We start from the raw sequence: 144,179 nt of genomic DNA on the forward strand, positions 1-144,179 counted from the left end.
TTTTAACGGGTGGTCTCTCTCTGTGTGTCAGAAGCTGGACAGCGTGTGAACCAGCCTGATGAGAACATATGCTCTCTGCCCTGCAGCTTGATCACAGATCTCCCAGATTAAAATCTGCAATGTCTTGCAATCGTTTTCATAACCCTTGGGGTTTCTCACCTTTTCGAAAAAATTACAAGCACAAATTTGAACACATTTCAGAAAATAAAAACCTGAAATCACATATTGGTGAAAATGATTGCAAATAGTGAGACATGGATCTGTTCTCCTGGCAGGGATGGCTCCATCATCGAAACGCATTGCAGCTGTGAAGCTGTAAAACAGCGTTATTTAGATTGTAGTTTTCAGTGTAGATGGCGCATGAGAAAAGAGAACTTTATTCTCTTTTTCTCAACACAGTAATCTTTACAGCTGTAGAGTCGTCTACATAGAACTCAACAGACTCCAGCTATCGCTACAGCTGCTTGGGACACTAGCAAATATTGAAAACAGCCTGATTTAAAGATTCGCCGAGGGATTATTTTTAATCCTATTTAACCAGTTAATAACACACATTTAATGCCCCCAAATAACTCCACAGGCCCTGATCGGGAGGCAGCTGCACTGAGTAGACGGAGTGGGTGGACAGGAGGTAGATGCGAGTTCCAGATTGGCTCCTACGGGTCTAACATAATGGGAGCTTCTGGTGTCATACAGGGCTTACCCCCATGAGCTAGCAATAAAATTAACCATGATTTTGAAATTAAAGAAATACATAAACCTTGTTTTGATGGCACAGATAATGATGGCACATATTATCATAATCAAAATGCTCCCATAGTTTCACTAAACAATGCTAAATCTGCGTCCAATAGATCTTGATCTATTACCGGCTCTGAGAGTTTAATAACCCCCTTAGAGGTTTCATGGTATGTAAACATTTCAGCATTTTGCTTTGTTCTGGGATTTTTTTTAGCTTTATTCTCTATTGTCACAATAGAGAACAATAGGTGTCGTACAGGGTACAGAAGACCAACGGGTAGAGGTGGTGCTCTTCATGTCACGCAGCAATGAGGAATACTTGCAGAAACACCTCATTGCTGAAACAACAGCTGCAAATCACAGTCAAATCAGATTTGCCCATCCTTCTCTGGCGAATAACTCTAGTGAAGTCAGAGTGGATGAAAAGCATCCGTGAACATAAGTTTTCAGTTCCTGCTACAGATTCTCAACTGAAACTGGATTGTAGTTTGGACTTTGACTGGATCATTCTAGAACATGAACATTCCTGGATCCAAACCATTTCCCTGTAGTATTGCCGGTGTGTTTAGGGTTGTTGTACTGCTGAGTGTGACGCTCTTAACAGGTTTCCTTCCAAGGTTGCTCTCTATTTATCCCCATCCTTTTTCTCAACAATCTGACCAGTTTTGTTATTAATATTTCTATTAATAACGACGTATACATAAGCTCAAGCTTTAATCAGAAAACTTTCCCAGGCTTGCAGTGCTCAAATTTAAAACCTTTTTTTGTGAGATTCTCTGCAATGCAAAGCTTGAGTCAGCCTAAATATACGCTTTAAAATCCCCACTTGAGGAACCTTATGAAAGTGTTCTGAAGAGCTGACAGCTGGTCCATGAGATAATTAAGCTTTAGATTCATAGCAATTGTGTATTACCGCTTTAAAGGACATATTCTAGCTCATTGTGATATTTGCGTTAGCAGTTTGTCTAAAAGCTTATGACGTGTGAGAGAATCTGTTGGTTTACTGACTTTGCTAAACTGCATACTCACTGACGTACAATAAACAGAGCGTCCGGGGTACCTGACTGTGAAAACAAAACTGCTTGTCAGATTTGTGTTTGACCTGTTGATGCTGGGAGAAAATTGTAAAAGCATATAGATGTAAGTGAACAGCACAGAGTGGTGATTGGAGGGAGGAAAAAAAAAGGAAGCAGAGATTGAAAAGATGAAGGTGAGTAACGGAGGAAACTAGAGCAAATGTGGGCCGGTAGAGGAGGAAGAGGAGGAGTTGATCTGAAGTGAAGGAGAGGGAGGAGAGAGGGGAAAAGGGAGGCAGGCTTAAATCCTCGCACCATCATTACCAAGGCGCACATGCAGCCCCTCCTGTGATGGAGTGAGAGGGGATGGAGAGAGATGCAGGGAGAAAAGATGGAGTTGCAGAGGGAAAGGAAAGCAGGATTACTGGTGTGACAGCACAGGCAGATGAGCGTCAGCGCAGCGGAGAGGGAGAAACTCTGCTGAAGGAAAAAAAAGAAGAAAAAACAAATCAGTGCAACAGGATGAGGACCTGCTAGTGCACAGCCTGCCCGACCCCACAGACCTGCCATCTGTCCTGCTTTTTTCTCTCTGTTCCTGACGCTTCCAGCATCCTATAACATCTGGATCACCTCACATCCGTATGGGAAGGAGGGCAAGAAGGGAGGAACAAACCTCAATTTGATCCCTTTCTTTTTGCTGCTAACGCAGGACCTGAGGAGGAGCATCAGCAACTGGGGGCCTGAAAAGTGAAGCAAAGGAGGAGGAAAACTTTCTTCAAACATGTTTAGGTTTGGACAGGACCTTTCCCCATGCGTGTGGGAAATTCTCCAACTTTCTATGGATTTTTTTTTTCTCTCTCTGAGGAGGGAGAGGTAGAAAAAGAAGGAGGAGGCTCCACCGTCAGCAGTGCTGGAGTGTTACAGAGGTTTGTGCTCCTGTCATTGAGGAAACATTTTATCACTCTCCCTCCCTCTCTGCCTCTTTCACTCCTCCTCTCATCCGAGCAGCGGGGAGCCTGACGGATACAGACGGAGAACCAAACACAGCTGCTTCACACACACACACATACACGCCCACACGCCGGCTGCTGTGCCAGGGCTCCCACACCTCCCTTTCCTTCTTTCACCCTCCGTCACTTTCCTCTCCAGTCCCGTTTTGATGCCCTGTCTTCACCTCCACGACCACTTGTGAATGTGATGCACGCAGGAAAGCAGACGGGGAGCGGAGCGCCCAGACAGTTTCTTTTTTGGGGGAAAAAAAGACACACACCTACACTTGCCATCACGTTGTGAAGTCCTTCAGGAGAGTGTGTGGATATCAAAGGCTTCTTTGCACACCCCTACACACGCACACACACGCGGAGGGACTGATGAACTCACACTCTCCTGCTCTCTCTGAAAGACGTGGTCTAAATGTGGACTCCTACAGGTGCTGAGAGGGGAGAGAGGGGCAGGTGAGGAGCAGGTGAAGGCAAAAGGAGACGCTTTGAGGAAAGAAAAAGAGAGAATAATAATGGAGCATCTGGAGTTTAAGTTGGATGAGAGCAGAAAACACAGGTAAGTGCATAAAACAGCCATTCTGTCACTATCAGAGGCCTATATCCTTTACATCTAACAAGTATGAATGGATATAAATCAATGCATACAGGCAGAGTATGGAGCTCAGGGGCGTTCTGAGAGCCTAGTGTGAGTAGTCACACTTTCAGTTTTTGTAAGTGACGAGTTTCCTCGAGAGGAAGTGTGCATCTGTTGCTGACAGAAACGGAGCAACGGTTTTGTTAGTGGAACACCGAGATCCTGTGTGAGACTGAAGATATTTGCATTTCCCTCTCAGGGGTTTGATTCTTACTTGGCGTCTGAGTTCAACCTGTTTTAGTTGTGCTGTTGATTTGCCCTATAATCATCAGCAGCTGTCTGCTCCAGTTTTACTGCTGAACACTGAGCTGCAGCGTCACTGCTACGCAGACCTGTGGGTCCTGAGCAGGAGCTTTGGGCCCCTTCACCAAGGCTCAGAAGGGGGTCACACAAAATTTATTAGAGTATTTCATCAGAAAAAAGAGCAATTCTCATTCTCATTTTAATTTTGTATTGATGTATTTTCTACCTCAAGCTGCTGTATTTCACGTGAATGCTTTTCACATTTGAGTTACACATAATTATGATAATAATTTCACTAGAGCCCATAATATTAATAAAAATAATATGCTTACATGATATACTACATATAGTAATGGATCAAAACTGGGCTTGGGTAGATTTTAGGTGAGAGTAGGATGACCTTGAATGAAAAAGTTAGTCAAAAAGAATAATGCTAAACATGATAAAAGTGTTTATATTTAAGACAATTTCTCCAATAGCTGCAAAAATAACATATTGATTATTTTATTATATTAATGTAGGCATGTTCATATATTTGTGCTTTTATACATTGTTAAGCAAAAATAGTGAGCTAAACACTCATTTCATCAAATAGCAGTTTTTATATTAGCTATAGACAGAATATTACATACACGAGGTTTACAACTTTAGCTAGTTCCTTCATTGGGTTTTGTGCTCTGCTAGCTAGCCTGCAATCAGCTGCTTAACAGAAATGTCGTTTCTAGATTTTAAACAGTGGTAGTATAACAAAAACAAAAAATTTACCAGCTACTAGTTTTCAAAATATTTCCGAATGGCCAAAATTGAAAATATTTGAGGGAATATACAAGAACTTTGAACATCTTACTTCAAATGCAGGAAAGAGAAAGAAGATTTTATGTGACACCAATCAAAGCTGCATATTAAACATTTGCTTGTAGAATTTGTAGCCTTTATATTCAGCACCGTTTGTTCTCACACCTCGAAATACAACACAGCAAACCCAACTACTTTTAGAAATAATTCTTAAAAACAGTTCAAATCTCAGCTTTAGTCCAAGTGTTATGTGTTAGTGAACATTAGAGAAAAAATCAGCATCATGAAGACAGAGGAACACAGTAGGGAGATTGGAGAAAACGTCTCGGAGAAGTTTAAAACAGAGCTATGATGTAAAACAATACCTCAATCTTTGAACATCTCAATCCTTCATCTGATGGTAACTCTGTGACAGAATCATTTATAAGCAGAAAAGCTATTAATCATAAACTCCACAAACTGACCTCTGTGGAAGACTGGCAAGAAAGTCACTGATGAACCTGAGAAGTTGTTTTCAGTTTACGGTGAGCAGTGAAACATTTGGAAAATTAGACCTATTCGGACATTTTTGGCCAGCAATGCAGACTAACACTCCACATTACTGTGAACACAACATTTTCAAAGTGAAACATGAAAGAGGCAGCTTCATACAGTGGGAATAAATTTCTTTAGCATAGACAAGAAAGTTGGTCAGCATTGATAGGAAGATGGATGGAACTAAATACAAGGGCCAATTGTAGAGGAAAAGCTGCTGAAGGCTGTAAGACTATAGTGGAAGTTCACCTTTCAGGATGAGCCTTACAGCAGGAGCTGAGAATGGCCTAGTCAAAGTCTAAACCTAATTTTACTTCAGTATGACTTCGCCCCCAGGAATATAAGAAGGGCAGGTCCAGGCCTGGTGGGACAAAATCTATTCTACCTGATCTTGAGCTTCTTTGCAAATCATAAAACTGTTGTGTTTCAAGAAGAGGCAAACTTCCAAAGACTTACAGCTGAAACAGCTTCAACACTTTGACTGAGGGAGTCTAACACAAATTCACACCGCACTTTTTCAGATGTTTCTTTTTTTTTTAGCTGAATGTGTTATGGTGTCATGCATGTGTCATCATTTTAGTGTTATATGGCTATAACCTGTCAAAATTAGAAGAGTCTTAAGGGATATGGAAAGAATGTAAAACTATACAAGAATCCATGTTTACATTATCTGTTCAGTTCTGTGCTATTTTGTTTTTGTCATAATTAGTCTTTTCCATTGTTGTTATATACGTTGGTAATATATTAACAGTGCTGGATGTAATAGATATTTGTCGTAAGTTACTTAAAAGGATGATACCTGGGACTATTTCTGCACAAAAGTAACAAAAAAAGTTGCATCGGCGCAGTAACAAACAGGAAAAATGCAAAAGGAGAAACAAGTGTCTGACCTTCACTCAAATCTCTGGGTCCCCTCTTATTGGATAGATGTAAAGTAAACAAAGGTGCATTGAGAGCATTTCCCCCCTGATATGTTGAGAGGAAATTAATTTCTGTCTCTGATTTTCACAATTCATATACCCACCATAATTATTAAGAATATCAAAAGATGAAAAGAATAAAGAAATGATTTCAGTTACACTTAAATTAATGGGACTGTGAAGCACATCAATCACTTCTCACCCTTAAGTCGCCATCAGATCAGTTGAGTTAAGACTGTGTTTGACAGATAACACGCTATTACCCCTGGACCAGGAGCAGCAGCTCTGTCCTCATCAGTCAGCTCAACTGAGACACCATTTTCTTTCTTTTCTTTTTTGCACTTTCATCCAGCCATGTGAATGACTTGATGGAGACCAGCTGACGTACGGCTCTCACAACCTCCCGCTCGCATACGTTTAACATCATTACTCAACCTTCCAAATATAAATTAAACTCTCAATATGAATAAATACATGTGTCACGCTCAACCCTGGAGCTTATTATGAAACATATCACATAACGTCTGCCACATGAATTTATCATAATTAGGATTTTAAGTGCTAACACTGAAACCCTGTCGGTCCAGGGGGGGTTTCTCCTCTTACACATGAAGATTTGACAGCTTTACAGGAAATCGTTGCGAACCAGACGTTATCGTCTGGATGACTGACGTTGACAAGGTGAGAGGATTTCTAAATCGGCTTGGGCCTTCACCACTCAGATCTATAGCAATGAAAATCTCAGAGACTCCAGAAGTTTGGCTAAAACAGTCATTAAAAGGCTTACATGGTGTGTGTGTATATATAGTATATATATATATTTAGTAAGTGCACATACGTGTATATATGTATTGTAAGTGCAGAAGTACTTTTTTTAGATATCTCAAGGGGCTCACAATTTCTTCAGACTGTCACTTTGGAAATCTCAGAAAAAAAGCAGTAAGAAAATGAAACAAGTGACTTTGTTAAAAGAATTTGAATTTATTAGGGTTCTACAGCTGTAGATCTGGGATGTTTAAACAAAGTGCATTAAATTGGAAACCAGGGAATAAAGCATTCCCTTATGTTATGCTTACTTCTGAGTTTTGAGTCTGTCCCTTAAGTCAGAATTGCAAGTTAAAAAATAAATAAAAAAATCTCAGACAAAAAAATAGAATACCTAGAGAAAACATTATGCCATCAAGAGTCCCTATCCACATAGCTTCCTGCTTTTCAAATCTTAAGACTAAACTTATATAAGTCTAAACTTAGAGCCATGACGGCTCTAAGTATAGTCTCATATTCCTGCCATGTAAGGTGTGTTAAGAGTGACCTAGTCGGCTTGGAAGGATGTCAGGACCACTCAGATCTCAAATCAGTAGTATTCATCATGTTGGATAGTTTTGGCCGGATACTCCAGTGTTTTGGGTGTTCCCCAAGGAGAAAGAATAGTGCAGCCTGTTGAATGTGATGTGTAGTAAATTAGAAAGCGATCTTTGGCTCTGAACTAATGTTTCAATTCAATAGAATTTATGAGATTTCCCTTCAGACATCTGTATGTTTATGTGCGAGATCTGCTTTCTGTATCGTCAGTCTTGTCCTTGGTCAACATATCATTACTACTGGTACGGATTGGACATAACCCAGTAAATTAAGATCTTCTTCCTGGAGTTCAGCTCTTACTTCGCTACAATAGACTTGTTTATCTTTAAAGCTAAAACCCCATTTGGAAATAAGGTCAAAATGGAGTCAGTACTCCTCCTAATCAGAATTGAGCCAGCAGGAGGGACTATATCTGCCGTTTTGACATGGGGACACTTTAGGACCTCAAGAATGAGCTGGACAGTGTTGCTGTAAAAAAAAAAAACATGCCTTGGTTTCCTCCTGGACGGAGAATGCAGGGCATTAAGTATCATAACTGACTTCAGGAACAAAGAAAATGTGGAGAAAAATTGGTAGTTCAAAAAGATCAAGGCACCAAGAGGCTCAGTGTTAGAGTGAAATCATTGTATACAGAGGCTACAACAACGGGTTCAATTCCCAGCCCCAGGTCTTTTACTGCATGTTCTCGTCTCTCTGTTTGCCCTTCTTCCTGTCAAGCTGCTGATAAATAAAAGTCAGTCGGGCCAAAAAACCTTTAAAAAAGTTTAACAAATTTAGTGCAATCGACCAGAGCTAATTACATCATAAACTGATAAGTCAGTGATTGACGGAGTGACTAACTTGGGAGACAGCTGTAACTTCTTGATAAAGACCAGTCAGATGAATCTGTGGTTGTGTTTGGAGAACACTATTATGTTGTATGAAATTGATCTTTTGTATCAATCTATTTTGGACTTTAAAACTCCTAATCATGAGGGATACATACTGTAGTTTATAGCGTGAGGAAGTTCAGTCACCTGACTAGATCAAAAATTGCACAGTATGACTTTGTATATAAGAAGGGCAGGTCCAGGCCTGGTGGGAAGTTCCAGGATACGTTCTAGAAAGACAGCCACAGAATAAATGCTCTCACTGGGAGTTCTTAGACCTCAAGTCTGCATAAATCATCTTCAGAGATTTCTGATGTTTCATGCAGCTGACAGTGCTGTGGCAGCAGCACGTTGACGGGAAGACGGCAGTGTGTTGCATTAGTCTAAGCCTATCAATTCAATTCATTCTTCCCAATTAATGTATTCAAATCAGAAGCAAGAAAAAAAAACAAGGTTCGAGGCAGACATGTAGATTATTCTCTGATGATGCTCATCCCTTTAGCTACATCTTCTCTGCTCATTTCAGGACGACTCCCATGAGTTTACACACTGATCATACCATTGACAATTTTTGATCTTTCTGTTGATGGTCAATATTTTAATCAGCGGAAGGACCAGTGAGAGCTTATGTTTACTGAAATAAGAAAAGAAAAGCCTGTTAAACCAAAAAGATATTAAGAAGTCTGCTGATTTTAAAAATTTTTTTTTTTTACAGATTTTAGACTAATCTTGATTTCGCAGCTGTACAGATTGTATACATTATTCCATTTTATGGATGAGTCTCAATTTTAGTAATCTTGTTGATGCCAGTGCAGGTATAGATTTAGGATTATCCTGCATGATTAAGCTGCTTGAGCTCCATAAGAACAGGAAATATGACAGATGCAGTTTGCTGACACCACTGGAGATGCTGATAACTTCAAAACATGTGGAAATCAAACATCCATGAGGTTGGCAAATTGGTGTGTGTATAGGTGTTTCCCGCATGTTTCACATACTAGTCTCTTCTTTAAAATTGAAAATTTTCAAGCTGTGCAGTTTGTGTGGATTTCGTGTCTTGTAAGATGTTGTAACTGCAAGCAATCTGGAGCAAATTTCTACTTTCTACACTCGCATCCACACACAGTGCTTATCTGTGACCCCGTTATGTTGCACTATGCAATCAGATTACACAGCGAAATGAACACTTGACCTGATATCCAGTCAAATGATCCACCCAGTAAACACTTTTCTGCTTTCTCACCTCCCTTCTGTGTTTTTGCCAGAACTTTGTCTTTGTCTTCATAAGCATCATTTGTTCCTTTTGATTTCATCAGCTGTACTTAAGAATCTGTGAATGATAGCCACTTTATGAACAAACAATTAATATTCCAAATTAACTGTGGTGATTTTCATATTCGTGTCACTGAGTTGATGTAGTTCATTTATTTATTTATTTAATTTTCATCCAAATATAAGGTTATTTTTATACTTTTGTAACCGAAAAATGAGCAGTGGCTTAGTAGGATTGTGTATCTGTGTGGTTTGTGTCGGACATGATTCATGTCTCGATTCACTTTTTGTGTTTCATACACAGAAAAACCCCCAATAATATCCACTAATTTCAGGATGAAATGACAGTAATTTGATACTTCCCCAATGGTATACTTAAGTCTTACTTTAAATAGATCTTGCTTGAGCAGGTATTTTGTTTTATCATCAGTATAATTAGTTGTATGCTTTAGTTATTACATTTTCTTTGGTTTGTCTTGTTGCATTTAAATGTTTCTTCTTTGGTATTTTGAATTAGACGAGTTAGAGTCAGCACACAGCTTCAGTTATTACAACTAGAAACTAGAGATCAGGCCCGAAATCCGGGTGTAGTGATTAAAGTGTTGTGGCACTGGCCAAGGTTTAATAAAAAACTTAGGTTTTGTTTGTTCTATAAACCGTATTGTTAGGCTAAACAGATAAGATCAAACTAAACTTTGTTTTAATATAGAAAGGGAGATCTGTAAAGTTGCATTTATTGCTGTAAGATAGATTCCCTTTTGCTTTTGGGTTGGCATAATTTGATTCATCTCCTCTTCAGGCAACGACTTAAAAACTAGTGCAGCTATTTGTATTAGTTTTGGCAGATCTTTACTAAAGAATATTCCATCCTGTCTAGTTTTAAGTCCATCTATGTGCAGCAAAGGCAGAGATGGTTTAAATCCTTTACTGTCTGTTCTTTTTTTTAACTCAACAGGGACTTGATGTGATTCATTCGTTCCCGTTCATTGGCCTGATTGGTTGATATTCGCTTATTACAGATGGTGGGAGACAGATGGTTCATCCAATCATTTAATGTCCTTGTCCTTTTGCAAACACTTTTCATGAACCTCTTCCCCACTGGTCTTTTATGACAAATCCTCTCACATGCCAGGTTAAGGATTTCCTACTGTAATCCCCCTGTCTTTACTGAATCAATGACACAAATCAAAAGATCAAAAAATGTTTTGCATGTTGCAATAGTCAAAACAAAAGTATGCTTTTCAGTTCATTTGCATTGCCTTGCTAAAGTATTCAAACAACCTAAAGGCCTAATTTAAATCTCCTAGTCCACTCTGCTGTCCATTCAACAGCAAATCCTGAGTACCGGTAACTTAATTTTCATCATCCCATCCAATCCGCTAGGGCTTGTTACTCTCTGTCGATGTCTACATACAGATCTTTGTGTGTATGATGTCTGTACTGTGTGCTGGTCATATTATTTGTGGAATGAGTAAAACCACAAAAAGTTTCTTTTAAAAAAATCAGGTGGAGGAAGTTTGCACACCGATGCTGAAGGAACAATGCAAAAACTACATTGATGATTTGGTGAAAAATGACTTCATGCTTAGATTTTCTTTCTTCTCCTCTTTTCCTCTTCTGAGTTGACACTGACCAGTGCATTATTGTCCCCTAAAAGCTCTTGTGTAAACAGTACCTCTACATGGAGCACGGTTTTTCGGCTGAGCTAAAATTATGTGTTTGTGCTTATCTGTAAGATCTAAACAACTTGAGAGGCATGTGAAGGCCTTTAAGCCTTTTCATATTTTGCCACACTACAATGACAAATGTCAATGTGTGTTGGTTTTCACAGAAGAGTTAAATTTACACTGAGAATAAAATGCACACAACTCTGTTTACCAATTAAGTGACTTGTAAAGGAAACTGGCTCCATTATATTTCATTCATGAGCCCAAATGTCCATCACACATTTCAGGTTTTAAAAAGTTTCAACAATTTAAGATTTATATTTTTACTTCTACTTTATAATTATGCACTAGTTTTTATTTTATGCCATGTAACGTCCTGATTAAATTTTGGATTGTATTGAGGCAAAGTGTGAAAAAGTTTAAAACATCAATTTGTAAACTTTGCTCAAATAAGGCAATCTTTGACCATTGACTTTCTGCTTACATCCGGCTGTTTCTGATAACAATGGATTGCTTCTAGGTTTCAAATTGTATCTTTCTTCATATGAACTCCAAAATCCCAGGAGCTGAAAACCTTATTAAGATGAATGATTGGTGTGCCAGGTTGGTGAAGAGAGTTAAAGGAGGTGGTGCACGTTTAACTCTGTGTTGCTTTGATTCAAAGCTGGGAGCTGTTGTTCATTAGCAGAGAGTCTCTGATGGCTACCGACTCACTGTATATCCCATTCTACCTATTAAATATGCCCATGTACCTGAAGATCTCCCTTATTTCTTTCCATCCTTTGCTGTATGAAAGCCCTCGTGTTTTTACCAACGGTTCAAAGGTTCTGCTCCAACAGGGGTCGATCTTCAAACAGCAAACGTTCTAATAAAAGGAGCCTAATTTATATGCAGATTCTGAAGGTGTGAATTGTTAAGAAAATTAATATGGAAATGATGATTACAAAACTGACCAACTTCACCAAACAATTCTATACTTTCAACAGATTTGTAAGAAAAACTACATGTATTATTTTTGGGTTTATCTTCTTGTTGCCATTTTTGTTTTTCTTTTGTCCTCTGGTTTTGGACCATATTATAAACGCTTTGTTATTCTAATAATTATATTTTAGTTTGTATGCCTAATTCTTTGTGTAACAAGTGTAAAATGTAAAACATTCTTGGTTAATGTCAAGTTGTCATAACGAAGACATTTTGAATAATGTCAACTCTGTATTAAAAGTGTTACCGAATGACTCTTTATGACAACAGCCATAAATATTCATGAAGACTTACTCATGTTCATGACAGGTGTTATGTCATGTTTATGATTGTGTCATGACAGTCTTATTCACAACCCTTCAAATAAAGTGTTATCAAATTATCTAAAACAAGCACTATTTTTCTTTTGATATCACAGAAACTGTATAAAAAAAATCCAAACCCTAATCCTTCCCTACACCAACTAGAAAAAGTAGCAAAATATCTACATAAAAACACGCCCACATACAGCACTATTTATGTCTCTTCAACGTTGATAAACAAGCAGGAATTAGGATGATGTTATTGTAGAGGCATAAAGTCCACACTGGGATTATGTCAGAATGAATAGATGGGTCAAAATCCTGCATCCCAGATGCCTAACATTCGGCATCTGTGGCATCAAAGAATCGAGTCCTGTTGAACTGAACAGTGGCAGTTCCCTTACTAAGGTCAAGAAAGGCCTTGAAGGTCATTAAGATAAAGTGACAGTTGCTCAATAAATTATTTTCTACAGAAGAAAATTGTACAAATGTTGTCAAAGGTTATCTGCCTACTTATATATGTCCAGTGGTTAATAGGGAAGTTGTACAGGTCTGAGGTCATCAATCAAACCAAAATAAAGGAACAGAAACTCAATCAAGAATGGACTTACTCACTCCTTAAGAAAGGAAATTTAGCATTAGTTATTTTTGTACTATGGGATTAACCCAGAGAAAACCCAATGCGTACATCAGGAAAACATGCAAACGCCTAACAGAAAAGCTCTTCTTGCTGCCGCAAAAATGAAAGTGCGGAAGAGCCTGCACTTGACAATTTTGTGATTATAGACTGTTGATAGCGTAAATATAATTCATTAAACAGTCAGAGAATCAAAAGAAACAACAACATGCACGGGAAGAGCAAACCAGTTTACATATAAATCACATATGTGTACCATTTTCTTAACCCTAAACTTCTTTCTACCATCAAATCAATTCAGACAAGAATTGCCTTTTAGTTTAGCCCTCTAAATTGTTAATACATAGTCAAAAATAACACATTAATACTGAATGTCTGCCAAAGCCTTTAAATAGAAGTTGTTTGGGAAAAAGACAGAAAGAAAGCATTCACCTACTGCACATTGTTTGGTAATCCTACTGCCGTAAAAATCAAAATAAATCCAGCCAGCCTATTTAGAATTTTGGTCGTACAAGAGTTAATCGTTTTATTGTGGCAATAAGATGCAGTAACTGGACCCATTTCCTGTCAAAGATATTTTGAAACAACTTAATGAAAAACAATCCTTATAAGTGAGAGGTCAAATCTGGTGTGTTGTTGAACACGACACAACTGCTGAATCCGTTTGAAACAGAACAACCAGAAATGTTGAACAACAAGCAGTTTTTGTAGTCCCTTGTGGAGCAGTAAAAAAAACCGACTCAGATTGTAACTTTTATGCATAATATTTTGATTTGACTGTTTTTGATACAATTGTGGGTGTAATCTCAATTTGCATTTCTGTTTTACTTCATTTCAGCTTTTTTTATTTGAGGTTGTTTCCATGCCGATGACCACATTCATAAATATGAACCAAAATGTTATCAAAATTGATTAAAGTTGTTTAACACAGTCAGACATTTTCTAATGAGGCTCTGAATGTACTTGCTTGAGTCATGTTGTCACTTTGAGTGCTTCTGATGGCAGACTGATGAAATCACACCATGTGGAGAGATTCTGTCTGAAGTATCGTAATGTAATGTAATCTCAGTGATGAGGATTGAGAACCTGCGCAATAATTCTGGCATCCTGTCTTTATGTGTGTAGGCGTGTGCGCGCGCTGAATCAGAGATGTGTAGAGATGAAGAGGTGATTACAGTCATGACACTGGGGGTTGGATTATGGAGGATTACATGCACACTGACTCTGACACACATACATGTGCAGATTTCATGATGACACAAGAGTCTAAATTCAAGGCTAATACTGTCATACAAATGGTCAAACAGAGGAGAGAAATATGGGTTGGATGTATAGGGATGGATTAGGATTCATGTCAGAAATGTAACGCAGCTTGAATGTGTGACCGTTGCTCTTTTTGCTTCCCTCCCTCTTCCTCTCCTTTCCAGGCAGTAGGCTGCCAACATGGCCATACCCAGGAGACCTCCTCCTCCTCACTCTCCTTGGCCTCCGGTGTTCCTGCTTGTCCTGCTCTTGCCCCCACTGCAGGCTCGGCCACTGCTTGTCCACTCGTCCATTAACGTGGCGGTAGTGTTCAGTGGCTCCAGCTATCAGAGTGAGGTCAGGGGTCGCCTTAGCGGGGAGAACTTCGTCGATCTGCCAGTGGTAGTTAGCCCTGTGACCGTGCTCGTCAACGACACCAACCCTCGGGACCTGCTAACACATCTCTGCGACACGATGGCAACGGAGAAGCTGCATGGGGTGGTGTTTGAGGACGATGTGGGCTCAGGTGCAGATGCTCAGGTAAAAGCCTTTTTTTTTCTGTTATATCTAACTTTACCATAAAGTGGTAAATCAATCAATTAATCGACACAATTTAAATAAGGTATACCACACACAATAGCCAAGCAACACAAATCTACACCGGGAACCTGCCAGTGGCTGCCAGAATGCTAACACACACCCATGACCCACTCTTATACATCAACAACCAAGAGACTGCAATCACATTGGACCTAAAGCCTATACTTTGTCAAAGCCCCTTAGTAAGCCGTGAACCCAGAGTCAACTAAGAAAACCCTTGGGATAACTCCTGAACTCCAGTCACTACCTCAACAAGAAAAGTGGTGAAGGTTCCCTCCAATACTAGCTAGAGGAAACTTTGTAGAGCAAAAGAAGTGATTAGCAAGTCTAAAACATGGATAAACTCAGCAATTATACTCAAAAGACAAAACCCACAGATTAAAAAAAAAAAAAAAAAAAAGCAGTTTTCTAACTCAAATGTTAAGCACAGATTTTTTATATGAAGATCATAAGAAATTCCTGCCATTGCCATGAGACCAACAGCTTTCTTTTTCTTGAGACATCCAGCTTATTTATGGTGTGGACCACAGATGTCTCAAAATTGGAACAAGTGGAACAACTTCTTTCTTTAAGAGAAGGAAGTACAAATTTATTGCTTTGCAACCCCATTTTTTCAGTCAAATAAATCTGATCACTTCCTGCAGACAAACTAATTTGTGATCAATGTAAATTCTCGATGTACTTTTGTAAAAAAAGAAAGATAAAATCTACTTTTAACAATTAATGAAAGGCTAATGTATGTGTCACGGCTACTCTTGCATCATAATTAGCTGAAGAAAATGAATGTCACTAAAAATAAAAAGCACTTGTGGCGAGGTTTGTAGTTTCAAAAACAGTTTAACTTTGCTTATAAAAAATAACAGAAATATTCTCTGGGTTGATGTCAAACAAATTCCCCATATAAATGTTTTTTTTGTGGTAGAAACACTCATCCAATGCAAACAATCAGACCAACCACAACCCACAACTACAGCAAAGCACTTATAGGAAGCTATTTTCTCTGGTCATGATGTAATTAAGGATCTATGGAGGTCAATTTGAGGTCTGAAGCATTTCAGAGGAAAATGCTTATAGGATTCCTAGAAATGCCAATCAAAGCCTCCATTTAACTCAATTCAAGAAGATTTAGTTCCCTTAAATGGTGACGTACTGCTGGAAAAAAAAAAGTGTTTTGTTGAGTCAGACGTAAAAAGAGTGAGGTGTGATCGACACAAATTCAGCCTCAGTTTGCAAACTTTAAGAAAGTACATAGAAGTTGAATCCATACATGTAGATCCTGGGAGTTACGCTGATCTCCCTGCTAGGGAAATATATTTGAGTAGCTCTGTGCATAAAGGAAGAAGAACACAGCAAAAAAAATTGTATTGATCCTTTATTCATGTTGTTATCCACAAAACTAGGTTCACAAAATAGAAAGATAGACCAAAGTATTCTTTTAAGGGTAATAACCCTTAAAGAATGAACTGATTTCTACTTAATCTTGTTCAGTTCTTGTACCTTTATAACAAACTGAGAAAGACACTGGAGACTCTTCAACTTAGCAAACTTTCACATTAACGGTGTGGCCAGGGTCCAAAACAAAACAAAACAAAACAAAATAAAAAAACTCATAAACCTCTAAGTCCTTCCCATTTTTATGCTTTTAATATTTTAAAGGGCTGGTATGACAACTGTTACCAACACATGTTATCATATGATAACACATTCAGAAATAACCTCAAATCCATAGATTAAAAATGCTCTTTAATTTGACATAATGCAAGCGATAATTCAAACTAATATTAGCTATCTCAGCAATTCATCTTGTTGTCATTTTTTTAAATGAGTACTGGAGGACATAAGCCCTTAATGGAGCATTAAGAGAAGAAAAATCACCATGGCCCAGTTTTGGAACCAGTAAAGAACTTGAGGGCACCCACACACCTTCCCAAAGTGTGTACCTCACATGCTTGGCAGTGGCAAAATGCAATCACCTAGCCTCATGCAAACCCAAAAGTACAACCTCCATTCAAGCATTTGATTAAATTCTTTGAAGGCAACCTTCTGCTGGCAGAAGTTATTTAACATTTACTTACAGTGGGCCATGAGAAGACCATAGGGAGATAGGTAGGTTACTGAAATACAGTATACATTAAATGGTTGATGGATTATGGTTAGGGTTTAGGTTATGATGGGTTGGACTTGACAATCAGTACAAAACGATGCCTGGCAGACTCCTACTTGTAGCATGCCTGGACATCATGGAAAAGCTGGGCACAAAACAGCCAAAACTACAAATGTGTAAAATGGTGAAACTATCTACAAAGCATCATCAAGTCTATTTCATTTGTTAGTGAGTGTATAATTTCACAACTTGTTCTTCTTGATGATGATTTTGAGACATCCACCGATTTTCTATTGCAGGCCATACAGAGTTGTTTCACCTAGGCAATATTAAATTTAACATCAAAATCACCCAGTTTGATGCAAGCTCAAAAATGTGACCTCCATCAAACTTTATGAAGTATCAGTAATGTTGTCTTAGGCATATTTGTTCCTTCTCTGATTTATCACCCCATTTTGCTCCATCCTATGCTTTGTCCAAGCAAACTGTCCCATGGCAGATGGAACCTTTGGTTGTTTTGTACCCAACTTGCTTACATAGGAGACAACCTAAACCGCAAAGATATAAAATGGAGAAATGGGAAAAATGACCAGCACCCACCTACAAGGCATAAGAACCAAATTCCAGTTTGTTTCTTTTGGTTGTGAGTGTATGATTGGATTCCTGACTGTCAGTCGATTTAGCTAATCACAAATGTTCTTAGTCTGCTCTCCAGGAGTCAATGAGCAGGAGCAGTTTACCAGTTCATTTCAGGATACCACAGAGACACAACCGTTGTCATGCCTAGAGTCAGTTCACAGTAATCTTTTTGCACTGTGGGAGGAAATCAAGTTATCTTGAGAACATGGAAACTCCACACAGAAAATCCCAGTCAGGTGTAGACCCCAAATCCCACTGGCTTCAAGGCAACAATGGAACAACTGTGCAGCTCTAGTTTTAACCATTTGACAAGAGATTAAAAGTCTCCCATGAAGAGGTATTATGGCTCATTTTCTAAATGTTGATGCCACCTTTACTTTTTACGATTCCTGGACTCCATGTGTGTTTCTTCATCCTACCTAAAATGATTTAAAATCTGCTTACACTAGTTTCAAATATCTCTGGATTTTTTTTTTTTACTTTAAAAAATGTTTCAGTTTGTCTTTCAGCAGTCTTAGAGCTGATTTCCATCTGTTTCCTCAGGTGGCAGAAGTGGCACAAATCTTGGACTTCCTCTCCACACAGACAGCTCTGCCAATTGTGGGCATCAGTGGTGGCTCTGCAGTTGTTATTCCATACAAGGTACAGTCAAGACACCGACATGACGTCTGTTAATGATATAGATATTCAAGCTGACGAATAGTCTCCACTGCTGATCTTGTTTTAAAAGAGCATGCAAAAATTACGAATATATATGGCGTGTTTGTGTTTTGGTGTAATATGTGAACATGTCAGAAGCTGTGCTTGCTCTTCACAGACTCCTGTCTTAGAATCTCTTTGCATTGACATTGTTCACTTTAGAACAACTTATGTAGGTCAGAGCGGTGAAAACTACTTTGGCAAGAAACTTGCTGCATGCAAATATTTGGATATGAGCAATACAGACGTGTGAAAGATCATCCTTCGACCCCTGTTAGCTCGTTTAATCCCTGCCTGGGAAGAAATCTGAGTTGCTGGCAACAAAACTTTGCATAGATAGACGACTTTAAGAGGCGATCTTGCCTTCAATCAATCATCCCGATGTACAAGAAGAGCGGCAGGTTTTTTTCTGCTTAGATGTAGCTTGTATCTCCTTGATGAATAGAGAGGCAAAGTCATGAGCTGTGTAGTTATTGTAAAGAAAAGATTGATGGCACCAGATGGAGTTTTAATCTCTGTTTTGTCTCTACTTTGAATCAGGAAAATGGATTCACCCCTTCTTCTCCCACTTTCCGCTCATCTGCCCTTTTTCCTTAGTTGCTTGAACTGCCACTTTTGAGCACCTCGTATTTATAGAACCAACTCTCACATAGTGAAGCACATGCAAATAAACCCTGTCACACATGAGAAGACACACACACACACACACACGCAGAGAGGCAAGGCGAAGTATTTTTTCTCACACCTATCCACCAGCGAGGGTTCCACACTGAGCTGAAGTGTAGCTGTGCGCCTGTAAATAATGGATTCCACATTTTTTTAACCGTGTTGTAGTCACCAGTTTCCTGTTAATCAAAAGTTATCCACAGATGTCAAGTTATATATGGGTATTAAACAGGAGGCAATAGAGCCGCAGGGGGCTGATTGATTTACTGTATCCTGATGACAAAGAATACAGAACTGAGTGAGTTAGAGGCTGAGAGAGGAGAAAGATGCTCCGGTGAAGCTTGGCTGACAGCTGCCTGCAGGCAGCGTTTTACTGTCTCACTGATAAGTCTCTCTCCTCTCTTTTGTGAGGGAAACAATCATCCTCATTCTCACACTTCTTTTATGCTTTCCATTTCAGTTCACCTCCCCTCTTAATTTGTGTCATTTGAATTTGTAGATCCTTTATTCCTCCAAAAGTCTTTGACAAATGATTTAAGTAAGTTCATCTTTATGCAGTTGCTAAACTCTTTAATGCATGCTCCAGAAATATGCCAGAGGCCAACACTCCTCTGTGATCCCTTGAAAATCGGGAATTGTAAAACATTTGCTTATGAGGAGTCTACGGTCTCTCTGTTCATTCAGTCTGCCATCTTTGGCTGCATCTTCTCTATGTCCAATGAAAAATAAAGTCTCAATAACTGTCATTACAGTTCTGTAATAAAAACAAACTAAAGACACACTTGGACTAAAGCAACTTGTAATACAACCTTTAACAGAAATTACTATTACTTGTCCATCAGAATCTTGCACTGTACAGGAATTTCAGCCCATTTATCTTTAAATGTCAAGTTGAGATCTGGACTTTGAAAAGGTGGTTGCAATTGCAACTCCTTGACTCATTTCTTTTATATTTAAGCTGTCATATATTTGTAGCTCTTTTTGCAATGATTGCCCATAATTTTACATTTGGCTTCAGAATACTTTGATATATGACTTCACAGTTGTCCGGTTAGTAGCAGTGTTGCTTTGCAGCAAGAAGGTCCTGAGTTTGATTCCCGGCCTCTTCCTGCAGGTTCTCCCTGTGCATTTTCATGACATCATGCCCAGGTCGAACTATTTTGACAGAGATCTGTGCAAAGTGTTATGTTATAGGTCAGAAGTTTGTTGCTGTGTTTAATGGACCTTACCAAGCTCCGCCCATAACCGACCCACGTGACCGCAAGTGTCACAAGCAAAGCCTCGCAGCGCGTTGTTTCTATGTAAACATGACTCGATTAGTGCATCATTTCTACCGGATTTTCACAATATATCAGCTACTACAATGGACAGAGGAACTAACAAGTTCATGTCATCATCTGGGAGGAGGTTACTGGTTTCTCAGTCACAAGCTGGTTGCAAACCTGAGGCCAGCAGGTGTCAGTCAGTTATGGTAGATCTGAAATTTGGTTTGATGACGTCAATATGAGAAGCTACAGACTGATAGGAGGAACCAAAGAGCTCTGTAAACGTAAAGGCAAATCTTCTGAAGTTGGGATATAATTAATTTAATTTCACATAATTACCTCGGTAGAAGCCATTTGTTTGTTAAAGTTTTATGAAATATATTTGTTCTATTTGATGTTTGTTGTGAATGACGTAAACTCACAAACGAACGAGGTAATTAGTCCAAACTACAGCGGCTGTAATGCGCCACAGCAAAGGTAAACAAAGGTAAAATAACCCGAACAGGTGATCAACTCAAAACCACTCCTACCTTTTTACTCTCTCTCTCTCTTTGTAGTTTAAGCTTACATGCTACCGTGGCAACCGCCTGCGCCCCGCAAGACGAGCAAAGATTACGTTAAAAACATAACATTCAGTCCGTTACGATATCAAGTTTCCAGGCTTGATATTTATTTCTCGATTATTACTCAGCGCTTCCCTGAACACAGCGATGGTTGATTGACTAGCTGTACTTGGTGCTAACGTGGCTAACACGAGTAACAGTTTAGTCCAAAGCCTTTTCTGCTAAAATAAAATCTTTAGTGTATGTCAGGTACAGTACACATTGCATATTGATCTGTTTAGTTAACGTAAGACTGTGTAGCAGACAGGCTTCAAGGTGTAGAAGTTGTATCAGTGCTGCCATTATGCTGTACTTAGCTAACGGGAAGCGTGTTTGTGAGACGGACAATCACGTGACCACGTAGAATGGGCATCAGCCAATGAAAAGCGGCCCCTCTGGTAAGGTCCATCCAGACATGGACTAGAACTTCAATGTTAAAATTTGTCTTCAACTAGTTCACTTCCACTATCCAGTTTTTGTCTGCGCAGGAAACATAAATGCTTTTGAGGAGTGTTTATTTGTGTGATTCTTCACTAAATAACTACCAAAATTGTCAAATGGCTAAAATCTCCTGGTTGGAAATATCAGCATTGTTGCCCATGGGCAAGGCTGTTTGCAGAAAAGTGTGGCCCCCTCTCTGTTACCATATTGTAAAAGCAAAATAGAAGATGCAGGAAGGGAGGGAGAAGACTGGCAGATAGCGGTGTGACATATACAGACGTAGGAGGTGTGTCCCTCAGATGATCTGCACCGTGTCAGAATATAAATGACCAAGAAGCACATGACTGCGTGTTGACTGTTTGACTTCGAATGAAGTATGTGGGACTGAGCATTAATTGGTATACTGATGTCACACCATTGCAATCTGCCATTGTGGCAACACTTCTCGCTTTCTAAATATTTTATATAGTTTGTCACTCCCACATAATGTCTGCCATGATTTTATAATAGTTATAAAATCATGGCAGACAATAGTTTATCCATGGCCCTGGTGATACTATTTTTCGTAAGATTTCACAGTGTTTAGTGACAGCTCTCTGTGTAGCACCTCACTCATACTTGTACACTCTCACCTATACTGTATTTTCCTTCCTTGAACGTTGGTTTGTTGTCATTAGGAAGAAAAAAGCTTATCAGCAGTGTCTGGCTCAATGGGGCAGGTGGATTGGATGAAGAAAGACTCATGGATGAGCGCATGATTCTCTTAAGGGATAAAAGAGCTCAATGCTACTTAATTATCAATAGCCTGATGATGATGAATGCCTTTGATGATGGTTTAAAAAGAAGCGGCAGCCGCCCGGGCCGCCTGTTTATGGTTGCTGTCTCAATGATCTCTTTCTATTGCTAACAACAAGGAAGGAGGGAATGAGACAAAGATGAAAAGATTGAAGGGAGGAGAGGAAGTGTGTCCTTTGTCATCCGGTACATACATCAAGAAGGAGCGAGGAGAAGGAAATGAGAAAGCGTGAGGAATGGCTGAGAAAAAGGCATAAAGACTGTTCAATTGGCCCTGCGAGGGAAGAGGAAAAAACACGCGCCTCTCGAAGGAGTTGGAAATCATAGCCTGGATAAGTTTTCTCTTTCAGTTTCTCTGCTCTTAGATGGCAGGCCTGGTAGTGTGTTGGATGACCTTTAGAGGGTGCTGCCTCCAGATGTGTGGTCATCATGGGAGTTATGGAGAAAGCAAGAAGAAACCTAAGCATGTAAAACAAAACTTTCACTTAACTGCTAAAATATTCCACAGTTGGATAAATTATGGCAACACTCTTCAAACGCTCTAATATTACTGTATCTTGAAAAGGTAGACCGTTTTGGACCAAAACAAAGTAGAGGATAATGGAAAACAAACATAATTTATAAAGGTATCAGGGTGAGCTTTTAAACAGTTACTCTATTCACTATAGGTCTATACTTTGACTGGGCCGTTTTTATAAACGAGCATGCTTTACTTTGAATATCTGGTTGTATGTTTATGATTTATATTCTGTTGGAAGTGCAACAAACCACCACCCCAATCCTGAATTCTGCAGCCTGTAAAAAAGTTTTCAAGAATTGAAATGTTGCTCCATCTGCTTTCTACTATCAAAAGAACAACCACAAAGTATGACGCTGCCACTATGACGTTTCACTATAGGGATTGTGTCATAAGGATGAAGTGCAGTGATTGTTTTCTACCACGTATTTTACAGGGCAGTTTAAAAGTTTTGTATTGGTTTTATTTCACTGGATCACTTCATTTTTACATGTTTGCTTTGTCCCCTGATTCGCTTGAGGCAAGTTGGAAATGATTCTCACAATTTACTCGTTTCAAGAATGGCTTTTCTGTTGCTTTCTCTCCATGAAGACCAAATTTGTTGAGCACACAACTAGTTGTCTTGTCAATAAATTCCAAATCCTGAGCTTTGGATCGCTACAGCTCCTCTATAATTATTATGAGCATCTTGCGTGTATCTGTTATTATTTCTCTATGATCTAGCCAGTCAGTTTAGATTAATGGATAAAATGCAACATGGCTTTAGCCCTCATTTTTAAAATTATTTTATTAAAGGAAAGATCAGCCTTTGCTGTTAACCACATTTTAAAAATAATGAAGCAGTATTAAATATCTGTGCTTCAGCAAAAGTTATCAAAATTTACTTGTTATAAAACTGAGCATCAACAAGGTTACTATTACTACTGTATCTGCTAGCAAAGTGCATGATGTAGTTGCTTCAGGGACAAATGTAAGAACTAACTACATTTGAAGGTCACACTGAACTTGAGATGTTGGATTGCACTGGTTCAAGGAGCTAGACGTCTCTTACTGGATCATGGTGTTCGTTTCTTTTTTGAGGGGGTTGTCGGTTTGTTTATGTGGCCAAACTGACCTGCTTTCTCTGTTTAACCTTCTCCTATTGAGTGTCTTCAATTCAACCCCCCGTTCGTTTAGGCTCTTCCCTGCCCTCATGATTCAGAAAGCAGAGGCTTCATAAAGAGGTCATGAAAAAAATCGGAGCCGCTGCACAGCGTTCCCACTGGAAGCTAGAAACTACTGTAATGGTCAAGTCACCACTAAGCGTGACAGCTGGCCTCTCGTAAGTTTAATGAAGTTGTCAGTCATACTGGTAATGTAATAGAGTATGCATGGAGTCAGGCATTGTGGTTTTGTATATTTAAAAGGTCAGATGTCAAAAGTCACTACGTATCCCACCATTTTTTAATCAGTCACAACCAAATTTGTATCAGTTTGATGCCTAAGCATTTTAAGAAACAATAACCTAATACTTTTGATACTGTAATCTGGCAAGAATTACAATTGACTTATTGTTATTATTGCATGAAAAGGTACAATAATATTTTGGAAGGATGCTGCGCTTCAAAAACATTGAAGCCCACCACCCTTCAGAACTTAACTAGCAAAACTTTCCCTCCACTACTTTGTCTATTGTAAAAAAAATACAAAGAAATACCAGAAAAATACATTTATGTTTGTGGTTGTAATGTAACAAAAAGTTCAAGTAATATGATTATGTATGTATAGTTAAAGGGGTGGCCTGGGATATAATGTACAGTGTTTTTTTACAGGTACATAGTGTAATTTATAGCACAGTCAATTAACCATGTCACCTTCAGTTGTTATAAAAATGCTGGACATATCAAACTTAATTTGAAATTAGGTGTCTGTCTCTTTAAGAAGCTCCTGCTCCATCTTCAGAACATCATCACAACAGCGTTCCTTTACAATGCCGTTTACAACTCTTCTTTGGAGCGTTGCACTGAGAAGTAGTTTGTGTTATAGCCTTTTGCAGACTTGCAGTTCCACCAGGAGTTTGCAAACTGCAGCACCCATGAAGTTTTCCCCATTTACATAAGGAATGTTTTTATTTAAGATTAACTACATGATGATGATTCATGAAACTATTTCAAGTTTCTAATTTAATTGCAAAATCAATGGAAAGTTTCACCGGCAATATTCAAATTGAAGCAATCCATTCAAACCATTGTATTTATTGTGTGCTCCAGACTATATATTGGCAAAAGAGCTACAGTCAGAAGTCTGAGTAAAGTTATGTGGAGAGAAAATGTGTAAACTTAGCTAGAGAAACATACTAGATGGTAAATTACAACTTCTACAGATGAAATAGATAAATTTGAATAAAAAAATCACAAAATATCATGCTGGGTCTGGCAAGGATTTTTCGTAAGGCTTATTGTAAAACCTTTCTTCTCTATCTACGAAGCGAAGCTACTTAAAACGTTGGTGACCCAGTTTACCGAAAATAATCGCAGTTTTATTTCTTGAAAAACACAAACGGATCAATGCAGTCAATTGCAAAAAAGATCTCCCTGAAGTTCGACAGCACAAAGCTACCCCCCCTGGGAAGGAAGGAGTATGTGAGCAGCCACCATGTCCACGGTCTTCCTGTCACATTACCATACGCTCCTGCAGTAAGACTGCTAATTACGCCTGCGTGTGACAGCCTTGCTGCCAAGGTGGCGGCAACACGGCGGCTGGGAGGGATAGATGAGAGGAGGAGAGGGCGAACTCTTGTTTCTTCATGTGGATGTGCTCCTGTGAGAGGCAGATGTGGAAAAGAAGGTCACTTTGTTGTAATTCCTATTAGAATCCACAACCGAAAATCCTGAAATAAGTCTGATTTTTGCTTTAATTAGATAGACATAAAAGCGAGCAGATCAAAGGTTTTATCAGATTAATAGTTTGTGTAAAAGCTCAAACATGTCTAATAGCCATTAAAACGATGCACCTCAGCAGTTTTCTCATATGTCAGCTGAAGTAGGGCACTACAGTGAACTCCAGCTGCCAATCCATTTTTTTATTTATTTAGTAACAGCCTGACATGCCTGTGTTCTGCTATTTTTACGAGCTATTCTGAAGCAAAGCCCAGCCAGTGGTCTGGATGCCACTTCGTCTGTGAAGGTGAGCCTCAAAACAAGCTCAGACAGAGATAAAGCTTGTGGAAATTCAGCAAGTAAGAGTCTCGCTCTGATATTCCTGTGGTAGTCCTCAGGCTGCGGCGCTCTCTTGGGCTTTGCAGAAGCTCTCAACTGTGGGAAAGAGAGAATCAACAGAAGGGAGCGATGACAGGTAGTCACCTATGAGACACGAACAGAACGAAAAGATCTGAGACCTCGTCCTTAGGGGTGCTCCCTGGCTTAACTTCTTCTCCAATGCATTCTTTCTTAAACATACGTTTCCGACTTCTTCATATATTTCTGTATTTGATTCATAGAACAAACACATGTTCAGAATTATTAAGAAGACTGTGTTACGCTGATCTTCATCTTCTTACACCAGCTGCCAGTTAACAAATCAAATTCAGAAAATGAAAACTTGTCAAAGCCCTGCATACTCTTACACCTTGTTACATCACAGACCTGCTCCTGCTCTGCAGCAACATTAGCCTGCTTAGATCCCCAAACACTGTTAACTTTGAGGTAGAGGTTGGGATAGACCATTTAGACAGTGAGGCATATTTCTTTTTAGAGAATTCAAAGTTTTTTTTAAATGTCACTTTTAATCCTGTAATACTGTAATATTAAAACACACAAGAGAACTGAGATTAAAAAAACAACCTAATTGAGAATATTTTTATAAATTTAGTGAAATTAACACAAAATCCTCTTCACATAAGTGTCTGGACTCTGCAATAACCTCGAACACAGCTTAACTTCTTTTTTTTTTCTTAATCTTGAATCCTTGAACTTTTTCATGTTTTGTCATATTACAACTATAGACTAAAATGTATTTTATAGAGATTTTATGTGACAAAGTACTGTGTGACTGGAAAGTTGAAAGGAAATAGCACATCATTTTCAAATGTTTTTACAATTAAAGAGCTGAAAAGTGTGGTGTGGATTTGCATTCAGCCCCTCCTTGCTGTGCTACCTACACCGTTGCTTTTATTTTTCCCCTCTTTCCCTTTCTTTTCCATCTCAACAACACAAAAAATAGATTCCTCATTGATACCTCATAATTAATTGGCAAACTTCTTCACTGTCACTTCATCCAATTACATCCCACCACCCTGCTTCTTCATTAGGTCAGTGAGTCTGAAGGTGAAAAGGTCATTGCTGAGAAATAACCTCTATCCTGAATCCTCATATGAAGCACAGACTTTGGATACTTCCATATCTTTACCTTCTCTTCTTTACATCAGTTTTGCCAGTATGCTCAGATAGCTTTGGCCTTATTCACTGCATGGACAAATGACTGTCTAAGTGCATTTTTGAAGGGCTTGTTCCAACATGAATGGCTTTCCACACTGAATCATGCAGATGTGTTTTTCTGCGGCAGTGAAGTGACAATCAGACTGGTCAGACTAGGGAGAAAATGGATTAAAAATGATGCCACCAGAAAATATACAGCTGGCTGTGAGACAACTCTAACAAAGCCAGGCAGTGACCCAAGTCTCTCTGAATCGGGCTTTAAAATAGATGTTCACTGATACTCCAAATCTGAATGCCATATCTGAACAAAACAGAACAAACTCCCAGAGAAAGGAGGTCAACTAATTTCAGCATGACAAAGACTTGAGGATGTAACTTTTTATTTAAATAGATTTCAACCAAATGAAGCTTGTTTACTTTGTTGCCTTAATTCAAATGCTGTGAAGTGTACCAAACCATCACTACACCCATTTCAGCTTTTGCAAATTGTTTGAATACATGGTAATCTCATTGCATATAAATCTGAATTTTCAGAAGCAATAAAAATAGTATATATACAGTATGCCTTATATTTTCATACAGTGTACACAGTTGTAGTTTTTTAATATGTACTATGTGATGGGATTTAAAAAAAATCTTCTCAATGATTCTGAAAAAAATCAAGATGTAAAATCCTTCGAGAGATTCAAAACATTTCATCAGCACTACCTGCTTTGAAATCTTGACATGATTTGGTTTATTCATGTTTGCACTATGAAAACATGTCTGTTCAAACAATAATTACAAATGACCTCATTTTTTTTGTAAAAGGTGAAATTCTGATTAATTACGACTCGGTTTTAATGTTCTTCCTTTACATGACAAAATGATTCTTCTTATTTGCTTGTCCTCTACCTGCATAATATTTTTGAATGAATAGGAATGCAACATTTCTTAGATTGATAGGCTGCAGGAAGATTATTTTATTGACTCCACTGGGGAAATTTGTCTTGACCTATAAAGAACCATTGAGTGATGTCTACAAAACAAATATAAAATGTACCTAAAAGTACATTTTGGATTTATTTTATAGCCTCACACCTCAGTGTTCTATGTGATCTGTCTGCTGTGTTCCTTGGGCTTCAATAATGCTATTAACCAATATTAACTACTAATATTTTTGTCAGGGCCTGTATGTGATAAACAGTTAATCATACTATAATATAAAGCGCTTCAAAATACATCATAATTATTTTTTTTAAAAGTTAATTGAATCTTTTGTCGAGCCACCAGTGGCTCCATCTGGTGCCCTCTTTAGAAAACTTTCTAGAAGCACCCCTGTTTGTCAAAGTGTCTTTGACAAGAATAGACATGATTCATGCTTCATGATTTGTCCTTGTCATGTTTCCACTCTGTCATTTATTTCTCCTCCCCTCACTCTTGTTGCCATTTTTACGCAGAAGCTTGTTAAATGTGTTTAACAAGCCCTCCCCTGTCAATGCACTCTGAGTCGGTATGCAAATGTATGCAAACACACGGACATGAACAACATTGGACCTCCCCTTTTTGACAGAAAGAGAGCAGCAGAACTGAGTGTTTGCACTTTAAACACACTTGTACCAGACTGAGGCAGAAAATGAAAAATCCTAGGCTTCTGTACAACGAATGCGTCAATAAATATTCAAAATGTAATATTTATATTCATAGCAAAAGTTCATTATGTAAAGCATCACTTGTATTTGTATCATTACTGCTGGAGGGCACATGCTGCAGCAAATGTTTATTGCCTGTGAGTCGATAGTTAGAAGTTTATTGTTTGTATGTTTAGAACATTGTTCAATTACTGACCTAATTCATCTAAAATCAACATTTAAAATATGGTTCAGATTCATTTATGGTATTTTCTTGAACTTTTGTCGACCTCCTTATTCTGGACATAATACAAGGCAGTCAAATTACTCACTGTAGCCTTATCATGGAGTCCAGTCAAAAGAACATGAGAAATTATAGCATTCAGGATAATTCATAGAACTGTATCAGTACATTTTGTTTGATTTTACAGGCTGAAGGATCCTCCTTTCTACAGATGGGAGCTTCTTTGGAGCAGCAGGTCATCTGCATGTTCAAGGTACGAAAATCAATCAGCCAAATCTCTTTTCTACCCTTGAGAAAGAAAAGGGTTATCATAACAATTAATTAAAGGGTCAATCATGACTCCTGGGGCCTTCATAGGCCGATTAACACCATGAAGGGACATCCCAAGAGCCTGTGGGGAATCCCTGATTTGAAGTCCTGGCCCAATTTCCACAAACCAGTCCAATCTGGATTTATGGCAGAATGTAAATGTTCTCTTGGGACTGGATAACATCATTGTAAAACATGTTTCCAAGTCAATCGGACAATCTGAGTAAAATCTGTCAGACCCTAATTTCACCTTGTTCACATGGGCAGAATATTTTCAACAACTTTTGTCTTTTTGACACTTACGGAAAATCATGCAGGACATAATTATTTGTCGAGTTGTAGTTCACTTTGACAAACTTGAAAGCAGATCAGTTGGGAAATTATGGAACAATTTAGTAATTCTGCAGCATGTAAAACAACTAGATCCCACCATTTGGTCTAATAGAAACAATTACAATGCCTTGCAAACATAGTCATATGTACAGATGTCCTGCTAATCTAACTGAGGTTGATCTATTTCATAAAGAGTAATGGGGTTGGGGGAGCCCGATCACTACACTGCAAATCATATTTGTAATTTTCTGCTTTTACCTTTACCTGTCTTTGTCAGATCTTGGAGGAGTATGACTGGGCAGAGTTTGCTGTAATCACCAGCTTGATGCCGGGCTACGACACCTTTGTGGATATAGTTCAGTCCTACACAGACACATCCTACTTTCTCTGGAATCTGCAGGATATCATGTCTCTGGAAATGTCGGTTGGTGCCAATGATTTGAAGACCAAACGCATGCTGCAGCAGGTAAAGTTAAACAGCAGTTTGCATATTTTCCTCAACATTAACTATGATGCATGAAAATAGGAAACCAGATGAGTCTCATATTTTCTTTTCTTCTTGTTCTTAAGCATGGAGCAAACTCATAATTTTCCAATCTATAATTGGAAAGAAAGAAATTCATGATTAGATGGGAAAAAAATAATTGACAATGATCAAAGATACAGAACCAATTTCTAAGGTTTTAAGACTTTGTTCAACCACAGTGAGAGCCATTGTAACACCAAGATGGCGGACCTTTGATTTATCTTTTGCCAACAATACATCTTGATGTTTGTGTCAACAAATGTTTTTGAGTTGAAACATTTTGTATGCAACAAAAACAGAGCAATCTGGGAGAAGGAAAGTGTTTTTTTTTCATAGCACTGTTCACACTAGTGACACAACTTTTAATTCTGTCACCACAAGGTCAGTCCATTTTATTTAGAGATCTCTAAACTCAACTAGACTCAATTAGGCTGAAGGCCACACAGCACACAAGAGACGTTGGTGTTATTATGGATTGAAACCTGTATTTTAACATTCTCACTATCTGTAAAACATTATCACAATCATGTTTCACTCACATGAACATGTTGAGTCACAATTATTGTGTTTAAGTTGAATCTGATGCATCATTTTATCGATTTAATTCATTAGTTTTATAATTAAGTAAATACTTTTTACTTTTTTTACTTTGTATTGCCATTAGTGTATTTTTATAGGACAAAAAAAAAAGCGTGCATACTTTTATTTTCACTGGGTTAGTCGGCTTCTGTAAAAACAATCAATGAGGTTTCACTGATTCTCTCCTAGTTTCTAAAAGGGAAGAAAACAAAGGGAGGGAGCATTTAGTTTTGTTGATTCTCAGGCTGGAAAACCTGAAACATGAAGAAACTGTTGGCACCTTTAAATCAAACTGAAAACATTGCCGTTTACTGCAGCTTACCTGTAAAAATCAAGGATTTCATATGAATCATGTATCTGAAATATGTTTTGTCTTATTTTTTGATTACTATGAAATACAGTGCATAAATGGTGCTATATAAATAAATCTATTTTCTTAAAAGTGAATGGCCTTTTATTTTTTTATATAAAAATGACAGGCAAATTCTAGTTTCAAAGTACAAAAATTTGCAATTTTCCAAAAATTGTTGTAAAGGTTCTGAGCTGAAATTTTAAGTCCTAAGTGTAACAAAAAAACCCTTTGGATGTTGTATCATGTTATAAAGTGAAACATATACTGTATTTTAAATCCTGAATTGTCCATTTGTTAAAACATCCAGAATACTGCGATATTACTGACTTGAAAGAACCAGAAGAAGTTTATAAATCTGATGCTGTGTCCTGCATATTTCATAAACAGCAGATTTCTTGTCTTTTTGCAGTTGGACTCCCAGGTCCTGTTGGCGTACTGCTCCCACGAGGAAGCGCAGTACCTTTTTCGTCTAGCAGGCGAGTTGGGTCTGCTGGGGCCCGGCTACATCTGGATCCTCCCCAGCCTTGCCGTAGGCAACCCCAACAACCCCCCACCTGCCACCTTCCCTGTAGGTGTGATCGGTGTGATCACGGACCAGTGGAGGAAAAGCTTGCGGCAGAGAGTAAGGGAGGGTGTCGCCATTGTAGCCAAAGGGGCAGAGAGTTTCAAGAAGGTTTATGGTTTCATTCCTGAAGGACATGGAGATTGCAGTAAACCAGCAAAACAGTCAGAGAACAACACCCTGTTCAGGTGGGGCATATTTAATTCATCACTTCTTCATTTTTTTTAACAGCATGACTTTTTAATCATCTCTCCCTTTGTCTTACTTTGGATGATCTAAATATTGTAGTGGAGTTTGCGCCAGCATATAAAATGATGTTCAAATTTGCCAAAACAGTCACAGTACAGACCAAAACTATTGAGACAAGATACAAAAAGAATACCAGTCATAGTTATTATATACAGAGTCACTTATATGACTCTTCAAGTTCGACTTGTCTAATTATGTTATTTTGGAACAAAAGATGATCAAATGCAGCCCAGATAAAATTTGAATAAAACCTTGAAATTGCCCTTTAATTGGGTGCTGATGGGAAGCTCCAAAGGAGATTCAGACTGCAGCATTGTTAGCTGCTGAGCTGCTGTATTCTCACAGCGCTCACAAATTGCTTGTGTCCCGTCTGTCAATTGCTCATCATTACTTGGCATAACCTGTGGTGGCTTGCTGGCCTTTGTTTTGTGACACCTCTATGTACATTTAAACAGATTACAAGTTTTGTTTTACCGATAAACGGTCATTAGAATGTGGCTTCTAAGAATGGGAGCAGCAGACAGCAGTGTGTTTGTATGTTGCTACAGCATATGGGGAGGTGCTAGCAGCCTTCTCCTGAAAAATGAAAGTCTGAGTACATTTTCTGATGTGTTACACCTGATATACATTGAGTGAAAGAGAGGAAAAGAGGAAATAGCAAATCCTAGGGGCAAATTAATAGGTAAATAGTCAACCTAATGCACACACCTTATGTAACAACATAATAATAACAACATACAGTCACTTCATCACACGAATGAAATGACTGTATGAGAGCAAGTGGATCACACATCCTGGGACAGATTTCATTCAAAACATTGCAGTGTTTTGAACATCGTAAGATCTCATATGAGATCTTCTTCCGCTCCACTAAGCAGTGATTGTTGCCTCCATGTTTGCAGACGAGGACAGTTTATGTGTTTGCTTTATGAACTCCTCAGAGCATAACATGGAGTAAACATTGTTGAAAAGACATTGTTTGCACCTCTTTTACATTTGTTGTAAATTTTAAATCAGCCTGGATTAATTGTTCAAAACTCAGTGTGCCTTGAAATTAGACCTTAAAAAGTACCAAGACCACTTAGTAGCAGCATCCTGACATTCAACCAATCAGCTAAGATGAGCTGCTTCCCATCCAAGACATTAAATTAAACCCTCCCAGGAAAGCTTTAGGCTTGATTAGAATCAGGTTGTTGTGAGTGTGTATGGAACATCCAGTGTGTAGAATGCTAAAGCTAAGCCCTTTGATTGCTTAATTTTTGTACTTTTATCTCTGTTTGACATATAGGCACATGCTGAATGTAACGTGGGAACAAAAAGACCTGTCATTCAACAATCAAGGCTTTCTATCCAACCCTTCTATGGTCATCATTGCTTTGGACCGGGAGAGACTGTGGGACAAGGTAAGCAGCAGCATGACATGAATCAAACACTAACCTTCAGTCTACAAGAAAGTTTAATGAAAATGTGTCTGTTCTCTGGCACTAAAATTCAGATTTAAGGATGTTTACCTTGTTCTCCATGGTGTTGGTGCATAATAAAAAGATTTATAACTGTTGTGCAAGAAATTGATATTTGCATTCACCAATATTAAAGACGTTTTTTTTTTTTTTTTTTTACTTTAATGTTCTAATTAGATGCAAGTGGAAAAAAAACTCCTTTTAGGGAGCAATTTCAAATTAGATTTGGGATTAATTTTATTGTTATTACAGAATATGGAAGGCTAAATATAGCTGTGCCGTCACCCTGAGCCATATGGCCCTGGGAGCATCTCTTTGTCCATGTTTCTGCTCTCTGATGTCTGTGCCTGTGTGTACTCCAGCTTTACTGAAAACATTTTCTAAATTATTTTACCTACAGGTAGAAAAATGTTAAAAACAAGCCTCGGCTTTAGCAAATAAAATACAGACTTTGCAATACAAACACACACTTGTAGCACACCTCCCTCATCATGATGCTTTGAGCTCTAAAACCTCTTAATGTCAGACATTTGGAACATCAATTAAAGCAAAGATAGAGTCTCCAAATTTATTCTCTGGTTCATCTAGATATTATGGAGAGACAGCCTGAAGAAATGTCTTTCTCTTTAATTTAATTTTCAGTAATTAAATTATAACAGTAGAACTCATACAATGTGTTTTACTCAGTAGTGACACTCAACCCAAAACCTTTGTTAACATGCTGGACAGGCAACAACTTTGGAGACCCTTGAATAGGTTAAAAAGTCAATTTAAGAGATTGTAGATTCACAGAATAGTGAAAAAATAACCACAACCAAGAATGAGTGCATAAACTACAGTAGGCTGACATTCCACTTCCATGTTTTTAATTGAATTTCTGACATTTTAAACTAAATTTCTAATCTACTGCAGTGCACTTGTGTGTTTAAGACTACACAAAATTCAATAATTTACCATCTTGAGTTGCAGAGGAGCCCTCTCTTTCTTGTTATTCACAACCTTACCATCCACTCCACAGCGTTTTTACTCCCTTTTACACACTGCAGCACACGCACACGGTTGGAGCCTGAGGGTGTATTGGAAAAACTGCGACTAACCAGAAAGGTCTGAATGTAATCTCACTGCTGCGGTTGAACTCATTTATTTCTGTCCTGGGAAGACTAACCCACTTTGTCAATGTCACTTCCTGGCAGAACTGTATGTTTTAATGTGTGTACAAACCTAGATGTGTAATTGTGCTGTAAATGTGCAAAACTCTCAGATGATCTCTGGTCACGTTGTGTCTTCATATTCCCATGAGAGTCAAAGTTGGCAGGTAACAAAACAGACCTCATGTTAAGTTGGAAATCGGTCTCATGTCACCACATTCTGATGCTTCGTGCTCTGTTCTACCTCTCTCCGCCATGTTGCGCACCTGATCTGTTATAATAACATGTCACGGTGCTCTTTTGAAGCTTTTTACCTTAACTGTGACTACATGGCCGTTTAAGGTGTCGCAGATCATTTTTAATATCTGTTTGGTGCTCCGTAGGGATAATTTGGATTGGCAAAATCATATTTGTTGCTTTAGTAGAAATTATCTTCATTTTGTTGTTATTGTTTGATCTTGTTTGCTCTACACTTACATTCTAGGAATTGAGCAAATGCCCTGCCATGTCTCGGTGGGTTTGCATATTTCCTATTTGCTTCATTATTTAATGAAGGATTGAATAGTACTCCTTGAAATATTTTTTTCACAACCTAAATTTTCCTCAAACTTCTCCAGAACTATATCTGTCTGGAATGTTTCCGGTCACCCGTGTTCTCAGACATTGTCATTGGAACTGTCCACATAAATGAAGTGTAACTTTTAATTGCTGGTTTAATCAGAAAGATTCTTAACTGAAGTATTAGTAAAAAAACCCCCAAAAAAACCCCATAATGAACTATATTATAAATGTGGTGCTGTAAACTGTCTATTGTTTTAGCTGTAGGTGTTTGTCACTCCCTTTGTGCAGAATCTGTTAATAAACTCGACTCTACTTTCCTTTTATGTTGCAGTCCCCAGGTCAGCACATGCAAATGCTGTTAAATAATTTAATAAATTCACCCATGCCTGTGGGGAATGGCATGTGAAATAAAGAAAGGTTGACATGAAGGTCGTTTTAGATCCGAACGGGAATGTTCGCGTTACCAATGAGCTCTTTCTCTCCACGTTTCAGGTGGGCACGTTTGCTCGCGGCATCCTTCAGGTCCGCTACCCCATCTGGCCGCGGTATGGCAGCTTCCTGGAGCACATATCTGATGACCGCCACCTGACGGTGGCCACCCTCGAGGAGCATCCCTTTGTCATGGTCGAGAACGTGGACCCGGGAACCGGCACATGCGTCCGCAACACTGTGCCCTGCAGGCGCCAGTCCAATCACACAGACAGGTACACAGCAGGATACAAACTTCTTGCATGTTCATACAAATTACCGTCATATTCATATACACAAACATATAGATTTTGACCCGGATACAGTTAGTCGTAGATCTCTGAGACAAAAATATATATAATGTGTGAAATCTATGAATAGAAATATTTTGATTATGCCTTCCTGTCCTTAGCGTTTCCTGTAAAAAAAATAATTTAAGTTCAAATGTAATTCTAGACCCACAGAGCTAGACGTCCCAATAAGAGCCAGACATCTGCCCCCTCCCTTTTTGTCTGCTCTAGTTAAGTTCATTTCAAACCTCCACAGTTCATTTAACGCAGAGTAATTGTGTTTGCTTGAAACTGTTTAAAAACACACCTTTGGTGTCAAACAGATTGGTGCATGGCAGAAAACAGACATTAAACAGCTATTACCTCCAGCTGCTTCCACACCATCAGCGGGATGCAGCTTCTTCATTATGTTCAAATCAGTACAAACATTGGAGAGAATGTTCTAGCACACGCCTTCATTTTGATCTTCACAGTTTCCGACTCGACAACAGAATCAGTGTCCTGCACAAGTGTTCATACCTGTTGAACTTTTGCATATTTTGTCAGATTGTATATGTATTTTGTGTGGTGGGAATGCATTATGCTAAAGTGGAAAGGAGGAACACGTGTTGAATTTATTATTTTTTTAAATTGTTTCATGGACATTCATTATAGAAAGAGATATGTACCGGCTGTTCTTGGGTGCAACCAAACAGTGACTGCCAGTAAAGAAGATTTATCTGTTCAACACTGGGACATCTGTCAAAGCATGGGACAACGTAGCCTCTTTCTGGTTGTTAGGAAAGTTATCCTCCTGTTCACACTGGTTCTCTTTCACTATTTCGCTCTGTCCCATTTGGACTGATACCAACAAACAGGAAGCAGGAGAGCGGACTGCTGCTATATAAATCTCATAATCTTTCTGTGGCACTCTGAGAAGCTTCACCGTACAGCAGATGTTTAGCATGATTAAAACTTTTTGTCTTGCTCATTAAGCCCCCTTCCCTTGGACAGATGATAGCTTCCTTTGCCAGGGGGCTGAGCCCACCTCTCTGTGCTGATTAAGAGCATAAATTCATCCCTAAATTCCAACTTCTGTCTATCTGATGTATTATAGTGTGGCGAATTATGCACTGACCAGATGCTAATTTTAATGTGGGTTATGAAATAGTTGCCCATAATTCAATTAGGTCTTTGACAGAAAGTTGCTTTGTTTTCATTACCAGATTTGGTATTTTTGTCCAGTTTTGACTAATTTAAGAATTTTCTTCTTCTCAGAGTTTTATCCAGCTGTCCCCCAACTCTGACCTAAGTAAAATTGAGGCACACCAAGTGGGCATATCATTATGACCACCTCTCTAACATTGCGTTGGTCACAGGTTGATGTCCATTCCTTCATCTTTATTGATGTGCTGAGACGCACTTGTTGAATTCTAACAATTTAAACCTTGCTAAACTTACTCAGATCCTGACACTTTTTCCTTTAACCTGCTTCAAGCACATAGTTGGTGAGTAAATAAGTGTCCACTTGCAGCCTATGTAAAAATCCTATGTAGAATTGTGACTTATGAGGCTTTTTTCATGTTTAGGAATGACTAATCTTGAGGATGACAAAATCTAGTGATAAGAAAAAATATGAAGTGCTCATTTTCTATCGCGACTGTTTTGAAGTTGAGTTCATTCATCATCTTTAACGCCTCATTCTCCAGTACAAGACATCTTATCCAAAGATTTTCGAAGTTAGTTGGTACATGTAGCAGATTCATCAGATAAGAAACCGATTTGAGATCCAGGCCAGATGCCTTCAGGTGCTTTCGCTGGAAGTCTGATTTTACAGTAGTTGAAATGGCATACCGCTGATCTGTCACTGGTAGTTGTGTCCTATAAAATATAAGTACAAAATGATTAGAGAAAGATTTGATGCATTTGGGTAAAGATTTATTACTAAGCATCAGTGTTTGACCTTGTGAAAAGTGGAGTCTCTTATAGACAGCTGAGGCTATGAAGTTTTTTTCCACCAGCTACAATTAGTTCCTTTCATTGGATATTTTTACAATTTTATTTTAGGAAGACTTTATGTACAGTGAAAAGAAAAAACATTAATTCAAACCTGATGGTTTCCAGACATCTATTTCTTTGTATCTCTCTTTCACTACACCATTTCAATCAAGTTGAGGTGTGCACTTCTATTGGTCCATCCCAACAACTCGATTTCATTCTTTTTTGTTTAAGCCATTTTGTCATGGATTTACTATTGTGCTTTAGATCATTATCCTATTTTATGACTATGACTTTTCTGTGATTGCAACATTTTTGCTTGCAGTTTTCTTCTTAGTTGCATCATTCATGTGTTCTCAGGTCATTTTACTGATTGCTCTACCATTGCAACTGGTGACCACTGTAGTTTTATGATCTAAGCCTGCTTTTCAAACCTAGCATCTCCATTTCTGTAAACCTCACCTGCATTTATTGGTCTTCATGATCTTGTTTGTTCTCTAATGTTCTCTAACACACCTTAAGAGAAGAGTTAGATTTATACTGAGAATGAATGACACAGGGATGGACTTTCTTCACTTATTTGGTGACTTCTTAGGGCATTTATTTCAGGTTAGCTTAGTAAAAGACGCTGCATTGATTAGAGGGGTGTTGCCCATCTCCAGCAGTCATTTGAATGGAAAAGACTCCAGCAGCCGTTTGGCAAGACGTGGGATAAAGATTATAAATTAATTTTTAAAAACTTTTTTTTTTTTTGCTATTATTCCAGTTAGTGTTTTTCAACAGCTATAGCTGTAACAGTTATAAAAAATGCTTTTATCATTGATTCTTTCAGACAAGTTGGAAAAACAGATCATATTTGAAGCATATCGTACTTATTTATGCATCACAACTTCTAGTGCTGCATCGCTTGTATACTATAACATATTTTAAAAAAGTACTGGTAATCTTCCCCACTTCTGTGTGGTATTCCATTTTTGTTGATATATTTCAGGCTTTAAAAAGAACATTAGAAAATCAAATCTTTGCTTTCTGAAGTATACATAATAGATATTAAATTTTTTGAACCTCATGCAAATATAACACCTACAGATTCTTTTAAATAAAAGACAAAAACTGTGTACAGCTGTACCTGCTATGTTTAATTTAGATGTGATTTTCTCTGAAAGCCACGCAGCTAGTTTTCTTGAGGGAAAAAAAACTTTGTTTTCTCAACATAACAATCTGATAAAAGTGTGACAATAGGTGGCTCTCGTGTTTACATCCAGTTTCATCATTCAGTATCACAGCTATGATTCTGCTTGTTGAAGATGGATGTTCCTACATGTGACATTTTCATCTTGAGTCAGCCAGCATCCAGGACAAACATGGGCTCTTTTTAGTTTTCTTGTCATATAAAAAATTATTTAGTTGTCATGTAGATCACAATTAAAAACTTTTGATTTAAAAGAACAGTTTTATTGTAATGAGATTTTGAGCTCGGAATAAGTAGTAGTCAGAAAGAAAGTTTAATCAAATACAATCTAATTTAGTCTATTTATGATGTGCATTTCTATTTAATAGTACATGCATTCCAATTGATCCTACTTATAAAATGTTGCATTAATTTCAGGTCTTTATTCAAACTGATTTAAGAAGTTTTCTTTCTAAAGAAATTGGGACCAGAAAATGGCCCTGGCATTTTTGGCTATAGAGGCTCAATGTGATTATTTATATAATATGCAAAGCCGCATGACATATCAGGATATTTGTGTGCACAATGTACTTTTCACTCAAATGTAGCAAAAATGTCTAGTTATAAGTGCACTTTCTATCAATATTCAAAGATTATTGACTTAAAACAAGTTCCTGTATCTTGTTGAAAAGTTGCTTGTAAATCAGTTTTGTCTTATTTTGAGTGCACCAAGATATTTGCACCAGTAATTAAGACAAAAATACTTGGTAAGATTTTGTGTTTTTGCAGTGAAGCCCACACATTAAATTCACAATAAAAAGCAATTTCACTTTCTTTTTTTTATGAAAGCAGTTATCAGTTAAATTAGAAACCTTAGGTTCTTTATTATGTGAGGAAAATAGTTGCTGTGATCATCTGTGGCTCAGGGACTGGACTAACTTCACGCTGTTTTACTTTTCAGTTTCTATATGATCCCAGAAGTAATAAACTCATCTCTTGCTTCATCTTCTCCTCTTGTCCTCTTTTCCTCTTGCCCTCCTTTCCCACCAAACGGAGCCGCTGCCCTGTCAGACAAGTAACACCCAGTACTTGTCCGGGTGTTCATCATGTGTGACTTGTCAGCTGTTTACCCTTTCCCTTCCTCTTTCTTGGTCCAGCTGCCTCATGCGCTCCTCCGCACTGTGCCAGTTTCTATGCATTTTTTTTTTTTTTTTTGTATTCTTCCGGCGACCACACACTGCAACATAAACACATAACTGTTACAAATTCCCAGATGGAAGTGAGCTGCATGTGAACATGTGTTTGTGCGTTAGCGGCCCAGTTTCAGACTGTTTGTGAGGAGAATGGCAGTCAGAGTGTGGTTAATGATGACAGGTGGCCGGCTCCTACAACAGTTAATTAACGCTCTAATATTCTGAGTTAGTCTCATGAAGGAAGCAAAACCTTGTGAAGCTATGTTGTCCACAATAAACATTCTGGAAAACAATCAACAATAATCTTAATTGCTCACTTGATTTTTTTTTTTGTTTATGCATGGCTCATTTATTCCACCGACAGGTTGTCTTTATCATTTTTCAACGCTTATGTTTACTTGCTGACATGTTGAATGGATCCTTCAGTTAATAAGGACACAAACACCCATCCTCTAATAGATTTTTGGCAGGAATTGTAGCTGCTATTTCTTCTGTTGACCTAAATTTCCATCTAATTTAGAAATAAACATTTTCTCTATGTGTTTGATTACATTTTGCCTATATTTACGAGGACTTTCTCGTCTTATTTTTCACCTCAGTAAGTAGCAAGGTTACACAGAAAAAGCTGGAAAAACAACAGACCGTAATAGATGTTGATTGGAGGCCATCGGAGTCACGCAACCCTTCACCAAGGCCTCTGTGGGACTGTGTGAAAGTGGATTTGTGCAGCTTTTTTGGCATCCCTTCCAAGTCTTTGAAATACTCCTTTTAACCGCCATTGATTTTAGCTAATGAACCTTAGCGCTCCTGTCCTTCACTTTGCTGCAGCTGACTATGGCTGCTGTCAGCATGAGAGTCTGGAAGTATTTAGCACTCACTCTGCGAAACGAGTACAACAGCTTTGATGCCTTAAGCCAAATATAGCAACAGAGAGAGTCTTTGATTATCAGATTAGAAAATGTAAAAATAAAATATGTTGTATGTCTGACCGCATTTTTTCTTTATTTTCTTTATTTTTCTTTATTGTACTGTTTTTCTAAAAGCAGTGTCCAATCCGAGTCCTACACCAAACTGTGCTGCAAAGGTTTCTGCATAGATATCCTCAAGAAGCTATCCAAAACAATCAAGTTCTCCTTCGACCTCTACCTGGTCACCAACGGAAAGCACGGCAAACTGGTGCATGGGATTTGGAATGGGATGATTGGGGAGGTAAGTCTGAATGCTGACTCAGTTTTACACTAACGGGTTAGTGAACGGTGTTTTAAAAGGTCCCTCCAAAGACTTAAAATTGTTCCTTGATATGTATTGATCAAAAATGTTCATCGGTTATCCAGTATCTGCAACCTGCAGCTTTAGACCCACACATGGCTTTTCATATCTTCCGTTGTGACTCCAAATAACTTTAACTAAAAATGCTATAAAAAAAAATGAGCAGAAGAAAGGTAATTTAAGTAATACAAGCTTTTGCACTACTCCCCAAAGCATCTTCATGCAATATATTTTTAACATTTTCACAAAGAATGACACTAAATATGAAAGGAGTGTAATTTTCATGAAGCATTTTTTCAAACAGTAGGTTACCAAGCTTCTCCATTTCTGATATCATTTTTGTTTAAAAAAAATAAAAAATAAATGAAAGTCCCATTAAGAAAATGTAGTAAACCTATATATAAAAAAAATCTTTAATTTAGAAATCTAAGCAAATTTCCAATGGGGAATAATATGATAACAATGATGATAATATTTACACAATTTCTAATCTTAATTTAATTTTAAAAACACGTCTTCACTTTTGCTTAAATTATATGAAGCTTTCATTGTTCGTCTGTGTTCATCCCAACTGCCGTGACACATAAAGTAAAAAGGTTCTGACTATAATGCTACATGACTCAGTGAGACCCAATAAATCTCTCTTCAGTTTAGAGACTGTGTACCTGCCAAACTACATCAAACTGAGCACCAGCCAAATGTAAAACATTCTGAACAGATGTTCTGCAGCGAAGCCTTCACGCTTGTGTTTCTGTGCCCGAGGGTATTCAGCAAGTGTTACAGTATAATTGTGTTTGTGTGCAACATTTATAAAGCCACCTTGGATTTGAGCGATCTCGAGACGGAGCATTCAGCTCCTCCTTCATGCTCAAATAATGAGGCAAATATGTTTCCCTTCAGACAGCTACTTTTCAGGTGCTAACACATAATTGCACTCTAATCCTTAGTCACATGAAGAATCTATAAATTTGACTGGCTGCATGAATGAAATTTGAGAATCTTCCTGCTACGAGTTAACAAAATCACACTTTGTCACCCCAAGCAAAGACTGGTCATAAAATGAAAATATAGTGTTTGTTTCAGGTACAGGAAATGCAGCGGGTCAGTTTCTCTCACACTCTTCTTCCAGTGGTTTTATTATGCTTTCTTTGGCTGTTTTTCCTCATCAGGTTTTCTACAGGCGTGCTGACATGGCCATCGGCTCTCTTACTATCAACGAGGAGCGCTCTGAAATCATTGACTTCTCTGTACCGTTTGTGGAGACCGGAATAAGTGTCATGGTAGCGCGTAGCAATGGCACGGTATCGCCGTCTGCCTTTCTTGGTGAGAAATAGGTCTTCAACGTTTGTTTTGCGTACTCCCCTGTTAACACCATCTTTCTAAGTCTTTTTTTCAAGGATGGCTTAGTTACACTTGTTCTGTCTCTACAAGCCTTTCGGGAAACTTCCCATTAAGCTTTTATCCCACCTGTAACTGCAATCTAGAACTAAATCTCCTTGCATACCAGCCAGTCACCTAAACAGCCTTTCCAACTGTGTACAACATAAAGTATCCTAGATCCTTTAAATAATGTTCATTGTTTTGCACTACTGGCTTCAAAAAGCAACATGAGTAGCTTGGATTTTAGCAATCTCTTATTTAGTTATTGTTTGCAAATCAAAGTGTGTGGTTTTACTTTATTTTCTTTTCTCTTAGAGCCCTACAGTCCAGCAGTTTGGGTCATGATGTTTGTGATGTGCCTGACCGTCGTGGCTGTGACTGTGTTTGTGTTTGAATATTTCAGCCCAGTGGGCTACAACCGCAGTCTGGTAAGCGCCAAAGGTGAGTTGTATTTATTTATTATTTTAGTTTCACATGTACAGTGCCTTCGAAGAGAATAAAAGGCCACCTTTTTGCATTTTTGTTGTTATAGAATCGCAATAAAAAAAAAATTCCCCAAATAACGGCCTTGACAGAAGCCTGCGACTTTTGTATGATCAGTCGAATATTCAATACTTTGTACAATCACTTTTTTGTGTGTGTCTTGTGTTTTTCCCCTACAAAAAACATAGGAAGTTGTATTTCCATTTGTGTAAAACATAAAAACAAATGCAGTAGTGTGTCTTCTGAACACCCAGAATGGACCGATAATAGGTTCTAATAACGATTGACATGTTAATGCACTCCATAATTACATTACAGGCTAAGCAACACGTGCTGCTGTTCTTCCTGCATTATAGACCACTCTGGGTTGGTGCATCGTACAAAAATTCCCTCAAAATATATTGAAATTAAGGGCTTCAATATCAAAAATATTAGCAGGTTTCAAAGGGTGTGAATAGTTTTACAAGATGGATGAATAATAGAAAAGCAAGTTTTCATGATAAAATCCCAATACTGTCTTCTATTATCCCTCTCTCATGGGTTTACATTTTGCTACTTATATACATTGTTCTAAAAATACCCATCAAATACCTCAAAGCTTCTCAGTTTCCATCACACCACGTATGACACAGTAAGCCTAAGTGCAGTCTGCATGTCCTGCAATGGGTAGAGTTCCCAAACAAGATTTTTGTGAGAGAGCCAATCAATCCCAGAATGCAGCACTGGCAGACCATGCCCGTATCCAGGTCCGAAAGGTCATTTCCTTGTTTCAATTAGCAATCTTGGCTGCACTAATTGAACTGTGATTGATGAAGGTGGTAACCTCTGTTGCTGTGCTTGAACAACAGTGGCAACACTGAAAATGGGCTGAGGCAGTGAAATTCCTCTCTTGTGTAGGGTTTTAAACAAGGGCATGGAAAGGTTCAGGATTACTTACACAGTGCAGTGGACAACAATGATGAGGGAAAGTAACTAAAATATAATGTTATCACTTCTACAATGAATCATTGTAAAAATTGCTAGTTGCACTTAAGGAATATACACAATGCGATTTTTGTTTAGGTCTTTTAGGTATGATTTGCTCAGGTTCTTTTCTTGAATGTATATTTTAAAATACATGCAGTGTTTCGTGTCACAAAATCACATTTTTAATTGTTGAGAAACAATTAAAAATGTTGTTGAGAATGCATAAAAAGGAGCCTACCGATGATAATTTAATTTTATCTTACTTATGGGGTTAATTTTCTTTCATTTTATCCAAAAGCAAACATTGATCATCTTCAAATGGCAGAAACTGCTGCAGCTTTAAACCTCAACTTCAACACTTGTGGCTTGTGTTTCATTGTTTCCCCATTAATTAGCTGCTACTTAACTTGACATATTTAGTTAAATTTTTTGCACTGTCAAGGGCTTTAATGTTATTTGAATTTACTAAAACAAATCCACTTTCAGGTCAATTTAGAAATTAATAAGTCTCAGAATTAAAAACCCTTATACAGACTTTTTTTTCTGAACTATTTGAATTTATGTCAAGTATTTCTGAGTCTGTTTTCACAATGTTTATTATATTTTTATTTTTAAAAAGTACTCATGGTTTTCATATGAGGAACTTAAGAGCAACCTTTGTATGGACATTCCAGATTTATTATTCAAACATTGACTCTCCACAATTTCCTTCCTCAGCTCCGGGTGGGCCGACGTTCACGATAGGGAAATCAGTGTGGCTGCTGTGGGGAATCGTCTTCAACAACTCCGTCCCCATTGAAAACCCCAAAGGAACCACCAGTAAAATCATGGTCCTGGTCTGGGCCTTCTTCGCTGTCATCTTCCTGGCTTCTTACACCGCCAACCTGGCTGCTTTCATGATCCAGGAACAATATATTGACACCGTGTCTGGTCTTTCTGACAAGAAGGTAAGGGACAGAACATGCAGCAGGTCAATAGTAGCAATTAGAAAGTTGGCAGTAATGCAACTGGACTGTGTTTGTAATGCTTTGAGACATAGAGTAAACATCCTGGGCTTTATCTATAGCTCATGCTGATGCATCGCTTCCTCTCCATGGTGTTTAAAATCCATTGCCTAATAGGCCATGACCACAACCGAGCCAGCGGACTCACAGAAATCCTCTGAGATGAAATCCAGCAAAAGGATTTTGTCGTGAAAGCCTCTGTCCTTTTCCTTTCAGTGGGAAGCCCAGTGGTGTGAATGACTAATCAATTACTGCCGTCTGTCAATATGGATGCTGTCTGAGTCTTAACTTGTTCTGTCAGTATTTTGGGTCTGTCCATCAATATTCCCCACTATGTGGTCTCCGTCTGCAGTGTATCTCACACTGTTGGAACAAGATTGTAAAATGTCAAATGATTTTTGAAAAATAGTAAGCCAAATAGAAGAGCAAGTCTCAGACACATTCTTCATGGCTTGAATGTTTTCACACAAACATTCAACCTGGAAAAAGGTTCTAAAAGCTCTAATAAATAAAACCATACACGAATAGGTGCTATTTAAAGCCAAGATACCGCACAGCAAAGAGTTAGGTTTAGATTACATCTCACTGCTTTAAAGTACTATATAATGGATAGTTCTCTTTCCTATGTACATACATTTTTTATCATCAATAAATGTGTGTGTTTTTAAGTGAATTAACAGTGTATCAGTCCTACAAACTCTGTGCTGCTGACATGTTGTTCAGCAACAAATATAATAAATTTAAATAAACTACTTATGCCTGGAAGGCATTAATATATATGTTTTTTATTAAAGATAGACTTCTTCCATAAAAAAGGAAATAACTTAAAGTTTCATATGAATGGTGCTGAGAATACCACATTTAAACCTGAACTCCACTGTGCAACAACAAATCACATAGGGTACCCATCACTACGGGTTATATAGTTTGAATAATTTACAACCCTTTATTTAGATTCGTTTAAATAACACAGGCACAATATGACAACACAAACAAAATTAATTACTAGAATTTTAGTTTAATAAGAACAATGCAATCTGGTATAGCTCCAGTACACAGAATACACATAATGTGCTGTATGTAGTGTTTAGCTATTACTAATATTTTAAGTCTAGTTTAAGTCCACATTTGATAAGGTAGAATCACAACATTTTCAAATGTCCAAGTTTGCTAAAATTACTATAAGTTATACATGATACATAATATGTTAAGACAATACTGTAGTAACATACTAAATGACACACAAATAAAACAAACACAATCCCCCAGAAAAAGAAATATATAAGGAAAAATAAAACAATTAGAGAAACCAGACACCCCAAAAGGTAGTTTTTCACTTGGATATTTTACAATTACCAACCATCATATTATAAAAATATTTATGAAAGATTACTTTTACTGTAATATGTTAGCACAGGGTAGTCATGAGATGGGGTAATCTAAATTCCCCAAAACAATTCTGTTTATTTTTATTAAATTTATACAACAATAAAGACATATTTTTTACTTTTTGTACAGGCAGTTTTTCCTAAATGTCAGCATAAAATGTGAGCCTCTGATTGGTCTTCTGTGTAGTATTTTAGTTGACTCTATTGGCGTTCCATCTGAAGAGTGATTATATATATTTAACACACATGCTCACTCACAAACTCCCTGGTTGATTGGATCTATTCATTTTACTCAGCTCAAAAGGTCAGTGCAGTTACTAAGATGAATAGCTTCTTCCTGTTTACGGCCTCATTGAGTTCCAACGAACATATTCCTGCTTCACTATGCTGAACGTCATGAAACGTGAACTTCAGCTGGATCACGACTATTCAAACAAATCCACAATGGCTGCTGTCAGGTTTAATCAAATTGAGATGAGTGAGAGCTTAACAGTCCATTTATAATGATGTGATGCTTATCCAACTGGTTTTTGATGCAAAATTAATTTTGTTCATAAAAGGAAAAAACTGTTTTTTTGTTTCCCTCCCTCCATCCATCTCATCCTTTTGGTCAAGTCTTCTTTTTTTTCTTATTATTTCATCCTCTTTCCTCGCCTCCAATTTTTCCATGTTAATGTTCTTTTCTTTCACTATCACCTCCTCTGTCTACTTTTGTCTTTCTTTTTTCCCCCCCCAAACTCTTTTTTCCTTATACATCTTATACATATTTTTATTAAATCATTTTGGCTTACAATATCTTTTCCTGTGCTTTGCTGTCTTCTGCCATCATCCCCCTTCTCTGTCAGTTTGTTCTGCTCTGGATATTTTCCAAAAATGTGTAAAAATAGAGAGAGAAAAAAACTCAGGATGCACCTGATAAATGAAGATATCGTTATGTTAAACAATGACTAATATTGGTCAATACTGATGCCAACATCTCATGCATCCCTAATGACAACAATACATCAATTTTCCACTTCACTGTTATGTGCTACGTTGTGATGGTCGAGCAACTTCAAAACCACCGACACACCTTGCAGTTTCTGGTTGTAAACTGATTACATGTGGAACAGTTAGAGACGTATGAATCCTGTTTTTTCTATTCTTTTCCTTTTCAATAATCTTCTCCTACCTCTCCCATCATCTGCTGTGTCTCTGCAGTTTCAAAAACCACAGGAGCATTATCCTCCTTTTCGCTTCGGGACAGTTCCAAATGGGAGCACAGAGAGGAACATTCGCAGCAACTATCCCGATATGCACACACACATGATGAAATATAACCAGAAGGGGGTGGAAGAAGCTCTGGAGAGCCTCAAAACTGGGTAAAGATTTGTTCGCACTATAAGCATAATTTATGACTGAAAGCTATATTTAACTGATTCTTGTGACAGAAAAGGCATCAGATGACAAGGCGGCAATGATCATAATTTTGGTGACACAGCAGAGATTTGATGCACTTTGTATTTTACAACCTATTTTTATTTTAGGCCAGTGTGATGGCTGTATTTTTAGATGCAGTCATATCTATTGTTATTTAATTTGTTGACTATAAAAAGCACTGTCAAACACTTGATGTTATCATCTCATTTTGAAAAAAGCTCTCTGGATTTTGGATTCTTTGAGCCTTTCTATACGCTCACACACATAGTATATACAGTATATATATATATATATATATATATATATATATATATATATATATATATATATATATATATATATATACTGTATGTACATTGGGAGAACAAGGAAGAGTATTTGAAGATCACCAAGTCAAGATGTTGCACATTTTAATGAAGCCCTACTTATGCAGTCAGGCCATTTTCTTTGTAATTTTCCCCCTACAAACATGTTTGTCAGCAAACTTTGCTGCAGTTTTGTAACCAACTAAGTTTTTTGGGGTTTTTTTACACTACACAACCTCAATATGTTACAAATGCATTGTACACTTTTGAAATGCATTACATATAACACCTATTTTTGATCTATTTTTCTGCAGGAAACTAGATGCCTTCATCTATGATGCGGCTGTCTTGAACTACATGGCGGGTAAAGATGAGGGTTGCAAACTGGTAACCATTGGCAGTGGGAAAGTGTTTGCCACCACAGGATATGGCATTGCTTTGGAAAAAGACTCCCGCTGGAAACGACCAATTGACTTGGCATTGCTACAGTTTCTTGGAGATGGTAAGCTCCTTTCTAAGTAAACTACAATGACCTGGTTTATATTTTATATCTATTGAGAAATAAAACTACACCTGCAATAAAACTACACCTGCAATTCTAGACGAAATCTCAGCTCTCCCATTTTGACCATAACCGTACGATCTCAAATAATCCGAGCACATAATTATAAATTGTGCAGTGCTTGAATTCAAAGTCTTTGTCCAACTGACTAGCCCTTCTTATCAAGAATCACCGCCTCTTGATGAGTTGGATCTAAAGAATTATCCAGCAACCAAATAGACTTTGGTGAAAGGTGCACAAAGTCTTGCCACTTCAAGACAATTCTTGACAATTTAATCTATATATTATTCATTGTACAGTCATTCCCTGGGGGGAAAATCCCTATGTCATGACAGATATATTTCTATTTCAAAGTCTCAAGCCTTGAAGAAGCTTATATATAATGAAGTAGTACAGGGGCAAAAGGACAAGTTAATATGAAGTACCATCTGTGGTGCTTCTTTTATGTGCCAAAAATGTCTTCCTTAAAACAAAGTAATGATTACTACTTTAAGTCAGGTAAAGTAACCAATTCAATTCTAAATCACAAACTTTAAATAATGTAACGTGGAGCCTCAATAAATAAAACTTGTTTGTCCAACACTTTTCTATGCTTCATTGTACTGAACTCTAGGAAATATGTCTACCAAACTGACACCTCAAACACACTGAAACCATGTTTGAATATTGGCAGGTTGCATTATCCTGCTGAAAGAAACCACATCCAACAGCAAACACTGTCTTCATGAAAGGGTGAACATGGTCAGCAAAACTACATACCTAAGTGGTACATTTCAAAGTAACATCCACATGGAGGTTGGGACCCAAGGTTCAGTTCTGATGCTAATGTTCCTATTGTTGGTGCTTTCAGCTGTTGGGAGAGGTCAGCAAAGGCTTCCTGACTGGGTTGCAGTTATGCAGCCTCATGCAAACTGTGATGCACTATCCATTATGATACTTTTGTATTAGAACCAGTATGAAGTTCTTTAACAATTTGACATACAGTAGTTTGTGTTGTTTACTACTATTTGTTCAATGGTTGACTTTTGATGGGAATACCCATTCAGATCTGGAGTTTGGGAAATATGCTGACTCAATTATTTGCCATTGTCAGTTGGTTCTTATCAAGCTCACTCAAATCCTCACTCTTGTACATTTTTCTTCTTCTGATACATCAACCTTCAGAACAAAATATTCACTTACTGTCCCATATATCCCAACCACTAGCAGATGTCTTGATTAATCAAGGTAATGATAATTAGAATCATGAAGAAGAATCATAATAATTGTCAGTGGCTGTAAAGTTATTGTTGATTGATATATAAATAACTTGGTAATTACTAGTTTATAAAACCACCTTAATCTGAACTCAAATGCTCAACTCCAAATAAAGCATACACATCATGTCACTATTTAAGGAAAACAAATTAAGTCCAAATGCAAAACGTTGGTGAAACCAATTACAACCCCAAAAACCTCAAATACTGTATGTACAAAATCTTTTTACATGCAAAATTGGTCTACTAGCTCTTGACCCTGTGGTAAACTGTTGATATGAATAGTTTCTCTGAGATTTGACTCAAATTAGCTAAAGTCTGGTACGCAAGACTACTTAAAAATGCTCTGTCAGTTCAGATATTTCTTTTAAACTTCTGCTATGGTTAATAAAACCTACTGATACTTCTTGTGAAATGTTCGGATTTATATTCATTCGTGGGTTTAGGATGCACAACTCTAGTTCCTGGTTAAGGATTTATGCGTTTCTGGCATCAGTCTAGATTAATGACTGCTGGATCAGCTGCAATTTGACCTCAACTAGAAGAGTCAATATTTTAAAGCAGCAGGAAATGCCCACAGTAGGACTGTCTCCTTCTTCTTCTCCTTCTTAAACATTCACAAAATCTGCAGAAAAACACCAACACACCAGCTAAGATAGCTGCTGGTATGTAGTTAATTTCCTTTCTCCACTGAGAGCCAAATCTAAGCCTACACAACCACTGCCACATTGGGGGTCTTTTCACTAAACCTGTCCCAGTGCTAAACTGGTGCTACTGCTTGCTTAGCATCTGATTTATTTCCACCACCAAAACCACCAACACTTGCTACAGAAAACTGATGATGTCTTACGACTAAGTCTTAGCACTTTGCACTGTCACATCATCTGTACTTTGCCATAATTGGACCTGCTGCTACTTCTTTGGTGTGGTTGAGTGCCTTTAGTTAATTTAGTTGTATATATTGTTATTATTATTATTGTGTGTTTGCTTATTTTTACTGTATATATTTGACCTTTTGCACGGGAGCTGCAATGGAAATTTTGTTGAATTCTGTTCAATGACAATAAATGCTATCTATCTATCTATCTAGTTGGGTTAGAAAAAATAACAGCTAGCAAGGTAGCAAAGGCTTTTGGAGAAACCTCATCAAAACAATTCCTTAGTTAGTTTCCTATGTGATTTTAATGATAGCACGATTTAAAAAAAGAAACAAGCAATTCCATGTTTTAACAATAATAAAAACTGGATTTAAACTACCACAATGTTTGTCATCTTGATGTTGTTTGCCTTGATATCAACATCTTACTTGGTTATTGATTGCCTTGTTAAAATACTCATACCGCTTAAACTTTTTCACATTTTTGTAACATAAAATGTTTCACCCATTATGTTTTAATAGGAAAATAAATGTAATGGAGATGCTCACAACCTGACTAGATCTGAACCACACATTAAAACTGACTAGAGCGAAACTTGACGATGAAGAAGGGGCTTTAGGTGCTTTTCTCTCAAAGAAACTATGGAAACATGACATAGTTTTGCAAGAAAATGTGCATAAAAATTGCTTTTGGCAATCTTCAACCATTGATTTAAAACAAACATCCACAGTAATGAAATACTTTGAAGTACAGGGGAAGAAATTGTTATGTAAAGATATAGCGGTGCAGTAAAGAAGGGAAATCCCGTGACTTCTTTTTAGGTTATTTCCTTTGCCCCTTGCTCCTGTGCTCTGTGACGTGTGAAAGATAAGGGCAGTTGCGGGTCCTCCGTTCAGTGGGATCAAGAAATGTTCCAGATAATCCTCTGCTAAATTAACCTCTTTCTTCCGCCAACAAACCTCCTACAAAGAGAGGGATAACACCAAAGCTAACTTTACTTTTTCATCCAATTCAAAGGAGCTTCAAGATCTCTGAAATGTTTTAATTGATCTCAGTTTCAGTTTTAGAGGGGTTTGAATTGACATTTTGCAATTCTAGTGCAACACCATCTATTTTTCTAAAAAGCATTATATTTACCTTTCAAAGAAATAATATCTAAATATACTAAATATAATTTGTGACTGTTGTTTATGCCCTATTTTAGTCTTACTACCTTCATGTCATTTTCATATATTAGCACTTTTTGTGAGCTGTGCCTGAGAAATGTGATAGTGTTTGTTACAGTTTAGGATTATCTGTAGTACAACACAACAGATTCAGGACACATGCACAAAAAAAAAAAAAAACTTCCACCCTGTTCACTGTGATCAGTGGCTGATCATTGAATGTACACCATGCCTGATGTTTTTCCAAATTTGATGAAAATTCTGTGAATTGGTATCAGTTGAAGTCAAATCCCAGCCTGACACAGTAAAAAAACAAAAACAAAACAGTTACTTACAGAAATCTTTGTACGATATTTATCTTTATTTCTTATTTATCGCATGATCTTTAGTAGAAAATGTTGTTTTCTCAAGATAGTAAAATTTCTAATTTCCCTCAAAGAACCAGAATGTGTATTATTGGGACTTAGTGTGATAGAACAACACAAAGTACTCCATAATTTAGAAGTAGAAAAGAAATGGACAGTAGATATTCAACGTTTTGTTTTACTATCATTTATTTGCCCAAGACACAACATGCATTGCACCACAGAGTCACCCCCAACCTGCACACAAATATCGAACACATGCTCTGGCCCCCAGGGCATGGGGAAGAGCAGCAGGAAGAAGCAGTAGAGGAAGGGCGGTTCAGCGCACCAAAGACAGGGCACCCTACCAACCCCACATCACAAACCCAGAAGCGTCCAAGCATGCCAGCAGTACACACACTCTAACACACACCCATCGGAGGGCCGGTTCACCCCTCTTCCCTCCCACCAATATTAACATCAATAGTTCTAGGCCTTTCCCATCTTCTGTATAAATGTATTACACCAGCAAAACTGCTTTATTTTCTATGCTGAAGAAGAAATATTCCCATTATAGACAAACAGGAATGCAAATTCTGGATTAATACTGTTGTGTCTGGGCTAGATAAATTATTTTTGAATAAAAACTATGTTGGAATGATGTCTTCACTCCTTTGGCTTCACACATTCAATAACACGTTTTATAATAGACATTAGTAACTTTCAGTCATCAGAATTTGGGATGTGCATATTCTTATCATCATCACTTTATGAAAGTTCTGACTGTTCTTCCCCCCCCTCTCATTTCTAATCCTTCAGGAGACACAGAACGCCTGGAGACAGTTTGGCTTTCTGGTATCTGCCAGAACGAGAAAAATGAGGTGATGAGCAGCAAGTTGGACATTGATAACATGGCTGGTGTCTTCTACATGCTTCTGGTAGCTATGGGCCTCAGTCTGCTGGTCTTCGCCTGGGAACACCTGCTGTATTGGAAGTTGCGGCACTCTCTCCACAAGTCTCATAAACTTGACTTCCTGTTGGCCATAAGCAGGGTAAGGCTTTTGTAAAAAGAAGAAACCCCCCCAAAAATCAAGAGTAGCTTATTCACTCTTTGTGTAGAAGTGGGTCAAGAGACCGACTAAGTAGTTAGATGGCCAGCTGTCCTACTTTACAGTAATTGAATCAGTTGCATAACATTTTGTAGAGATATTTAAAGACTGTTTTAACAATTCTTATTTATAGAGTTATATTACATTTACAGTTTTTTTTATTCAAAGTCAGATTAATTATAATAAGTGGGTGCATCTAATAGTAGGGTGTTAACTGGAGAACTTCAATAGTAGCCGAAGTACTCAGTCCAACACCACACATTGAAAAGCTTCTGTAATCTTGTTAATTTAGCTTTTAGATTTGGAAGCTATTGCTGTAGTTAGCCTAAATTAGTTCTTTATACGTTTATTTAAGGATGTGGCCATAAGGGCAAAGACGACTGATTGAAGGCATAACGAGAAATCTCTAATGGATGGTCTTCTTGAGTATATAATTATACCACTGTGCCGGGATTTGATCAGATTTCTAAAGAAATTGCTGTCATTAGCTCCTAATGAGCAGCTCTAACTCCAAATTAAATGTGGCCCTTTTTGGATATCTCTGCCAGCTGTAACCAGAGAAAAGTCAAGGGATTTTGTTTTTTGTCAATTCAAAATGACTTGCTTTCTGAAGCAAGTCATGCTTAAGGCTTGTTTCTTTTGTGCATTTTCTGGGGCAATCCAAATGGTTTGATCAGCATTTATCTGTTCTGGGAGAATGCACAGTAAATTATTGTCTTACACATGCCTCAGCAACAAAGTGATTCATTGAAAAAATCAAGGGTTTTTTTGTTAGGGGGTGACTGTTTCAGATGCACCAGTTGCTTAGAATTCTGCCTGTGAAATTATGAATTTTGGACTACTTAGCTGGTTGGTTTGAAATAATTTACATATCCTATTTACTTTGTCCTACTTCTATTTCATAACTAAAATGTTCTATGCTTGTCTTACATACCATACCAGGGTATTTACAGTTGCTTCAGAGGAGTAGAAGATCCAGGACGTTCATCTGGTTTGGCCAAACCTGATCTGACCTCCAACTATGCTCAAGCAAACATGCTAAAAATGCTTCGCACTGCCAAGGATCTGGTCTCCACTGCGAATGTTGAGAGCTCTCTGGACAATGCTACCAAGACCATAGAGCAATTGACTCGTCATGGTAGTAGTATGCCTGTTCGTGTCCCTCAAGTCACCACTGAGGCCGTTCCGGGGGGATTTGCTTATGTTGCTGAAAATCACTGCTCCATTCCTCAGGGGTCCCTCACCCCACCTCTAACTGGTATTACCTCTTTGAAACAACACAGGGGTGTAAGTAGACCAACACCACTGCGCTACACACTTCCAACTCGTTCAACATCGTGTCTGTATGACAGACCACTTCCTGTGTCCAGTTTGAGCACGCCTCACCTGCCTGTAGGGGAGATGCTCCCTCATCAGCACCCACACCACTACCAGACTACAGGGAGGGTTTATGTAGACTCGCATTCTCACTCCCCTTACATTACCTACTCAGAACTCCAGCTACCTGACCTTTACACATCTCATCCAGTCTCTTTACCCCAAAACCAACATATTCAGTTGGGCCTTTCACAACCAAAAAGGAGGTCCAAGAGTTTTCAGTGTGAGAATGGAGAAGTGGAAAGGAGAAAACATGGGGATCAGGGTAAGTGTGACAAAAGTACTATCAGTCTGACTGAACTTAAAGCCAATCACCTCCAAGAGAATCATATCTCCGCCCCAAGTGTTGACAATGTTTACTCAGGAGAGGGGATGTGTCCCCGGGTGGAGAATTATAGCTCTTGGCCTCCAGAGGACCTTGTACTGAGGGGCCGGCGGAGGCACCGCCGCCCCTCTTTTCTTAAAGCAACTTGGGGCAATGACCAAATTCATCATCTTGATGAATCACAGTCTTCTTTATCCAGCCAATCACCTTCAACCTTGCCGGACCTGTTTCCATGCATTGTTACTCCTACAACATCTGCCAAGCCTTACAATCCTGCCCATGTTCGAAATAACCTGTGCCTCCCAAGGAACCAGGCCTACCTCCATATAAGGGAGGACCAGAGGAGGCCAAATGGACGAAAGGGCCAGAGACTGCGCTACTCCCAATCCACCCACCTCCCAACATACGGAGAAGCAGTTCGAAATGGAAATGGTTTAGGGCGGGGTATGGTCCGCAGAGCCACAAGCCTGCTCAGCCGACAGTATGCACACTATCTGAACTCATACCCCGGTCTTCCTATCTATCACAGTCCACTGGACCTCCAGCATCACAGCCAGAGTTCCAGCCCAGTGTGCCAGCTGTTGGCCTGTGGTGGTGGACGATGTGGGGGACAGCGGACACTGCTGTATCAAGACAATGTGTATGGAGCTTATGGGGCCTATCAGGGACCCCAGCCTGGCTCAGAAGCCCAGATAGGGCAAGGAGGAACAGGACAGCCTGTTGGGAGTCCTTGTGTACTTCGGTCTTGGCGGCGAGTTTCCAGTCTAGAATCTGAAGTCTGACTGACAACCTTACTGGATGAAAACTGTGGAGATACAGAAGATGAGAATAATAAATGTTACAACTTTGGGAAGTTTTTTGTTGTTAGATTTACAGTTATGTTGATTTTAATTGTGTCATTGTGTGGTAAAGAATAGTAATTCAGGTCAGACTCTTGAAAAAAGACTTTCACCAATCTATCCTTGATAAAGTTGTGGAAAGCTGGGTTTGACTGATTTAACTCAGTGGCTGCTTTCCCACAAAAGTGTTCATCTTTCACAGGAGACCATGTTATTGACAAATGGTTAAACTGTAACTTGAGATTTATTGCTGTGCGTGTGTTTAAATTTTTATTGTGTGGATTGTTGGAATTCAACATTGATTATTGTCTGGTCGACAAACTGTTTACATCTGGAAAGAAGCGTCGGATAGGCAGCCATCACTAGTCACTAGACATCTAAAAAAAAAAGTTGTGATGTAGATGTGACGTGTTTATTTATGACATGAGGTCATCAGTACTGATTTTTAAAAGGCATAAAAGTACACCAGTTTTCTGAAGCAAATATAATCAGTCCAAGTCATAATGATGAGTCACAGGAAGCAGCTACTTTGTGAAAGCAGTCCGCAACAACATGATCTGCAAAACGATTGCCGGATTAGAACAGCATTGACCAGCACTAGGTGTCTTAACCCACGGATTTCATCCTCACTGTATCTAAGTGTGAGGCTTCAACAGCACACAAGCCTCACGTTGAATAAATTATGTATTCTAAGTACTATAATCGCATAGTCGAATGTGTTATTTGAGGCTGGTTAATGTAATATTCATGTATTCCACATATAAGACTTTATAATCACCCTTTTTTTCTAAACACACCTCTGGCACATAAAAAAAAATCTGTTTAAAAACTGCTGTAAGTTTATGGAAGCTTTTGGTACTACTTTATTAATAACATCAGTTAACCAGTGATCTTTTCCCCCTTTTCCACTCTTTTATATTTCCTCTTCATTCCTCTTTTTACCATCCACTCAAACTGTTTATTAAAAAAATGAGGTAAGTGAAAACGATTATAGTATCTATATTACCAGGCTTCTACACCCTGTAATTATCCACAAAGACCAATTAAAGAGTCTTTTTTGATGAACATATGTGTGTCTTTTTTATAGCCTTAAGCTTCTTTTCTGTGTAAAGTACATGTAAAAAAAGAAATAATTGTTTTTTTTTGTTTTTTCCTCTTGGGAGGCTTTTAAAAATCTCGGTGGGATTTTTCTCTTAGGATGTTTTTCTTAAATGTCACTTCTGTCATGATAAGTTGTTTGTAGGTGGACCCAAATGTGGTAGAGAGGAAGGATTGATGTGAACGTTTAATGAAAAAGGTCATAATCAAAAACTTACAAAATCCACAGGGAGACAGAGCAGGCCAAAAACACAAGAATTCAGGAACAAAAAGCCAGTATGAGAACGTATGGACACAACAGGAAGCAAGAAGAGGGTTTAAATACTGTGAGGATGCAGGAACAAAAGACCTGGGATGATTAGTTAACGGGTTACAGGTGTGAGAGAGCAGCCAGCAGACTGGAGAGAGAGAGGAAATGGTACAGAGGGCAAAGGAGAGTACACAGGATACTAGAAATGAATATAACACAAAAGAATACCTAAGGAACAGAATTAAACACAGAATAACTGTACCCATAAGTAAACATAGTAAACTAAAATCACTGACAAAAAACTGAATTGAAGTAAAATAGAAATCAAAATAGAAAACACAACAATAATGGAGCTAGAGATAAGTATTATGTTGCAGCATATTAGGGTGCAAAGTCTTAAATATGTAGCCATGCCATCCTAAAAATAAGATATGGCTAATTCCTTTTTCATTTTCCCTGCTCAACAAAGAAATTAATCACCTTTCTAAGAAAAAAAATAGGGTTGCGTGTTTTAATATCTGTATGTGTAACTCTTCTTTTACATAATTGTAACACATGATGATGCAGGTCATTAGAAATATTTAACATATAAATTGAAATAAGACAAATTGAGGGGCTCCTTTGCTGTAGACTGCAAAAATGCATAAATATTGTTATTGAGAATGGAGATGGTTGAGTCCTTTTGTGTGGGACTGTGTTGTCCTGGGCTTCATCTACTGGTAGGGGTCACTCATGGTAAATGGCAAAAACATAGAGATTTTGGCAAACATAGTGATGGTAGATGAAAACAAGTGCTTGTGGACAAATTTAAACTTATGAACCCTGACTGTGCTAAGGCCAAGAAGTTATAAAAGACAACTTTTTATGGATACACCACTTGTACAACAGAAAATTGAGGTTGGGTGTAATGAATTCCAGGAGGAGTTGTCTACAAGTCGTCAGAAGGAATGTACGGTACATCTCTTTTTGCATGGTGACACCTTGGGATCCCCAGACACTCATTGGAATGTCTGGGGATCATTCCAATTGCCCTTAGAATAAAGTCTTCGATAAAATAAGATGATCTTGTCATCTTTCCTGAAGTCAGTTGGTCACACAGTGTAACTGACTTTATATTGTGTTACTTTGTTCAGTTTGAGTATGCTCCTCTTTTATTACAGGAACTACTGAAGTGTCAGTAGGAATAAGGACATGATAAATGGCAAAAACTCTAGTTTTGTTTGATGCTAAAGTTAAAATAAGTTGTGCTATAGACAAAAATAAGTGTGAATAATAAATGAAGAACAGTATTTGGTCACTGATCCAATACTCCTTCTCTGATCTTGTCATATGGAGGTCAGTCGCCAGCTGTAGCATTCTGGGGTCATCCTCTGACTAACACAAGCGCACAACACAAACAGACCAACTTTCAATTTGATAATTATGGTAAACCTGAGAAATTTTGGGTTGGGTATGATGAGTCTTACAGATTTTTAAGCAACACCCACCTGAAGTAAATTTAGATAGACTAGGTTTTTTACCTGAAGGTGACCAGTTGCTACAGCAATTACTCTCTACCACTCTTTCTCGCTCTCTTTCTCTGTGTGTAGCGATGATGAGATAAGACTCCATTCAGGAGAGCAGATGAGTAATGTTACAGAGACCAAACATTGAGCGCTTTGATTTTTCCATTACTCTCTGCTTTGTTAGTAGACCATTGCCTTGGACTAGACTGTAATATTGATTACATCCCCTGCTCTGCTACTGATCCCGTATTTTTAGAGTTCAAGGTAATTTGAAATCTTTTCATCCTTTAAGAATAGAAAAGAGTCCATCAACCTTCAGTCATTATTTGATAAGCTTGTGAGCACAACAACAAAGTGTTAATTTTCCATCAATGTGTAGCTTTGGCTTATTTTTAAGGTATTTGAAGACAAAAATCTGTCTAAAAACGTGAATGAAGTATCTTCTCTCACTTAATCACTTTGAAAATTGGTCAAACACATCCACTTTGTCATCCCTCACAATGTAGGGTACATGAATGGTGTATATCTAGCAAAAAACAATAAAAAGTGTATTTTTTAAAAATTTTTCAGTTTATTGTGTAATCTGTGTTTACAAATATATGGAATATGTCTGAGAAAAGCCTCTATAAAACATTTTTTGTAGCATTGCAACAACATAGTTCCAGTATTTTAGTACTGGACTTCAATTGCCACAATATATTTTTGAAATGGCCATGCATCAATTCATACCCCTCCTTGGGAACATTTTGTTCCCTCCATGACAGGTAGCGATTCAAATCCCTTTTCAATAATTTAATCATTGTTTATCTTTCCCAGGGTTAAAATTTTCTTTCGGTTTCAAGACAGACAGAAGTGACTGTTTGGAAAGATTTCTAAATTGCAAACGTTCATGGTTTAAAAACTAAACGACTGTCATTCACGTTCAAATCAAGGAACGTGAATGTTCCTTGATTTGAACCAACTGGGTACTGTAGTTCCCAGTTGGCTTGTAGCTTGCCAACTGGGAACTACAGTTGGCAAGCTACAAGCTATGTCTGCTAAGCATTTAAAGAGTTCTTTAAATAAGCAGATAGTTTAAATAATGAACAGTAAAACATCAACTTGTTATTTTGTGCTACTCAAACAGCAAAATGTCAAAAAAAGTCTAATTTTCTGTGCAGTAAACATGTGGAAACTATCAGATGTTTTATAATGTTATATTTTTGAGGCATGTAGATGTAAACCAAAGAAAAAATACTTTTTATATGATTATAACTATCCATGCCAACTGTTACTCTGTGAAGCTGTTGTATTCATTTGTAGGATAAAAGTGAAAAACTTTGAAAGATGAGTACAGTGAAGTAGTCAAGTTGGATAAAAACAAGAAGAAATACTTATTTTTTCTTCTAGTAGCTATTTGTTAGGAACACAAATGGAATAGAAAATAGGTAGTATAATATATAAGCATAATTTCAATGATAATATTCATGAGGATATAACTTCTATTTTTATTTGATTCCTTTCTATAATCTTTACAGTGATAACTAAACCCTATGATTAGGATTCACTGCAGTCACTGTTGTCACCCGTTGCCTGAGAGCCTTGACAGATTGTGGCGTATGTGTGCATCTGCGTGTCTTGTGGCGGCATCAAAGCTGATGAAGGACCCATTTCGCCGTGTGATGAAAGATGAGAGACAATATGTGAGTCATGCATATAAAAGCAATCAATGGGATTGGCTGCGGACTTATACAATCTAACACCAGCCATCATGTTCCACAAATATTCCAATAATCTTTCCTCAGGGAGGGATGCAAATTGAGAAATTAAGAACAATTAGACGCCCTTACCTGCATGGAGGTTTAATATTCATGTCAGGAAGACTCAGATGCCTGTGAGGACCTCCTAAGAAGCTAACGCATTATTCATTTATTCACTGACGTTCTGACATGGACACACATCACTTCCTAGTTTTCCACCAGGGACACTCAGCTTTTTCATCGGGTGCATAAATCTGTTTGGTTTTGGTTTTTCTTCAGGCACGATTAATTCCAAGAGGAATTAACTGAATTGTGTTGCCTGCTAGGACTTTCTTTGTATGCAGATGAACTATGGGCTGTAACCTTGACAGGGTCGTCAGCCACAATGTTTGGAGTCACCAGAGGGCAGGAGTCCGGTCTCTTCACAGCTCCTGTCTGCAACTAAATTGCTTCGTATATTGTGGCGAACAGCTCCAGATGCTCCGAGTCACCTTGAGACAATGACCTCCAATTCTAAAAAGGTGATGGAGAGAAAGGGAAAGGAAAAAGGGAAAACATAAGATGAGTGCAATAGTATCTGGGCCAGCGACAAAGGTATTGTTAAAGTGGAAAGTAAGGTTTCAGGATGGAGAAGATGCAAGACAAAAATATAAAGAAGAAATATAATTTAAGCTGATGTGCAATGTATGAAAGCCTGTGTTTTTCTAGTATATTTTGGGCGTAAGGATATTTCATTTTAAGAATAAAATGCAGGACAGTGTCTGAATTTTCTAGTAGGTTGAATTGATTTTTTTTATAACATTTTGGAAAATATGATTGAAATTAGTGTGTCTGTGCCCCATTGTAAAGATATGTGATTATTTACTAGTTGGCTTTCCCTTCATCTGTGAAAAATCAAGCACTTTAAAAAAAGTTTTGAATAGCTTTCCTTAGGGGACTCCTTCACATTTAAGTTTTAGGAAATTAAAATGTAAAGGTGTTTACAATGTACTGTATGTTTTATTTTATATCTGATGCCCGATCTAATCCATTCAAACTGAAAAAGGAGGGAAAAACAGATGAAGCAACAACAGCTGGGTGGAAAGTTGAGATGAAACAGTAAAGGAAAGTCAGGAGAGCAAAGAAAAGTCAGGAGACAATATCTTTCCAGTTTGAGATTTTTTTTAAAAAAGGATAATCATTAAAATTATCTGGCAATGATGAAGGAACCAAAGAAATTTAGTGGAGAAAAAGTCACAAGATCTCACACATTATCCTTTCCGATTTAACAAATTGCAGCCTTACGATGGCGTCATTACAGAGATATTCACCAGCACAAAAACGGCAAACTATTTCAGTGACATACATTCAGAAACGTGACGTAAACGACAGCTGCTCTGGTTGTTTTGACTTCCACTTGCACATTAACCAAATCATCAAAGCAGTGCAAAATTCTGAGTGTGACAGCTGTCTGCGCATATGAGGACACGTTTTATTGTGCTGCAGGATGCAATTAAACTTTGAATTTGGAGCTCTGTTGTGTGTGTGCGCATGTGTGTGTATACACGTACAACGGCTCCTCCTGCATCCGAGACAAGACGATTGGATCTGCCAACCAGCCGCGAATGTTAATTACTTCAGCAATCTTCAGGCTCACTTCTCCCCAATCACTCCCATCGCTGGAAATGGAATGAGCTCGGCCCTTTCAGCAAGGCCAGCCCCAGACTGAGCCTCCGATTGGAATCTGTTTTGAAAAAGGAGGAATTCAAATGAGTTGAACAATAAGGAGGCTATTCAGAGCGTAGCTGTGTTCCAAATATTTAGTTGGTCTCCAACTCATTCACTGTACACCAATCAAGCAAAACAATGCGACCACAGATCATCTTTTCTTCATGCTGCCTGTTGTTGTGTGCAATGTGTTCAGCAACAAGTCAACGTTTTGTCCTCAAAGTGGGAGAATTAGAAGCGGGGAACATAAGCAAGTGTAAAATTTAAGCAAGTTTGACAAGGACCATACTGTGATGGTTAGAGTATTTCCAAAACTGTACTTCTATAATGTTCCTGTCCTTATGTCAATGATGTAATAAGGCTGAACAGGGTTCAGGTGGTTTAATGCAACAGACAAACTAATATAGCTCAAACTACTGAAGACATTAAAGCTGGTACTGATGGAAAGGTTAAACAAGATTTTGTTTGGCTGAATAACTGCAGCTCAGTTAAGGTGTGCATGTTAACTTCTTTCTGCCTTTAAAGGCATGGTGGTATGATAAAGTACTTTTTCTTTTAAATCAAATGTATGGCTGGATGTGTGGGAGTTGATTACCTAGGTAACACATGGCACCACTATACGCTGTGGGAAGAATGCCCGCTGATAGATGCTCTGAGGAAAGTTCTGGAAAATCATGATTCCTGTCATCTATGCAGTTGTTACTTTGACATGTATTAATTTCTTTAGCATGGTTGCAGTATGTAACTTTTATTAAAAATATGCTGTTTTTTTTTTTAACATTTCTTTTAAACTGTCACTACATTGTGACAGTGTAATATGAGACAGATAATCTGTGAAAAGATCCAACTCCTTCATTTTCTCCCTGAGATACTATTGCTGTCTGAAGAAATGCACCCGGTAGACAAAAAACAACCAATCAGAGCCAAGAAGAGGAACTTAGCACTGTCAATCAACCTCCTGAACGTTCTGGGAAATGTGCTAATGGCAGAACAGGTTACAGAAAAACTGTTTGTCTGCAGTTATGGGGGCCATGCTAACTATCCTGATCCTTCACTGTTGGCTCTGCTGACAGGGAGAAGCTGCAGCGTAGCAGAGAGAAACGTTGATAACGGAAGAGAAAGATTAGCAGCGCCACACAGAGGGTGATTGACACCCCTAAAGCCCTCCTCCTGGCTCTGATTGGTTGTTTCTAGGAAGCACTGGGAGAAGGCAGAAGAGCTAATTTTTTTCACATTTACTTGTTTTATAGCATACTGTTTATAAAAGTTACGTATTGCAGCTTTAAGACACTGTGACTCCTCATTTGCATACTGAGGCAGAAATGCATAAAGTAAAGTAAAAATAATGAGACAGAAAAATGTGAAAAAGCCTGAAATAAAAACACTTGTAGGAAAAAAACAATAAATAAATCACTAAAGAGACATAAATGCATATATGAGTACAATAAAAACATGAAATTGTCATGAGGTGTGGTGCGGAGTGAGGTGAGGCAGACGCTGTAGGCCCAGGTAAGACGAATATGATGATGAGTTTAATTATAAATAAGTCCAGCAACAAGAAGCAGGCACAAGGAAACACTGACGAAACATAGACGAGGACCCGACGAGGAACAAGGAACACAGGTGGAGTTAAATACACAGGAGGGTAATCACAGAGACGAGACACACCTGGGAACAATCAAGGGGAGGACAGGACAACGAAGAGACTTAAGGACACAGAAAACTCTAACTAAACACAGAAAAACACAGATCCTGACAGTACCCCCCCCTCAAGGGCGGCTACCAGACGCCCACAAAACAAAAACACAACAAGGGTGGGTGGAGGGGCGCTGGACGGGGGGCCAGAGTCCAGAAAAACAAAAAACTACCCACCATAGTGGGCGGAAACACAAGAAGGGCCAAGAGTCCATAAACAAACAAAAAACTACCCACAGGGTGGGCGGAGGCAAAGGAGGCAGGAACCACGGAGGTGGTCCGGCGGTCGTCCGCGGCGGCGGGAACCACGGAGGCGGTCCGGCGGCCGTCCGCGGCGCTGGAGGCGGGAACCACGGAGGCGGTCCGGCGGCCGTCCGCGGCGCTGGAGGCGGGAACCACGGAGGCGATCCGGCGGCCGTCCGCGGCGCTGGAGGCGGGAACCACGGAGACGGGAACCACGGAGGCGGGAACCACGGAGGCAGTCCGGCGGCCGTCCGCGGCGCTGGAGGCGGGAACCACGGAGGCGGTCCGGCGGCCGTCCGCGGCGCTGGAGGCGGGAACCACGGAGGCGGTCCGGCGGCCGTCCGCGGCGCTGGAGGCGGGAACCACGGAGGCCGTCCGGCGGCCGTCCGCGGCGCTGGAGGTGGCGATGAGTCCCGGGGGCCGCCCACAGACGGCGACGACGAGCCCCCCGAGGCAGGGTCTCTGGTGGAGCACAGGGGGTCTCGGTCGGAACGCTGGGGGTCTCGGTCTCGGGTGGAACGCAGGGAGTCTCGGTCTCGGGTGGAACACTGGGGGTCTCGGTCTCGGGTGGAACACTGGGGGTCTCGGTCTCGGGTGGAACGCAGGGAGTCTCGGTCTCGGGTGGAACGCAGGGAGTCTCGGTCTCGGGTGGAACGCAGGGAGTCTCGGTCTCGGGTGGAACGCAGGGAGTCTCGGTCTCGGGTGGAACGCAGGGAGTCTCGGTCTCGGGTGGAACGCAGGGAGTCTCGGTCTCGGGTGGAACGCAGGGAGTCTCGGTCTCGGGTGGAACGCAGGGAGTCTCGGTCTCGGGTGGAACGCAGGGAGTCTCGGTCTCGGGTGGAACGCAGGGAGTCTCGGTCTCGGGTGGAACGGAGGGAGTCTCGGTCTCGGGTGGAACGCAGAAGGTCAGGGTCTCAGGAGGAACGCAGAGAGTCTGAGTCGGAACGCAGGGAGTCTCGGAAGGAACGCTGGGGGTCTCGGAAGGAACACAAGGAGTCTCGGTAGGAACACAGGGAGTCTCGGTAGGAACACAGGGAGTCTCAGTATCGGGTGCGCCGGCTGATTCGGCCTTGGGTGCGCCGGCTGGAACGCCGGCTGATTCGGCCTCGGGTGCGCCGGCTGGAACGCCGGCTGATTCGGCCTCGGGTGCGCCGGCTGGAACGCCGGCTGATTCGGCCTCGGGTGCGCCGGCTGGAACGCCGGCTGATTCGGCCTCGGGTGCGCCGGCTGGAACGCCGGCAGAAACGGCCTCGGGTGCGCCGGCTGGAACGCCGGCAGAAACGGCCTCGGGTGCGCCGGCTGGAACGCCGGCAGAAACGGCCTCGGGTGCGCCGGCTGGAACGCCGGCAGAAACGGCCTCGGGTGCGCCGGCTGGAACGCCGGCTGATTCAGCCTCGGGTGCGCCGGCTGGAACGCCGGCTGATTCAGCCTCGGGTGCGCCGGCTGGAACGCCGGCTGATTCAGCCTCGGGTGCGCCGGCTGGAACGCCGGCTGATTCGGCCTCGGGTGCGCCGGCTGGAACGCCGGCTGATTCGGCCTCGGGTGCGCCGGCTGGAACGCCGGCTGGAACGCCGGCAGAAACGGCCTCGGGTGCGCCGGCTGGAACGCCGGCAGAAACGGCCTCGGGTGCGCCGGCTGGAACGCCGGCAGAAACGGCCTCGGGTGCGCCGGCTGGAACGCCGGCAGAAACGGCCTCGGGTGCGCCGGCTGGAACGCCGGCTGATTCAGCCTCGGGTGCGCCGGCTGGAACGCCGGCTGATTCAGCCTCGGGTGCGCCGGCTGGAACGCCGGCTGATTCAGCCTCGGGTGCGCCGGCTGGAACGCCGGCAGAAACGGCCTCGGGTGCGCCGGCTGGAACGCCGGCAGAAACGGCCTCGGGTGCGCCGGCTGGAACGCCGGCAGAAACGGCCTCGGGTGCGCCGGCTGGAACGCCGGCAGAAACGGCCTCGGGTGCGCCGGCTGGAACGCCGGCAGAAACGGCCTCGGGTGCGCCGGCTGGAACGCCGGCTGATTCGGCCTCGGGTGCGCCGGCTGGAACGCCGGCTGATTCGGCCTTGGGTCCGCCGGCTGGAACGCCGGCTGATTCGGCCTCGGGTGCGCCGGCTGGAACGCCGGCAGAAACGGCCTCGGGTGCGCCGGCTGGAACGCCGGCAGAAACGGCCTCGGGTGCGCCGGCTGGAACGCCGGCAGAAACGGCCTCGGGAGCGCCGGCTGGAACGCCGGCAGGAGGTGCTGGTCCCGGAACTGGAGCGGGATCTGGGCTGGCGGAGAAACTTTGCGGCTTGGGAGGCAGAGGTTCGCCAGCCATGACGGCTAGAGCCGCCATACGCTCCCACTCTGCCTCCCTCTGCAACTCCACCAACCCCGGGTGCGGGAAGCGAGGAACCCAGTAATCCAGCAGCATTCCCAAGCGGATGGCGAAACCGAGGCGTCGGCCGGCAGCGTACGGCTTGGCCATTGCCTCCTCATACTCGCCGATGGTATCTGTTAGCTCCTTTATGTCTTCTGGGTCCATGATGAGAAAACGCGTGCCTCACCGTACTTCCTGGTCGGGTCCTACTGTCATGAGGTGTGGTGCGGAGTGAGGTGAGGCAGACGCTGTAGGCCCAGGTAAGACGAATATGATGATGAGTTTAATTATAAATAAGTCCAGCAACAAGAAGCAGGCACAAGGAAACACTGACGAAACATAGACGAGGACCCGACGAGGAACAAGGAACACAGGTGGAGTTAAATACACAGGAGGGTAATCACAGAGACGAGACACACCTGGGAACAATCAAGGGGAGGACAGGACAACGAAGAGACTTAAGGACACAGAAAACTCTAACTAAACACAGAAAAACACAGATCCTGACAGAAATATATTTTAAAAACAGCAGAATTCATACTATGTGCTTAAATATGTTATTTGATAAAATTACCCTTAAAAAATAAATACTAATTCATAAAAGTGGGATAAAGCTCTCCTTTTTAAAGTGTATTGATTTTTTTGTTGGTCAATTTAATTTAATTTAATTTGCAGCGATAATGCACATTAGTTAACATTTCCCTAAATACACCAGATTTAGTCAAAAGGCTGTTTTTCCCACAAGTTGTTTTTTTTTTATTTATAAATTTCTACTTTTAATTTTAATTCTCAGTTTTCGTCCTCCATAGAATATAGCTCTCCGGCAATTATGACATTACACAATGTTTTGGAAGAGAGAAATTATAGTTTTCACTAGCTGCAGTAAAGTAATTTTGAGGTGAAAAAAAAAAAGCAAAAATGATGACGTTCTCATTCCTGCACCTGATCCGGCTGTTTTCTTAAGCCTGATTTCTCCTGCCCTCCAAACTGTCATCAATCTCTGTTTAGACCACCGGCTCCAGTCCTGATGTACACCTGGTTACTCAATGAGATTTTTGAGGGGATAGCAATTTCTGTGTGGCACATCCCGGTCTAGTTAGTGCGTACACAGCCCATCTATCATCACGGATGACCTCAGCAAAGAAAGCAGAGCGGCTGGAAGTGCTTAGCTTCTCATCATCTGAAAAACAAATCAGTTTGTGGAACATGAAGAAGGTGATTCAAAGGCAAAGTAACAAAGTAGAGGTTGTGATTAGCAGGTTTTGCAAAGCTGACATCCTGGGAAAATCACAATAAACCACAAACTCTTCTCTTGTTCTTTTGAAATGGCCCTGAGGTTATTTTGGCAACGCTAGACTCTCCAAATTAACGAAACACCACGATGTGCCCCCAACAGCACAACCAGGAAACCAAACCAACACATCTCAAGGTTTGTGATACCTCCAGCTCTCATTCATAATGTACCAGTACTGCAGGCGGGGAAAGCCAAAACCATGGCCCTCTAATTCACCAGTCCCACCCTTTTGACCACACACCCAGGAGCGATCTGATTATCAGGCTCATCTTTTCCCTTCTCTCAGCACTAAGAAACTCAGCACTACGTTCTGCTCTAGGAGGTGCACTGACTGAGGGGAAATTCAAAAAAGGCATTCAGGACTAATCTGGAAAGGCTTCTTTTCCTTTTATATAAGTAATCCTTGAATTTTTCCACACTTTGTCACATTTCAAGCACAAACTTCATTGTGTTGTATTGCTATTTTACAGCACAAAGTAGAGCATAACTATGAAGGGCAATGGAAAGTGAACAAACAACATAATAAAAACTAAGGATATTTTGACATAAGTTTCCTTTCTGTATCATCCCTCTTGCTATACAGAATGATGGGTTTGATTAATGAGCAAAGATTTTCTTTTTTTTTTTATTAACTAAGCAATTACGCCGTGTAATATTTTTATATTTTATATACAGGCATTACAGTCATTCTAAAAATATTCTGCCTTAATTGCTTAAATATATTTGGTACAAATAACGTGAGTAAAAGAGAATGAGTGTACATCCTAAAAGATGTCATGTGCTGCTTTGTTGTGTCCCTGTAACCACCCAGTTACAATCATTACTTGAAATGTTTTACATCCACATTATTTTTACTGATTTTCTGTGGGGCTCAAGCTGAAATAGAGTTCACTCCATTCTATACTGTACATTTTTCCCCCTCTTTTTTGTTTGCCTGGCCGCGTCTCCATCAAACTTATTAGAGAGTATAATCAAGCTGTTTTTAGTGAGTTTTATGTTATAGACCAACAAAACATATTGCTCTTTAGTGTTGGGGAAAGTACATGGTCTCCAGTTTTCAATAAAAAAAATTAAATAAAACTAAATGAAAATCTGAAAAGGGTGGCATGCATTTTTATTCACCTCCCATGAGTTTATACATTGGTGAAATGCATGTTGCTGTAAGTACAGCTAGCAGTGTTTTTTTGGGAATTGTCTCTAATTCCTTTTGCACATCTACAGATTGAAATTCTTGCACATTCTTCTTTACTCAGAAAATCGGCTCAAACGTGACTGTCACTGTACCTCATATCCTCTGCAAGAATAATAAAGTAAAATGGATATTTTTTTACAAATAATATCTAATTTTTACAATTTTTATTTAAATTAAATTATTTTTTCCTCTTTTTTCTCTTTATTGTCCCTTTGCAGGACGATAAAGGCTGTTTCTATTCTATTCTACATTTCTGAATCCACCTTTGTCACTTGGCAGTGCTAAGCTGTGTCAGAGATGAGTGCTTTCAGTGGTGATAAAGGATTGCAGAAGATCAAATCTTACAGAAAAATGTGCGTGTATGTGAACGATATCACAGTTGAATAGATAACATAAGGATAAAGAAGGTGATAAGATGAGTTCACCGTATCTGAGGCAGCAAAAAAAGCTTCTGAAAACACCACAGGGTTTTTCTGTCCCTACATTTATAGGTTTGTGCACCTTAATTACTGATATGGACATTTTTCCACATGTTTATCTATAAAATACTGATATATTCAACAAATTAAATATGTGTTTCCTATTAAGTTTGTTTGTCACCTTAAAAGTACCTTTTGAAAATAACCTTTAAGCATCTTTGAGAATCAAGAGATTCTCAAGAGAATCTCTTGATTCTCAAAGATACAAGTCTACCTTGCCCTGCATCAACAATTCAGACTGGAGAGTGTGGCAGTTGTTCAAATACCAACACATCTTGTAAACCTCTTCCTTTGTTTTCACAATCCCCTCAAGTCTGCACGTATCCCTGCTTACACACCTTCCACTTAACTTTCCATCAATAGGCTTGGATACAGCACTCTGTGAACAGCCAGCTTTTCTTTTGGTAATGGCATTTTGTGACTTATCTTCCTAGAGGAGGGTGCTACTGACTGTGTGCTGGGAAACTTCAGGAACTGTCGAGTCAGAATCCTTCGTTATTAGGCCTGTCGTGATAAACGATAAATCAATTAATCCTACGATAAATTAAAACTATCCACGTCATTTTAATTATCGGCATTATCGTCTCTTCTGGCCTTTTTCTCTTTCTGTTGATGACACTAAATGAAAAAAGGCTCAACTCCGGTGCTCTCCACTGACTCCTCCCTTCCTCATTTCCTTAGTGTAAAGCCCAGAGCACACAACACGATCTTAGAGCTGCCAGCCGATTGTCTGACCACACATTAGCCGACAGAAATCCTAGCTATAACGGTTCGATCGGGTTCGGTCCTGCCGTGTGGTTTCCAACAATGGGCACAAAATAATGGCTGCAAGTTCAGTTAACTAATTATAAAACCAGGCATTAATCAATGCTTTACTACAATCTACCTGCAATGCACGTGGCTATAGTGGCAGCGTAAAGTCCTGACTGAATGAAAATCATTATAACCTATTTACGTCACGTTAACGAAGAACAGCTGAAAAGTTACAGGGTTAATCAACTGCGGTAGCAATTTCGCTCCAACTCCTCCTCTTGTCATTTCTATATTCTTTGCATGTTGAATAAACATTAATGTTGTTTCCACTATCATCTCGATGTCCGCTGGACTTCGGGTTGCGCCGTGTCAGCTGTTTGGGATTCCACTCCTTAATTTCCCCTCAGAAAGCACAGAGGAGAATCCGTGCTTTCTGATTGGCTACCTGTCACATTCAGCAGGCTCCCAGTCGGGTAAAACCCCTGATTTGGATCGGAGCGGCCATGACGATCTACCGCAGGGGTGCTCAAACGTTTTGAGACCAAGATCTACTTTTTCTCTCATCAGCCGGTTGAGATCTACCTCATGACACGAAGACATAAAAATTGTAAATTAAACTCTATTGATTTATTTTATATGCGAATATACATCAGTTATAGCAGAAATAATAAAGTGATAGAAAACCTAATGCAGTATATTTCTTCCTCAGTGAGATTCTCCTACCGTTTTACTCTCTCTTTTGTCGTTAAGCACGCCCGTTGCCGTGGCAACCGCCTGAGCCCCGCAAGCGGAGCAGCGATTACGTTAAAAATGTAAAATTTAGTCCGTTACGATGTCAAGTTTCCAGGCTTGATATTTATTTCTCATTGGTTGATTGGCTCATTTAAACTCCTGCTCTGCTAGTCAGTCTGTCTTTGTCGCCTTTTTTTTTGTTAATGGAACTGAAACGCACTGAATTGCGCAACACCTTGTTGAAACAATAATTACTGAGAATACAAATTTTATTGATTTGGGACCGGATGTTAGATTGTGTTGATTTAAAAAAAAAAAAAAAATATATATATATATATATATATATATATATATATATATATATATATATATATATATATATTCTTTAATGAAGCTACAAACATTTAGGATCTTTGTGAATATTTTGATAAGCGCGTCAGAAGAGGAAGTTCTGGTCTCATCGTCCTGGCGGCGTTCAGTTTGTCACCTGCTGCCTAGATCAACTCAAAACCTTCCCGTGATCGACGTGTTGAGCATCCTGATCTACCGTAACACACCAAACACTACAGGAGGATCGGTTACGAAATCGTAAGCGCCAATCTTAGAACGGCCAGCGTTCTAAGATTGTTGTAAGGGGAAAAATAGGGGCAAAAAACCTTGTAGTGTGAATTATTGCATCAGGTAGTCGATGTGCCCATTTTCTCTATTTAAATCTAATTATTACTGAAGGGCAACATAGTATAGAGACTTCATAATCTGCACTCTTTTGGTTGAATGCAGTATTTATTTCCACTTTGGCTTTATGTTGTTTAGTTTTTTTTCAAGAAAATCTTTTGTTAATGGAGACTGAGAATCCATTTTATTTTTGTTTTTGGTAGTTTTGTTTATTGTGTTTATCAGTTCCAGTGTTAAATATTCTTTTGAAAATAAAGTGTATCTATCTTTGGCAGGAAATCGCATGCAATATTACGTCATTTCCATTAAATCAGTGTAAAAAGGTCTTCAAACAATATTATCGTTTATCGCAATAATTTTTGAGACAATTAATCGTTCAGCAAAATTTGTTATCGTGACAGGCCTATATATATATATATGTATATATATACGTATATAGAGAGATCTATATAGATCTATATATATGTATATAGATAGATATATAGATATATCTTTTGATTGCTAGATGGATAGATTTATTAATTTATATATAGTAATGATAATAATATTTAATAATAATAATAATAATTATTATTATTATTATTATTATTATTATTATTATTATTATTATTATTAACATCCATTCATCATAAATGCATTAAATCTTTTTGGACTGTGGCAGGAAGCCGGAGCGCCCAGAGAGAAACCTGCAAAGAGGATGTTAACTTTTGATAGTTTATTCACAAAATTCAATGTTTCTTCCTCCTCTAAAAAAACAACTTTGTTGTTTTGGAGGTTAGTGGCAGGAGAAACCATTAGGTGGGATTTTCTGTGGAGTGTGGCGTTTCTCTTCATGTGTTTGCTTCTCATTATGAATCCCGCTTTTGTACATATTTTCTTGAGAACAAGTTCAGAAAGCTTTAAAAACTGAGAACGATTTCTGAACCTGTTAGGAAACTTTTACAGATTTTGTCCTCTCCAGAGGACGTCTTTACGGCAGCTGGAATCTGAGGATGATCTTTTCGTTCATCATAGAAAACTTCACAATCTAGATCAGCTTTTCTTTTGGGGAATCAGTAACATCCGGTCTCAAAGTTTATCCTCTTCTTCTGAGGTTGAACTGCTCTATTTGGGGTAGTATTTTATTTGAGGACTGGGTACAAACTGTACTGAACGTCTTTTCTCTTCTTTTGGCGATGAGCTACCCCGTCCGGGGTAGCTTTTTATTTGGGAACTGTGTACAAACTGTACTGAACGTCTTTCCTCTTTTTTTGGCGATGATCTACCCCGTCCGGGGTAGTTTTTCTTTTCAGGAATCAGTAACATCCGGTCCCAAATTTTTTCCTCTTCTTCTGAGGTTAAACGGCCCCGTCCGGGGTAGCTTTTTCTTTGGGAACTGTGTACAAATTGTACTGAACGTCTTTCCTCTTCTTTTGGAGGGGAGCTACCCGATGGAAACCCGTCCCAAAACAAATCTCTCTCATCATCCTCGGAGCTTGAGAAACGACTCAGACTTTCGACAGAAGAAACTTCCCCAGCCGGGTCAGCTTTATCTCTGGGAACCGATGGAATCCCGTCCCAAAACAAATCTCGCTCAACATCCTGGGAGGTACTTTCGTCTGAGTCGTTTCCAGGAAAGAAATGGTCGAAAAGTTTCTTCATCCCTGTCGACACCAGATATCCTACTGCAAAACCGAGTGGCAAAATGAAAAGGTGTTTCATCTTGGAAACACAAAAATCTTCACTAGACACAAAACCTGAATCTCACTGAAGTGTTTGGATTCTAACTGATGTGTTGAGATTCAAGCATTCAAAGCCTCAGAACTTCTTTGATCTGTTGTGATGTACATGATGTCATCAGTGAGGTCACTGTGGGTCTGGGTCCTGCTTCTGGTCGTTGCTATGGAAACGATCAGATCAGTGACTAAATATTTAAAAAGTTTTGTTTTTTTTTCATTTATTTAACATGAATTGATTAACAATAGATTTCTACCTTGGTTTTCTGTACCTGCTGCCATATAAATTGTCTTTATCCATTATTAATTTGGTTCTGGGAGGAAATTGTTTAGATTTTATAAACATTTGCAAAACAAAATTTTCTCTAATCTTTAACTCTCTGATAATGATCAAATTTTATATATTGTTGTTGCGCCGTACTGAGCATCCTGATCTACCGTAACACACCAAACACTTGGATCGGTTACGAAATCGTAAGCCACAATCTTAGAACGGCCAGCGTTTTAAGATTGTTGTAAGGGGAAAAATAGGGGCAAAAAACCTTGTAGTGTGAATTATTGCATCAGGTAGTCGATGTGCCCATTTTCTCTATTTAAATCTAATTATTACTGAAGGGCAACATAGTATACAGACTTCATAATCTGCACTCTTTTGGTTGAATGCAGTATTTATTTCCACTTTGGCTTTATGTTGTTTAGTTTTTTTTCAAGAAAATCTTTTGTTAATGGAGACTGAGAATCCATTTTATTTTTGTTTTTGGTAGTTTTGTTTATTTTGTTTATCAGTTCCAGTGTTAAATATTCTTTTGAAAATAAAGTGTATCTATCTTTGGCAGGAAATCGCATGCATTATTACGTCATTTCCATTAAATCAGTGTAAAAAGGTCTTCAAACAATATTATCGTTTATCGCAATAATTTTTGAGACAATTAATCGTTCAGCAAAATTTGTTATCGTGACAGGCCTATTTGTTACATAACAATTCTGATTCAAGATCTTTTTTAATTGGTCCATTGTGATATTTTAATTAGCTGAGAAACAGAAGGTTAGTGTTTTCGTTAGCTGTAAGGAATTATTGACATTTTGATGATACGGATAGGGTTAGGTTGGTAAACCTTTTAATTCAATGAACTTCTGTAAGAAATGCATCCACGTCGGATCCCTCTGTATTATGGTATTACCAAAAAGTAACTTTTTTATCACAAAAACTGAAGTCATAGACGTTGTTTCACAAAATTTGCAGCACTGCAAAGTACCTAAAAATTACAGGTGGAACGCTGAAATATAAACACCTGCGAACATTATCAATCTCTAGCATTATTATTTGCCCAAATACCCTATGGCAGAATTATAAAATGCTTAGAGTAGAAAACAAACAATAGGGAGACTTTTGGGAGATGGAAACATGCTGGAATGCCAACAGACACGGGTGACAACTTTTAACGAAATGGACTTGTGCAACGCCTGACTGCGAGACATTAATGGTCAAAACATCATACTTGTTTTTTTGTGTTTGACAGCTTGCTACACACGACAAGAGCGATTCAGGTAAGGAGGCAGTAGAGGCACGCCTGAATGGGTTGAAAGCCTCCAGAAAAAGGTGGTCATAAAAGTTGGATTCCCAGCAGACGCCGCAGCTTCTGTCAACTCAGTTTACAGTGAGACACTAACACACCGGCGGTCATCGTCTCAGGGGCAGTCACCAGCTCTTGAAGTGTCTGCAGCTCAAAGGTCAACATGTCATCCTTTAAGGTCAGAGGAAAAACTTTTCGGGAGTACGAATCTAGCGATGCTAATATTTATCATGAAAAAATTATTCTTTTTCTCAGATATCTTTCAAAATTAGTCAAAGAACAATTTTAGATTTAAACCTGTGTGGTTTAAGCATTCTCAAACATTTATTTTCTGTGTAGATGAATCTTTAAAACAATGGCTTGAACATATGTAATGACAAAATAAGTTAATTTGTAGAAATTGTAGTTTCTAAACAACAAGAACAAGAACATTTGTATACCAAGAGGTAGTCACAGTTCTGAGGTGCCACCCATCCATAATGTGAGATGTTGGATATAACAAATTTTTCAGAGATACATGACAAACTTTTGACTGTGAAAAGCTGCAGCAACCTGGCTGATCTAGCTGAAGTTAGAATACCTATATTGCCAAAGGTTTCTTAAGAACTTTATTGCTTTAGGTTTTGGCATCTTGCATTGAGGAAAGGGTGCTGCAAAAAGGGATGTAGTAAAAGGTAGTCAGCTGCAAAGTCATTGAAAATTAATTCCAACATTTAATGCCAAAAGCAGAAACATCTACACAATTATGTAGAAACATCTACATAATGGAAAAAGCAAACTTTGTGAAAAAACATTTTCTCTGTAAGTCTCAAAACTTTTAGCTGAGACTGTTTCACATGTTGTCCCATTTACTACAGAAGCTCTACAAAAATCCCCACAGTGATTTTTTTTAATGTAGCTCTATTTAAAAAAAGATGTGAAAAATAATTTAATAAATAAAAAAAAAGTAACAACTCTGAAATGAACTTTAGTTACCTGTGACTCATTGGAGTAATTTTGTCTTTGCTTCTATTGGTTGCACTGTAATCTTTATTTTTATAGCCAACTAATGCAGACACGCTGTCCTTTCATGTCCTCATCTTCATGTCCTCATCACGTGCAAGTGGTGGTGTCCTCATCTTCACCACCACTTGCCCGTTCGGTTGCCTCTCTTCCGGTACATCTGGGTCCATTTAGTTTTCTGTAGAAAGAACATTGTATTTTTCTGCTCACTGCTGTTGAGTCACAAGGCCCAGAGGATGAGAAGTCAATCCGACCCATCAGGGCTCAGTTAGAGAGTGCACTCTTGTTCCACTCAAGACGGAGACAAACGCAGGAGAGATGAGAAGGAGGAGAAGGGACTAAGAGTGAGCGAGGGGAAGAAAGGAGGAAAAGACAAGTAGAAGTGGAGTAGCAGTGGAAGAGGGCTAAGACGTCAAGTTAGCTAAGTTAAAAAGGAAAAAAAAAAATGCAAGGGAACATCAACATAATGAAGGTACAAAAAATGCACAAAAGCTTTGAATGAATTGTATTATAATTAGCCTTCTATGCATATAAGGCTAATTATGTATTCAAAAGTATACCATCAATATGTGGGTGTTCATGGTATATACTAGCATAGTAAGCTCTTGACTGCGCTCCAGTGTGATGTTCATGGTAACATGCAGTGTTACTTTTCCTCCAAATATGTAAGTCGAAAATGCATGGGTCCTGTGTTCCCTGCATGGCCAGTCTTTTGGACCAGTCAGATTAGATTTAAAGTTTAGTAAATGGGGATTTACAGATGAAATTGAAATTTTAATGTGCCACCCTTCTACAGTTTGTGCCCCTGCCTGCCTATTTAACCCCATTATTAAACATAAATCTAGCCATGTCCCTACTACCTAACAAAAGGATGCATTAAATATACATCGAGTCCAACTGTTCATGTTTGTTTACTCTGTTATTCATGCTGATTTCATTGCTGATGTAGATTCCCCTTGCTGCATTCAAATTAACCCTCATTTATTCATCTGTGACAAACACTCACAGCATGGAAGTAATTGCGTCACAGTGTTTAATGCTCTTAAATTCCCTAGAATCACATTAGGCACCTCTGTTGTTTTTTTTTTTTTTCCTGTGCTTCTTTTTCTTCTTTGAGATTTCCTCCATGTTTGTCTTGTTGAACCTTTGGTATTTCTTCGTCAAACTTTCTGAGTGAATGCTGCAGAGTACAAAACCCTATTTCAAGATGGACATGTTGCTGTAAACTATAATTAAAAAACAATTACTGAATAATGAAAACTGCCAAGTTATGTGCACTAAATGTTAAGTAAGATCTACGAGTCATGTAGCATCTACTCGATTTACATTTCGATATTATTAAAACATGACTTCAGTTGTGGTCAAATTGAATTGGGTACTTACAAATGGAGGCTGAATACCACATTGTTATAAGTCATCAAACTTTAATACAATCCAATTGAAATTTCATAATATCTTCCCCAATATCTTCTTCAGTTGCACGGTTATGCACTATTTTGTCTTGATCTCAGTATATTACACTGAAATTTGTGACTACACACGTTTTCTACATGTAGTATCTTTTAAGCAAATTAGTTTTTGCATTTTATGATTTATGACTTATTGGAACTACCTAAGAGTCAAACCCAGTCCCGTATAGATCATTACTTCAGCTGCGTCACCAAAGATGCTCATCAGATGGTTGATACAATTGACAAATCGATAAATATAAAAGAAGACAATAAAAAGACAGAGGTAATTTCCTGAGTTCAAAGTAATCTACAAGGTAATGACATCATTACTTTGTCAAAACATGTTTTCAACACATTACAAAGTCTGTTATTTATTTCTTTTGCAATCTGCACGTAACGTGCGGTTGTAAAGAGAAGTAATGAATGTCGGGTGAGGTTTGTGTATTGTATGTTTGACTTCCCTGTTAAGTGTCTTCACGCTCTACATCTCTCCCCATCTCCTGTGCCCTGCAACATCATGAACAAAAAGTGGGTCTACGCACAGCTAGAAAATTAAAGTCAAACTGAACTCTGCTCAGGTGAGGATTTCATTTCACACAAACTCAATACCTGAACGTTGTGTGGTTGGAGGCGTAATTTCTGCAATTGGACGGGGGACATGATGTATAAACGAGGACATAATTGGTGTCACAATTTGATTTTTCTTCTGCTTCGTTTAGCAGATGTATAGAGCTTGTTGTCATAATAGCCGAGTTAAGGTTTGTAATTGGGGTCAAGATAAGGTTATTCCTTTAGGTAAGAAATTGAAGTAAGGTAATGACCTAAAAATGTTCTGTGTATCTTTCTCTAGAACTTATAAGAGTTGTAATTCTCCTGTGTAGTATTCTTGTTAAATATTTTTTTTTCTCCTTTTTTCAAAATTCTGGGTTCTTTTAAAGTTTGAATCAGATTTGTTTTTGTAAAAAAAAAAAAAATATATATATATATATATATATACTGTATATTACAAGTGTTGGGGTTCCATTTTACTCACACAGATTATTCAAACTGGATCTCCCAGCATTCATTTTGTTGGAGACCGTTGTGGAAAAAACTATTTTACCAAGCACTGTCAGATGAAATCACACAATCAGGCTTATTCATTTATTGTGCACAATACAGAGAGCTTGTAGGACAATCAATAATGAAGCAGGGCTGGGTGAAAAGCTTTGCCAGGCAGAGACAACACTTGAGTTTTATACCAAGGATAAGGAATTAAAAACAAGGGGTGAGACAGTCTGGTTCTGATGCAGCTGTAGAAAACAACTCCCAACCTTGTACATGTATCCCAAATAGTTCTGTTGGTGAGAGTTCACAAGCATTTGGTATAACATGATCAGCAGATGTTAACTTGTAGTAATTTTCCACCACAGAGACAAAACAGATTTTTAGATTACATCTGCAATGAAACCCAGAGGAGGACGGATGAGGGTTGTCTTTAGTGAGCAGAAACACACAGACATTAACTCTCCCCCTCCTATTCAGTTGTATGGAGAAATGTTTTTTAAAACCTTCAAAGTATAATCTGGAGAACCTTTAAAGAGCAGCTATACTTGCATCTGAGATTCTAGAGTTTGTACATATATGGCCAAAGCTGAGATCTGGGAAATTCTGTGCCAGTGATCGTTTCTTGTTGTGTGAAGGGTTAGAATTAATTCTTGACCGACAAGTTGACTTATGGTTCCCACTTACGGATAATGCCCAGATTCAACTAAAGAAACTTCAACTTTATTGATAATTATTAATATTTACATGAGCCAAAGATTGATGTAAATTTTGCAAATTGTGATTTTCAACAAAATCCATGCATCATTTTCCTTCTGCTTCATAATTATTATGGATTCATTTGTGTTGGTCTAGCACTAAGAGATATTTGAAACACATTTTGTTTGTTGTTGAAATATGATTAAAGTGGGAAAAAGCTCTAGAGGTGAAAATGCTTTAATTTCTAAAAGAGTTCACGTCTGAGTGTTTGTTAAACTTTTTCTTTGACAAGGCCATGAGCAATGACCACCGAATGAACCGTCCCACTAATAATGGAGATAAACAAATCCACATATTTACCTCTAAAAATAATCACCATTTAAAGCTAAGTGACCTAAAAAAAATGCATCTTTAAAAGTGTCGTCTTCTTCACGGGCTGACAGATGAAATATCTTCCAAATCCTTTTTTCATGGGAAGCACTTAGCTTATGCAGGTGTATGTGGACCCAGATGAGCAATGTGTCAAACCAATCAGCGGGCCTGACAGTATCACTTGAAACATCGTCCTTCATTCTCCTTTCATCTGCCTTCCGCTGCAAAATCAGAGATGTGAGAATAAGAAAAATCACTTCTTTACTGACAGGGGATTTAGATCACGCTGACGCCATAAGAATGATGTAAAAGCGACTTATTTAAATCCTTGCTCTGAGATTCATGCAGTGTATGCAAATTGTAATGTTTCTGCTTCCTGAAACACTCATATGTCCAGAAATCTGCAGTGGCTGTTACAGATATCATTTTTCTTCCTGCTGCAGGGCAAGAATAAACAGAGCAGTAATGTGAACATTAATCGTTCTTCTCCTTTTTTTTTTTTTTTGCGCAGTATAATTTTTTTTATAAAAAACAAATTTTTTGCTAAATTAATGTAAACACAAAAGCAATAAATACATAATGTTTTTCTAAGATTGCCATGTTTTTTAAGCTAATTTTGCATTTGTATGAATTATAAAAAACAATCTGAATAATGCGACAGGTGAAGTGATTAATAAAAGGTTTCGCCTTTCTTTGAAAGTTACTTTAATCAAACAATCACTGTGTGTGGTAGGATTCAATCACAGGAACACAGGAAATGGAGATTTCATTGTCTCTCAATGGCATGAAGTAATTAAAGATGGTCATCTCAGAGTCATGTAAAGTCTACAGAGTCAACCACTGTATCTGTGCGACCAGGAAATAATCCAGGTATAGATGTTACTCATTATTTGGAGTCCTTTTCACTGGATTCACTGTCTTCTCCACAACCAGGCAAACTTCAAAAATGTAGAAAGCTCCTGTAAAAATGCCAGATTTTTGAGACTTTAAAAAAAAAAAACTGAGATAAAAATTATACTTTTTCTCCATTTCATGTGATGCAAATCAAACGGACAAACACAAAAAGCAGTTTGTGGTCCAACCAACACAAAACCTTAAAAAAAGATGCAATAATCTGCAAGTTGCATAGGTTTGCACACTCAGAAAATAAAACTTTGTTGAAGCTCTTTTTGAATCAGATTCAAAATTCAGTCTGTACCTCTCTGCAAAACTTTTCAAATCTACCGGATTGATGAGGATGTCTGTTCCTTCGGGCAGGTTCCATGACCAGTTTCCATCTCATGTTTCTGTCAGTTTTGGAAAAATGTCGCCTGACTGATTCCTTTCTACAATGAGATCCTCCAAGCCTTTGTAAAGTTTTACAAACTATAGTTTAACAAGATTTTTTTGTGTGTTGAGGAGCATATGTTGGAAATATTTTGCATTATGAGCAAATTTAGTCTGAAACATTCCCAAACAACATACATGAACTCAAAAACAAACAAAATCTAATCTCCAGCAACATTATTGTGTTCCTAAAGTTTAGTATTGTCTCCTTCTATAATTATGCATACAGATCTGATTAAGAACTGCAGGTAGTAATTAAGCTTCATAAACACTGCAGCAGGCATGTAATATTAAAACTGTAGCAAGTATTTAAAGTGAGCAGATATTTATAGCATTGCTTTGGCAGCTAAACAAATAGGGAGTAAACTATCCCTGCTGACTTTTTTTTTTTAGCAACCATTGGATGGACTGCTGTGGAGTTCATGCTGAATCTAAAAAGCATCACTTAATTCCTGATTTGGATTGGAAACAACGTAGAAGGGCCTTGTCTTTGTTATTTTGTTAGTAAATGATTGTAGGTGTTATTACCTCATCCTATACCTTTTAATCTGATGGGCTCAGCAGATGAAGCAATTCCTGTCATGCCACCCCCACACCCCTACCCCCTTCAATTTCAGTATATTGTTATGCCACAACCACAAACTCACTGCATTTTGTTGGGATTTTGAGTGAAAGACCAACACATAGCAATGCATAATTCTGACGTATGTAGAAGGAAAAGGACACATGGATTAATTAATATTTTATTAATAGAAATCTGGGGTGAAAAGCTTGGCATGCATCTGTATTCAACTGAAGCCAATCATAAATACTGTCCAAATAAGCAGCACTGCAGAGTGCTACTTGCAAAAACCAGCCACCGCAGAGAGCTTCTTCCCCCCAGGCTGCATCTCTGCTGAACACAATGAACAGCCACAGTAGTCGGCTGCTGTGCTATGAAACAAAATAAGTTTATTGGACTACCACAAGATGCCTTTCCTATTTTTTTTTGTTTGTGGATGTAGGCAAATAGTATATTATAGCATATACCAAGCTTGTAACATCTCACAGAGCACAGTAAAACTGTTTATTGAAAGATAAAAGTTCAATTTAAAGTGTATCAGAGCATGCAGCGGTAACGAAAATGTAATTTTTTAGCTGGCTATCCTACACAAAGTGTAAACTACCTCTTCATAATAGCCTAAACTCAACACTACTACAGTGAAACATGGCTGAGGCAGCATCTTGCTGCAGAAATATTTTCTTCACAGATACGGGGAAGAGAAATGGAAGTGCTCATTTAAACACGAGTGACACTAAAACAGCAAAAAAGCACGCTGGAGTGTATGCATTCACTTTAGTGTGATGTGTCTGTGGAGGTTTGAGCGCATTAGACAGGTCAGGTGAGCTCAGTTTACAGCAGAGAGGGACAATCAACCTTTGCTGTTTCATTGAATTCAAAACGCCATTTTGACAAAGGAGAAAGTGTTAGAGGTAATTGTGACAAACAAACTCTTTTCACAAGAGTCATAGAACAAGGTGATTATGCCTCCTTTTGTGCTCCAGATTTATTTTTAGTTGTAGGCTGTTAATTACAAGCATCTTTACCCCAGTGTGGCACTACAAAGTGAGATTAGCTGTCAAGTGTCTCTTTGTACTTGTTACGTTCTCTTGGCATTTTCCACATTTCATTTCTAAGAATCGTATTCCAACAAAATCAACACAGATAAGTAAAGTGCTAACATAGCGTACAAAGTTTTAACTCGATCGATCAAAACTCAAAACTATAACCAAGCTCTTCGCATAAAAGGGGCCTCACTAGAAGGGAAGCCAAACTAAGACGTTGTTGTTGCAAATAATTTCTCAGTCACTGCTCGGAGGGTGTTGTTTCAGGCTCCGCTGAGGGTCAAACACATTTATAATGTGTGGATGAGCTGTCACAGGGCAACACCACAGGGAGAGGGCCTATATTTGCAGGAGCAGAATTTAAGCGTGATCATGAGCCGATCACAAGATGGGTGTGAGAGTAGCACATGACAACCTATTGAAATACAGAGGAGTGAGGAACTGACAGCAAAGACACTACTATTACAGCTTTTTATGCAATAAAATATATTTATTACTACTAAATTGAGAAATTGCTTCTTTAACATTGTGTCTATAATAAAAAAAATGAAAAAATATGTAGATAGGGTAAATAACATATAAACGATCAATTAATTCATTTTAATTAGCATAGAATTATTCTGTGTTTTTACACAGTGGTGGTAGAATCCTGGTTTGAGCCTGTTTTAGTTAATCTGAACAGAGAATTCAGAAATGACTCCGAATCCATTCTGTACAGTTGTTCTTTCAAATTTGCAAGAAATTTGAGCTCTCCATGTCATAACAAGCGATTAAATAAAAAGAAATGAAGAAATTATAAACTTTACATACAAAAGACCAAAGAAATTATATAAACAGATTATGGGATGGATCTCTGTTTACGTGTGAGACAGATCGAAAGTGAAAGGGATTTTATTTTCACAATAACTCCACAACCTTTACTAAAAAAACAACAAACAAACAAAACACACACACACACACACACTTAATACACAATTTTTTTAAACAGTGCAACAGTGGGAAGAATATTATCAAATAAATATATTTAATACTTTATCAAGAGTTGATGCATTTTCTGAGCTTTGAAGATGGTTGTACTTACTACTTATAGTAAGAAGCTATAAATATTCTACTTAACATTACTGAAGGTGAGATTACTCTTGGTGGCATTTCTTTGATCCTTGTGGTATACCTTTGGTCATCAGACAGTGGCACTAACATGACTGGTTTTGTTTCAGCAGCAGAAGTGCAGGGCTGTCTGTTGAAGTAGCACTAAACAAGCTCAAAGTTTTAAACATTTTGTCACATAACCAACCTTAAACCTTAAAATGCTCCATTGGAATTTTATGCAAAATGAAATAAAATCAAAATATATTATGATTTTCGATTGTTTTTACAAACTAGAATCTGGAACTTGTATGCCCTCCCTCATGTAAATATATACAAAATCCCTATTAAATCCTATTACTTCTTCACATGTTTCCTCTGTTTTTGGTCTTTCCTCGTACTTAAATTTTGCAAGTCTGGGAAAAAAAGAACAAGTAAGATAGTCAGAGTAAAAAGAAAAGGATATTTTTAAATCTTACAAAAAAACAAAACATTCGACCCTGTCTGATTGAACACAGATTTCAATCATGACATAACTGTGATTAGCCAATTTTCTGGGAATGCTGAGCTCAATCTCACTAGCTTCCACTACATATCAATTAAATACAACATGAAGTAGGCTGAAAGATATAAAAAAGTCTCTCCCAAAAAGGGCTACAAGATTATTTCTAAAACTTTGGGCATGCATAAGTTACTCTAAGAATGTGTTGACGATTTACCCAGGAGATCACAAAAGACTTCAGAGCAACACCTAAAGTGCTGCAGGCCTCATTTACCTCAGCTGAGGTCTGTTAATAATTTAGCAAGACTATTTCTGATATTATATTATCAAAATTTTCTGACAGATATGAAAGTAATGTAGTGGCTGAAAGGGTGTTATTTTTCTAGAAGGATTTCAATGTGTTTGCCTGCACACAAAAAGGAGAGACCGTCACCTAAAAGTCCTTCGACCAGACAGAGGAAATAAAATGAACAGGGTTATGCACACACAACAGACAACGAAACAATAACTGCATGCAGGCCTGACTGTGTAGCTGGCGAGTAGAAATGTATGGCAGGAAAGGTGAACTCTAAGGGGGTAAGCGTCAGCATGCAAGCAGAGCAGGATTCCTTATTAAAATGTTCAAACTGCTGACTTTACTCTAACCAATACACAGCCCAGCAGCAAGCCTTCATTGAGAGCAGGAGAGTTTCTGACACCATGCACCATGAAGACTATTTTAATATAAATTCTGTAAATAAAATTTCGGGCTTGGAGTACAAAGGATTTTTAGGCTGAATATCTGATTTACTTTTTAACCTGAAACACCTTTTGAAAGCTACAGCCAACACAGCAGACTTGGAAGCTCGCAGATTAAACAAGATATCATAGATTAAAAAAAAAATAGAAAGATGGAGCAGGACCAGAGCTGTTTCCTTCCTGAGACAGACAGTGTCTTTATATTAACACTCAGCATGCAAGTTCCCATAATAATCAACACAGGGGATTGTAATCAGTCTCACCTCCTGCTTTTGCATTCTGCACGTACAAATTATGGGACTGAATGGTCAGACCCCACTGTTCGACAGATGGGACCCAAAGGGGGTGGTCATCCTGAAACAGAACCCTCAGTCCCCCCTGTTCATTGGGATACATGACCTCCAACCTGGAGCTCACCGCATGCTTGATGACTAGCTGTCAGAGGCCTCTGAGAGGAATGGAGAGATACGGGGAATAGTGTAGCCACCAGCGTCAAGCCATCATACTGCAAACATGAATTTTCTAGGTCAGCTAACACTTAATCCTTACCTTCTCATCAGAGGCTAAATACATTATTCAACAATGTTGTTGTTGAATAATAACATTAATAATGCATTTGTGAACAGTGTTATAATACGGATGTTATTCTTAGAAATATATCAATATATTTTGTTCATGTACAGTGGACCTAATAGGTAATGATAGTTGAGCCCCCTCCCTCCCTCAGCTGAAAACTCTAATTAAAGCCTGAACCTGATTCACAGAGGTGAAGATGCCAGGATAGGGCGTATAAAATATTAACCTATGCAGTGTTAATAGTATTCATACATCCACACTGAATATATTAAAACACATATATGTGGAAGTATCTTACACAGTGAAACTGCCGAATACAAATTTTTATTTATGTATTTATTTGAACAGGCAGTTAGAATGTAGAAAATGTGTTCTTGAAAACACATTTCCCATTTGAAGATAAATTAAAGTAAGAATAATTAATTCGGACCTTCCATCTACATCCCAGCAAGATGTGCACTTGGCTTAAATTCAGTTATTCTCAGGACAGTAGAGTAATCAATCATATTTTGTGATAAGTAGGTTTAAGTAAGTATTTCTGGCAGTAGATTTGAACACCGATGTTCTTTCACAACATTTAAAACAGCACATTTTCTTAAAATCATTTCACATCTGTTAGTTTCACAAGGATCAAAAATATGATATGCAAAAATAAGACATGTTTTAAAGTGAGCTAAGGTGAGGCTTCTAATAAATGCTGCCGCTAAATGTTCATTTTATGTCTTTATTGCACGTAAATGTGTTTAAGAGGAACAGTTTACACTCTATAAAACAACTTTATGTTTTAATAAGACAAGCTGTGCTCACAGCTTGTTGTTCAATAATTAATTTAGATTTTAAAAAAATAATAACAGACTTTTACTACCATATGCTACAGACATTTACAGCTTACCTCACAGTCTTATGTTTTCCCTGCAGAGAATACTAAGCACAGCAACTTCCAAACAGAGGAGTTGCTGGTTGTTGTTAGGATCTCAGATGCTGTTGTGCTTCCAGTTCATACCCAGCAGTATTCTTCAACCACCAGAGGGCATGTCACTTTTTAATAGTTCCTGCAGATCTACATATGTATATTGTACATCTAGCATATGCTTCGGATTGCACAAGTTCAGTCCCACGTCATGTTAATAATACAAAGCTGGCAGAGTTCTACCTACAGAACATGAGCTGATGTGTTGTGCTGAGAATTTGTAAAAACAGCTTGAAGAGCTTAAAAAGCTGTTCTCAGATTGACCTGTTTACAGGCATGAGTACCTCTCAGAGGCCGTACTAACTAAACCAGAAAGTCTCCAAAGAACAAAATAACGTTTGTCAACGTTTGAAGCGTTTGCTGTCCTAAAAGGACATGCATCAATGTTTGAAGAAAAAAAAAAAAAGTTTCTGCACAATTTACAAGACAAATTACCGTATTTGATGCGCTGGAGAAAGCAGGGAATTAATGCATATTATTAAACTACACCAAGTTGTTACAGCAATCATTCTTTCTCCACTCCATTGATAATGTTCAAGATGCTTGACTATACTAAATAGTTGAACATTGAGCCGGGGAATACATTTCTGAAGCGGGGTAATGTGTCTGTGTTGATTTAATGACCAAACTATAAGAATGAATCATGTCGTTGCAGGTATTACAAGTCTGTGCCTTAGGCAGCCAGTGATGATTGATAACTCAGATGATTATGTTTTGCCAGTGGGAGATGGAGGAAGAGTGGGAATGATGGGAGGAGGAAGAGAAGAGAGGGCATAATGACACGGATGATAATTACTGAATTGCTATTACCTGAGATTTAAGCAGGCCAGATCTACTCTCCGTCCTAGATACAGACTTTAATGCATCTAACATTAAAAGTATTTAATTAGTCTAAAATTTCTATATAAATTGAATAGCATGATTAAGTAAAATTGTGATTACCAGTTGTTTATAAACACAAATCATAGAAACCTAAAATTCTTGTTTTCATTTCACTAAAGCTTTGCTTGTATGCCTATGCAATTATGAATCCCCTAAGACCCTGAATTCTGGGAGTTATTGCACCATGTGAATCAAGTCTGTTTCTCATACTTTGTTCTCTACTTAGTTGCAACAACAACAAAAAAAAAGTTTCATTTTTTATACTTAATGTTTGCTTTTCTGACACAATTCATAGTCATCTGTTGAAAATGACTCCGAGGGCAGATCAACAACACATTCAGGAGATCACAAAATTAGCCAGAAGTCGATCTAAAGCACTGCAAGCATGCTCTTGCCTCAGTTAAGGTCAGTGTTCATGATTAAACAATAAGGAAGAGATTGGACAAAAATTTGCTTGCGTACATCGGGAGAGTTCCAAGGCTACATCTACTGCTGATGAAAAAAAAGAAAAGAAAAAAAAACCCACCAAGGACCAACTCCTAAAAACTGCCTAAAAACATTTTCATAATCCACAGGTTGTCTGGGAAATATTCTGTGAACTGTCAAGATAAATAGGCAACTTTTAGAAAGTTTCTGAGGTGCTATGTTAGTTGTGATAAATGGGTAACTATTGATCACTAATATAACTATTTATATTAACTATTATCTATTTAATGGGCAAAGAATCGCACAGCATGTTATTAGGTGTGAAGAACAGTTATTTCCCATAGAGCTAGGTTAGTTTGAATTATTTTTTCCTAACTAAATAATCCTCTGCAACATGTTTTTTTTCCTGAAATAAAAAAAAAATAGCAGAGTGATGTAAAAATGTGACCTAAAAGCAGTGAAGAACAAAGAAATCTGTAAGAGGGCAAATGTAAAATATGTATTTAAAATATTTTTGATGACAATGTTTAGTTAGTTTAAAAAAACTGAAATGTAATAGGATAAAAAAAATTTATAACTATTTTGATATTTTAATAGTTTTGACACATTTATATTTGTATATATTTGTATATATTTTGAGCTAGTTTTTTCTGACTAGAAGTAATATTAAACTTTTGAAGTGGCACAGCCAGAGTCCTGACTTGAATCTGTGGAGAGTCCAAATTGGCTCGTCGTTAAAGACGAATCATCATACCATTAGAATAGGAAGGTTTAAATTGCTATTAATGCAAATCAAGTTTCTAAGTTTCTTTTTGACAAGAGCAGAGAGAAATTTTGCCATGGATTATTTTTAAATATTAGTATTTAAAGAATATTTAACCCTCCTGTTATGTTCCGGGTCAAATTGACCCGTTTTAAAATTTACAAATTAAAAAAAAAAAAATAGAAGCATTTTTTTTTGCATGAAACGTTTTCTATTTGTCTTAATAGGTGCACTCTAGACATAAGTTGAAAATTTATTCATGTTACACATTTGTACCAAACCCTAGGTCTACTTTTTACATCGATACTGTTCGGGTCAATTTGACCCGGCAGTCAGGTTAAAGTGCAAAAAAAGATTTTAAAATGTCCAATTCTATATGTTTCCTTGCAGTTATGAACCATATTTCACCACACACACACTCACACACGCACACACGCAACCACACACACACAAGCCCACTTTCTCACTATTCTCTTTACTTCACTAGGAAACTGCGAGAAAGCAGGTGTTCACACAACCTTTGACGGGAATCTTTTCTGTTCCTGTGGACAAACTCCACCCACTCTGAGTGACACTCAGCAGAAGTGGATGAAAACATAAATACTCTCTGCATGACTCATTTATCTTGATTTTAATGAGCGGGTCAATTTGACCCAGAACAGTATGTGTGTCTCAAGTTCAATTATAAAGATCACCCTTTGGTAAAAAAATAAAAGTATAATATAAAATAATTTACCAAAGGTCAACTTCAAGGAAATTATTGTTTTTTTGTGTCTAGGTTTTTTTCAGTGGACATTAAAAATCTAAATTCCATTTTTTATGTCCAAATGAGTAAATGAGCAGGTTGTCGTCATTGATCCTTAATTTCTGAGAAATAATAAAACATCATTGCACAAATATTGATTGAAATGGTTAGTATTGGAGTTAATAATCAGATACAAAAATGTTTTGGAGGAATTTTTTGGTTTCTGACACTATTGCATGATTAAACACTCCCTGGGTCAAATTGACCCACGAACATTTTTGCTGTACCCTAGAAACGAACATAACAGGAGGGTTAAAGAATTATATGCAGGCCAACAATTAAAAAAGAAGAAAAAAAAAAAACATTAGCTGATCAACAAAATGTTTCCCTGAAATTTTGCTGTGTCACTTTGACATCAGCTATAGAGCAAGCTGCTCTATACTTTAGCAAGCTGCTTTAGTATAGAGCAGCTTGCTAATAACAACTCTCTTCTTGCCATCCCAAATCATACCTGACAGTAAACTGTGGCACTCTCATCATGTCATAGCGGCTAAAAGAAAGAAAGTAAACCCCCCCTGCAACATAAAAGCTGCTTACTTGACCCACCAGGGGAGCAGCAGCTCTTCTGGCTGCTGCTAAGTTGCCCAGGGTTGGAGCTGTTGACCTTCAGTAAGCTGGAATAAACATCCATAGATGCACAAGCAAAGTCATATCAAGCAGAATGACTTCGTTTTTCCTGTTTGCCATCGGAGTATTTATAGACTCTTAGGATCTGCTTGTGTGCGCTGTTGCTGCCTTGTGAAAGACTCGGAGCCACCTGATGAGAATGTCGGTCAGTCACACTCCAGCAGCGACAGACTGATAATCACTTGCCAATTAACTGGTGTGCAGGCCAAGAGAGTCTTGGGATATCAACCATCTGCAAGACCTGTGACTCCTGCCTTGACTCCTTCATTATGGAGTTGAGGAGGCGAGAGGTCAGATAACCCTGTCCTGCAAGGGTCAAGGACGCAGTGACTAAAAGTTGAATGTAAAACAAGAGACAGCTATAGATATTCTTCAATACTCCAGAAGTTGTTTTGTTATATCATTGAAAAAAAGTAATGGCTTAGTTATGAGTTATATATGACATAATTAATATGATCTACTCCTTACTAGGTTGTAAGATTATCTAACTTCAAGTGTATAAAAGCACGATATAATTCCCCAATGCCATTATTTTCAAAACGATAAACCTGAAATTTGAAAGATGTCTGAGTTAAAATAACATTAATCAATTTTTTAACAGCTTGGGGTATATCCTTTAGCAATAACTCCCAGTGGTTAGTATCTGTAGAAGAGCCTTCATATTGTTTTTTTTAAGATTGCTTTTGCCTTGATTGTTGGGTTTTGGTTTTAAATTGTAATGTGTTTTAATTATTCCCTTCATATTCATTTTTGTTCTTAAAGGCTTGCCATATTCATTTCAAATCTGTTCAAGCTGATTTCAAGCTTGAACAGATTTCAAGCTGTTTGTTTGAACAGCTTGAAATCTGTTTGTTTTTATACACTTGTGCTTTTGAGTTTTAGAATCTGGAAAAGAGGAGGTCATATTTATTATGTCCTGATGTCTAAAATTGATGAAATGAGAGAGGAAGTACTTTGTTTTGAGAACGGCCAAATAATTAAGAATGTTTTAGCAATCCTCCCACCTCTTTTAGAGAAAAGGTAAGAAGAATAACTAATGGGTATATGAAAAATCGAATTGACAAAACACTCATACCCTAAATCCATTCATAAGACAAATTAACCTATTTTTTATTTTCCCATTATTTCTAAGCGTAGTGAAAGGAAGCAAGGCTTTACTAAAAGGAGAAGAAATAACTTTTAATTTTGAGGGAGGTGACAAAACTGACACAAAAGTAAAAGGAGAGCAAAGAAGCATATTAACCAGGCAGGTGAAGAGGAAAAATGATGGAGAGTAGAAGAGGCTTATTAAAATGGGAGTAGTGAGGCGACGCAGATCGTTTTTATGCCAGAGTTGCCAGGGACCAATCCTCCTGTTTTGGCTGGCAGATGGGTCCTGTCTTGGCGCCGCCTGAAAGATGGCGCTCAATGCCGACACCTTCCCTAGGAACACACACAGACGGAGACAGAGACACACACACAACCACGACGTTCTCCTGCAATTTCACTTCTTCACTTGCCACCACAGCCACAGTACTGACAGATTGAGAGCAAAGACGCGGGCAGGTAATCAGCTCAGACACCTGAGAGCAACCCGAGGATCCCTGCAGGTGGAAAGAACCGCTGGCTACACTGCAAGACCCCAATTAGATCTAAATAAAGGACCCATTAAAGAGACATTACGAAACAAGTCACTTATGTCAGTTCTTAATGAACAAAAATGACAAACACACAGCAAATCTAACACCTGAGCAATATTGATTTTGGACAGCATCTTAGTTGAAGAAGTTGTGACTTTGGAGCGTGTTAGTACGCTCTTTGTTTCATTGTGAAAAGTCTTACTTAAAGGTCTGCCCATGCCCATACTCTTGAACAAAACTCAAGGTTCTGATAACTTTAAATATCTAATACTTCAAATTTGAAGCCATTTTGTTAAGATATGAGGGTTATTTGTAAAGAGTTTAAATGGCAGCTAGGATGAAACAAATCCAACCTCCTGTTAGGTTCAGATCAAACTCTCAATAGACTTTATTTACTCTTTAATGTTCTGCAACAGTTTTCTTGTGTATAGGTATAACTTGTTTGTGGTACAAAATCTCTTAAAGTGTACGCATTTTTACCAGACCAGATGACTATGCAAATCGCCTTGTGGCTACAATGTAATATACCACTATCAGTATGTGGGCGTGTATGTGTGTGGGTGAATGAATGTGGAGAAAAGCGCTTTGGAGTCCTCTGGACTAGTAGGTGCTATGGATGTACTGGTCATTTACTATTATAGCACATAATAATATTGATAAACTTCATCCTATAATGTCTGTGGTTCAAAATACGACAAAAATTAGATCAAAACATAAATATACCCCTACATACAAATATTTAGGTACAGAATCGATAGAATTAAGGATTAACCAAGAATCTTAAAACTTAACAATGAACTGAACACCAAGAGTGAAAAAAATATGAAGTAAAACAAAACCAAAATGCCAGAGATTATGACTCACACAGGCAACAAAAGACGCCCACTCTAAATTCCCCTTTCTGATGTTAAAACCTGAACTCCAGGCAGAGTAAAATGTGTTTTGTAGACTACAGGCTGAAATCACTGGGTTACAACTGTGATTGCTTTTTTAAAAATTATTTCTAACAACTGATGCGGCCTCACAAGCAGCTTTTCAAATCCTAGAGTGCATATGTGAGAGTTTGAGCGAAAGACCGAGTCAGAAAGCCAGAGATGGGTGGAGACTAGTTCTTCTATCTGAAATCTCAGCTTCCATCAGGACCAATCAATACAATCCTGCAGAAATGCTGTCACAACAGAAAGAATCACCCCACCGTGCACAGAATACACAAGCATATAGTGAAGCTAGGTTGCTCAATGTTTAAACCATTGACTGAATATTTTTATGTGATGTGAGTTCAATTGTCAAATAATTGTAAACATAGACAGTTTGCCACTGTTCTTTGTGTCCAAAATAGATGGAAGAAATTTCAACCTCCCACATTAATATATTGAATATTTTTATGTAACAAAGCTTCACAGGTGTTTTGAAAACTTAAATTAAAAAAATAAAGCCAGTGCTGGCATGTCCTAGACTGCATGCTGTCTGACTGTGGGCAACAATTTCTGATTTTTGGAAAGAGAAGGTTTTCTCCCTGGATTTTCCAATTTACCCCTCAACTAGTCATGGAAACTGTTAGTTTTGCAATTAACTTTGTTTAATGAAGGCCAAAATTATAGGTGTTTGTCTCATTTGACCAGAGCTCCATCTTCCATGTTTTCTGTATGTCCAACATAGTTTGTGGCAAAACGGCACACATGAAGTCTTCATGGATTCTTTTAACAATGACTTTGTTTATACCACTTCTCTGTGAGGCCTGATGGGTCATTCCAACAAGTGGTCAGAGACAAAATTATCCTTTTTGGAATAAAGCTTTCATTAATGTTTTCTATGTTTGTTTTTTGATTTTTTTAAAATAAAAAAATAAAAACCCTAAGGTCTTCGCAGAACAGCTGCGAGGTGGACTTTATCTACTTTGCTAACTTCTGAAGGCAGTCTTTTGATGGGGATTTTTATTTAGGGGGATCAGAGAGCAGATTTGTTCCTGCTACACAAAGTGGCATATTGGCTGACACTGAATAATAGATATCATTTTCTGTGGGTCACATTCATCTTCACTGATACCTTTTCGAGAAACAAAGATAGAGGATGAAAGAAACATGTAGAGGCACATAAATGGTCAATAAGTAACAAATGGAGAGAACAACAAGGTGGAGAAACAAAACCCAAGGTCATCAGAAGAAGCAAACACTGAAGCAGGACTCAGAAAGACAACCTGAAAATGATGTGAAAACCGAAAAGATAAAACTTATCTCCAGAAGCTGGCTGGCTTCTCAGAGTATCTGGGATGGAACAGTGAACTAGAGGATGGGTGTGAAGTGATTAAAGAATTGCTTTGGTCCCATGAGAACTAACAGCTATCTCTGCTCATACAGTCTTCACCCAGGACATATTATCTCACCTTTCTCCTAGTCTTTATTTCTCAAGACTGTGTTGTAGCAGCTGGCTTCAGTGTCAGTGTGCGTGTGCTGCGCTGAGATCTGCGGAAACGATACAGCAGGGGGACAGATGTTGAGACCAAATGGCCGTCAGTGCCGACACACCCTACAAACTCCGCAGGAAGAAAGGTCTAATTTCACACGAGTGCTCTCACCTGTGTTTGCTCATGTTAATACAAATATGGCCAGTCACTGAAACCCCTCAATAGCATCATGATAGCAAACAGAAAAAACTCAGACTATTTGCCATCTAGTGGTTACTGAACCACCCACTGGTTTTGAGATACATAGGGGCAGAGTTTTTTATTAAAATATGATTAATTTCAATTAATTAATTACAGACGCTGCAATTAAGTCAGTTAAAAAAAAAATCTCAACAGCTTTATCCCTGATTTATCTGAGTTGTTCCTTGGTGTTCATGGCACTGTTTATTCACCGATGTTCTCTGTCAATCCACTGAGGTTTTCACATAACAGCCAAATCTACACAGAGATTGAGTTGTGAAGATTCAGCTAAATCTCTGATACCTTATTAGACAAGGTAGCAGACAAAAAAAAATAAAAAATTCTTTATGCAAGCTACATGTTTCATATTTTTTCAAAGTGAATCCTTTGAAAACTCTGTTTACCTTCTGAAAATGATGCACTACTTTGTGTTGGTTTGCTACAGGAAGTCTATTTAACATTTTGTGAAGTTTGGGGTTAATAATCTGAAAAAAATCAAGAGGTGGCAGTACTTTTTTATTGCTAGTCTTGATGCATTACAGCGTCATAAAATCTACACTGATTCCAACCGTCACACTACGCAAGCACACAGGATGCACAAGCCGTTCACTCAACCACACAAACATCGTCATCGGTGGATGCACACGCTGAAACAAGGTCACTTTGGGCATCAGTGTGTCCAGCGGTGTTGAATATTTGGACTGGAAACTGCGCTCGGTGCCACGTCAAACAATGCCCCGCACCAAACAGTTGTCAACAGGATTTGGTGGGTTTGCAGATATTTTTATTCACTCACACATTTGCCGTCAGAAGAGCCAAGTCTGTTGTCTGAGGACAAACTGGAGAAGAGACCAGCAGCGCATTGCCTTTGTTTGTCTGATGATGCTGAATGTGGTTATTGACATAAACAAAACAAGAGAGAAAAACAAAGCGCAAAAGTCCAAAAGAAAGAACGCTTTTTCTTTTCTTTTTTTCATTTGGAAATGTTAAGAAAAATGATTATTTTCTGGTGCTTAATACAGTTAATCTTACAACATGTGTAAAGGTATAGCCAACACTCTTATTTGGAACAGTTTTCTGTTGAGCATTGGGGAATTCAGCTGAATAAGCAGGCCGAAGCAGGGCCCTTTGCCTCCCCCACACACAGAGTAATAAATTTACATTCCGATAGGGGGCAAGAGACTTCTTGGCGCCTCTTCCCGTACCAGACGGAGATGAACGCGAAGTGGTCCGCCCTTTTACTTAGACAAAAACCAGACATCTGAGCTGTAATGAGGGGAGTGTCCAAGTTTTTCTGAGTCCCTGAGGGAGTTTCTAATTGGTCAAAGAACAGAACGCCTTCTTTGCATATATTAAAGTGAGGAAACACCTACTCAGTATAAAGTTACATGTAACGCTAAAATAGAGAGAGTTTTTTCCATCTTTTCTCCACGTGGGCGCCTTTGTCTGTCTCTGTGTTTCGTGTGTGTCTGTTTCCCCTTGTCTGTTGTTATTTTGTGATAAAATGTAGATCTCTGTACCTCTGCAGCTTCGTTAACTGATTCATGCGTTGCTTTGTATGAATTAAACTCTGTGATCTGTGACGTCAACACGCCTTGTTGTAGTTTCGCTTTACAGCTGCCCTGCTGCTCGCCGAGATGACCCGGCTTTTAAGGAAGATACGAGCCAAACGTTTTGTTCAAAGTTTTAACAAATATTTCTTCCTTTACAGAAACTTTAGTACTTCATGTTCAGAACAGATATGTAGAATAAGAATGATAAGAATGGGAGGAAAAAATATCGGAAAAGTTACAGAAAACAAAGTGGATTTTTTCCCCCTTACATTTAAAACCACACTGTAATGCAACAAGTCAGTGACTGCTTGATCCCTTTTGCTGACCATCAATCTCCACTGACACATGATTAACTGTGATACCTCTGCTGGGTGTATCTTTGCAGAGAACAGCTCCCTCTTTGTTTACAAGCACACTGACAAATCCTGAGATGCGTACAGATGTGCGGTTCCCTTGTAACTGTTCTGTTTTTCAAGTGTCATACAGCCATCTGTCATGCTTCGATGAGGGAAATACATTTACAGTGCCACATCTCTGTTGGACTTCCTCGATCTAAATCCGAGGAGCCTCGAAGGGATAAGGAAGCAGAACCAAAGCTGCAAAACGTCACAGGGTTGTAGCCTAGGGACACAAACATGACAGCTAAAATCTGAAAATGGAAGTGCCACGGTAAATTAAACTAAAATGAACAAGTGAAAGACATACATTTAAAGAAAGTGCATCAAATTTTGTTTCATTAGCAAAAGAAAAATATAAAACTCATTAGTGACGACTGTAGTATTCTAATTTACCTGCTTATTCCTTTAAGTAAATGTAAACCGTAAACTAGCAAGTAGTCCATTGTGTGATATTTGGTATTCTCTCCTTCTAAGTCATCCATATCGTCCTTATCGTTCTCATTTTTACAAAGCGATCATTTTCTGGCAAGTTCAGATGCTTGTACTTTTAGACTGAAAGTCTCAATCCTTCACAGACCGATAGCCAGCTTGGGGTTACGATTCCTGCATTGGGGTTAAGTTTTCTGCGCACTACCTCAGTACATTGTGGGAAAACCTGGAATTGAAGCCACAACCGTCCAGCTGCCAAACAGATCATCTCTCCATAGACCTACAGCCATGTAGATGCAGTCTAACACTTCTTTCCAATGCAGAGTACAAGACGAGGGAGCGTCATACTTCATAAAAGTGACAAAACTCATTTTTAGGCATGCCATCACACATGGAAAGACAGAAAAAACCGTTGAAGTGTAGCGTAAAGGGCTTACCAAAGTAAATCTCTTTCAATGTTTAGTGAAAATTTTTGACCTCAGACAAAGATTTTGACATTAAGCAATTTACTGGTTTTGAAAAAATAAGGATTTGAAGGCGCTAGTCTGGGGTCACCAGTGGGAAACAAATTGGTGGGAGGATAATGGCTCAACTGGACCAAAGGCAGCAAAATGGCTGTGTGGTAAAAAGATAACGGGGAGAACTACAGTTGTCCTTCTCAGAGATAGACAGAATAATAGCCACAAAACATAATTTTGCTTATAATGAGACTGAAAGGGCAATTTGTCGATGTTTAGCAGAGAAATAAATTTAGTGTGGTATTTTTATATTTAGAAGCTTGATTATTAGTTTAGCAAAATCACTTTTGCCAAAACGTGGTATGGGTCGGGGTTCTAGCAGGAAGGATCATTGTTGAGATAAAGCCAGAATGGTTCCTGGGAGTGGAGAGGTGCTGCTTTGGCATCAGTGGATGTTACACTGTATTCTTTACTGTTCACTCAAACATTGGTAGTGCAATCTTTGGCACATTTTCAATAAAATAAACAATAAGCAGTCTAAAAGAAGTATGTATTTTTTAGAGGATGCAAATGGAAAATAAAAAAACACAACTCCTTTGAAGATAACTTCTTTGGTCATATATTTTATTTCAAAAATAGATAATTATGTTCTAACTATTATAGGTCTAACCACATTCTGAGTTTTTAAATTTACTTTATAAAACTTGGCACTGCTAATGAGCACTTGATAAGAGGTGATTTTTAATCCTACACAAGGTGTTCTCCTCCTAAATTTGGCAACGAGGGGCTGCTCTTCATTTGCAGCTTGACGGCTCTGTTTCAGAGGGGCATCCCCGTCGGCCAGCAACGATGGCTGCGGAGAGGCAGCGGAGTGACTGACGACTTGGAGACTGTCTGTCAGACAGAGTGATGGCTCGGAGACACTCGGTGACAGATCAGGCGAGACGAGGGTGAAAAACAGAAGATGAGAAGGAGGAGGAGAAGGGAATCCTGGCAGCTTTGTCTTTCAGGCTGGGTAGATATGGGAAATGGGGACAGCAATAAAAATAAAAAAATAAAAATAAATAAAATAAAACACTTGTACACTCGAGTGGTGAATGCGTTTTTTTTTGTGTGAAAATCAGCAGGCAACTATACTTGTTGACAATGTTTTTCAAGATGGATGAAACACATAAATTGTGCTCCACGATCCTTCATTAAGCTTTTCATCCGTGCAATGCTGCTCAACAACATCAGCGATGGTCTGCAGTCGGTGTGAAAGCTCTCACCCAGGGACATAATGAACATCCTAATCAGCAAAGTAAGTAATCAGCAAGTATCTTAATTAGGTTTGAAGAGCAGTGCTTCAATCAGTCAAGCCTCAACCTGTCCCATTCTGCAGGAGAGGATGTACGACAACTCTTGTAAGCATTTACACAAAGTGGCACAAAGCAGCTATCGTCACAAAGAGATCACAAGTTTGTGAGATGCATACTTCTGTTTCAAAAGCATGGCACTTTTTAAATGAGTGAAAATGAGCTTCTATGATGTTCATCGTTTGCTTATAATTGAGACACTTCCTTCTTATAACCTTGATCTCAACTACACACCAGTGGAGATCAAGTTTAATATCTTTGGAAGTTGCACAGAAACTCATGCCTGCAAACCTCAATGAATTAAGCACATTTTGTCAAGAGGAGTGGGAAGAAAGGCAATATTATTGCCAGCACTGTATTACAGGTGAATGGCAAAAAATTATATTTAAAAAGCCAATTTATTTCACGAATTCAACTGAAAATACAAAACTCATATCCAGAGTTAACATATAGAAATGACTGTGCTGCCTTTGGGGATGGTAAGAAACAGTTGAGTTACACCAGCAGATGACAAGACTCTCCAAATCATCAGTGACTGTGGAAACTTCACACTGGATCTCAAACCACTTGGATTCTGAGCCTGGTTTGTTCTCCTTGTGAAGGGTGTGAGTGACAGTCTGCTTGACACCTTTCATTTCAGTCTTCCCCATATTGCTTAGTGTGAGCCATGACGTAACTTTTCTATATCAAAAATCAACATATGATTTTCTTGGTCATGTGTAATACTCAAAAATTTCAGAGAAACTGAATTTTGGTCTTTCATTAGCTGTAGGCCACAAATCACCCAGGAAAACAGAAACAAATGCTTGAAATTTCACAGTGTATAACAAAGCTAGTAGCATCACATTTTAAGTGATTTACAGAAAACAATGACAGTTATTTACTCAATTCTGATTAACTGACACGTACCGGCAATGACATATGTTAATGTGGAAGACTTAAAATGAATCATGGAGATTACTAACTCATTGGTAAACATGTCAGATAAGATGTATGGTAATTTGGTTAAGGAATTTGGCTTTTTCTGTGAAAAGGAGATGATGGCTATTACTTGCTTCAAAAAGTACAGGTAAAAACCATCTTCGCATGCCTTCTCTTATATTTACAGGCAACTGCTGTCCTTTTGTATTGGCACACTTCTAGTACTTGTATAAAACCTTTGGCATCTCTTGTTGCAGACTGGCAGCCAAAGGAATGTGCACCTCTATTTTAGTGATTACAAAATGCATTTCTCTTTGCTTTAACACCAAGCCATGCTCCCTACAAGATGCACTGCAACTCCAAAATGCAAGTGTTTTTTTAAAACAATTATTACCAGCTAGCCAAACTCAGTCAAAGTTCTATCATCATGATGGTTTTGTTTAACTGTCAAGGTTAAACTCGCCACATAGGAGACCAGGATAAAAAACTATGTACCATATGTTAATTTTCAAGGCAAAACTGATCCCACTTAAAAGTGAGGCCAAAATATAGATTTTGTATGCTGATTGTCAATCCAACTTATTTCTACCATTAATTGCCTTATTATTGCAGTGTTCCAAAACTAAAGTGTCTGGCTACAAGGTTGAGACTTATCCCCAGCTAAATTTGCACCTTGCTCTGTGGAAATATGAATTCATTTACATATCCTCAGTAACAGAGCAGTCAATCATCCCGGTGTTAGGCAAAGTGCTTCTCCTGGGGTCAAACGTGGTTTACACTCTGAGGGTTTGCCTCTTCTCGGGAATCCAGGACAAGGAGCAGAAGTGAGTCGCATTAGGCTACGTGTTCCTTTTTTGCTTTGTCTTTGTGTTAAAATGAATTAGCTCATTTTAACACAAATGAGCTAAACTTGATTGTTTAAAAAGTATTTATGTTTTCTTAGTTTATACAAAGCACAAAGTTTGTTTTTCTTCCATAAAAAAGTACTCCCATATTCTGTTACTGTGTTCCAAGTCTCTTTTTCCAGGTGGAAACTATTGCAACCATTAAATTTGTGTATTTAGCTTTTTTCTTTTCCATAAAATGTAGTACATGTTTCTGTGCTGGCTGTGTCTCATACCTCTATGGGGGTCCATAACAGAGCCATTAATGCCAATAACCATCTCACTTAGTTGTTTGCCTTTCCCATAGAAAACATTGGCACAGTATATCTGCTTAGTTCTCTGGGTGATTGATGGAGATATTCCTGCCTTTATTTCATGTTTACCTCTATAGAAAGCTCTCATTGGTTGGTACTTCTCTGTTCAGCTGTCTATTTCCAAGATAAAGCCATTGACAGAGCTATTACTGCCATCACATTTATGTAGTCTTCTTTTATTTGCTTTTCTCCTGTGAAAGTAGTCCTGGCCCACTTTCTTGTACTTAGCTCTGTCTCTTCTTTGTGTTATTAGCGATGTGTACTTTCTCATTTTTTGTTTCCACAGAAAGTATCTCTGGTCCAGTGTTTCTTTGTTAATTTCTCTTTCCTGCAAGAAATCATTGATGGAGCTATAGCTTTTAGTAAATTTGTGAACTTTTTGCAAAGCACTTTTGCAATGTTTTGATCACCTCCTTCCTGCCATTTCAACTTCCAATAAGTCATAAAGATGACCACCCAAACCAAAACCTTCCACTGGTGCCACATTCTTGCTCATAATAAGAGTCCTGCAAAGTCATTGCTGACATTTGCTGATAGCATTTTTCTTTTAAATCTAGCAAGTATGTAGGTTAAGAAAATACCTATCAGTTGTCTTAAAAGTGTGTCCTATATTTTATGTTGCATACCATGGTATAATCAAAGAATTTCATTCTGGACAGCTCTGGTTTACTAAATATAATTTCCCAGGGAACTGAGTCAGACTTACCTCTCCAAGCAGCTTATAACGTCTGCATCTTATTTCTGACTGAAAGCATTGCTCAACAGGTTGGGACACTTACAAAATCTTTAAGCATGAGACAAATTCCAGTCACAGTTAATGAGCTTTGTGACCCAAAACTTCTCAATGGAAACTTTCAAAACCTGATAATATGGGTGTGCTGTCTCTTGCTTTCACACTCAATCTCTTTCGCATTTAAAACTGAGAGATAAGGTGAGAAGAGTTTTGATTGGTGCTCTGACCATCTGCGTACCGTTGTCCCCTCCTCTAATTGACTTCCTGGTGTTTCCTCCCACAGTGATAATCTCCAATCAGCCATCTGCTGTGTCATTTCAGCGCACCACTACTCTGCCCTTCCCTCCACCCCTTCTCCATCTCGCCCCTCCCCTCTGCCCCTGCTGGAAATGCCAATATGTTCTATTTTCTCAAAACAGCCATTTAACATGAAGTATATAAAAAAAAAAAACAATTTGCCCTGACCTGTCCTGCCTTACATAGTTTTTATGTCACAACATAAATGGGGAGGTGTGCTTTGTGGAAAGGCCCTCCTGTGATGGACGTAATACACTAGGACAGATGGCGTCCCCACCCTCCGACCCCACCACTGCACACAAAGGCATACGCATGCACAGACGCATGCCTGAAGCACAGCCTGAGCATTTGGTCCTGATTGTTATTGCCTGTTCCAGTACCAGCCTTATTCTGTCGCTCAGAGCAGTAAGAGCGAGCTACATCTGTGCTGCGTTCACTTGTGATCTGGGTCCAGAAATAGAATTGTATTTTAAAAAGGACATTCTGCGCAACCTTTGTAAAAAAAAAAAAAAAAAAACAGAAAAAAAAAAGGTATTTTTTGTCTGGCTTTCAATTGCTTGCATTGGCATTTTGTATCATGTCATGAAAGGGCAACAAGTGTGAATTATTGCAAGTCTGTTCTCTAAGTCCTAAACTTTTAATTTGAAATCTTAAGCATGTAATCAAAATACTTTCAAAAGCGGTACGCCAGAATAAATAGCCGGAACTACATTTTAAAAGTGTTACAACATGTGTGCAAATGTTGGTTTTTACAACATTAATTAAAACAAAGAACACTATTACAACGCCATGAAGAACAGAATCCAAATGCATATTTTTACTGAGGAAAGCCAAATCATTTCCTCAACGAAAATAACAATAAAGCAATAAAATCAAAGACCAGGAGTATATTCACAAGGACCATGTAGAGACATTCTGGACTACAACAAAATGGTCTAATAGCGTTAGACAGAGTTATATAAGTTGGAGGGTTGATTATGGAATAATAAAAAGGTGGCTGATTAGAAACTGAGTGCAGCTGTGAGGGAAGGCAAGGAACTGAAGTTGAACTGAGGAAATTCAAAAAATGGTTGAACAGGCAAAGTGGGAGACAATAAACCGCAATGTAAACAGACCAGCCACACAATCCATCATAAGAAAGCTTAAGATTCAAACCAAAATTGTGATAAGAACACAAAAGCAACTGTGAAACAAGTCAATAGAAAATACAGGTTTTCAAGAACTAGGAGAGAACAAATAACTAGTTAAGTTAAGAACAAGATATTTTGAAACAAAGGAAAATACAAACAGACTTGACCTCACCATAGTGAGCTTCAAAGTCCCATTGTACTGTTGGGTGCTGATTTGTTAGACAATTTAACTCCAGACTATGCTTTCACTTATTTCATTTTCGGTGGCCAATGAATATTCAAGGATTTTAAGGATTCAAGGATCCTTGAAATTGTATTTGTGTGAATATAATTTATATAATTAATACATATGAATATATAATTATTAATATAATTAATTATAATTAATAATTATAAATGGATAATTGTTAATATAATTTAATATAATGTACGCTAACAAAAGTAACATAATCACTCTTTAACATTTTGCGAGTGTAATCTTGGTTGATTTGTGCTCGTTTACATACATCCAATTTCATTTATGGAAATGGCATAACCTAAAGCCTTAGTGAAATTGAGAATCATCAGTAAAATTAAAATTGTGTTATGTGCCTTTTAAAATGCGACTAAAAAGCTATTTTCCTCAAAGTTATAATGCTTTTTATAATTTAAGACATCAAATGTGTGACTGTTATTAGAGTATGTTGGGTTTATTAATCTGTTAGTGCCACTTTAGATTTTTAGACACAGTTATATGGTATTACCATCTGGCTATAAAAAACGTTCTATATTGTGTTAGTTAAGTATTTTTAATTTATTTTTAATATGAATTTCAAAGATGAAAGAGCTATGAAAGGATTAATTTTAGAATAAACAGAAAGCAGTATAAGGTAAACGAAATTATTCATAAAATAGAATTTTAACAGCAAATAAGCATATGGAGAACAAGCATAGGAAATAAGCATGCTGGCCTAATCAGATCTATACAAGAAGCCCAGCTGCTTGCAAACATTCCAGTTAAAGACACAATCTGATGTTTTGCTTGTATGGAACATGAGAGAAAATTGTTTTTAAATTTTGTTTATCATTATCTTTGCAAGCTAACCCTAATCCTTGTCTGCATTGTTGGCTCTGTGGCTCTTGTCTTCTTCTTGACAAAACTCCATAGGGCTTTACTCTGTGAAGAGCCAGCTTCGTTAGCAATGGCCTTTGGTGGTTGTCACTGAAATGAAATGTTTGCATTGTACAATTTTGTGTGGAATGGATTTATTGAATATGCTAGTTTCACTTTTTTCTTTTTCATCTTCCATGATATTCCAATTTCTTGAGTTGCACGTGGATTTGAATAATTGTCATTCCAAAAGTTCTTGCAAGCCCATATTTAGTTCTCATATTAAAGACAAGTCAAAGACAGCACATGTCCATGTCAAGCTATCAACAACTCTAGCTGCCTGCAGATATTTACATGTTTGTACGCAGAAAAAACATTAACAAAAATGTGTTTATTAGTGAGTTATTTTGAAAACTCTGTGATCAAAAGCTATCTTTTGCAAAGAGCTCATTGTATAATATGAACATCATACCAATGAAAATAAATCATGCTGCTAACATGTGAGCAGTATAAGCTTGAGACATGTTAATTAAATCACAGATATTCATTTAAATTTGGCTTCATGAACATTGAGCGTATTCCAGGCTAATGATATGTAAATTGTAATTGTTGAGGATCCGACTTTGAAACTAATTCTTCACCTCCTTTTATGACTTTTTATTATTAAATGCCCAGAAAGCCTTCCTTTTAAAATCAGTACTTGTCTCTAGTTGAGGAAGTAATAGTTTACTATTACTGTCTTTATAAAGAAAAACTTACACTGGGAGTCACAGGATAGCAAGACTTGGAATGCAGGAACGTTTATGGACATGAAAACTAGGATATTGATGGGAGGAGAGAGTAAAGAACAATGAGAATCAATGACCTTAAGCAGCAGAAGCAACAACAGAAGAACACAAACATAAACGACACCCCAAACTCAAAAACCAAAGGATCATAACAGATTTAATAAATAAAAAAAAAAGATGATGTATTCTGTCAGTAGTGTGGTAACAAAAAAAATGACTTACAGGTTCCGTCAATGATATGTGTTGGATAAAAATGCTTGCTCATATATACATGTGGCTGACTGTTGACATCACGGTTCCCTCAAAGGTTAGGACTCTTCTCAGAAGCTATCTGGGGCACAACTGTCCTCGATAAGTGACAAAACACGAGCAGTTGGATCTGTCTAAAATTTCACTTGTACTTGATAGAGGAATTGATTTGTTTACTCTAATTCTGAACCTCTAAGATGTCAAGGACCTGTCACAGAGGCCCATATGTGACACTTAGGCTTGCTACAAGGTTTGACAATCAACTGTTATTTTAAAAAACAAGCCTTGAGCAAGAATCCATCAAAATGATGGCCTCATTTAGTTAAAAATGTAGGCCTCTGCTACATGTTCTGTGACGATTTACTTTGATACATGTCTGCAAAGGCCTTGCATGGAACTACTACTGTAACTACCTTTACATTTTGTTTTTGTATTGATTTTCAGTAGAACTGATATCTTTTCCTAAAAAGTCCTGTAAGTTAGGAGTAGCTAAGGCTACAGTATCAAAGTGACAAAAGTTGTAATTAGAGGCTAAATTAGATTATAATGCAATAATGCGGAGTTGCTCAAAACAAAGGGATTAAAGTTTAAATGACTCATTTGCAAAGACAAGCAATAAAACACTCTCCAGCCATGTTTTGTGGGTTTGAGGGCATAGACTACAAACTATGTCATGCATTATTAATAGGTTTAATATTAAACATAATATATGCATGCTTCCTGCATTAGATTAGATGTGGAGCCACTGATTAAACACTCTGAGTGTCTGGCAGGTCATGTGTTTGTGCCAGGTTTAGGGGAACACAAATCTGTTTAATCTATGCATCAAGTAGTCCGACTCATTAGGATAGAAACACAAAACCTTCATACTCCTCATACTGCCTCACATATTTGTGTGTTTTATTACGATCTATCTATCTATCTATCTATCTATCTATCTATCTATCTATCTATCTATCTATCTATCTATCTATCTATCTATCTATCTATCTATCTATCTATCTATCTATCTATCTATCTATCTATCTATCTATCTATCTATCTATCTATCTATCTATCTGTTTCTCCCCTTTTTGATCCATTTTCTTCTGTGATTTGGAGATGGATTTCTTTTTGGTGACCAGCTGTGTTCTAGAAATCACAGGTTCTTCTGTACAAGATTCATTTTTCAAGGAATCTTCCTGATCACCTTCTTCTTCAGGCAGAGACGAGGCCTGCTTATTAACATTTTCAGTGCAAGACTTAAAGGACTGTTTCTTCTCTGGTGTCTCCTGCAGTATGGAGATCGACTCCTGGTTGGTAACAATTGAAGCGTCTTGCGGTCCAGTACTTTCAGCTGAAACCCTTAGGTTAGTGGGGGCATGTTTCTCCAACCAGATTTGAAATGGTATCTTTTTCTTCTTGTTGCGCCTGGTCTTTGGTGGCTGTTCCTCCTCTTGCTGATCCAGTGTCTCCTGTGTTTTGGAGATTAAATCCTGTTTAGTGACCAGTGGCGTTTCCTCGGCGCAAATCTCCCTTTTTAAGAAATCTTCCTGATCACCTTCTTTTTCAGGCAGAGAAGTGTCTTGCTTATTAACATTTTCAGCGCAAGACTTAAGGGACTCTTCCTTCTCTACTAGATCAATTGTCTCCTGCAGTACGGAGATCGATGCTTTTTTGGTAACTGGTGAAACATCTTCCATTCCAGTACTTTCAGCTGAAATCTTTAGATCAGCAGGGGGATGTTTTTCCAACCAGATATGAAATAGTATCTTTCTCTTCTTGTTGCACCTGGTCTTTGGTGGCTGTTCCTTAGACTTTGAGGGCTGTTCCTTCTCTGCTATATCGATTGTCTCCTGCACTCTAGCGATGGACTCTTCTTCACTGACCAGTGAATCGTTCTGCTTTTCAATATTTCCTACATAGATCTCTTGGTCAACGGGGACATGTTCCTCAGACCAGGTATTAAATGGTGCCTGGTTCTTTTCATTGGACTCACTCTCAGGTGTCGGTCCACTGTCTCCTGTGCTTTGGCAATCGATTCATTTTCAATCACCAGTGAAGCGTCCTGCTGTTTGACATTTTCAGCAGAAATCTTTCGCTCCTCAGGTGCGTACAGCTCCCACCAGACTGCAAATGACACCTTCTTCTTCTTGCGCTTGGGTGGCTGTAATTCCCTTCTTAACATATTTGTTAAGACTGCCATTATATTGTGACAGTACGGCATGAGAGATGATCTGTGAAAAATCTATTTCCTATGCCTTCTTCCAGCGATATCTAGAAACAACCAATCAGTGGCAGAAGAGTTTACAAAGGTTGGCAAAAAAAGGACTGATTAAGTGATTTCTTAAGTCAATATTAAGACATTTTTTTGTAATTTAATGTCAGACAAAAATCCATGTGTTCTTTGAAGGCTTCAAAGTTTTGTTGGAGAATAAAATTCTAGTATGAAATATTAATGTACTTGTCTTCAGCATATTTTTTGAAAGTCTTAATTTTTTGTTGATGATACTTGTTTGTTTTCTAAAATGAGGCACAACAAGGACCAGCTGTATTTAAACAGCACATAGACCTCTCTACCTGTAAATAATTCCACATTCTCATTTTATCTGACATCAAATATTTAACTGGTTCCCGGAGTAATAAAGTTGGGATTGATTACAGGACGCATCCCTGTGTTTGGACGCCTGAGGCGGGATGAAACCAATAAGGGAAGTAATTAGATGAAGGCAAGTGGGAGAGACTTGAAAAGCTAAAGCTTGCAATTTGTACTTGAGACATTTATTTTGTAAAGGGATTTACTATTTATCACAAGATTTCTTATGTTTAAACGGAACCAGTTAACTATTGGATGTTGTATTAGACTGGGTCAGACATCAAAACATGCTGTCTATCAGTGGTAAATCATCAAAGTTATATGCACAGATGCAAATAGACTTTCTATCACGTCAATTTCCAGTTCATGTGTGCCATCTAGTGGTCAATTTTAGTACACAACCTAGTTCCAAGAAACTTAAAACATTGACAAATCCCTATACAGCTCTGGAAAAATTAAGAAACCACTTAAAATGATCAGTTTCTCTGATTTAACTTTTTATAGGTATATGTTTGAGTAAAATGAACATTTTTCTTTTATTCTACGAACTACTGACACCATGTCTCGGAAATTCCAAGCAAAAATGTTGTATTTATTTTCAGAAAATGAGAAATGGTCAAAATAACAAAAAATAAGCAGTGCTTTCCAATAATGCAAAGAAAACAAGGTCATATTTATTTAGAAACAACAATACTAATGTTTTAACTCAGATAGAGTTCAGAAATCAATATTTATTGGAATAACCATGAGGTTTTCAAATGCAGTGGTCTCTTAATTTTTTCCAGAGCTGCCTATATATATATATATATATATATATATATATATATATATATATATATATATATATATATATATATATATGTGTGTGTGTGTTACACTGTTATAAGTACAGGTAAAAATAGATCATAAACAAGCAGAACATTGCTATGCAGAGATATTACATATTTTAAGCACTTGTGAAGAAATTAGTAACATGGACATAATCTTAGCACTATTTTTAGATACGCTCTTACTATGCCATCTTTAGCTAATCAGACCTGTGGAAAATGCACAAAATAGTTAACTGAACAATGCAAAACATGCCATGGCTTAAGTTAAATGCATTTGTTCAGTTGAAGAAACAAAAATTGCATATAAAAATTACTCTTTAAAAAAAAACACATTTTTTGCCACAGTTACGAGCACTCTTAACATTTCCAAATACAAAAAGTGAGGCATTTTCTTTGCTTACATGACTTTAGACCTTTGAATTAGTAAACCAGGACTTCCTGTTTCTTTTCAAAATATAAAATGCATAAAAAACATGTCATTTCATTAATGCAGATGTGCGTGGAGATTGATAAGTCAGAATATTAGAAGCAACTAGCTACTTTTAGAAAACCGCAATCTCCATAAGAATCATTTACTCGAGGTGCTTAAACATTCATTTGCCAGAGGTGCGTGGAGCTGATTGGTATTATTTTCCTGGCGATGTGGAATTTAAATTACTTTTTGTTGCCTATGAATCAATATTGAAACTTATAAGAGCAACATTGAATTAAAACCTATAGGAATAGCAATACTGCACTTCAGCAGTGTCCAGGTTTATGGTGTCCAAACACAACCTTGTGGTTTTAACTGGAAATGTTATAAATTGTTATGTTGAAATAAGTCTAAAGTCCCAGCTCTGGTTTAGTTTAGAAAAACAATTCACACAAACACCAAAATGTAGGTGCTCTTTGTTAACACACAGAACACATGTCACTCCCACTGTTGTTTCTTTTTTACAAAATGTTGTTCCCACCTTCCATGTTTAGTAATGAAGTTCCTTTTTTTTCTAATAGTATGACAGTCAACATAGGTTTGGTGCTGCTCTCAGCGGTGACTCATCCAGGGTAGTACAGATGGATGGATGCTTCAGTGTTTTGTAGTCCAATTTGTAAGGCCACCATATTTGTAAGCTTTCACAGGAAAGTGTGGAACACACGAGTCTTCAGACTCTTTGTCCGAGGAATGTTCCTGGTTGAGAACTTGATCACCTTAAACATATTTGAACAGCTGCCCAAACTGAAGAACGGGAACCAGTGCACAGCCCGTTTGTTCCCATGAAGATTCCAGAAGGAGGAGGAGCAGCGCTGGAAGTCCTCGATGCTGACCATGTACTGGCCGGGTCCCCACTGAGAGACCCGAATCAGCGTCACAGAAGAGGCGAAGCCACACGTGTGAGGAGAAACACCATGAAACACGCATTCCCCAGGCCTCACAGGCACTCCTCTTTCCCAGATCATACCTGCCTCCTCTGCTACTGCCATGCCGCTGAGGTTACAGAGAGCCATGAGGCACACCTCCTCCAAAGCCTCCTTATCAGGGAAACGGAGCAAGATGGCAACAAGGCGTGGCACCGCACCTCGGCGTAGCAACAATTCTTGCTGCTTAGCTTAGAATGACAAAAAAGTAACAATAATCACAATTCCCATTAATTCAACATAATAAAAATTGCAGCTGGCTAGCTGGCTGGCTGGCTGGCTGGCTGGCTGGCTGGCTGGATGGCTGGATGGATGGATGGCTGGATGGCTGGATGGATGGATGGATGGATGGATGGATGGATGGATGGCTGGATGGATGTTCTCCATGTGCAGAATCATCTTTTCCCATAAATATTTCTGTCTTTTGGCATTCACTTTTACTGGCTGAATTAGGTTAAAATGTGCTATAACTGAAACATGTAGCATCTGAATTCATGACGAATTATATAGATTGTATTTTGATAACAGCTTGAAATATTGGTAGAAATGGTTTCTTGCATTCACAAAACACTGATATAAAACTAAAACCTCATAATTGTAGGTTATGTTATTATTTCACTTGACTTACAGCTGTCATAAGACATGCGTGAGATGGCTCTTGCTGCATAAATGAGCAGCTCTTCATTTGTGCTGGTCAGGACTGACAGCAGGGCTGTAACCAAGCCTGCATCCCCAAAACCTTTACGGACCACCGCTGAGGAAACAAGAAGCCTCAGTAAATAGGCTTGCTGTAACACTTCAACGTGGGAGTAACAAAGTTCAGTAATAAATAATGAAAAGTGTCTATATCTGTGTGAGTAACCTACATTCCTTGGCAAGCTCAGCCACCAGTTTTGCAGTCAACAAAGTCAAAGGTCCTCTGCTTCTCAGAGACAGAGCCAGGATTGGCAGGATCCCGCTGATCACAACCTGCTCAGCAGCGCCTTTCTCTGGACACACACAAAAAATGCATTCAATACCATAACATCCTTGTCAATGATTCAGCTAATCAACATGGTAGAATCAATTCTGTAAAAGAGAATAAAATAAATAAATAAATAAATAACTTAATGGTTTTTAAAAAAAAAAACAGAACACAAATTGATCTCTGGTTGCTGTATTCTTCTATTCTTTAAAAGACATTGACTTGAATTAAGTCTCTAACTCTGAGAACTACAAGAATATGGTCTCTGCATCCTGTTGCCCTCAAGCTGCAAGACATGAATACAGCTTAACTTCACCTACAGACCAGGATCTGACCTGATCTGATCCGCTCGAACGCTGTCAGTCTTTATTAGTAACCAGTGTTGTTTTGGACTGGGTTTTACTCTTTCCACGGCAGCTAGATCTATTTTCCAGGATATTCTGTTTTGCTCTTAGAATGAATCATATATTTAAAACTAACTGTGTTGGAGGAGTCTGCATTTTGCATCCCCTAAGAAAAAAAAAGAGATAAAAAAAACAAACAAATAAAACACAATACAATTCCACTTACTATCTACTTGTCTGATGCAATCTGTAAAATCTCCACTTACTTTTCTCCCTAATGTTTGCCAGCACTGTGATCAAATGAGGTTTGAGTTCATCTTCAATCAGCTCCACACCCAGAACCCTGATTGCACCCAGTGCGTTGTTCAAATTATCTGCGGAGACAGTGTGTAATACAAAAATTAGGACTCATGCAAATGACCCACAAATAAATTAATAATAGCAATAAAAAAAAACAAGCTGAGTGGAAGCAATCATTTAAACTATCAAGGAGCTCATTGTGACACACATAAGGCAAAACACCACAGCTGTCTAAAGTGGTTTAGAAAAACACTTTTAAACATTTGCAAAGGCATCCATAACCCTTAAAACTTTTCAGATTTTGTAGCATTAAATTCAAAAGCTTTAATATGATTACCAGGACAGGGCCATTCATCTGAACTGACAGGCCTGAGACGAGAGCGTTAACCAGCAAACAGCCAAAATGCAGCTAAAAAGCAGAGTTCCCCAGCTTAGCCTGACAACTATTAGCCAGTCTGACTTTTACTACATTAGATATAGATTTTAAGGCTCAAGCAGTAACAATAAGTCAGGTTAGCAAAATTTGTCTTGCTTTTTTATGTTTGAAAGCACAAAGAATGAATTATCTAGGATTTGTTTTCCTGTTCATTAAATGCATCAAAACAGAAATTGTCACATTTTTCTTTCTAACTTAACAGAACTCATGTTCTGAGACTAATAAAACCAGATGTCAGATTTGAAGCGTTAATGGGAATGTAATCGATCGATAGAAAATAAAGAGCTTGGAGTGCTTAATTTGAAACCAGAATGTAACCATGAGAAGGCACATGTTTTCACTGCCTTCCTGCCTCACTTTGCTTCTGCTGATCCTAGGAGGCCAAAGTTTACACAAGAGAAACCCTACCGGCATCAGCTGCATTTAAAATAGTATTTCTCTTCAAGAAAAAGAAAGTTTGGTTATTTTGCTGTGTGAGTGACATTTTTCATGGATGAAATTGTGACCCCACGTGCAATGATCTGCAAGATACTGCATTAGAACAGTAATTTGTTCACCTGTTTGTAGACCACAATGTGTGTGTGGTCTGTTCCAGAAATGCAATGGTTGGGCTAAAAGCTCCTGCATCTCAGAAATGCAGACATAAAAATCTGGCAGTATAAACACTTTACATTTCTATCATTGTTGCTGTACCTGAAAACAACTAATATTGGCCAGAGAAAAGCTGCTTCGTAAGTTGTTGTTTCCTATATAGTGAGTTCCGTGTGAATTACTCAGGATGACGTGATTTAATAAAACATTAAATTATTTTATATCTGAAGGTATAATTACATTTACACAGCTGTGCTCAAAATGTGCAGATGCAATAGAGACACTCCGTTTTCTATTCTATAGCAAAACACAAAAACAAAATAATCACAAAAGTGAGGGAGATTACATTGAGTTGTTAAAATAGAAGTATCGATTCTCTTTTATGAACTCAAACATTGACAAAGGAATTGTGTTTCCTGTGAAACAGACAACTAATAGTTTTGAGGTTTACTTCGCTTTTGTTTTGCATGAAGTTGACCAACTTCCAATGCCTGTGAATCGGTATTCCAGCCTAGGACAATTGGACTACATTCCCCAAGTCCTCTGGATTTCTGGTTTTGTTGATCTTGGCTTATATCTGATGTCTTCCCATGTGTTTTCTGTTAAGATCTGGAGATCTTGCTGGATAGGAACCAACATGAAGCTTACACACTGGTGTTTAGGGGTTTTTGTCTCAATCTCATTTCAATTACATTTTGTCTTAAGTGTTAGAAAACATGACCTCTTTAGGTATTTTTATGTATCCAAACTGATCCATGATCTCTGGTAGGCAATACATAGCGCTGACACAAGTATGAGAAACACCCTGAACTAAAATACTTTGAGGTAAGAGTTTGGGATCATCTGACAAACTGTGCACAGCCCCTATCCAAAAAGAGCAACCACATTTTTGTCACTTTATAAAATGTTGCCTGATTTGTTCTCAGCGCAGTGTTCCATGTTAAATCTTCGCCTCATTATGGTGTTTTCAGCAATGGGACTTTGCAGAACCCTTTTCTGAAATGCTTGGCTTCAAACAGCTCTTTTCCAACTGTAACCGTCCTCAGAGGTAACGCTGGGCCATCTTTCACTATCCTGTAGCTGATTATTTACTGAGACTATTCTTCAAAACATCAGGGTGATAGATTTTTGTTTTATTCCACATTTCGTTGATTTCGGTTTCCATTTTCAAAAACCATTTTAGACAACTACAACTACTCGCTCATTTAACTCCACACTGCTGTTATTTTAAACACACCACATGCTCGCCAAGTAGTCAGATTAAAATGTCCAGCTGTGTTCATGTGAGGCACATTATAAAGTCATATTACAAAATATATCACAGGCATGCACAAGTCAGAGCTAACATCAAGACTCAACATGCAGCAAAGTGGACATAATAAAAACATTGCATTCCAACAGTGTTCCACTCACCGTTTGGTGTGTAGGGTTGCAGCCGGCTGTTTATGTGTTTATTCCTGTGAGCCCGAGCTTGCTTATAGGAAAGTGGCACATTAGGGTGCCCCATGTTACTCCGTCCTGCCGTCTCTGAAGTTCTGGTGATGAAACTTTCTCAGACTGACATATTGTGACTGTTTGTCTGAGTTTCCTTCTCCCAATATCCCCTGGAGTAATTGCTTGTTGCTTTGAGGACATTCACAAGAACCTAAGCTTAACTTTTATCTCACAGGTACACTCCATCCATACTTTCTTCCAGCGTCTTTCAGCCCAAATACTTTTATTTTTGTTTTGTGCCTGCTCTGCCTCTTCCCTGTACGCTCCAGCTGGCTCTCTGTTCCCTGTCAGGATTAATACAGAGCAAATCCTCACTAAACCTGCGCTCTCATGCAGCCTCTGTGAGTGTGTGCACTGTTAAGGTATTAGCACTTGGCTGACTCTGCCGAGTTTATTCCTACTGCCCCACAATCTCACATAATGCCTTTCAGCTTCTAGAACATTTGAGCCAAAACACGGACAGACGGGGATCTGGCATGTTTTTCTACACAGGTGAATTGTTAGGTGGAACACTTCCAGATTAGTAGTCTTTAAACTGCTTGAATGTAATATCTCCTTGACCTCTTTCTCTAATTCATCATCACAAGACAGTTTCTAAAATTTTCTAATTCATATTTACCAACGTTTTTCATAAGAAGAACCATTCATTATGAGTTTATGGGACATATTTCGCAACACTCAAGAATTTTTAAATCTGCAACCTGCAGAGACGGATTGGTGGATAGAGGGTGAATAAACGGTTGATGGATGATTGGATAACAAACTAAATGACAGATGAGCAAATGGAAGGATTGCTAGAGGAAATAGTCAGAGGTATAGATCGATCTTTTACATAATGGGATAGGAAAAAAAGTTAAAATATTTTTCCGCATTTATCTATACCTGGAAAATAGTAAAAGTCCAAAGGTTCCCAATGTTCAAGCACAAGCTTGAATCTCACCAAGTTAAGAATAAAAAAACATGGTAGCAAATAAAGTTCTTCATTTTTATTCAAAGCTGAAAAATGATATGTAACACCACTGAGAAACTAATAATCTAGATAATAAATAAAGATGTAGAGCAAACATATAAATCTTTTTATCTCTGGCAATTTTCAAGCCAGCACACATTCAGATGAGTTGTACTGAAATCATAACATAAAAGAACAATTTTACTCACTTAAACTCACCAAAGAGAAAATAACTCACTTACATGTTTGACTTCTCTGAAATTGCCTTACTGGCTTTAAATAATATGTTACTATGTAAAAACAGTTAAACCAAGACAACCAATCATACAACTATAGTAGGTTTTTCCAAATCCTACATTGCATGGTTTGAATCTTTGGATTATTTACAGAACTGTGAAAGAGTGATTTCTTCTTCTTCTGTACACTCTTTATATACCTGAATAATCAAAAAAATAAATATGTGCTATTACAACCAGCTTTCCCAGAGTTTTGCACAATACCCAGAGGAAAAGACAGGTGAAGAATAAGAGTCACCAGCCCTGTTTTAACTAAGACTAAACAAATTAATTCATATCCCAAACAAAAGTTTACTGGTTTAACTGGTCAAACAACCAAATAAGGTAGAAAAAAGAAATAAAAGCCCTTGATTGGCTCTGAATATTTGATCAGCTGCTCAGATACAATTCCTTTTTTATTAAATGCCAATTTTGTAATCTCTAAATGCATCAACTAACAGCATGGTAGTAAAACTCAGATAAAGGTCAAAAGCCAATGCCTGAATGAAAAAATAGGGATAAGAGGCAACTTGTTTAGTTTCTTTCAGATTCAAAACTTCTCTTTTAATAACCTTTGGACTATTTTTAGTTATTTCATAATCAGTGTTTAGTATGTACAGTTGTTGAATGAAAACAAATTAGGTGAATTTATACGAGTGAAAGTTCTTATCCCCCCCAAAAAAAATTTTAAATAAATAAATCAGCAGCTCCAACCTCACAGAAAACCATAAGTCAGTATTGGTCAGTAACAGCCTGAACAATGCTTCCCTACAAACACTCATACAATCAAAGTCTAAGAGGAAAATCTCATTAATGGTACACAAAGCCAATCAGTGGCTGGCTCAGCCACTTATTACCTTCTTTGACAAAGCTACTATATACCTTGTTGCTAATACACAGCTTTCCACTCATCTCTCATGAGATTAATTAATCATGTGACTTTCTACTAACATTTAATGCTGCTACACAGGTGCATCTGAAGAAGTTCAATGACAAGTTCATTTATTTTTTAAGTACGCATTTACGTAAATATCCCAAACATTGTGGCTTTCAGGCAATGAAACTATAAATTTAGTCTCTCAGAATTAGGTGAGCGAAAATAAAAATGATTTTCAATACATGAAAGTTAAGGCCTACAAAATCATAGAGAAAAGGATCTCACTCGATGCTTGCATGGCAGACACAAAACAAAGCCTTTGAATCCTTGTTTTCCAAGGAAATGTTCTAATTTTCCAACAAAAATAATTTTGGTTTTCAATAATCATCCAAAATAATAGAAATAAATGTTTGAAATGCATCACTGCATGTAAGACTTTTACATAAGTGTCTATTTTTGAATGAATATGATGAAATAAATTAACTTTCCAGCAATTAATGACACACCTGTATATCTATATGTTTCACTCAACCACTGCAAACTAACTAATCCTACTATATCAAAATCAATCTACTCTCCAGTGATTTTCAGATATTCTACTAATAAGCAGAAAATAGCCATGGAGAAAGTTGAGAAAAATGGGAGTAATGTCTAGAAGCCTCAATATGTCATCTGGTTTTTGAAAAGAGTTTAAGTGTCTGAAAACAGTAAAAGATGCATCAGGGTGTGACTGAGCACTTGTTTTCTTCATTGGAGTTTAAGTGGTTTGGTCTAGCTGGTGTTTTGTCCTAGATTAGCTGTGTGAATTAGCGATTTTAGCAGGCGTCAAACAGTTCCAGCTGCATTCATACCACTAGAGACAGTTTCATAACCCACAGAGACCAGGGTGAGGACATTATTCTGAACATTATCCGGCTTGCTCTGCTCCGCGTGGGACACAACAACTTCAGAGTTTCCTGACTCCATCCTTATCTTCTTCCTGTCTCTGGCTTGTCCCTTGCTTTTTAAAACGACCTTCCCCTGCTCCCTCATCCCCCCACAAATATTGCGAGATCTCTCGTTGTCGGACGAACGCAGTTTGCGTTGGCGCCTGCGAATGCGACGAGACGGCAGACCCGAGTCAACGGGGTCTGACGCCGCTGCACCAGACAGGATGCGGATCTGCTGATCGATTACCATGACGATCATGTCTAATGCAACGTCCAACATTCCAAGACCGAGGCCATGAGTGACGTTGTCAAATGCACCGCTGTTTACTGGGTCCTTGAAACATTTTCTCATGTCCTCAAGATGGTTCCTGTGGGAAAGAGGCGAAGTGTTACACTGACATGACTCTCATAATCACGCTAATTTTGATCAATCGTAAGCACATTCATACTTTGTTTCAATAATTTTGGACCAGTGTTGAACTGTGTTCATCTCAGGGATGAGTTGTTTAGCCATGTTACTGTAGTCAATGTAATCATGGGAAAAATCTTTCATATCTTCACACAGAGCTCTGGTGTCACCTGAAAATAAAACAACAAAAAGATATTTTAACATCCAACTTGTCAAATAAACTTTTTCACGTGTCACATTATAACCACAGACTTCAATCTCTATAACTGAAACATTATGTAGCGAATGCCAGGTGTGCATTTGTATTCAGCTTTCCTGGATCAACACAGAATAAAATCGTCTTTAGCTACAGAAACAGTTTCACGTATTTTGAAGCATGTCTCCACTAGCTTTTCACATCCAGAAACTGGAGTTTTTGCCCCTAAATCTTTGCAAAATTGCTCTAGCTCACTCAGACTGGAGAAAAAGCATCTCTGAACACTTCTTTTTTGGATTTGCTACATATCCTTAGTTTGTATATGCTGCTCTTTATTAAAAGCACATCTGTCACCTTCAGTGAGCTTGGAGAAGGAGGAGGATACTGCGGTGGTTGTGCTGGGCATGAGGCCAAGGACATTCAGTGACTCCAGAAGTGTTTTTTTGCTGGCTGGGCCTCTGCTGACCCGAGTGTATGCTGCCAGAGACCGCAGGGACATCTTCTCTGGGGCCTGCAGGCGTCTTTTAATTTCATCATATGAGATGAGATATTTTCCTGAGAATGAAGTCAGACAGATTGAGACAAATCCGCACAGCAGGGCTGGAAATTTGAAAACCGAATTTATGCAAACTGCATACATAAATTCTGAATAAACTAGGCAAAGAGAAGGAAGACCAAAACTTTCACTGATGGTCACTTACGAGCTTTGGATCCTTTCATGTTGGGATCCAGGAGAGAAGACACTTCCGCAAAGGGCATCTCGGTATTAGACTCAGAGTTTGTGCTTGAGTTTGCTGACACCTCCTGGTGTTGGGGGACCTCTTCCCCTTGGTGCTGGGTAGTAGCCTGCATTTGTGGCTGAACATGAGGCTGAGTGCTGTGCATTTCCAAATGGTTCTGATCTAACTGAGCCTGACCTTGTGCCTGCTGAGGGAGGACTAATGGATTTTCAGATAAACTTTGCATGCCCATGCCACTTTGAGATATGTTGTTGCCCTGCTCTGGGGATACCTGAAAGATGCTCATAACTGGCTTTACAACTGTGAAAACCATGTTTGCTTGGGGATCCAGACCCACCATCCTGGAAGCAGGGTCCATATTTTCACAAAAAATCTGTCTTTTCAAGCAGAAGGAGTAAAATAAGAGGGTATAAGTACTAGCTCAGGTTTATCTTGAAGTCCTGGACACATAATCTTATTACAGTTTTAATACTGATAACAATAGCTAAAAGAAAAAAAGGGGGAACAGTTCTTTTTGTTTTTATCAAGAAAATACCTCTCATTTACAATATGTATTATTTTTATTGATACTTGGAACTACTCCTGACATCACAGCAGAAGATTTATTCTGAAAGAGAAAATAAAACCTGATTAGAGACTGTTTTTTATCTGGACTCAGGAGTGGATTGAACTGATAATCATTGTGCAAATCTGAAGCAAATGTTTAGATAAAAATAATGACCGGAAAAAGCACTGAGCACATTACATCTCTCTACCAGCTTTGCACATTTAGAAACGTAACATTTTTCCCAATTGTTCTTTGTACAATAGCTCATGCTCAGTGTAACAGGATGTAAACATCCCTTTTCACAGATATGTATTGATTTATAACGTAACAGTGTTTTAAACTTCTTCACAACAATAATATTTGTAAATGCATTAACCTGGTATACATTGTAGTTTGCTAATCAAAAAACATTGCAACAAGTGTTGATGTGATAAATAAGGAAATATCTGTCTCAAAATGGGAAAACCTTACAAATCCACCTAATTTATATTAAGACATACTTAATAACTTAGTTAAATTAGTTTGTGGCAATTTCTTTATTTTTTTCTCTCATTAGTACATGTGAAACTACAGAGCAACAGGCGAAGCGTCACCACAAATAAAGAGGAAAGTGCAAAAATCGCACTATCAGTGCATGCCGATTATATTAGAGCTGAGCTCCTCAATGAACAGACCGAACAAAAACGGGCGAAAACTGTATTTTTGGGCTCAAGAATGAAATTCTCTACAAATGTTTATAGATTTTTTTTAAACGTGGGTTAAACTTAAAAATAACAAACTATTAAAATCCATAGAAACGTATAATTTCGCGTTTAAAGATAGCCTAATTGTTTTATGTGACTGTTTAAGCCACAATTTAATGTTTTAGCCGTGCTAACTATGCAGCAACGCTGTAAACTTTAAGCTAACCACTCCGCAAATGTGAATAAAACCGCCGCATCCAATGTTCCAAACAGCCATCATGGCTGCCAGCCGCTACTGTTGCTGTTTTCGTCTGTTTCGGTCGCTGTCAAACGTCAAAGGAAAATGACCTAAATCGGCAGAGAAAACTACTGTCCGTGTTGACTTCCAGATACGCAGGCATCCTAATTTAAGTTGTGACTGATGACGACGGCGCTACTCACCGAACTAGCGTCTGTTTTTTTCCCTAAGAGGCCACTGATCCTAGAACGGTCCGAGTTGAAGTCAGCGACATTTTCTCTTCTTCTCCACTGTTGCTTCAGCGGGTTGCAAATCAGCCATACGTGCCGTATCATCCGAGACGGGAATCTAAGCTCTGATTGGTCAACTGACCGATCGATCAAGCTGTAAGCGTTTTTTATTGGACAAGACTAACGTTGGTAGATGCGACCAGGCGGTAATTCTAAAATGCACTTTTAGACAAACATGTAATATTTTTGGAGTATTTTTGAGAACTAAATCGGCCTTTCTCATTTTTTATAAAAACCTATCAGTCTTAAAAAAAATGAAAATGTGTTATAGGCTAATATTGCTTTCAATTTCATTTCGTGTGTGTATTTTGTTTCTGTTGTTGCAGGGATGCATATTTCCAACAACATACCAAATGAGGCATCAGACAGAAATTTCTTAAGTTAAAATACATCGGTGCAAAAGCCTTAAAATTAAATGCTTTTCCTCTAATAATGCCACTCCGCCATCTAGTGGACATTTTAGAACATAGCAGTGAGATATACAAATTTACACAATTTCATTCTTATTCTTCTGAAATGTAACCAGGTTCATAGGTCTGCTTATGTTTAACTCAGCAAAGACTTACAAAGCTGTGACATAATCATCTCGTCTTCCCAAATTGTTAAATGTCAAAACTCACATTTCCATCATTCCTATAAAATATCAAATAAGCCAAAGGCAGTAGATCAAAAGTACACAATTCAGTCAATTTTATTTAGGTACAAATAAAAAAATGTACAAAAAAAAAAAGAATAGAAAGGAACACATATGAAAACTGTCAATATCGTAAAAGAAAAAGGCATTTGTTGAACAGTTAATTAAAAGCTGAATCAACTAATCTGGAAAACAAAACATCTTGTGATGCCAGGGTATGCATTTACACAAACATGATATTCAATAAGGAAATATTTGGTTTAAAAGGCAGAGACCTCAGGTGTGGGGAAAGAATGTAGAATCCACAAAATACACACATTTAGTTTTTCTCCACAAATATCAGGGCTTCAGTCTGACAAGAACAAAAAATAATGAATACATTTTACCAGTAGAGCATAGCTCAGTGACACTGACATTGGGATGCATGTGAGAATTTTCTCTGCATTGTTTTGATACATGAAGTCAGACTGTATTTCCATCCTTAAGCTGAGCTTCGAGTGTCTTAGATTTGTTGTTTTGCTTAAGGTTTTCATAACAAAGACCGAAAATACACACGCACAAATATATATAAACAGAAACAGTCACAACAAACAGCTGAGTTGCGTTCACAGTGAGCTTCACATCTTCGCAACTTCACCAAAACACAAGATATTCAGCACAGCAGCGGACTAAAGTGAAGACACTGCACAGGACAGAATGGGCACTGTAAATATACAAATCTGTGGTGTCTTCAGGTAAGTGGATCTTAGAGTGGCCTCATACATGGTGCAAGTAAAAGACAGCACCTGTGTTAAGACAGCCAGCCTTCGTCTGCTTACTGCTTGTCCTTTTCTGTCGTAGTTTTTCATCTAGTCCCTAACTCTGAGTTTCAGGCTCAGCTGGTGTGGCTGTGAGTGCTAGTGTTGGGCTCAGTGTCTGCGAGTGCGCTGGGCCCCGGTGCCTGTGGTGGTGACATAGAGAAGAGGGTGGGGCTGCCGGAGCTGGGGTCCTCTCTTCAGGTTATTAATGCTTGCTGTGGAGGACTCAGCAATTGTTCCTATGGAGACAAATGAATAAAATAAAGAGATTGAACCATATAGAATGTCACTTTCTATCCACTAACAAAGATAACTGCTCACCTGTATGTGTGTGATTGCTGTGGTGAGGCCTGACTTTGGCGATAGGAGGGACCCCTCGGTACTGTGGACGCACCATAGGGGCCTGGGGTTGGCCGTTAATATGGAGATGAGGGTCCGATGTGCTGTCCAGAGGCCGAAACCTCTGAGCTTTGATGGCTTTGGTCTGAGGCAGCTGCATGAGAGAGAAGTGAGGAAATGTTAGGACTGAAGCAACAAATTAGATACCAGAGCATCGATGGTTCTCAGCCAAACAAACTGCCATGTGACAAGAACTGCCAAAGCTGTTGTAGAACTGATGACTGGTTTTCGGTTTACAGTTGTATCATTTAGGTATTTTACTAAGTTCCAAATGTGGCAGTCCAAGAAGTGAGTTTTGAGAGAGTAGCTTGCACTTCATGAGAATTTCAAGTAGCCAAAATCATAGCCGCTTGAAATTGGCTATGATTTCAAATTCATAGCCGTCCAACAGTAGGACGGCTAAGATGTTGGCCAAAATGATTTGAGACAAAGGTGGACAAAAACCTTCAAAATATTTAACACCTCACAACATTTAATAACAAATTAAAATGACTTACTGCTTGACCAGTGACCTCAAAAGATCTTGAGCGTCTTTTCTTGCGACGGGCCTCAAAGTCCACCTCGCGAGGTGTTTGGTTCTTGTTGGTAGCATGGTGGTTGCGAGGACGTGTCCAGGTCACATGCAGGCCTGGTCCCTCCCCTGTGCTGCTGGACAGGTTATCATCAGAGGTGGCGTGTCTCAGTTCAGGGCTTGGCTGCCTGCCGCGCCGCAAGGGTAGACCTCTAGGGGGCCCCTCGATTAAAGAGAGGTTGCTTTTCTGCTTTTTGTGGTCTAGGGGAGAGGGGGCAGCAGGTAACCGAAGGACATCCACCTCCAGGGCTTTGGAACGTCGACGGGCTGCTTTTACCACAATGTTCTGAACCCCTTTAAGGATCTGCTGCCGTTCTGTGCAGACATGGTAAAAGAAATATTTTAGGTGAGGGATAAAAGTCGGAATGATTCATATACAATATCTTCTGCTTGGCTTTGGTTTAAGATATAAAATATAATTTGTGCCCGGGAGGCTATTTTCTGCATCTTAGCAAAGGAATTACCAAACCCTGAGGACATAGTGATGCATTAACTTGTCTCTTGGTTGGATGATTGCACTCCACTGGTTCATAATTTGTCACATTACAACAATATACCTTAGATTTTATGATACAGCAACACAAAGAAATCCACAAATGCAGAGAAGAAGAATCACCACAGCCTCACCATGTTTTTATGGTGTCTTCAGGGTGTTAGTTTTCCGTCATCCATACCGTTTAATATCCAAGACAAAATGTGTTATTTTGGTGACCAGAGAACTTCCTTTCATATGTTTAATGGAAGCTTTCTTCTCATCAATTTTGTGAAATCCCCAACTACTAGCTACCTAATGTATTAATATTTGAAATTTTTCTCCTGCTCAGCCCTGAAATTGTTTCTAGGTCTTTATGATGCTGATTGTCCTCTAATGTTCTCTACCAAACCTCTGAGGTCTTCCCAAAACAGCTAGATTCAAACCAAGATTAAAATAAAGAAAAGTAGACTCTTGTCCATTTGTTAATTTCTATTTATATATGATGCATGTGATGTGAAGACATTTGCTTGCTGTTTGGGACACTAAAATAAATGACGTGACTCATGTAGCTAATTTGTCTCCCCACGCTGTTATCTAAGAACAGAACAGCTGGACTTGAGGGATTGTTGGGATAAGTGTTTCATGCTGTGTTTTCACAGAACAATCACTGGAAGTACTTTAATGAAAACAAACAAACAAAAAGCTTCTCTGTAGGTATTAACAAGTTCATAATGAATACCATATCTGAAGAAGGATCTTACCATTTCGAGAAATGGTCACATCACCCCCAGCTTCGCTGCTTTCGGGTGATGAGTCCAGTTGGCTGCTGATGCTGTGGCTGAGATGGCTATAGCTTGTGAAGCTTTCAGGAGCCAGAGGCTGCAGCTGCGGACATGAGGATCAGAGGGACTCATTGAGACCAAACATTCACTGCAGTGCTACTTTGATAATATTAGCGTCTTTCCAAAATCCAATCTTGTAGTACATTTTTACTCTGGAGATCCAAAGTTTCTTCAGAAGATTTGAAAACAAAACAAAAACCTAAAAGAGGTAAAAATTTGTGCGTGCCTAAATGAAACACAGGGTGGTGCTGTTTAAAAGGAAAAGAACTGGATCAGACTGCATTCATGTTTTGAATGTTCCGAAATCAATTTCTGATGTTAAACTCGCACATGATGTAGATGTAATACACAAAGACGGAAATATTATAAGTGTTTATTTCTGTAAATTAATTTTCTTAGGAACTCTTAATGTTTATATAAATTGATACAATATTAAACGTTTTCATTTTGAATTGAATCACTGAAATACATAAACATTTTGATAATATAATTTACTGAGAGTTACCTCAGTAAATTATATTACCAGATTATTACCAGAAACAAAGCAGAGTAGCTGGTGTATAGGAATTGTACTTACCTCTCTGTTGCCTTTCCCATTTATGTGTATCGGAGGAGGGGTCATTACAGCCGAGTTCTTTATCTGCTTGGCATGAGGACTGCTTTTAAACACCCTGTCCCTGAGGCAGAGAAAATGTGAAATCAAGTCGATGAGTAAATTAACTTTTAAGTACATGTTATGAGCGAAGAATAAGAAAATGATCTCTTCTTACGGCTCAGCTTCAGGGAGAATTGGGGGTAAGGTGTGTCTGCGCATTCTGGCTTGACCTCGTCTGTTCTCTGTGAACATGCTGCCTAAGCTCTCCTGGTCAGAATCTACATCCTGTGTGCAATCGTGACCTTGAGCTGGCAGAGAGATCTTTGGTAAAGATCCTTCCTGCAAATAAGAATACAGAAAACGCCTTCATAATTTGTCCTGTCAGTTTAATTCATATCTAAGACTAATAAGACTAATGACTAATTGATTCGACATGACAGTCACCTTGATGGTTTGTCTGGTGGTCACCTTGTCCAAGGCTACAGCTCTCTCCAGCTTCCTCTCATCCAGCTCCCTCATGTACATCTCATATAGTTCCTGGAGGTGCGGTGGTACAAGCAGGCTGTTCTCTGAAACATGCAGAGGGACACATGTACATGGTTGCTATCGCCACACCCATAAGCTAGTTTTATGTACAGGCATTTAAAACGTTGCACACTCAGTATGGATGAGTAGCAGAAACTCTCACAGGATGATTTGTGAGTGCTGAAAACAAATCTTTAACAACTAACATCCTGATAAAATAGTTTTATGAAATATCTTCTAAAGTGGACAACCACCCAAATGGTGCAGCGTGAAGAGAATGTGTTTTGAGAAACCGAGATTATTTTCTGGCCCGAGATGAAAATTTGATTACTAGCCACTTTAAGTTGTCAAGAATAACCCTGATGGAGCTGTGCTGAAGACTGAGGCTGCCTGTACCTATACCTGCACCAGTGTGAGGGACTTCAGAAGGAACTGAACTTATCAGGACTATGCCAGTCAACCTTGACTCAAGAAAAAATATGTTTGGATCTAGGCCCCTGGGCAGTTTTAAACATCTGTTTTTTTTTTTTTATGTGTGGACAAGTTTTTCTATTCAAGAGTATACCATGTCGCCACTCAAGCCTTTGTACACGAAGTCACAGGGTTGCAACTTGTAATTTCTTGTCAGGGTTAATAATCTCTGAGAAATGCACACAGCACACAGAGTTTTCAACTGATAACTGAAAAATCTTTAGACGAGTTCCATGCAAAGGTCAAACACAGTATAATGATTTAAAAGTAACTTACCATCTATGAATTGTCTCTGTTGCTGAATGATCTCATCACACAGGTGTCTGTGCTGCTCAAAGCGCTGAACCACAAAGTTCTTCTGCCGGATGACGTTGTCTTTGATCAGAGCGTGGGACTGCATCTCTGTGTTCTCGATCTCCAGCTCGTGGACCTTGCAGAGGAGGCCAAGGATTTCGCGTTGCTCCTCTGAGCTCACTCTGCGAGGAAGAAGCTCCTCCAGGCGCCGGGCTCGATCCCGGAGCTCCAGAAACCTCTGCTCCAGTAAACCCTTCAATCAGAGGTTATTTTTATTCAGTACGGGAGAACATCAGAATGCATTCTAACCCTAACATTTTGAAGAAGCAAACCTTCTGCTTTTGAATCTTCTTCTGTTCAGCCATGAGGGTGACTAAGTTTTCCCGAGCCACTGCTACCTCCCGGGTCTCTGTGCTGTCTGGGGGAGAGTCTGGGGAATCCGAATCCTTCTCACTTTCGTCTTTATTGACACTTTCCTTCCTTCTTTCTGAACGCCACTTTCTCCTGCGCTTGCTCTGCTCCTGCTCCCAGCTATAGCACATAATATATGTATATTTTGTTATAAAGGTTTTTACTGACAGTTGCAATTGCATGTTCTAAAGCTTGTAGGCACAAATATGGTGAGATAATTCTTTACTTTGAATAGATTTTCTAGTCAAGGAAATTCATAATTAGATTTGCATCACTGTTAACAGTTAATAACATAAAATAGCTACAGAGAAATACTTGCTGTGCACTAATTAATTTAATTAAACTAGATCAGAGCAAGAATAAGAGTCTATTTGATTTAAACCCCCGAACAGAGATTGAGAATTATGAATATTAACTGGAAGACAACTGCTAAAATGTGACAATCTGGATTATTAGATTTTAAATAACAAGTGTGCTCTGCGGTGAAAAGAAACAGCAGAAATCCGACTGACTCTGCAATGGTGACAAGGTGTTTAGAGGTGTCGATCTGGATCTCCATGTTGCTGTTCTCCAGCTCGATCAGGCTCTTCCTGATCTTCATCTGCTGCCGGAAAGCATCCAGAAGCTGCTCCCTCAACTCGTCCATCTCTGCTCTGCTCTGCTGGCTGGAGTGGGCTTGGACCTCCGCTGAAAGACAGTAGAAATACAAAGAGAAAGAAAGGAAGGAAGAAAGAAACATGAATACAATTTTCAACAGATGTTGAGATGTGTCTTTTACTCATTTAAAGTACAGACGATCAAATTTACCCTGGATGTTTCGGATGTCAGCTCGGTCGGAGCCGACCTGCCGGGTCGCCTGCTCTGCAATCTTCTTTTTGAGCCGCTGGATTTCACAGCGGAGGTCAGAGATGATGTTTGTGTACTGAGCAATGTGGTATGACACATTTATTAGGTTCTTCTTCACCTAAAGCAAACAGTGATTGGAAACAATATGTCTGAAAAAACCCAATCCACTTCAAGGTGAGCTTTTATTAGGATGAAATAAAAGTTTACCCGTGTACGTATGCTTTTGGCACGGTCAGCGTATGTCAGCGTGTTTCGAGACTCCTCAAAAGCTATAGAGGCGGGGCTAATATGGGCTATCATCACTGTTCTGCTGTTCCCACCCAATGAGTCCTGTCATTGAAATTTGAGAGACATTTTTGTGAATACAACAGATAGAGTGGCTTAAAAGTTTTTGTGTGTGTGTAGGTCCAGTCTTATGATTTAATACGACTGAATAATGCATCATTGTGAAGTAGAAGGAAAATTATACTTGGTTTTAAAAAAATATTTTACCTACAAATTTGAAAAGTGTGGGATGCATTTGCATTTTACTCGCCAGAGTCAATCCTTGTAGAAACACAAATATGCCGCACACTTTTCAGATTGTTAATTCGCAGTTCACAATTCTGCACTACTTTGTCTTGGTCTATCAAAGAAGCTTGTTTGAATTTTGTGCAAATGCATGACATCTTTTGCCAGACATTGTATAAAGACAGGAATCTTTTCTCAACTGCAGTACCTTCAGGAGGCGAGTCAACTTGCTGTCTCGATAGTTGACGTACTTGTTGCCATTTTTGTCACTCAGGGCGTTAATGCAGTTGCCCAAAGCCAGGAGGGAGCGATTGATGTGAGCTCCTTCTTTCAGTCGCTGACCTCTATTCTGAGTCTGAAAGAGGCAGAGATCGATGGGTGAGAAAACCTCTGAACTCACAGGGGTTTTTATCACTTTGTTCCCTGTGACGGGGGTCAAATGAAAGCTTTCAGTAAAAGGAACTAGAGGGAGACTGGGAATAGCAAGCAACAAAGGCATCTAACTAGTACCAGGAGATTTTATTTATATGGTGAATGCGGTTTTGAGACAAAAAGTCAAAGAGTAGTCCAAGACTGAACAATTTCACCTCACTTCAGTGAAACACATTTTTCTTAGTGAGAGAAAATAAGACACATACTTCATAAATAAATTTGGATTTAGTCATATTTAGATCAAACAAGGATTGCACCATATTTCAAAGCCAGAAAAACAAAAAATTGTTTTTGTTTTTTAAAGTATATAAGTAGTTATGAAATACTTCTCTGAAACAAAAATGAGCATTTTGAGTGACGTCCTCCAAAACAGGAAGGCGCTACCAAATATATTGCACCTGACGCTGCAGGGTGAGTCTGAAAAGCCCTCACAACAATCACAGAGCTTGACAGACCTTCATAACTCAAATAAACAGAAAATAAAAAGGATTCAGTGAGTCCCTTTCCAATAAACATATTCTAAGCAGAAAAATGGTAATAGATTAGTGCAAGTAAAATGGTGAAAGGAACAGATTTCTCTGACTCTCCTGAATGGAGAGCCAGAGTCTCCAGACTAGAAATTTGGAGCTAAAAGGAGACATAATTCAAACCTGAGGGATGTGAGCACACTGTCCCAGCCTTGACTGGAGTAAAGCTTACCGTCAACCCACCAAAACATTAACAAGGGCTGAGCATGAAGCTTCATCTAAAAAAATTTTTCTTTTACAGAGAATTTGCTTTGACGTTTTCTTTCTGCATTTCTGTGCAAAGCGACAGAGAGGAGGCTTAGTCTGTGATTTCTTCTGGGTTCTGAATCTCCCTTCCATTGACCGCAAATGTAACATCTACTAAAGTGTCTTTTTAGAGCCAAGCAACATGTTGTTGAGGAGAGACTAAAGATAGATTTGAGTGGAGTGGCTGTTGATGTTCTGGGGGAAACACTTTGTATTAAATCAGCCTGAATGACAGGCAGCAACTTTAACTATAACCTGGAGTCCTGTTTGTGGTCGAGGAAGCCTGCAGAACATAAAACAAGGATCTCATGCAGGACATCATGACAGACATCATCTGCAGTAGAGGATCGGACTAAATGAGAGGATTTACTTCATTTTCGGGATCTAAAAAATGAGAGCTTAATTTTTGTTTATGAAGTTGCAAACTGAATTAGGTAATATCTGATCATGTAATTCTACATTATGGGAGTTGGCCCCTCAGCTGTCCTATGATTGAACAAGACATTACAATAGCCAAGCAATAAAAAGAATAATTACTAGCTGTTATAGATGCCCAGTAAATTTGATGAAATGCCCATATTAAAGATTATAAAATGGAAGTCGTGTACAAATGTCAAACTCTGAAGTATGATTCACAAAAGTGTAATCAAAGTTGACACTACTGGTATATGCATTTAATAATCTGAGTGGTTCATGCAGCGTTTCGCAAAGTTTTCTTTGGAAATTTTGTCACACTACAACCACAAACTTAATTTTTTGGGGGGGACTTTAAGCAATAGACCACCAGAAAATAGTGCATAACTTTTTCACACAATTGGTAGAATTCATGCCTTTTCTGGAGGGACATTAGGGAATAATGGGAGAATAATACAACACTTTTTATGTATTTTATATTAAAAAAAATCTAAATGGAAAAAAATTAGCCTTTTACTTGTGAAGTGATACTGTGTAATCATTTATTACACAAATCCCAGTAAAATCCATTGACGTTTGTAGCTGTAAATTGAAAAACTTTGAGGGTTATGAGTACTTTTGCAAGGCACTGTAGGCTCTCTCATAAAATGATTATCATCTTAAAAAGTGAAATTGCAAAATAAGTCAACAAGGGAAGCCACAGTTTAGATGTAGGAGAGTGTACTACGCAGCGCTATGTTCAATAACATGCAAAGAGTAGAAGGACCTTGAATTTTGAACTTGATAACTTAATGTTATCAAAAGATGTCTAAATGCAAGCACAAAGCGCCAAATCTGTCCACCTGAGCAGCTCTTTCTGAGCCGGCGAGGTCAATCATGAAAAGCCGAGCAAAGCGGACCTCCTGCAACACGTCACGACAACGGCTCTGCTGCTTGACGGCAACCTGCAGCACAGCGTGGGAGCGAGACGATGTCTGATTAGCGGCTGTTGGCTCCTGCGTGCGCTGCTTGTTGCCTTTCATTAGCAACTCCATGATCTGAGGACACACAAGTGAGGCAGTCAGGAGTGTTCATAGCTTTTTAACCGTGTGATGAAACCACACTGGGTATCCTCTCACCTCCTGGGCATTGATGGTCGACACTTCTGTGATGCCTGCAACCTGAATCACACCCTTAGAGTCTTCTCTTAGATCCAAGAAACCTGAAGATGGGTTCAGCAGGTCTCTGATCATCTCATTGTAGATCTGTAAATATATAGATTGAAATGTAAAACATTCTTCAGACAGCATTAATCAGTTGGAAGAATGTGCCTTCCAGCACATGTAATAAGAATACAATATGCATTTTTTTTCTGCAATTCAATTAAATAACAAAACTCACATTAATTACTGGTACACACAAGATGGTATATTTCAAACACTTACTCTACTACTGTTATTTTTTAAGCATATGGTGTAGCTGGTTAATACTACTATATAGCATAGTAATATAAAAAGATTGATAGATAATCTCAAAAATAAAAAAAAAATAATCTCTGCGGGGAATGAATCTATAACACATTCAAAGAAGTGATCACATTCTGGATATTTATCTGGCAGGAGATTTACTCCACATCAATCAAATTGCTTACACACTGAGCACTTATTTTATAATCAAATATTTCAATAAACAGGGCCAAACTCAATAGGAAGCTGTGCAAGCATTTCTACAAACTAGTAGAACAGAATTAAAATGGTTTCCTTAATATAAATGTTTAATATATAATCCAAATTGATTTAAGGTTTTAATATCATTAAACAGTTCCTTAGTGCCTCTCTTGAGATTAAAGGCATAGTTTGAATGGCATAAAATTAGATATTTATAATTAAGTTCGAAAAGAGTTTGGGAAAAGAAAAACAGAGAAGAGAAGTTTTCAAGTAACATTGGACATCTAAAGATGTGAACCAGAACATGCAGAGTGAGAACAAAAAAGTATCCTTGTTTTGTGACTCAACAATTTAGTTACACAGAAAATATAAAAAAAACTCCATCTCCTGGATGGAGCTATTTTTCCATTCAAGGCTTCAGACAAGAAAAAAGACAACCAATAAACCAGAGCAACTAACAACATCACTGAAAAGTACATGGTACAAGTTGAAACAAGATGTGCCAAACACAATTTTTGGAAATGTTTGTCATTAGCTAAAAGTCTTAAGCATCAAAATTGAAAGGCATTAGTGATTTAATTATTTTTTCTCTATTTAATGTATCAATATCATGTCAGGGATTTTTTTTTTTCTCAGACTGGAGTTACTGGCAAAAATCAACAGTTCAAAGATATCCAAGATCCGGGTATGACACTGTTATCACACCAGTGTAAGAACATTTTGGACAATGATAAAATAATTGAAACCTTTCAAAACACATTCAGTTGAAAGCAGAAACAAGATCCTGAAAAGTGACCACAGGGTGACAGTCTGAAATTTTAGGACACACTTACTGCCAAATTCACTTTTAGCCAAACGTATACTAGAGCAGTAGGCTGTCATTCAAACTGACATCTTAACATTGGCTATGTTATTTTTTACTTCCCCAGCTCTCACTTCAGATGGAGTGTAAAAGAGCTTGGGGTACAACGTGATGCTACCAGCTCTGAAAGGCGTGCTCAATAACACCGCAATTGCATTCTGAAATAAATGAGGAAGAACTGCAGGATGTATTGGTGTGTTCCTGTGCATGTGCTGCAGTGATTTCACACGTGACAGAAAGAGAGATGCAAACAAGAGAAGCAACAGATGTGCACTTTGCTCAATTCGTCCATAAAATGCCATTTAACCTCTTCACTATGAGGCGGCGGCAGTAACAGATTGCTCCCTGGAAACAGCAAACACACACGTCACACATGCAGTCATTTGAGGATTCAAAGTTGCAAAATGAATGCAGGTCAGAAAGCTTGTTCTATATGCAGTTTCTGACATTTTGATGGGAAAGAATTTCACTCCCACCCACTCAAAGAGAAACTAAAAAGCTACCCTGCAATAAATTTGTCCCTCAGTGTTCATAATGACAGAGTCTGGCAGTGAAAACAAAAGCCGTAATTTTGATGCCAAATGCAAAAACCCCTCCAATAGGCTGAAATTGTGCGAGACAAGTGCTTGTTTGTGCCACTTTGATTTTCAGTTGAAGGCTGACTGCTCTTAGTGTCCAGGATTTTGTCATTAAGTTACTTGTGCTACTCCAATTTATTCTTGACAGCCAGAGAATGGAGCAAATTCTGTTGATACTCTACAGTAAACATGGCTTCGTTATAAATCTAGTTAATATTCTATACCTGCTTCTTCAGACAGAATCAAACAGACCTCCAGACTCTGTACAAACGGATTGAAGTGATCGAGGACAAGTAGATGATGGAGAAACAGGTAAAAACGCTTCAGACAACTGAAATCTCTCAGGCAGGTCAGAAGCCTGTATAGCAAGTGGCCAGAATCTTTCACAAGCCTTGAAACTGACAGTCACTTGTGTTCAGTCAACATCTGTTATGAAGCTCTTGGGCGTATTGGGTTGGATAAGCATTTAATCAAGATGAATTTTGTACAGACCAAACAATAAATTTATTGTAACCTTCACTGAAAAAATGCAGGGTTAAAATATATGGAGCCCTGTTGGCGCTAAGGTAATGTTATTATATAAATGTAAAGTTTTGTTGGGTACAAGATCAACATTAATCATGGTAATTATTTTTCATGATAAAAAGTCAAAGTTTGACAACAGGACAAACTCAGGTTTTTGATCATGTTTAGTTCCTTAAAATTTAAAAGAATAAAACTTTCATCCAATACATGGGAATAACCAGGATGCATTTTAATCATACCAGAACTATTACATTGAATATAACTATCAGTAATTAGGATTTTCTACATACCTGAATTAATTTTAATGTCAAGTTTGGAAATAAAATTAAAACTTCAATACACAGCCTGAGATAAACTGATGACACACTTCAAATAATTGTCAAGTTATGTAGCCTTTAGGATCCCTTAGGATGTGGAACCGAACGTGCTGCTCCACATTAACCTTGCTTACTCAGTTGGACAGTGTTTTTGGTTCGGTAAGTGTAGGATGTTGAATTAAACATTTCTTCTTGAAAACAATTGCATGCTGATTCAATTCTCAGAAGGACAGACAATGCAGTGCTTTTGCCACATCTAGATAGTGGTTTGTATTTGTTCTTTTTATCCTTTTCACAGAGAATGCAGGTGTTACCATATTAAATGGGAAGAATATCACCGTCTGGAGCCCGGATATTCATTCAAGTTCTGAGGCTTGCACATAGATATTCTCAACATTGGAAAAATGCTGAATTTAGCAACAACAACAAAAAATTATTTAAAGGGAGCCCATTGAAGAGATTTTGATTTTTCTTAATGTTTTAAATATTTGTATCATTTGGGCAAGTCAGTTTTTATGCATTTCTCAAAACTTCATCTACGGTAGATTCATTGAGAGACTTCTTTGTATTTCTTGGAAATCCATATGTGTACTAATCCTATAAACCGCTATTTGGAGCTGCACTTAAGGAACTAGTATATAACTATTTTTTGGCATTGCTTAACAAATAAAAATCATTTAGGAAAGGTTTTGGGAAATGTTTAGAACACCAAAAAAGCTCTTCATTTGACAGAAGAGAGAAAAAAGCAAAAGAAAAAGAAGTGCAAGAGACTCTTGCATTTGAAAGGGTCTTTTTATCTTCTTCAGTGCTTGTGCCTGAAAATAAGAGACCACTCACAGCATTGTAAAGTTATACCTCTATGACACAAATGAACCAGCTTCATTGTATCTGGTGCTGTTAAGGGAACTAAATGGACAAGTTGAGCTGTTCCTGCTTGTCTTTAATGAGGTATGAAGCTGAGTCCAGCAGGCACACAGAAAAATGAGCATAATCAGTCCGCAGCTAATTACCCACAGACAAACCAAGGCAAAAAGGGGAGAAAAAACTGTTCAAAGGCATAAGATGACAGAAACAGCAGTTCAGAAAAAGCAACACAAAGAGCGAAACACTTAGTGTTCAAAGTTGAGCATCAAGGACATTGTTTTGATCATATTTAAGCTTGTAATGATAGCCCAACATTTACAGTTTTTCATAGCATTTATATTATGTGGGTTAGTCCTGTCAAATTCCAGGACTAAATCCAAAAGAGAATGTGTGATACAATTTTAAAAATTACCATTATGCTTTCTGTCCTGTTTGACTAACCTTGAGCTAATTTTCAAAGAAGAAAGGACAAAGATTTTAGTTTGTAAATGTGACCAGGTAAAAGGCACATACCCCCATAAAAACGCAGCTGTAATTTCAGGCACATCTACTTAGCTCTCAAGGGTTCTGAACAAATAGATGTGACACTTCTCAGATTTTCATGTATAAGTGATTTTGAAAGCTATGTATTATTCTCTTCCTACTTCCCAAATATGTAGTACTTTGTGTTACTGCACATAACTAAAAATCCTAAAACAAATATATGTAAGTTGATTGTTGTAAAAAAAAAGATTAAAGGCCTACATGTTACAAAACAACCAACTACCAGTATTCAAAGTAAAAAAATTAATGCTTTTTTGAACAAATCGTTAAATTTGTGTGTATAGTGATTTGACTAGCGCTGTAGGATGAATAAAATGGTGTGACACCTGCATTAAATGAGTCTGCTATCCTAAAATGGGAGTAATGTATCTGAACTTCCTTGTAGATAAAGGACTTACCTCTAGATAAGACATTGACACGCTGTACAGCATGTCATCACTAGTCTCCTCGATGGCACGAAACAAGTCATTCAGTGTGCGAACATAGATTCCTGGCTCTTTGTCAGTGCCTAACATGGTGTATGTCTTCCCACAACCTGGAACAAAGCATGACAATTTATTTGTTAAGTGCTAAGTGCAGTTCTTACCAACACGGACAAAAGCATGAGTCTTTTTTGTTCTTGTGAAGAACAAAAAAGGGATTTAAGCTCAAACAATTATTGATTATTTTTCTCCACAATATGTATATTAAAGGGCAATATGCAAATTGTGTGCTCCACGGAGCACAAAGAAATTAATGTTGCTTTGAAAATATCTAATCATTTTTTCCAGCATGGGAAAATTTGTAAATTTATTATAAAGTTTAGTGCTTAAAGGGGAGTATTATGTATTTTTTTGGGCACACAATGCCATTTTACAGCACAATTAAGTAACTATGTCAGCTTCAGCCGTATGTGATGCCTTGAAATTGGCCCGGGTCTCTTTAAGATGTTAAAGTTTTTTAAATTTAAGTTGAGTTGCAAGTTCACTGGTGAACATTGACTTATTTTCACTAAAATGTTGCTGTTTGAATATCTTCCCTAGCTCAACTAGTCTTTGCCAGCCTAAAATGTCTTTGTAAGCCTTTTACTTCCACTACAGGCGAAGCATGACTCATTTTCTCATTATACATTTGTTGAATAAAAAAAAAGATCTCAAAAAGGTTTCACTTTATCTTCCAGCGAGGGTGCTGACTAATTCAGGCTGATCGCATAGTGAGGGTCAGCATAATAATACATGCACTTCGAGAACAACGGCCTGGATGTCTGGCTAGGTCTTGTAGAACACACATAGACAGAGTTAAACACAAACCTGTGGGTCCATAGGCAAACACCGTGGCATTGTAGCCTGATATGAGGCCTTCAATGAGCCCTTTGGTTGTAGCTCGGTAAACCTCGTCCTGCAAATGAGGAGGAAAGCAAAATAGGAAAAAAAAAACATTAAAATGTTGCTCATTTATTTTAGCTTTACTCATCTTATGATTCAGCTTATGAACTCTCTTCTCTAAATAACCTGACTAGCCGAGAAGTCGAATGCCACATCAAACATGTAAGTCTTCTCCCTGGAGCGGTTGGCACGCAGGATGTCGTCTGGATCTTCCATAGGGTCCATCAGAACCACCATCTAATAATAATGAGGAATGAAAAAGACTCAGTGAATATGGTGTCAAAGCTCACTTTGACATCTGGGTGCCTATTTATCCTTGATGGTGTGTGTCTTTGTCAGTCACACTGTAATGCTGTGGTAATGAGCAAGTTGGATCTTAATTTACTAAACTGATCATTGAAAATTATGTCACAAGAATTGTCATGGATGGATGACTAAAACATTTAGGTAATAGGATGCATACTTATGTCTGCAACAACAACCATTTTCATACCATATTACATTTTCTCTATTCAGTTAGAACACATTCCAGATTGAATAGGAATGATGAAAAGATATCAGTGTAAACATTAAACTTCAAAAGCACATCTGTAGAGGCGAGTGATAGAGCTAGTCATTTTCAAAGATGGATTCTTCTCCCAGATGTTTAGTAAGTTTCTAGTGAATCGCTTTGTTTGCGGTGTAAATATGAAAACTGCAATGAGACACGGTACTTAATACAGTCATCAGCAACAGTTGTTTTAATGGTTCGTAACTCATTTGCTTGGAAGATTGCAAATGTGTTTAGTTCCTCCAAAAATAAAAAAGGGTGCATTAAATTTTCAGTAAATTGAGTCACTGTTTGTATTTTTTTTCTTTCATAGCAATAGAGGTACTCCACAGTCTCTAAGTAAACCCCCTGGAGTACAGACATCACAAATTAGTCTTTCACTAATCAAAAGTTCTCTTTCTGATCACGCTGAAAGGATGTTGAATAAAAATGAAAGAACAAATAGAAAGAGAGGGCTTAAGAACCAGGACAAATTGTTATGTCCACAGTTTCGCATTATTAAAAAGGTTTTGAAACCACAGAAAATGTCACATATAACCGTATTTTACAGAAAGAACAGAGAAATCTTCCATCCATCCATCCATCCATCCATCCATCCATCCATCCATCTTCCAACACCATTGTCCCTAGTGGGGTAAGGAGGGGTGCTGGTGCCTATCTCCAGCTAACGTTCTGGGCAAGATGCGCAGAAATCTTATGAAACAAATAAATTGCATATAGGCATTCCTATTTTTCTGATCAAATAACGAAGTTATACAAATTATGACCTATGGCCTTTCAAAAACAAAAGAAAACTGAATGTCAAACAAAAATAAAAAAGCATCCTTGTGTCAGACACAGCCTTGACAGCACTGGCACACAGCATGTATGTTATTATGAAGAAACTGAAATGTCAAGTTGTTCTGATTGTGCTGCTTGACAGAGCCTTTGTCTAATACATAATCTTTTGTTTTCTCTCCTCAGAAAACTGCGCATCAGAGAAGAACACTACATATCCAACAAATAAATAAATAAAAAGTGGTGATCAATATCTGTCAGAGTAGGTGCAAGTGAGATGGAAATATTACAGTTAATGGAAGACACTCCCCATCATGTGGCATATGATAGACAACAAGGGCAATAAAAATAAGGAAGCCTTTTGTCCTCACATTAGATGCTGCAGAACGATGGGGCAGCTGGGACTTCACCTAGTGTGATTAGCTGGTCAGCTTTGTTCAGCAGCAGACCCTCAGAGTCCTCGGAGCCCTCTAACACTGAAGCACACGGCCTGTTTGATGACGCCCTAACCATCGAGCAGCTCACTTTGAAGCCTCTCAATTGAAATTCAAGAGCAGAGATTTCACTTCTGATAAACTGACAACAATGCATAAAGGCGGAGGCCAAGGAAAACTCACACAGGCTGTAATCAGTAAAAAGGTGAACGGGAGAGGAGGATGTAGCACTTGAGAAAAAGAGAAAGAGAAAATGAGGAGGGACTGAAAAGACAAAGCAACAACGATTTCAACACTGAAGAAGCAAAAGAGAGAAGCGTGCAGCACTAAGTGGTGTTCTCATTATGGTCTTCTTCCTATTCCTTATACTTGAAGCTGCAGAGATGAATTAGTTCTAATTTAATTTCACAACAAAAGTTATGAGAGCAAAGAGACATTTGTTTTAAAATACAAGATCATAAGCTTTTTGGTCTCAGCAAAAACCAGTATGCTTCACAAACAACAGCATGCCTTTGATAATACTGCTGAAATTAGAGATCAGATAAAAATTAGAGATTAACATTGAAATAGACTAATCAGTGCAACTTTTCAGTACTCAACTAACCCCTCCTGTTCTCTGCTAAGGGTCTTGATTTTATGGGCTCACAATCACAATGAACCACAAATGTGTTCAAATCTCAATGAATGAAAATGAAAGCTTCCTTTTTCCTTGACGCCCATACAATAGGAGTATTTTTTTAGTGGCTGAAAAGCTAGAGCTTATGGAGAGGGGTTAGAACATTGTAAAAGGGTAAAGAAAGAACAGTGTCTTGAAAATGAGGGTTAGTCATAATCAATATGATTATTTCCATTTCCATCAAATGTATCAAATTCAATATTTGCTGAAATTGTGCAGCTCCACTTCTCAATTTTAGCATGTTTTGTATAAGATATCAGTATCCCTGAGTTTCCTTAAGGAAGCTGATGAGCATGAAACAGCATTCTTACATAACTGCAAGTGATGCAGGTATCAAATGTCCACACACACTTTTGTCTATGTGGATGCTCCGGGGAAAAATCATGTGCTACTCAGGGTGTTGATAACACCTCTATTCCCATCTGTCACTTGTGTTTCTTGAGTTACATTGCCTCCACAGATCCCTCCGTGAACATGCACATGTAACAGCTGGTGTATAGGAAGACATAAGATCTCTAATTTTCTTAAGTCCCTTGATAAAACTCTAAGGGGCTGGCTCTGATCACATTGCTTGGATGTCTGGGAATGTGCCCTGGGGATTTAAGGCCAGGAATGAACTGACCTCACAGAAGTTTTCAACACATGCAGATGCCCTTTAAAGTACTCTGTGTTCAGTATTAAGAAGCTTCTGAGAAATAAAGTCAAGGGTGAAGTACAGATCAGGACCTGGTGTTTGGAATTAGTATAGAGTTAAGTCATGTAAAGGACAAGGTAAGCTGTGATGATAAATTTCCTACATGTCATTTGCTCATGCAGCTAAATGAAAACACGTGCTATTGGACATGGAGTAAAAATGAAGCGTCTTCTTTAGCAAGCAAATCTGAACAGGCACATTGGCATAATCATGACTCAGTGGATGACAGGAGAACATCACTTTATTCAGAGCGCAATGATCTAAAAATAAAAGCCATTTTATGGCCTTTGGCCAAAAATTAAGTCACTTCAAGCAGTTAGGTGAAAAGATGACTTGATACCCCAAAGACATGGTGTTACAGATTAAAAATCCTGTCCATCTTCAAACTAAAAATGAATATTGAATGCAATATTTTGACAGTGTTGGTATCCATTTTTTATTTTTTTCCTTTGCTATAGTCAGTGCTTGTGAGATGCAAAGTGGTGGTAAGCAAATGCTATAACCAGTATGAAACTTGGGAGTAGTTTTGTAGAAGAAACTCTTTTTTGGAACTAAATAATGACTTAAACAGAGCTAAATATGACTGTGTGAAAATGTTGGCTGATTAGCAACTACTACTTAACTACCCAAAAGAGGCCAATTTAATTACTTTCTAAGCTGCTCTGGTGTCTTCATGAGGAAACAACCTTCAAGCAACTGAGCAAATTTATTTGGCAACTTTGAATCTTTCAAAGTTGTAATTTTGAGAAAACATATTTTTTCTCAAATTTTATTGCTGCCTGTTTTACTTTATAAATTAAGTAGACAACCATTAATTTGAACAAACACTAATTTAATAATTAAACTCATCCAGGCAGAAAACATGGATGAAGTCCACTGCTGTTCCTATTCTTTCAGGAGCAGTCACTTGTTAGCTGGTTCAGGTTTCAGATCATATTCTCTCAAAGATCAGCAAGATCAAAGCTTTATGAGATAGATATTAGCAAGAGTTGTTGGGTTTTTTTTTTTGCTGCAAACCAGTTTTCAGTTTTTGTTAATTGCTGGCAATCTTCTTTTTGTTGATTTTCTTTCGATTGGTTAAACAGGTCAAGTACCGAAAATATTTGATACTTGACCAAATATTTTCCCACCCTATAACACGTAAAACAATATAAACAGTGATGCATATTTTTGGGGAATTGTATAATAATTCAATCTATGCATCTATGCATCAATCAAATCCTTCAAGTCTATTTTCTGTTGGATTCAAAAATGACTGCCTCAGACTAATACTGCCACTCTCTGCCCAAAGAAACTGTCTTTTTTTTTTTTTTACAGAAAAAGACAAAACAGGTGAATCTATAGTCCAGATCAGAGACCCCAAAGCAATAAGAAGTGCAACACTGTAAAAACAGAAGGGACTTCTTGACTCAAAGCCCCAGTGCACATCATGCCTTTCATTTAGATGCAAGTCATGACCCCACTGAACTCTACCCCTGAAGCAAACAAAACAAAGTGGTCACTACATGTATTTGCACATGGTGGCTTTAAATAAAAGCCACTCCTAAAATATTCATATACTTTCAAGAAGCCAAAGTCAAACAACAGCTTGCTTATGCACTGACATGAAACCAATTAGTGTGATGGAGTTTTCAAAACACCATAAAGACGCATTAGGGTGCGACGATGCACCACAGCCACGCCTTTCCTGGCTGATCAACAGCACCTGCTGGCCCGCTCATTAAAGCAGCAGGGATCACTTGGTTGGCCATCTTGCTGATTATAGCACCGCTCTCACCCACCACAGATCCATAATTCATAGCCTGGATGTGGTGCGGTTTCACAAGTCACCGAGCCCTGGGTGCTTTTTTCTGATTCCCTCCAGTGTTATGTGCCAAAGAGAAAATGTTGCAAACATAGGCAACAAAAGTCAGAAGATATATGGATGATTGTAAAGGTAGAGGTTCATTACATGTAAACAAAGGCTTGAGTCACTAATAACTTGGTGGTTAGCTGCTGTCACTGGTACTACAATGAACAAAACGAGAGACTAAATTGTTTGCCTGTATTTTAGATGTGCATTTGTACTTCTTTGAGATTAACCATGAAACTGGATGGTGACTGAAAGCTCGACTTGGCCAAGCTGAAGCTCAAAAATCTAATCTTTTTCAGATTTTTCTGATTAAATGATATTATCAGTAGAAGAGGAACTGAATAGTAATAGGACATTTCCTGGTGTATTATTTTTTTGTGCTGAAATAATTGCATTACAGAATTTTTGTCCAATTCCATTCGGAAAAAGTTCCTTTATCCAGTACAGGCTGCACTTTCTTCCCTTGACTTGGATTGTCTCTGGTAGATTTTTTTTACTGGGCCAATCAGCAAACACAAGGAGAAGTTGTAAATGATGAAGTCGATTTTCTGAACTGCTTTAGAATTGTAGTCTGCTTGTATTTTTAGCAATGGCAGCAATGGAAGTGAACAAATATGTTCAGTCCAATATGGCCATGTTTCCAAACATTAGATTAACATTAACACTTGCTTCATTCGTTTCAGCACTTCTCTCTTTGCAGTGGAGAATGGTTCTTTACAGCGAAGGCAACTTCCACAAAGCTTCTTACTGTCTAACTGGAATATTACATGGGCAAACATTTGCAACTGGGTAAAATTTAAAACCTCAACACAGTCCACTCCTTCAGGAAGCAATTGTTTCTCAACAGTCCTGACCATCTGTATGGTGCAAAGCATAGTATAAGGGGCAGGTTTTTATCAGGCTAGTGTCTAACCAAGACCACAATAGTGTGTTTGAAACAAAAAGTGACTTGTGTCTTAAATAGCACCTGGTACAAAACATTCCATTAACCCACAAGAGTGGCCGGTGAAAGTTTAATTCCGATCCCTTCAGTCAACACACCATAACTTGGGGGCTATCAAGTCACACTAACAACAGCTCTTTTTAGCATAGATGTTCTTACCGCAAGAAGAAGTCTGAAAGGAACTAAGTATAAACCAGAAAAGCAAAACAGCAAACTTGGTCTATTCTGAAACATGCAAGATTTGGAAATGTTGAAAGCATTTAGGAAATCTCAGAGATAAGGTGAAGGTCTATATCCTACTGGACAGTCATGGGTATTTTACAGCAGGACCATTTAACATTAAATGGCAACACTAGTTTTAACAAATGCAGGATGTTTTAAACAAAACCCGGTCTGTATCAGAGCGATAGAGCCAACCTATCAACGTACATGCACTGCTGTCAGGTTTTATTGTTTACATTTGTGCCTTGTCTTTATGGCTCTTTCTTTGACTGCCCATAATAAAACTGAAAGGGTTGAACATGAATGCGTCACAATGATTAAAAGCTGTGTTTTGTCCATGTGTCACGTCTTAACTCATAGGTTCATCTCTGAATTCTTTGTTATTGTGTTCTTTGCAAGTACTTACCCTGCAAGTACAGTTAAAGGCCTGTTCTTAACATGAACACAATGACACAGTATGGATGTTCTCCAATTGGAACAGAGTGCATTTATAATGGATAATAAAAGAAGAAAATATAGTATTTTCACAGATAGCAAATATTCATAAATAATAATAATTAATAATAATAAACTGTCAATATTAGGTGGAACATTTCTAAAAATAATGGGCAAAAGTTTTTGTCATTGATTATAAAAAGTTTAAAGTAATTAATGGTGATTTGCCATCTCCTATTACTTTTTCAGATTTTTGTTACCAGTGAAGCAAGACTGTCCACCAAAAATAAAAACCTTTGCTCTCTTCATTAGAATATTTGCTTATAAAATATTTATTGTCTCAACTGAAAAAATAATAGCAGATGACAATCAGCTTTTGATTCCTTCCGTTGTGCCTTAGGTTTGCAGTGGATCTATGAGCAAGATAAATTAAAAGAACTATTTTGTGTGTATGTTTTTCCAACCTGGTCATAGTTGTTGTTTCACAGCTGCATGACTCATTTAAATAAGTACTAAACACTGATTTCTTATATTATTATGATAAAAACTCATATGAGATACCTACAGCATGAACTGAGTCAAAATGTTTTAAGTAAAAATGTTTTCATTATAATGACATAACAAAACAAAAACAAACAAACAGGATATGGATGTAGTCACTGTCTAACCAAAAGCAGATATTACCATAATTTTAAAAAAATAAAGAAAGAACGATAAGGAGACAGACAGCTGAAGAAGATAAATGCAGGACATGAGGTTGAGGTTGAAGAGGATCACTGAGAGATTAGAATTGGAACAGTACTTGCCGCCCACCAAGCACCAAATATTCCATGTATTATTTTAATCCAACTGAATATTTAGAATAAAAAAAATCTCAGTAATTTGGATGCAGTGATGTATAGCAAAAAGTAAAATTCACCCCCTACCTCACCTATAACTTTTTTTGCATTATGCACCACTTGGAGACACTCAGTGCCAAATGAACCGGAAGGAAAAAAGAGGTTTCGGATTGCATCATCAGAGACACTTAGGTAAGTCTTGAGGCAGCCTGGACTATTACTCTGTACAGCTGATTTCCTGTGTCAGTGGACAATAAAACTAGGTTTTCTTTTAATTTAAATGTAATAAAGGTCGCACAAAAAATAATTGTCACCTGTCATTCTGTCAAAAATTTTGGTTTATTACTTTGGGATTACTTTTTTATTCATTCTTACCAGGGTCCCCAGTTAATGCGCTTGTCACTGGCTTGCATTTCATTCACAGAAGATTTGCAACCGTGCTTTTACTGTTGTGTCAAGAACAAACAGTAAAGATCACCAAAAAATCAAACAATCAGGCCCTAGCAGTAACCTGGCAAGGCAACCTTTTAAACTACCCTTTCAGAAATGCAACTAAAGCTTTGGAAACTCACACTGGACACAAATGCACTTGGTTATCTGATAGAAATGCTCAAGCCCTGCCCTCTGTGCCCTGACAATGCCACTGAATATCTTGTTTCAGAGACTTGCCAAGATTGGAGGTGTCTGTTGGACCGAAGCATACCTGATACAGTATGCCTGATTGTAAAGTCTTGTTCTTTAGCTGAAGTGACGTAGGATGTCTGGCTGTCACGATTGAATGGCAAACTGGTGCTGTCAGACCAGGGTTGTTGTAATTCCAACTCTGACACTTGATAACAAATGTAGAGGGAGTTTTAAACTTTTGTGTAATGCAACTTTGTCTGTAGAAGAATTATTTGTCTGTAGAAGAACTCTACAGACAAATAATCAGAGGAACGTGTTCTGTTCCTTTTCTTCCTTCCTTCTTTGATCAGTATGCATTTGCATTATTATGTGAAACAAAAACGATTGATTAAAAACAATAGCACATAACCTATATTAAGCATTACTTGTAATGCCACATAATCAGTTTCTCCTTGTTTTCTTCTTTTTTTGTGAATACAAATTATATACAGGAGTTTTCAGAAATCACTTTCTTGTAGGTAAAGTATGTTGGGTTAATTCCTAGCTTTGTTGTTATCAACTCATTTTGTGTCATTATACACAAGC

The 144,179-nt window shown here is 38.3% G+C and overlaps 4 protein-coding genes across 5 annotated transcripts in view; 1 reads left to right on the plus strand and 3 right to left on the minus strand.

Annotated features, from left to right (window-relative positions):
• The first annotated feature begins 2,084 nt into the window (after window positions 1-2,084).
• LOC116727704 (glutamate receptor ionotropic, NMDA 2C-like) lies at window positions 2,085-57,126 on the plus strand. 2 transcript variants are annotated; one of them, XM_032575307.1, is made up of 16 exons: window positions 2,085-3,314; window positions 14,402-14,756; window positions 18,103-18,201; window positions 29,001-29,066; window positions 29,733-29,921; window positions 31,322-31,662; window positions 33,012-33,126; window positions 35,385-35,596; window positions 41,035-41,200; window positions 42,430-42,583; window positions 42,956-43,081; window positions 44,807-45,036; window positions 47,682-47,842; window positions 48,520-48,707; window positions 53,231-53,463; window positions 54,463-57,126. In XM_032575307.1, the coding sequence occupies exons 2-16, from the start codon at window positions 14,418-14,420 to the stop codon at window positions 56,002-56,004; spliced, it is 4,161 nt and encodes a 1,386-aa protein (XP_032431198.1). In that variant the 5' UTR covers window positions 2,085-3,314; window positions 14,402-14,417; the 3' UTR covers window positions 56,005-57,126. The 2 variants fall into 2 exon arrangements, with proteins under 2 accessions (XP_032431198.1, XP_032431199.1); XM_032575308.1 differs by having other exon boundaries at window positions 41,038-41,200.
• A 52,055-nt stretch (window positions 57,127-109,181) lies between these two features.
• On the minus strand, window positions 109,182-114,644 carry LOC116727379 (rap1 GTPase-GDP dissociation stimulator 1). Its single transcript, XM_032574775.1, has 5 exons — window positions 113,647-114,644; window positions 111,173-111,280; window positions 110,465-110,587; window positions 110,227-110,352; window positions 109,182-109,789 (listed from the first exon to the last, which is right to left on the minus strand). The coding sequence occupies exons 1-5, from the start codon at window positions 113,738-113,740 to the stop codon at window positions 109,317-109,319; spliced, it is 924 nt and encodes a 307-aa protein (XP_032430666.1). The 5' UTR covers window positions 113,741-114,644; the 3' UTR covers window positions 109,182-109,316.
• Window positions 114,645-114,698: 54 nt separating this feature from the next.
• Window positions 114,699-119,899, minus strand: LOC116727378 (uncharacterized). The gene is made up of 5 exons (XM_032574774.1): window positions 119,774-119,899; window positions 118,064-118,709; window positions 117,717-117,917; window positions 117,207-117,336; window positions 114,699-117,125 (listed from the first exon to the last, which is right to left on the minus strand). Exons 2-5 carry the CDS (start codon window positions 118,458-118,460, stop codon window positions 116,654-116,656), a joined length of 1,200 nt encoding a protein of 399 aa, XP_032430665.1. The 5' UTR covers window positions 118,461-118,709; window positions 119,774-119,899; the 3' UTR covers window positions 114,699-116,653.
• Window positions 119,900-120,528: 629 nt separating this feature from the next.
• The window catches only part of kif19 (kinesin family member 19), a 38,369-nt gene continuing 14,718 nt past the window's right edge, over window positions 120,529-144,179 (minus strand). Inside the window, exons 3-20 of the mRNA XM_032575363.1 lie at window positions 135,675-135,785; window positions 135,474-135,561; window positions 134,583-134,719; window positions 129,968-130,093; window positions 129,692-129,886; window positions 127,439-127,585; window positions 126,928-127,050; window positions 126,682-126,838; window positions 126,387-126,561; window positions 125,796-125,994; window positions 125,446-125,716; window positions 124,618-124,742; window positions 124,349-124,512; window positions 124,156-124,255; window positions 123,498-123,621; window positions 122,188-122,576; window positions 121,613-121,784; window positions 120,529-121,530 (exon numbers count right to left, since the gene is read on the minus strand). Coding sequence (XP_032431254.1) covers window positions 121,403-121,530; window positions 121,613-121,784; window positions 122,188-122,576; window positions 123,498-123,621; window positions 124,156-124,255; window positions 124,349-124,512; window positions 124,618-124,742; window positions 125,446-125,716; window positions 125,796-125,994; window positions 126,387-126,561; window positions 126,682-126,838; window positions 126,928-127,050; window positions 127,439-127,585; window positions 129,692-129,886; window positions 129,968-130,093; window positions 134,583-134,719; window positions 135,474-135,561; window positions 135,675-135,785 — 2,931 coding nt within the window. The 3' untranslated portion in view covers window positions 120,529-121,402. The remainder of the gene's footprint in view (window positions 121,531-121,612; window positions 121,785-122,187; window positions 122,577-123,497; window positions 123,622-124,155; window positions 124,256-124,348; window positions 124,513-124,617; window positions 124,743-125,445; window positions 125,717-125,795; window positions 125,995-126,386; window positions 126,562-126,681; window positions 126,839-126,927; window positions 127,051-127,438; window positions 127,586-129,691; window positions 129,887-129,967; window positions 130,094-134,582; window positions 134,720-135,473; window positions 135,562-135,674; window positions 135,786-144,179) is intronic.

This window comes from Xiphophorus hellerii, chromosome 10 (genome assembly GCF_003331165.1).
Source record: "Xiphophorus hellerii strain 12219 chromosome 10, Xiphophorus_hellerii-4.1, whole genome shotgun sequence".
In the NCBI taxonomy this organism is placed as follows: Eukaryota; Metazoa; Chordata; class Actinopteri; order Cyprinodontiformes; family Poeciliidae; genus Xiphophorus; species Xiphophorus hellerii.

Coding starts and splice junctions, on each gene's coding strand:
- LOC116727704 (XM_032575307.1), top strand. CDS start 14,418: ATGGCCATACCCAGGAGACCTCCTCCTCCTCACTCTCCTTGGCCTCCG. Junction 29,922..31,321: donor CCAAACGCATGCTGCAGCAG/GTAAAGTTAAAC, acceptor GTCTTTTTGCAG/TTGGACTCCCAGGTCCTGTT. Junction 53,464..54,462: donor TCCTGTTGGCCATAAGCAGG/GTAAGGCTTTTG, acceptor ATACCATACCAG/GGTATTTACAGTTGCTTCAG.
- LOC116727379 (XM_032574775.1), bottom strand. CDS start 113,740: ATGGGGCACCCTAATGTGCCACTTTCCTATAAGCAAGCTCGGGCTCAC. Junction 111,281..113,646: donor GCAACCCTACACACCAAACG/GTGAGTGGAACA, acceptor CTGTCTCCGCAG/ATAATTTGAACAACGCACTG. Junction 110,588..111,172: donor GGCAAACATTAGGGAGAAAA/GTAAGTGGAGAT, acceptor GTGTGTGTCCAG/AGAAAGGCGCTGCTGAGCAG.
- LOC116727378 (XM_032574774.1), bottom strand. CDS start 118,460: ATGGACCCTGCTTCCAGGATGGTGGGTCTGGATCCCCAAGCAAACATG. Junction 117,918..118,063: donor CATGAAAGGATCCAAAGCTC/GTAAGTGACCAT, acceptor CTTCATTCTCAG/GAAAATATCTCATCTCATAT. Junction 117,126..117,206: donor TCCAAAATTATTGAAACAAA/GTATGAATGTGC, acceptor TCTTTCCCACAG/GAACCATCTTGAGGACATGA.